This window comes from Chaetodon trifascialis, chromosome 12 (genome assembly GCF_039877785.1).
Source record: "Chaetodon trifascialis isolate fChaTrf1 chromosome 12, fChaTrf1.hap1, whole genome shotgun sequence".
Classification (NCBI taxonomy): Eukaryota; Metazoa; Chordata; class Actinopteri; order Chaetodontiformes; family Chaetodontidae; genus Chaetodon; species Chaetodon trifascialis.
In genome coordinates, this window is record NC_092067.1 from 23,583,853 (window position 1) to 23,728,031 (window position 144,179).

Below are 144,179 nucleotides of genomic sequence, written 5' to 3' on the forward strand. Positions count from 1 at the left end.
ACATATGAAACTTCATGTGTTTTAACAAGCAGACGTTCAGTTAACCTTCAACAGTGCTGTGAAGGTGTTTTTATCTATGCCACACAGGGTTACCTTTAGTGGGAACTTGGGCTGTTTCTCCACTGAATACAGAGTCTTAAACTTGGATTTCTACATTAATTTTTTTAAGGTTTAATGAATGAAACCTTTGAATCATTCATTTTAAGTTTTTGATTGAACTGTTTGGTCCTTTTAGGCCGGTAGAGGGCGAGAGATGTTGTTAACCTCTGTTAGCATTGTCAAGAATCCATTTGAAGTGTAAATACTTTATGAAAAAGAGGAAAAGCAGTTTATTTATTTGTCTGTGTGGGAGAAAAAGACTGTAAATGTGAAGATTTCTGAGCTGGAGGTTTGATTGTCTTGAAGCAGCGCTGTAGAGTCTTTCAGGTTCACACAGGATTCAGATCAGTTAGTAATAATAAATAATTAATTTTCCTCTTCATTGAACACAGATGTTTGGAGAACCAAAGCGGCCAGAACTGTCTGCACGTGTGGTTTCAAGAGAAACACATTATCCACACAATGACCACATAAGCAGCCAAAGTTAAAGTTAAATGACATTTTAACTGCGACGTCTCATTCGTTTAGAAAAATGCTGCAGAGCAGAAGCTGTGTCTGACGTCTGCGCTGCTTCAGTTGTGTTTTCTGTATTTTTTATTGCACGTTTCTGTGTTCGGTTGTATTTTCTGGGACCTTAAAGCATCCAGCCTTATCAGCACTGTGTGTCTGTGTCTGCACTGGCAGTAATTCCACTTGTCTGAACCCTCAATAATAAAGATGTAATGCTGAGTGAGATTAATTAATCAATTTGAGGGGTGGCAACCCGTCTCACCCCCCGCATGAGGCGGCAGCTCTTTCAGCAACAGATTGCTGAATCCAGTGTGTGAGAGGGAACGCGTCCTTCAGCCCAACAGCTGTCAGACTGTTTAACTCCAGCATCGTTTAACGGAGCACTGACGCTGTTTCACATCACAAACCTGCTGTCTGCACTACTGTTATTTATGTTTTAATATCTACTGCAATATTATATATTTTTCACTACACATTAGCTCAAAAAACACTGTATTTTATTATCCATATCTGACTCGTGCAATTCAAACATTTTTCCTTTGAGAAACTGATCCGTCCTTTATCAAGGCAACAATACTCTGATACTCATATATAACGTACATATATACAGTTGATTTTTTTCTGTATTCTCCTTTATTATCTTTTTCCATGTCTCTCTTTTATTCTTGCTCTCTGTAACAACTTAATTTGCGTGAAATCAATAAAGTTTGATCTCATCTTATCTTAATTTCTCTGTTCATGCACAATATTTTTTTTCTTGTTTTTCATGCAATGTAGGATTTTATATTTGCATCATGATTCAACCTGCTTTAAACACACACACGCACGCACGCACACACACACACACACACACACACACACACACACACACACACAGAGCATGCATATCTATGTGTACTTTTGCCATTGAATAGAGATGCATCCACCAGTAATCCTGTTTTGTTTATCCTGTTGCAAATACCACTTGTACTACTTCTTGCATTACTAGTGCCACTCGACTACTACCACTACTACTACTTATACTATTACTAATAATAATCCTCATGATGATGATGATGAAGGCTGGTGGCTTAATGCTGCACCCACCTTCCTCCCTGAGACAAAGCACCCCCTGTTTGGACAGCATGTTGTTGTTCATCCACCAGCGCCTTCAGAGAGGCAGGTTGTCCTCCACAGTCACGTGGTCATCGGAGCCGAGCATCCTTCGCAGATCCAGCAGGCTGCGCGGCGTGTCTTCACTACGTTACGGTATGGACCAGAATCGCTGCTGCCGCCGTGTATAGACAGCAGTATCCGTCGCTCCTCGTTTTTCCACCTGGACCGCTCTCTGAAATCGCAGGTAAGGCGACGATCGCGGTGGTTAGACGCGCAAGCGTTGACGCGTTGACTTTTGAGTGGGCAACTACGCACTGGCATCAAAAGGATGCTGAGTCGCTGTTTGGATACTTGCTGTGCAACAAAGAGCAGCATGTGCCTGAGCTGAGGGGTTGTAGCATTGAGGTTTATGCTCAAACTGAGACGTGCAGCCGTGTCAGGGGATGCTTTGGAGTGTGTCCCGGCAGGTACGGAGCTGTCTGTGGGTGCAGGGCTGCAGAGACGTCTTCATTGTGTGCAGGTGGAGCAGCACCGCTCCGGAGGCGGTGGCTCCTCGGTTGTAGTATATTAATAGTGCGCTGCGGTGTTTCTCCTCTACAACAGGACGAGCTTTGACTTCTTGCTCGGTGGAAAGATGAGATGCTCTGTAGGTCATCTGTGAGCATGTGAAAGAGTGTGAGATTCAAGTTCAAACAGGAGCTGGAGGTGGATAAGGTCACATAGTAATGACTCAGCAGCAATCGGCTGCTGGGGAGTAAAGTAACGGTGCTGCACGGGATTTCCACAAATTGAAGGCTTAAAGCAGCTGGTTGGCTGGCTGTGCACACCTGACACCTTTCAGCTGCACTGTTTTAGAAATAAGGCATTTCAGCATTGAGTGCAGGTATTGATTATTGTCCCACTTAATGTCTGAGCAGAGAGGCAGAGGGTGGGAGGCTGTGCAAACTGAGGTATGTCCTCCTTTCCAGAGATTTGATCCCATCTCTATTTTGCATTTTGCATACAATAATAACATTACTCATTTTACATAAGTCAAAATAAGTCACTTATCTTGAAGCTTAATGATTGAGTTAAAGGGTAAATTCACCCTAATATATTATAAACACATGTGTCTCATCAAGCAGATGTAGCAGCTTTTAATTGTTCAGGTCTTCAGTTTTATCTACAGTCATGCTAGCAGCTGTGCTTTGAGCTCAATGCTAATGTCAGCATGCTAACATAATGACAATGCTAACATGCTGCTACTTGATATAAATGCCTCAGTAGCAAACATAATTAGTTACATTGCTTGTTATTTTCTTTTGTTAACTTATATTACAAATATTTTATGTTTAATTAACACAGGTAGAGAAAGAAAAAGAGATTTGGGTTTTTGTAGCCTCCAGTTTCAGGTGCAGTTTTGTGTTAGCAGGACAAAGTTTGAAGTGTTGCTCTCTTTTTCCCGCCCCTGCTCCACTCTGATTGGACGGCTGGGTAAAATGACTGCAGTATTTTATGGAAAGTTGAACATTTTTCATCTCAACCTGAAGAAAATGTCCATGACTAGCTTACAAACTGAAGCCACCGCTACAAGCTAACATGTTCTGCACCAGATGCTCCGCTGAACACGCTGACCTGATATCAGCCATCCATCAAACTTCAGGAAGACAACGACTGAGCTGACCCTCGAATGTCAAAGTAACAGAGCATTTCTGGGATTGCTAACTGTGATGTCATGAATGAATGTTTAGCTTAGCATAGCCCTGATCAAACCAAACTCCATTCAGAAAACAGACATTTTAAAAGTTGTTTGCTTGTCATCTTGCCAGCAGACCTGACAAAGCGTGAATTCATACTTTTTATAAATCGGCATCGTGATGTAGTTATATTGGCATCCTTTTGATCTGTATTTTGCAAATGTATCACAGAAGAAAAGTTTATCTTGGGTTCAGATTGCTGTAGTTGCTGTTGCTCCTGAGTTGGCCAAGTCAACATCAGTGCTGTACACACATTCAGCACCGTCCATCCGTACTTCAGAGTAACTAGGACGTATTTTTTTGGAAAGACATTGCTTGTTGGATTTTTTAAAATGTTATTTTTTTAGTGCTGTTTTAGCGCCTTTAATGGAGATCCATTCACCTCGGTTGTGCTGGTGTGCAGGCAGATATCTAGAAACAGATAAATCAAAGCAAGGACAAACCTAATGCGTGGCTGAACAACAAGTATGATTCAATGTTGCGATAACGGTGAGATTACCCTTTAATGTTTATCTTGTATCTTCCATATTCTTGTGTATCTTCAGTGTTTGCTTTGAATAACATTGCACTGATTCCACTCCTTTGTTTACCTCTGTTGTCTTACAGTACTGAGTAGTGATGGTGAGACAAACATTTTTGCTTATTGCCTTCGTGCTTCAGCTGTGGCCTGCAACATCATGGCGTTGAAGTTCCTTGCCTTTGCAGAACTGTTGGTCACTCTCCCTCTGAGTTTGCTGCCCACTTGTCTTTAAATATAGATCTGTACATCAGGAAATAGCTCATGGCTGCGTCTGGAGTGGCTTGATCTGGGCTGGAGTGGGGGGAGTGGTTGTCACTGGGCAAAGATCGGTGAATGATGACTCTGCTGGTGGCCTCAGACTCTCAGGCCAACAGGAGACAGCAAACATGGCCTGCACAGATGACGTTTTGGCAGTGCTCCCCGTTGGTTGATTAAAGCCGTGCAGATATGCGAGGCTGCGTTTAGTGCTGAGTAACGTCGCTCTATGTGTGGTTTAGCAGGTTAGCTGTGGTTTGCAGTAGCTCGTGATCTTACACTCTCCCTCTGCACTGTATGCGAAGTGTCCCTGTTCTTCAGCATGTACTGTGAAACTCTGCAAGATGTCTCTGCACTGATGCCAAGGCTAATTCTTATTCAGTTTGTGATCAAAGTTAATCACTCCCTGGTTCCTTCACTGCCATATTAATTAAAATCTTGTAAGGATCAGGATGAAACATTGCATAATTGCAGACAGTTGAGAGGCGATGAGCTGCAGACTCATTAATTTGTACATTTAATGGTCATTTTGTACATAAAGATAATTGAAATATATGTTGAAATACTCTATATTTTTAATGCATCAGGTGCTAACATGTTCTGTTTATAGAAAATGTCCAGACCAGACCATTATGCACTAGGATCAACATTGAAAACATAGGTTTAAAGCAGGAATACCACTAAAGTCTGCTGAGCTGAAGATTAATGCTGCTACTCGCTGATGTCTGTCGTTCATTAATGCTTTCGACTCTTCCCCTCAGCTGATTGAATCCCTGCAGCCATCAGGAGACCGCAGGGCAGATCTGGGTTTGGCGTAGTCCAGTTTGTAAAGTGCTGCACCAAAGCGCGGTGCCAAAACAGGCTCAGCGATCGACTGTGGTTACCTTGATTGAATGATGTGCAACAAACAGGTTCAGAGCGCTCTCCCCGGCTCCTCTTTCCTCCGCCTCTCGCAGGAGTCTTTGCTCTCATTCCAAAGCGTCTGGCAAACGCGGCATCCATTTAATTCTTAAAACACATTTTGGCTTCTGATATGATACAGCAGAACTATGGCTGCAGTCATCTCTGTTCAGTTTGACTGAGTGAGTCAAGATGTTGATTTCTCTTAACAAACTTTGCAAACCTTGCTCTGAAGGTTTATTATGGAGTACTGCTGATGCAGTCATGTTAGTAGATTAAGAAACTATTGTTCAGTGTGAGATGTGAACATTTAAATCCAATTGAATGCAACTTTTTTAACCACTGAAGCGAACAAACCAAACAGATTTAAGTTGAAAAAGTTGATTTAGGTCGACTAATTGTCCATTTATTTAAAATATTTCTTGGTTCCTGCTTCTCATTTGTGAGGATTTGCTGATTTTCTTTCTCTTATTTGATAATAAATTACATTTCTTTAGGTTTTTGACTGACAAAACAAGACCTTGGGTGATATTACCCTGGACTTTGGGAAATCATCACATTTTATAGACCATTAATGAATGAATTGCATCAAAATAATCATTAATTGCAGCCCTAAAACTTCAGGTTGCGAGCAAAACTAAAACAATATTGTATTCATTTCTTGTGCTGTTAATGGAAACGGGCAGTAAAGTAGAAGCGTGTGAGTAAATGTACTTTCCATCCCGGTTAATAATCTCCCTCCATCATTCCTCTAACAGCTGCCTTTAAATTCAGCGTGCAGAAAAAACCCTTTGTGAGGGTTCTTGTAAAGTCAGCTGCTTCTCTCTCGTCCATGTGGTTGATTATTTGGAGGGGCGGTCTGTCCTCAGTCGTCCTCGCCGTCGCATCGCAGCGCCGTCATTCACCAGCTTTGCTTTCTTGTTTTCGTGGGTCCCAGCACTATCGATGTCTGTCACTTCTGTGCCGCGTGTCAGCGTTGGCTTCGCACATTCAAAGGCCGAGCCGTTCAGAGCTCTCTCGTTACACAGCTGGTATGAAGGGGGTGGGACATTTGATAGTGCTGCAGCGGCGAGTTCGGTGGCGGTGGGCCGGGGCGGGAGCAGGGTCAGCTTTGGCCAGAGCGAAAACACACGCCACCGGTGGCCAATCAGGATGACACACTGGCCCGTTAGACACAGCTGAAGGTAGGAAGGAACATGTGCAGGGGGTTTATTTCCCATAGCACAGATAATATGGATCTTTAGGCATGAGCTCCGTATGCATGCTGATTATTGATAATTGCATATTATCCATCAAGCTATTAAGATCATTCTGCACAGTTCAAAACTACAAATGCTCATTTGTTTGATGCATTAATGGACTGAATAATGAGAAAACACTCTTTCTTCACTGCTTTCTTATGCAACTTAATCAAGAATGCGACACAGAAGCACTGTTGTTGCATGTCCAGCTGTCCGCTGGCTACAGTCGTGTTTACGCACTTAACAGAAAAATCATGAAATTATGCACAACAGCTGGACTTTGAATCCCTGGATTTTAAAACCTGCTTTTCATAAACAGCCCTAAAAGATTTCAGGTGTTGATGACTGAAAAACACCCGTGCAGGTCGTTCTTGGAGGCGCAGCACAGCGTAATAAAAAAACTAAAAACTGCTCGAGAGATAACCCCAAACTGCTCTGTGTACTCACATCAACAGCGTACTTGTGTTTGTGCAGCGCCTCGTGCATAATGCGAGCCATGAGCCGGCTGTAAAAGTCTCAGAGGGAGCGAATGAGTCAGCTGAATAAAACTGTGACAGATGCAGAGCCTCTTATTGTGACGGAGGGGAAACAGCAGCTCCAAACAGGGTGGCTCACTGGGGAATCATCAGCAATGTTCCCTCAATTCCCATGACTTCCTTTTGTCCACAGCGTCCAATCGCACTGTTCTGACTCAACCATCGGCCTCGTAAAAGCCTCTCACACACACACACACACACACACACACACACACACACACACACACACACACACACACACACACACACTCATAATTCATGAAATAACACTGCTCTTCACTTCATACTGGTCGATTATCGCTTGACCACAAGTGATACAATTAACAAACAAGACAACAATATGAATAGTACAAAGACAGAGTAACGCCTGCACGCGGCTCTGAGGAGCAGGCATTGCTTGCATTAATCCCTGCAAACTGACTGAACTGCTGAGTGACCAGATCTTCACTGGAGGCTGTGAGAAATGTCATCATCATCGGGATAACTGAGCTGACCCATGGTGACTCCTCTTGTTTGTTTACGTGTGTTTGTGCTGCTGTGGTTTTCAAATCAGACTAAGTGAGTTAAGAGTTCAGTAACGCCTGCAGCAGGATGTGCTGCTGGACAGTAAAGGTTGAGGGAAATATTATGTGCTGTGTTTAAGGTCTGGTGAGGTTTAGGCACCAAAAACACTTGATTAAGGTTAGCAAAGGTTTTAGCTTGAAATACCTGATTTTGCCACGAACACGCCTCAAACAGTCGCCTACTGCTCACCTCCTCCTCCTCCTCCTGATGACAAACTCAGCTCAGATCAGAACTACGTCGCTTTGACACCTGTTGTAGAAACATGGGTATGATACATATGAAACCTGGTTTGCAGAAACGGATGATGCTAGCATTTTATTCCGGGTGTTAAACTGGGAAAGTTCACTCATTGATGAGTTTTGATGCTGATTCTGTTTGCTACAAACAAATAACTTTGTGATAAACAATTAGTTTTTATTAGTTTTTGCTTCATGTGTTTCATTTGAATCCAGCATCTTTCTTCTGATCCTGATGCTGCTTTTAGAGGAATATTTGGAAATTCAGGGAACTGCACTGATTCGCTGTCTGCTGAGCTCACGAGTCAGTTCCCGTCAGGATGTCAGGCCTCTCAAATAATACGCTTGAGAACGTAACGTGGCAGAATAAGAGTTATTCAGATGAGCGTTCAGCACGGATAAACAGAGCAGGGGTGACATGGGTGTAACCACAGCGGCCTCACTTTGAGACGGGGGCTCTGTCACCATGGCAGCCGATTAAAACACCACAGGGATCATAAGAAATTAATTTTTAAAAAACACAAATACCATCATTTGGGTGGGACGCAGCAATGAAATGCTGTGATTATGTCAGGTTAGATGCTTGATTGGTGATATAACCCGGGCAGATAACGGCGACACGACGCGCTGATTAACGCTTTTTATCGGTGAAACTTCACGCAGAGCTTCTTAATGGGAACACAATCGTTCACTGTGAATTTATTGGACGTGTCTCAGGCTGTGTGGCTGGGTGTGTGTTTCAGGTATGGCTGCTGTGTATTGACAGTCGTCCGCATGTTGCTGACATCAGACTTCCTCCTGTCCGCTTTCTTGCAGGTTATGCCACCCCAAAGGCTTCCTGGATCCCCAACCGTGAAAGAGAAAGGCTGATCCCCGTCCCCCCCCCAGGTTCCTGCTGCTCTGCACCTCATCTTTCCTCCTTCCCTCTCCTGCTTAGTCCCCTCTCCCAACTGCGCTAACCCCACCCGACTCCCCCCGCCTGACCCCGCCACCCCGTCAGCCTTTACCTCTAGGACTGTTCGTCCGGTCACATCTCCCCTCATAAATCCTTCCCCACAGCAGCGTCAGACCCTCTCTCTGCTTAGTTTTATTCCAGCCGCACTAGCCGTCTTCTCTGCAGGCCCTCGTCCTCGCCGTAGAGCTGCTCTTCACCCACTGGCTGCACGCCGGGCCCCATGGCTACAGGAGGTCATGCCCCAGAGATAGACGTGTTGATCAACCTACAACAGGTGAGGATTGCTTTAAAAAGTCTTGTGCAGCTCTAATATCCACATTTCTTGTGCTAAATTTCTTTCAGCGCTCAAAGCACAAACGTCTCTTTTGTTTAATCTGGAGCCTTTGAGCGGGGGGAAGTGGGGGAGATCCTGTTGCCTTTTAGCCGTGCAGCCCGGTGCTGTGAATGGCATAACCCTGTGAAAAAGCCAGCAAGCTTTCAGTTTGATTTGAATTGCTCTAATTAGACCCGAGAGCTCTTCCAAGCAGCTGAGTGATTAAGAACCGTCCCATGGCCGGAAAGGTAACGTGGACTCCTGCAGTTCGGCTCTCTGCGTGTGTGTGTGGTGATTTTCTGGAGAAAGTGCATTGAGGACTTCACAAAATAAGAATACAGCTGGTACAGTTGTGTGTTCATGTGTGCATATTCAAAAAAATAAATTGGCAGTTTGGGGAATGCGTCATCCTCTCGGGGTCTGTTTGTTGTTTTCCATCAGGAACGCCTTGATGGAGCACAAGGGTCCACTTAGACTCAAGGATGACATTATAAAATTTTGGTGGTTGAATGTCAAAGCATGAGGTGTCGGTCAGCTTTAGAGTTGCTGATAAGAATATTTCTGAACTTTGGAGAGAGCTAGGCTAGCTGTTGGCCCTGCTTCCATTCTTTATGCTAAGCTAAGCTAAGAGTGGAGAGTGGCGAAGGACGTTCAGTTTGGAAAGCGACCGCCGTCTCAATGAACAAATGGAAATGTTATGATCTTTATGAAATAATGGACTGCTGAGGAGTGGAAGAGGTTTGACTCTGCAGGATAAAAACTAGTTTATGCTAAATATGTGAAGAAAATCTGGACAGCGAGTGTGTAGGAGATGTTACTATGTCAGCTCGTGCAATGAAGTCATGCCCAGTGAGCCACTGAACGAGTCCTTTGTAGCTGCAGCAGCGACAGCGTGGCTGCAAGCTCGAGACTGAAAAGTGAGAAAAAAGGACTTCATAAGCACGTTTGTCAGAAAGCTATGAAAAATGCTTTGCGTCTGTGTTAACTCGTTCCTTAGCTGCAAAGTATCTTAACGCCCATTTCACATTTTCATACCATTCAGCTGTGAATGAGCGTGTTCATTACGGGCCAGTGAGCAGCACAGAGAATCAGGTAAAATGCATATGCTGAAGCAGAGATATGTTTCCCAAATTGTGCATCTTCTCAGCTGGATGTTCGACTTCAAACTGAAGCGTTCGGCTGTTTTCTCTCTCGCCCTCAGGCCAGTGCTGCCCTTTCAAACAGCTTTTGCATCATGAATGTCAAAAACAAAGAGCCTGCTTCACTTCTTTCAAACGGCACTTTTCATACTGTTGCAATTCTGCGAAACAGACAGCTTGAACTCAAAAGCTATGCTTAATTTGTGTGACCGATGACATTCATCGACGGCGAGGAATTCAGATGTCCCAGATGTTGCAAAACAGTTTAATAAAAGGGTGAAATATGGCCACGGTTTGGCCGAGCAGGCTGAGCGGATTGTGCAACGCTGCTAATAAACTTAGCTTAGTTTATTTGTTTTTTTGCACAAAACACAATAAACCCATAATGCATTAAATGAGCAAAAAGATCCTCACTGCTGCCAAGACTTTAAAGAACAGAGTTTCCTCATGCAATGTTATGAGTATGTGGAGTGAAAGGAGCACTGAAATGTCTTGGCTGAATTGTTCCCTCCAACGTCTCAACCCGGGGATGAGTCACACACGGCTCTGTGGAAAATACTCCCGTCCTTCATAGCACAATGTTTTCTAGCTGTTATTCAAGTGGAGCAGATTAGCCTGTGTTCTCAGGGAGAAACGGCTCTGCCAGCTAAGTAGGTGATGTGTTAATATGCGCAGTGGGGACCATGTCATCCGCAGTGCGCACACCATATTGTGACACTGATTTGAAGGAAATAATGGGCCGAGCGCTCGGCTACATATGTGGACCCTTCAATTCTCTACCCTCAATTACTTGTGCACTCTGTACTTAAAACACACACACACACACACACACACACACACACACACACACACACACACACACACACACACACACACACACACACAAACAGCATCCATAGAGACAGAGCTGCTTCTTTGCACCATTGCCTGCTTTAGTTGATTGATGGCGCTCTGAACTGTAACTGACTTACCGTTTTTTTTTAAGGTGGTTTGTTGTGAGGGTATGTGTGTGTGTGTGCGTGTGTGTAGGGAGGATGTGAATGCAGCCTCCTCTGGCCCAGCTGAGTCTTGGTTGCCACAGAAACGTCACCAGCTGCCGTCGACTTGCGTCAGCTGCAGTTTTTGAAGAGATCTGCTCATGGGCGTTGCTGGTTTTGATCGTCTGATTTGGACGGTTTTGACTTTAAATGATGGCGTTCAGTGGAGCTCAGTGCGCTGCAGAGACCTTTTTGACCACTAGTAGTGCTGTGGAGCGATATTTCTTTTTGCTTGATGGTGCACAGGGGCTACAGGTGGTTGTAATGCATCAAGAAACGCAGTGTTTGTGTGTTTGATGTGTGTTTTGTCTACTTGCATGTTGCACGTATTTACGGTGTGTGGCATCAGGATGCATGACCTCTCACTTCACACCTTCAAATAGAAAGCAGGTTAAGGGGCTCAAATGACATCAAAAAAGTCTGACAAATTTGTTTTATAATGTAATTATTACATTAAACGTTTAGCTTCAGGGCTCTGCTGAGTCTGACCTCTTTACTGCTGCTGCTGCTTGATAACGGCAGATTAGAAGAGGAGGCGAAAGAAAAAATTGTGTTAAATATTTTAGTGCATGTAAATGATTGGACCATATCTAAGGAAAAACTTGCTTATCTTTCATAAGAAAATCACTCTCGGTAATAAGGGAAGCGTTTTCGCTCCCTGACATCAGCTGCACAGCGAAAAGAAAAGCCAAACGCTGATGCTGATATTTATGTTAGTTGTGATTTGTTTGTCTGGGACGTGTGCCAGCTCCTTCAATCAAAGAGGCCGAGATGAAGCGATGAAGGGAGTGGGAAGCGGCTTCAGCGGTGCTAAAGAAAAAGAGCAGGAAGCAGCAGAAAGCAGGATGATCTGCAGAGGAAAAAACAAACTGATTGCATGTTTTTATCAGCGTGAATGTGAAAAAGTGAGGTGATCAGTGAAGAACGTGTTTCATGTTTTGAAGTGGTTTCCTGGTGCTGTTTGCCAACCTGAAGGTCCCATTTACCTGTCTGAAGAACAACAAACATACAGGGACGCTCGTAGCAGAGCTTTCCGTTCATTCACTCATTCATCACAGCAGCATGGTGTCCAGCTGTCCCAGCAAGACGCCTGGATTCAGCTGATGTCAGCAACTTTCTCACCTTTATTAAAGGATGTTGATCCACTTGTCATGGATGCACCAGCAGCTATCTTGTACATCATGTTACTTTGTATGTAAAAGCTTTTACCTCTGTGCATGAACTGCATGTTAAACCTGAAATGAATGATATTTCTGGCCTCTTGGTGTCAGTAGAAACCAGCTGTTTACTTAGCATTTGACATGTTAGCATCTTTTAAGTTGCTAATGTGTTAGCATGCAGTCACAGAGCAACATTAGCATTAATTTGGGGTGATGTCTCCGGTCACCTGATGAACGTAAGACAAATCTCCTTGTAGCTTCGGCTTTGGTCTAGTGTGGATTTTCTTTGGGTCATATTTAAGACTTTTACCTGGCGAATTAAAGAAATGAAGTAACATCGTGTATCTGATTGTTCCACTGTCGCGTGTAAGCTAGCTAAAGTGAGACCTGGACCTCGTACCTGTCGTCCTAACCCACCTCTGGCTCTTCACCTAATGTCTCGGACAGAAATAACCCGAGCGTGCCTTCACTCCAGAGGCTTTTCCTGATCACTAATGTGAGGGTATTTGATCCTGACAAACAAAGCGAACACATCACACACACACACACACACACACACACACACACACACACACACACACACACACACACACACACACACACACACAGCCTCCTGCATATTAGTCAGCAGCTGATGAATATTTCAATGCTCCTCTCTGGCTCAGCATTCCATTAAATCTGAAATATTGATGCTGCAGGAGAAGTTGGGCAGTTCATGAAAGAAGGTTAGCGTGTTTTTAAGTGAGCGGTGTCTTGGCTCACACGACCAGGCTGGTTTAATGGAAGCCCCCCCCCCATACTTCATGTATCAGATATCGTTGTGTTTGATTGTGGATGGTTACCCACAGTGTTAACACTCACAGAGATGAGAGCTCTTACCCAGAATTCATTATAACAATATTAATGTTTGGAGATTTCATCTCCTTGTTGGCAGCACAGCTGACTGAGAATGGATGATTTCAGTCCTCTGGGGTCCAGTGGGTTTACACATGTCACAGCATCCCCTCTGTTCATTTTCCCAATTATTTGATTGATCAGTAATGTCAGAAAACAGTGACTTTGCCATCAGAGTCCAAGGTGACATCCAGTGCCTTGTTTAATCCTACCAGTTGAAGAAAAACCTTAAAAAAACAGCTAATATTCATATTAGAGGAGCAGAAACGAGTGATTTTTGGCATTGGACAGATTCAGGTTACCTGACGCACACTCCTGCCAGCGGGTTTGTGCTGCTCTGCTGATGATGTCGTTAATGTGCCAAGCGATACGCTAATAAACAGGGAAAACATTGTCGCTTTCAGTTCGTTGGCTTTTCAATTGATTTTCCATAACTGTGTCGACAAAATGAAAATGCAGAGAGTGGCTTTAAAAACACGATTGTGTCGCTGTGTAACAATGAATGCAAAGACCCAAACACTGATCACAGGGTCTGATTTTAACGTGATTTCACTCCTGTGTGCTGTCTGTAATATCTCAGATTACCATTGGGGCCCACTCTCGATGAAATGTGCTGCATTTGAAATCACTGTACTCCATTGTCTGTCATCCAAATCCCATTCGCGTAGTGCCTCCACCACCTGGGCTGGGGTTGCCCTCCTCCTGTGTCCCTCCACCCCGACTGACTTCAAAGCTGACATGAAAGAGTTTTGAGTCATCGGCACCGATGGAGCTTGAGCAAAGCAAAATCAGGTTTAGAGAAAGTCTCTTTACTCTAATGTCTGCCACAGCGGAGAGTATTATTCCTCCTGCATTACAAAAGGGCCGTTAAATGATAAACAGTGCTTACCAGTGCAAGGTAAGGAGGGGTGGATGGTGGAGGAGAGGCTGAAATCAGACCAGACTGGTCCGTAGGAATATAGAGCACTTTAAGTAATGAATGAAATGAAGCTGGCCGTCCAGTGAAAACAAGGCTTTTACAGCTCACTCACTTTAAAATTCTCCTTTTATTCTCCGTCTGGCTTCGTCTGCCTCGGCCTTGTGTAGGCAGGTAGCTCGGATCATTAAACGTATCCTGTCCCTTCATCCCGCTGGTAATTAGGAAGTAATGGAGCCTTGGCCCGGAGAAATCTGAGACCACAGAACAGTAGCCAGAGCACTCACGGTGCCAGCACCAATCTGAGGCGGAGGAAGCGCCCTGTCCCGCCGATTTTGACCTATCAGAGGAACCGGCGGGCTCCGGCGGGACCCTCCCTCTGGCCTCCACTGTCTCCAGGGGCTGTCTCGTGCATTAGTTCTCTGCTGCTTAGCACTCTGTTGTATTGATTTGATGTCCTCTGTATGTGAAGAGGAGGATGTACAGACACTATGAGCCTGTTGTTCTGAAACAGAATTATTTGAGGTTTCTCGTATCATGAATACAAAGCAAAACACAGCTGCGGCGTGTTGGCTGCATTGTTTCATTTCTAATCCACAAACTGCAGCGTTAACTTCTTTGTGCAGCAGAGTGCATGCAACACAATGAGCTGAACTACTTGTGTTTGCTCCATCTTCATCCTGCATCAGGATTTTATGTTCATTTGCTTCCTGAGTGGCTGTTGTTCATGACGTCAGAGCTGAGTGCGTCATGCTAAAAGAATGCCTGATTGCATTGCCCTCTTGGATAGTACATATAATACAGTAATCAGAGCAGCACAATTCATGAAATCATCATGCAATCAGCAGTGGTGGCTGTTTTCTGCGTGCACAGATGGCCTTTTTCATCACAGCGAATGTGATTCATCCTGAGCTAACAATTGCAACAGGACTGCATGTGTGACGATATCAGCGTCTTTATCGTCCCTCCAAAGCCCTCTGCTTCACACTTTGTTCATGTTCAAGCTTTCAAGCGTAAGTCTCCTCTTTCTTTCAGGTGAAGGTGGACGAGGAAGATGAGGAAGGATCAGCGGAGGAACAGGAGGAGGAAGAGGAGCAGGAGAACTGGGAGAAAGCGCTGTCTGTGGAGCGCTTTGGGGACATCATCAGTGACTCCGCCTCCACCAGTGGAGACAGGATGGGCCGACATTACACCGAGAAAGACTTCGAATGTAAGCGAAGCCCCCGCGCGCAGTGTACACATCACACCTGCAGTTACACAATAACCAGACCAGTGGAGAGTGTTGATCCACACAAAAAGCAAGCGCTCAGGTCATGTTTCAATAATGTGATTATTCTATTAAATAGTCTTAACGTGTTCCTTATCTTAAAGCTTGTTCCGAGCTGAATTTTAGCCATAACACACATTATTTTCTAGTATTGTAATCCAGTTAAAAACATAAATGAGCTCATGCGTCTAAATACACATGTAGAAAATCTGATCCTGTGTATCATAGTTTGACTTTTGTTGTGTTGTGAGATCAGATTCAGAGCCGGCACCAGACGTGTATGTCAGTGTATCTGTGGATTAGTATTAGGGAGATTAGCAGATGCTCTGCTGGGAGATGATAGCGGCTGAGATTAGCCTGAGCTGCTTTCTTTGGATGTTTATTAAACAGTGCATATCTCCATTATTGCATTCATTAAAACCCAAAGCTTTTGTTTGTGTTGTGTCTTTCAAGTGTTTAATAGGGTATTACTGGGAAAGAGAGAGAGCGTCTCCTCTGAGAGCAGCGCCGTTTTTTCCCTTTGCATGTTTCAGTTAATGCAGTCAAAAGCCTGCAGCCAGGAAACAGTATTTGTTCCTGTGAGATAGTTTGTAGTTAAAACTCTGTTTATTCAGCTGTAGCTGTGCTTTCAAAGTCAGTGTTAGTGTTGGATTTAATGCATATGGTGACACCAATACTTCTGTGTTGCAGCTCAGATTGCACAGATTAATTGCACAGTTTGGGGAATTGTTGGTCATAGTTTGAGAAGCATTTCGAACAGGCCGAAATGTGTAAAATAGCTCAAAATGCTGAACACTGCCGATGATGCTGCTCTCGTCCTGAGGAGAGCTCCAGACTGATCATTGTCGATTTAGTTTCTTATCAAAATCACAGTAAAACAAAGGTGTCAGTTCACAGAAATGTCAGCGACAGACTTCCCTCATGCTTTGTGCTGCTTTACCTGAGATACACAGTGACAAAGAATGGCACCCTGTGTGACAGTCAGTAAAGTTCAGCGTCTGATACCATGATGCACTTTGATTTTATTCCTCATGTCTTTGCCACAGATCACAGACACACCTTTCACCATACGCACCACCCCTTATCCACCCACCTGCCCCTGCCCCAGCGTTTACGCAAGAGGGTGCACAGCACGGACAGACGGCGCAAAAAGAAGCGGAAGAAAAAAAAGACCTCCCTGCCGCCCTCTGACGTCACGCCCACCATCCACGAGGTAGACGAGGAAGAGGCGGAGTCTGAGACAGACGGACAGGGCGTGGCGGCCACACCCACAGACCCACCTGACATCCAACCACAGGTAAAATAAGATTGACCTCTGCAGCGTACAGATAGACGCATGCAGTGGACGCAGGCTCGTCCCTGCTTTTCAGTGCTGAGCCGTCTGAGGTTCCTCCCCTCTCACTGATCTTCCTCTTCCTCTCAGTTTAGTTTGGGGAGCCAAGAGGACTTGGAGGACCCTCTCCCGCTCACCACGTTCCACACGGAAAACGAAGAGCATCCGCCGTCGAGGAAAGCCGCGTCCACTCTGACAAAGGGGGAGACTCATAATGGGGGAGTTGCTGCTCTCGGACAGAACGAGGAGGTGGACGGAGAGGAAGCTGCTTGCAGCAGGTGGGCTACTACATGATGGGTTACGCGCAGGTACAGCAACACTGATTGCATTAAAAAAGATGTTTTTTTTAGCAGCTTTTTTATGTTAACGAATCAAACTCCTGTCAGCTGACTCTGCAGTTCCTCCCACCTCCGCTGAGCCGTCCTCGACGAAGCATCTTTCAGCTACTTCAGCTATTTCCGCAGCTAAAAGGAGGGCGAATACTGGACTCGGACGCCTGTCAGGTCGCTTGAAACATGACTCGAGATGAATGTTAACGTCACTGTGTGTCTGCTGGATGCATAAATAGACGACGATTTTCTCAGACATTTGCCAAAAAACTTTATAAGATGATTCGTAAGCGTGTTTACAGCTGCTGCCCTTGTGTGTCTAAAAAGGTTCATTTTATTATAAATGCCTGGGAAAAGGCTTCGTGCTGAAGTCTACACAGGACGCCGTGTTGTTTTATCCTCAAACACAGTTATTGCATCTTATCTTTTCGGCTGCAAACGTAATCATCGTGATGGCTACCATGTTAGCTCACAGTTGCTCCTCGCTCAGTGAACACGGAGCAACATCAGCGTTCATTTGCAGGCGTCTCTCCAAATTCATCTCCTTTTAGCTCCTTTTTAGCCTTTTTGGTTTCCACCTGCTCCGTCTGTCAGTCATCCGTCTCCTCAGCTGCTGAATGCTCCACTGCATTCACCAGCTGCTCGTCTGCCGCGTGATGAAGGCCGGCCGGCGTACGGCGGGCTCATCACAGCCGCCCATAAACGGGATTGATTGGAGGGATGAGATTTAAGTAAAGCTGTGGGTGATAAAACCAAACCAATCATCTTGAAGGGGAAGTGCAGAGCTGGTTCTCTGTGGGTTCATCACTGTGAGCTCATCACGCTGCCTTTTGATCCGCTGTGGCTGATGACATAAAAATATCGATTATGCAGCTTTTACGGTTGTTTGTAGTCACTTTACACGTCCACCTCACCAGGGAGGCTTTACTGGTGATGTAAAATGAAACGCACGCTGCTATGGTTACCTAAAGTTTAATACGCCTCGTGGGCTGGTTTACTGTAGACTGGTTTAACAGCGTTTGTGTTTCTCAGACTCAGCGGCCTCCTGCCAGCCGGCTGGAAACGAGCGTTTTGTTGGCCCCATTGTACAAGGAACACAAAGCTGGGATGAAGATGAACTGATTCGTGTTCAGAGCTTTATTTTGCATTCTAAATAAAGCATCAAATATATCTGTTGAACACTTTAAACAAAGCAGGCTCTCGTCTGAGCAGCGCTGATCAGAACAGAGCTGATATGAGCGCAGAGATGTTTCTGCTCTAATTGCACGCAGATGCTCGGGTGTATGCTGCTGACCATCATACACATCAAGACTAATAAACCAAATGTGCAGATCTCAAGGCTGTGATGGTTCACTAATGGCTCCAGCTGGATCCTAAATATCACCGGAGATGACCCATCTAGCTAGCAAACATGCAGAACAACAATATGGTTCATTATTAATGTTGATTTTTTCATTATTCTAAAAGGACGTGCAGAGTTTTCACGTCAGGGGCCCTCTGGTGACTCTGCTTTTCTGGGCTTTTGTGGCTGCGTTTGAGCGACTGCGGCCGAGGATGACTCAGAGGGTTGCTGAGGAGGTCCTGGTGTGCTGCTGTGTTGTGAAGCCCTCTGCTGGTCAGGGGACGGCAGTGCAGCCAAGAGGCACAACAGAGCATCTCAGTGTGAATCTTTTATCTGTGTTTTAACATCTGAGTTTCAGCACTTTGGCTGACTTCATTACCTGATGTCATACGATGTGGAGCTCATCATGCAAACATTTGAAAATCTCTGTTATCCTTCTTTTTTGTCAGCGTTCCTCCAGAATCAGATCCCTCGAGTTCGACCACGACCCGCGGCTGGTTCCGCAGGAAGCCCATCCACCATCGTCTGGCGGCCGCCCAGCGGAGCAACTACGACCTGCGGGAGCGCATCTGCATCGGCAGCATGACCGCCCTGGAGACAGCCGTCTACCAGCAGGTGCCCACCGACGAGGCGGAGGCCCAGATGCTGGCCAGCGCCGACCTGGACGACATGAAAAGTAAGCGAGATAGAACTCTGATTGTGTTGTACGGCAAAGACACCTAAAAAGTATTTAAACAATATTGTTAATTTCGTTTTTGACCTAATTATGACAGCTCAGTGATCATTATTCTTTGTGTTCATATGTTGTTTGGGAGATTTTGCCTTTACCAGCCAGTAGTGAGTGTTAGCGAGGAGCAGTGATCTTACAAACACATAGACAGTTAAGAAATGTTGTGTCTCTAAGTTGACGTGATGTCAACCTCAGCCACGCCACATTTTTCTCTCACTGGTTTGGACCGGACACAAAAACGTTCTCGATCCCACCTACAGAGCTCCGATTGGCTCGGCCATTTTTTCAACCAGGAAACAGCAGCCATTTTTTAAATGTTGAAAAAGAACCCCAGAAATGTGGGCAGTGGTCTGGAATCAGGTGGCCTCACGGTCTCATTGGTCACCTCAGGTTTGCACACGCACACACAAGCTAACACACAAACACAAGTGTTCTTCAAAAGCTACAATGTAACAAAACAGGAAGTAATTGCACCGTTACTGTAAATGAAAAAAGTCAAGCTGTACACTGTTCACATTTGTTGATACTGTGTCACACGAGCGCCCCTTTGACTCATTTTCAGGCTCTTTTAGGTTATTGTTGTATTTGAGCTGCCTTTTAATCATCTGAACACCTTTCAGTGGAGCGCAGGTGTGAAACTAATCGTTGAGTAATGGGCTCCTGTGTTAAACAAAGGTGTTATTTCCAGGCATGTACAGTAGTTTCTTCCTTCTGCAGGGCTGTAAATATGAACCAGCTGCTCTCTTGTGGTGTATTTGGTCCCACTGAGTGATTAATAGGCTGAAAAGATGGAAAACTGCCTTCATACTTTCTGTATCTGCTGAGAAGTGAAGTCCTCGCAGCAGGCGAATGGGAGATGACTTCCTCTGATGCTAAATGTGTCTTCTGAGATGACTCATATTTACTTTTCACCCACATCAGCATTGGGGGGGGATCTTTGTTGGCGTGGTTGTTATATATGAACCAGTGACGGTGATCTGCCAGATCTCCATCAGACCTCCGTGGCAGCACCTGATGTGTTTGCTCGGATGTTTCTGATATAACCAGCAGCTCTCTGCAGCAGCTCATGTTTTCAGCCTCTGTATGAAGGCTGGCGAGTATTCTCCCAGAAAGCCAAATATTAGTAAGGTTAAAGGATTTGGATAAAATTGGTAAATGCCTGTGAAGGAAGAGGGCGAGGACGATTTAAAAAAAGCATTTTTCAGTTGCATCAGCACTCTGATCTGAACACAAACAGACATGACTTCAGACTCTTGGCTCTGTGCATCTGGAGATACACCGTCAGCATCCGTTCCACCCGACGGAGACCTTTGTGCCGTCCTCTTGATCTTATCTGACTGTTGCATTGTGGACGACAGACTCAGCCTCTGCTTTGATTACAGTGTACGTGTTCAGTCAGAAGCCTGTTTTGCTCTCACAGCATGTGAGAATATCGATTTTCAGCAGGAAAATATATCCAGAAATAACTTGCTTTTGCCTGAATTTTGACTTCAAGGCTTCATAACTGCAGCACCCTCTAGTGGCAGTGAGGAGTACTGCTACACAGTCATCCAGTCAGCCCATAAAACACATCAGCAGTTCAAAGAGAGCATGGATGTTTGGACATTGTGACTTCTTCTTGGTCTTTCTGTCTGATCCTCAAACACCTCCTTCACACAAATGTTTCTAAGCACAGAAAGCATATTGTTGCTGTTTGCGCAGTATTTTACTAATTTTTATGTCTTAAAACTGCATGGGAACAATCATTTTTGATGTGCATGACTTAAAAATGTTATTGTTATTGTTCCCACTTCTTTGAAAATCTGGTCTCCCTGGAAAGTCTATTAAACAGTTATTGACTCCGTCACTGCGCTGGTGATGACCATTGACAGGTTTTCTTACTTCTGCCAATGACGTGGCTCCACTATGGGCGGCCCACATGCTTTCTGTCTGATGAAAACAACCCCCCCCCCACTCACGCACACAGTGTTGAAAGACTGTAATCTTCGAACAGAGGATGGAGGGCAGAGAGATTACAGCGTGTACTCAAATGCATCAAAACAATGACTTACCTCCCATTTCAGTCTGAAACCCGCTGAAGTTCAGAATGTTTATGAGGAAATTAGGAACAATTAGGGCAGAAAATAACATTTAGCTCATATCCTCATCTCCTCTTCACAGGAACAGATTCTTCACATAAACTCCCACCGCTGGCAGACTCTGTCTAACCAAATGGCCGCCTTAAGTATTATTACAGGGTAGAAACCGTAACCGTTGATCTGCCGGGGGAAACAAAAACAGATAAATGACCCCCCCACACCCCATCCCCACAGGCCAGAGTGAAACACAATGGAAATATTTGAACTTTTACAATAATTTTTAAAATAATTACCTCTCAGTTGCTTGTGGAAAATATGCTCAGTTTGAAGGATAAACACAGAGGATACAGAATCTGCTTTTCTACTTCAGCATCCTCACATGACTCAAAGTTTAGAGGAGCCGCTGGACGTACCTGGCCACAGCTAATTAATAGCGCAGAAAATAAGCTAAAATAGCATAGTTCACTTCACTTTAAATAGTCCAAAAGAACGAAAACATGTGCTTTGTGGGAAGAAGGGACACAGTGTCCAGACGTCAGAGTGAGGCTGCAGGTTTTCCGTGCGTCCATAGGCTCGTGTGTGCAGGGTTCATGCTGTTTTCAGTGTGTTCTTACAACCCTGATTCCCAACGAACACAAATAAAAACAGAATGCAGTCATCTGCAAACAAACTGTGTTTACCGACAGCAGTTTTACCAAGCGTCCCTGAATCAATGCAGTAACATCCTTTATCCAATCATGTGTTCACAAAGTGGTGAACGACTGAGCCTTTCCAGGACGCCCCTTTCATACCCAATCATGATCCTCTCACCTGCTACCAATGAGCCTGTTTACCTGTGGAACGTTCCAAACAGGTGTTTTTGGAGCGTTCCACATCTTTCCCAGTCTTTGAAACGTGTCGCTGCATCAGATTTAGAATTGGCAGATATTTACAAAAGTCAATGAAGCTGAAGAGCTCAAACATTAAATATGTTTCTTTATGTTTTACACAGCGTCCAAACTCTTTTGGAATCAGTGGAGTCTCTGCGTCCTCCAGAGCAGCAGCCGCTATCCTCCGTCGTTAGTTGCACTGAAAATACATTCCCAAGCACACAGTGGGAGATAAAAAGCGAAAAGAAGAACAGGAGGAGAGAGAAATGGGGAAGCAAAAGCTCGTCTGGCCAGAGAAAAACTCTGTCACAGCATCCAGGGACATTAATTAACAAAGGCTGCAGTCGATTCCCCGTTAGCAGCGACCCTGCCTCTGGCCTTTCCTGCTTTAACACAGTGGAGTGATCATTGACTGTTTAGGATGCATCTGGAAACAGAAAACAGGGCGGCTCATCGGATTTGTGGGGAGTGATGCTCGACATTGACAGGCCATGTATATCTCCCCCGTATGCCCCTCCGTTCTGCTCTGCTCGTCTGTCATCTGGGTGGTTTCATTGATTATTAATGTTGGCTGAAGAATTCATTCAAACAAGCCGACAGAAGAGTTTCAGCCTGCGACCGTCACCTTGTTTGTCACTTTGCAGGTGGTCATATTGGAGGGAGACCTTAATCAGTGTGGAGGGGTGGTCTGTGCTCAACTTTCAGACAGTTATATAGTCTGTTAAGCTTTTAAACATCATTATTTAAAGCTTAAAATCTGATTGAGAGCTGCGTTGAATGGCTGTAAAGCTAACTGTGAAACTGGACGGTGTGTTTGTGTGATGTAATGAGGTGTAATGCCGCAAACAGCACAATCAACCAACCTGTGGCAGCTGTCTTATACGAGTGGTTCAGCAGACCAGCTGGGAGAGCTGGTGGCAATCATCCAGGCCGACAGACAGCTGCATCATTTCATCAGGTTGTTTTCATGTACGAACAAGACACATTTGAGGTTATGATCGGTAGAAATCAGGGTATGATACGTCATACATAATTTGAAAAATCTCAAGAAAAATCTCAGATTTTCCGCAGATTGTTAAACCCAATAATGAGCTTTTTCAGCAGCCACAAGCTGTCTTGAGCAGGACAGGACATTTGTCTTTTCACCCATGAGTCGTGACACTTCCTGTCTGTGTAGAGAAAACATGGTCACACATTGCATTCAGTCACTTTTCTGCTGCTTCATAAACTGAAAAAAATACAGTAAAAATGGAAGTAGCACTTGATATCTGCAGTGTATGCATGCACAATGACGACATGTGGACACACATCCACACCAGTGAGGCACGCACAGTGTTCAAGCACGCCGAGCACGTTTTAGAGAAGGTCCTGCTTAGCTCACACCTGTTGTAGACGAGTCAGACCACGACACCTCAGGGGACGCATGGTTTCCATGGAGACCCGGGGACAGGAACGGCGCAGCTCGCTCTCATAATTAGCACCATGATATCTCACTGAGCAGAGTGCTGGAGCTGGTCCTTTCTAGGTGTTATTCTGTTTTTCTACTAGAACTGTTTGTCTTCTCTGCGTTGTGTGTTTTTTCACTTCGATGCAATTCGGGTGGAGACGTCAACCTTCCGAACTTGACCTTTACCCTCCTGCACGTCAAATGGTTGGACAGTGATGGCGGCACTGTGGAAAGGAAAGGCATCAACTTTTCAGCTCGGATCCACGTTGTGTTGGTTTTGCAACAGCCGTGAAGATCGATGGGCGTCATTAAAAAAGGGCGGCACTACCTTTCAGCTGACGGGCGGGTCTCACAAAGTAGACCGTCCCTTATCAATACTTCCTTTTGGAGTCGCAGCTGAAGCTGCTGCCATTTATGCATCTGTCTGATCGTGGATCCGGCAGGGGGGCTTCTGCATGAGGGTGTAGCTCCAACTTTGCATTTTGCTTGGATTTAAAGCAAAAGAAGGGTTGAAGATCTTGAGTCTATGCTTATGATTTGTCTTTTTGCACAGAGAGGTGATGACTTTTCTGACTTCTTAGAAGATTTTCCTTTTTTGTGTTTGCTTCATACATCTTCTTTTTCAGAAGTTTGACTCCCTGAACACAAGCTATTTTTTTTCTTGATTGCCTTCGGCGAAAGACTCTTAAAACACCTGATTTTTGAGCTGGTTACCAGAGTTTACACAGTGGTTCTGCCAGTGCAGTACAGCAGAGGTCGGCTAGCGGTCCCTGCAAAGACCCAGCCTCTTCAGAACTGTGACCCAGGGCGAGTAACGACGTTCAAGAGTTGGAAGCCCTGGATGAGCAGTGTGTCCAGTTGGAGAGAGGAGGATAGGAGGAGGTACCGACCGTGGAGATGACAGACATTGAGGAACAGGAGAACCAGGTGCAAGGGAGCTCTGAGAAGAAGCTTTGCGCTGACCACCACGGTCCTGACCGTCGGTCCAGTGTCCAACGAGGCTTTGGCACCCCAAATCAACACCTGCGTGAGCACCACAGCTCGTTGTCCAATGTGGAGGGCTTTGAGGACTTTGAAGAGTTTGTTTTGGATTTTGACGACTATGACTTGCTCGAGTCAATCCACACTCAGCTGGGGTCTCCACTCGAGCCCGTCCGTAAGTTGTGTTTCTCTGGAGATTCACCTGTGCTCCTGTTGAGCAGTGTTACACTTCTGTTCTGATGCAATCATAACACAATGGGAAGTTCACAGGGGACGAGCATTTTATTCTATTTTTACATGGATAATCAATGGGTGGGAGCTCACTTGTTTCCACTCCCGGTGTAGCTCGCTGCTTGCACAGTTAATGGCAATATGGAGCTCATTCATGGCCACACAGAGAGCAACGTTGTGCACGGTATTGAGCGAATTGACACAGTGCTCGACTGCTGCCGTTTCCTGCTTTCCTATTGATCCAGTGGCACTCATTTGGTTTTGGGGTCAGCCACAGTTGGAGCGGAAAGACATTTCATTGACCAGCAGTGTTTGGTTCTGCTATTTTTATCTGTGTTCAGACTTAGAAACATGGCAAATTAGTTCTGTGATGAAGACATGCGAAAGGTGATCCGCCTGAAATACAATTTTTACGTGCTAATTGATGGGTCCAGCTGTGGTTGACTACGGGCAGCACCAGCTGGGCTTAGGATTGGCCTGAAATTTGATTGGGGCATTACTGACTCCCAAACACTCCATCATAATGACTTTGATGATCTCTAACTTCTGCTTAATGCCATCATCAGGCAAACTTTTCTATCTGTTTCACCAAGGATGAACCAATGATGAAATACATATAAAATAGAAATGGACCTTACCGTCATACTCAGCTGTACTTTGTGTTCAGTGGCTATTAATAGATGTTAGCATCCTAACACACTAAACTAAGATGGTGACTGTGGTAAACATCGCTATGCTAACATTGTTATTTTGAACATGTTAGCATGCTAGCTTGACTGTGGACTCCTGCAGTGTGTCCACTCACTGTGATGTGAATTGAGTCAGTGAAAAGAAACTGGTTGTGGAGAAGTGAGCTCACCAGACCTCTGTGGCCCACTCCTCAACTCCAGGCTACATTAGCGGCTGCTAGCTTAACACATCCAAATCTGCAACCAGTCTCCACCTGCCAGTCCACCGTTTGTTTCTGATGACAATCGACTTCAGGAGCTGGAGAGACTTCTGATGAATTCATGTCTGCAGGGTTAGGGTCAGAGCAGCGGGGTTTAGTCTTTATATCCTGTTACCTGGTTAAAGAACACCTGCACATGAAGAACTAGCTGCTTTTTGTATTTACACTGTGTCTTGCTCACAGGCACAGGATCCACTTATTCTGGCACACTGTGATTATATTATTTATTGTTTATTTGCACCTGCATTTAATGATATTCTGAATGTGAAATCATCATTTAATCACCCAAAAAATGATAATAGTGTCTTTTGTACACTGGAAATCATTTAATAGGTTAAACGTTTCAGGGAAATTTAAATTATATGACCTATATCCCCGAAGCTCATCCGCCTCACATGTGACTGAATGGAAATTACTATGACTTTAATTGTATCCATGATAAAAGCTAACGGGCCAAATAAGAGATCACGAAAAGAAAAATCTTTCTCACAAATGACAAAAGCTGTGGTCCTTCAATTGTTCAGAACTACAATTAACACAGATTTGGAACTCGACGGTGAATCAGAAAACAAATAAAATCTAAAACACTGGGAGTTCAACCGTGGGATCAGTTTGATCCTCTGCAGCATCCAATCAATAATTATATTATTATTATAATCTCCCATGAAGGCTCCTCTTGTGAATCCTCACTCATGGCTCCTCAGAGCAGGAAGAAGAGCCTCGGGCCTGGCTGCAAGATGGCGGATCAGAACTACTTCCAGCGAGGGCTGAGGAGCAGCTGTCACCATCTAAGCCGAAAAATAATCTTAAAAAACAGTTTTCCTTAAAGCAGTCATTGGTTTCATGTGGGAAATTGCTCTTTAAGCGTTCATCTTTTTCTCTTTCCTCTCGTCATTATCGCCCCCTGCTGGTACTGCGCCTTCATACACGCGTGTGCTTTTAAGGCCTCAGAAAAGCAAAATGTGACATGATCTAATATCTAGATTTGACATTATTTTGTTATAAATATGTTGGGCTGCACGGTGGCGCAGCAGGTAGTGTGCACAGCAAGAAGGTTGCCGGTTCGATCCCCGGGTGGGGCCCTTCTGTGTGAAGTTTGCATGTTCTTCCCGTGCATGCGTGGGTTCTCTCCGGGTACTCCGGCTTCCTCCCACAGACCAAAAACATGCTCATTAGGTTAATTGATGACTCTAAATTGTCCGTAGGTGTGAGTGTGAGTGTGAATGTTTGTCCTTGAATGTGGCCCTGCAATCGGCTGGCGACCGGTTCTGGGTGTACCCCGCCTCTCGCCCATTGTAGCTGGGATAGGCTCCAGCCCCCCGCAACCCCGAAAGGGATAGGCGGTATAGATAATGGATGGATGGATGTTGCGCGTCACATTTGTCCATTTCACTCGTGCCCCAGAGCGCAAAGCAGCAGACGATCAGACACAGTACGAGGACAGCGTGGTGCCTGGTGAGCGGATCAATGGCCTAATGATTATTGATGCTGAAGGATTTCATTTCTAAAATGCAGTATTATCAGAATGAGATGGTTGGTTACACAGGCGTAGTTTAGCTGAGTTGTTTTGCTCAGAATAAACCTAATCTGGAACATGTGTGTCTTATCAGTGAACCGTGTGAACAATCAAGACCAGTCATGAAGCTGCTCATGTTGCCCACGTAAAGTCCCCACGCAGAGAAGAGCCAAAGGGTTTGACTTCCAGCTCAAAAGAAGCGATAATCAGAGGTCTATGAGTGTGCCACCTGGCTCCACGCTCAGAAACGTCTAATATTAAAGACAAATTGTGTGTGAACTGTGGGGAGACTTGACGTTGCCTTTTTAAGGCTGTATCTGCGATGCCTGTGATCGTTCATCCGGATCAGCTGGAGCAGTTCATACAAGGGCAGCCGTCAGAGCTTTTCCCCTCAGAGACTCTGCAGAGTGAAATACAGCCTAACTTCATTTTGATTTCCATTTCTGTCCGTTTCCCCGAGGAAGGCGTGACGCAGCAGAATGGAACACTTACTTTAGTCCATGCACGCGCACACACACACACACACACACACACACACACACACACACACACACACACGCTCTCCCGCTCACCTCCACTTTGGTTACCTCCGGCTGCTAACGCTAAAGATTAAAAAAGACTGTTTATGTAATGAGAAATGAGACTCAGCCATTGGCCAGCCTGACCGATCAGCAGCAGGTCCAGGCTGAATGCAAATGTCAGTTTCTGAAATGTACTCAAGATCTTTACCCTTTACGACCTAAAATCTTCCATGCATGCGCAAGTAAACTTTCAGACCTGGAAAGGGAAAATCCAACAGGTCCTGATGCCCAAACAGCTGCTCGATTGCCAATGACTCCCACAGCGACGAATGATTTTTGGAGAGTACCAGCGACAAGCGTACCGGTAACAAAAGCTAGTCATCAATGTACAAAACTACTTTAACTGTCTCAAATGTATTTCTCAAGTTATACCTGAATATCACCCGAGTACACACATTTCACCTTTTCTGCATAAACACACAAACTGGGCTCAGAGTAACACATAAGTTCAAATCCTAATCGTTACCTCAGATGATGTAAACATCCTTTAAACACATTTCCACACAGGTGGTTTGCCTTTTCCTTTTCATTTCCCAGTTCCTTCATCCACAATAAGTGACCTCCCGCTCTGGTAGGTGGAGGGTGATGGGTGGGTCCTCGCTGAAAAGAAAAGACCTCTCATTATGCTGAACTCAATAAAATATGATTTGTGGGTCAAGGAAATTGGAAATGAAATTACACTTGAACTCAAATGCACCTCCTCTGAAACAGTTTCCCATGGTGTACACTCACCGAAGGAAACTTCAGCGCTCATATAAGCTTGATTTCTCTTTTTCCAGCGTGGAGCACGTTCAGACAGGATGTTTTATTTGTTCAGTCCTTAAAAGAGCATTTCAGGCTGCCGCTTACAGAACGAATCTGAGGTCGCTGTCTGCGTTGACTGACGTGAAAACCTCGTGGCTGTTCAGGTCACAGATTCGAGGACAACCCCGGGGTGAGACGCCACCTGGTGAAGAAGTCGTCACGATGTCAGATGACCCGAGCGAGCAACAGCTCCACACCGCTGTGCAGCCTGAAGAAGAAGAAGAGGGCGGCAGATAAGAAGACTCATGAGGTGCGCAGCGCACTCTGATCTGAATGTAGAGCGCAGGGAGAAGACGTTAGCATGCAGGGAGTGTAAAAACACAGTGACCACCTGGCTTCAGAGAAACAAACCCACAAATACAACACTTAGATCTTATCATAAGTCATTATGGTCAACGTGATGTCATACAGATGTCTTTTTACACATTCAGCAACATTAGCATTTGTTCAGTAGTGTTTCTGTCCACCTACCATTAAAGTGAGAGGCAGAGTGCGCACATCCTCATCCAGAACCAACAACTGCACCTTCATAGATGCACATTTCCCCGTTTTTGCCACTGAATGTTAATCATACTCTTCATCATATTCCAGCACTGATAACCTGTGAAATGTTAAGCCTTGTATCCGTCTCTATTTCATCCGCAGCTGTTTGTGGAGCTCAACGAGCTGATCGTGGAGAAGGACCATGAAATGCGTTGGAAGGAGCGCGCTCGTTGGATCAAGTTTGAAGAGGATGTGGAGGAGGAGACCGACCGCTGGGGCAAACCTCACGTGGCCTCGCTGTCCTTCCGCAGCTTGCTGGAGCTTCGCCGCACCATCACACAAGGTGAGCAGCTCGGGCGTGCGTACAGCGAAGCAGACGCTCCCAGCAAAGGTTCAGATGCAAACCACGAGGATAAACACGACGCACAAAAAGACGCAGAGCTCATCTGCTCGTCCTTGTCTCCCTCCACCTCCCCTCACCAGGTGCCATCCTTCTGGACCTCGAGCAGAACTCTCTGCCCGGCATCGCCCATCTGGTGGTGGAGACGATGATCATCTCTGATCAGATCAGAGCAGAGGACAGACCCAGTGTTCTCCGGGCTCTGCTTCTCAAACACAGGTCAGTCACCAGCCTCCTTCAAACACAACATTTCACTTATCTAGTCTGGCATCCCAGGAGAGGCTTTAAGGGCCACATCTGTGTGTTATTTTACCAAATAATTGTTTGGAACAGGCGGAAAATGAGCATTTTGTGTAGCCAGAATTAAAACCACAGCCCTTCTTATTCCCGATTTCCAATATAAACCAAACCTTTCAGTCCGTGAAGCTGTCCGATCACCTCAGTCAGGCTCTCTTTGACTTAGCTTCACTGAAACTAGCATTAGCAAGTCTGATACCCAGCGTCATGAAGCCAGTCGGAGAGCAGCATAAGTGCATAAATACGAAGTCTCGGAGAAAATGAACGAAGTGACTGAAATTTTGCAGGAATCAATCAGATTCTTCAGGGATCCAAGAGGCGACTGAACCGTCACTGTTAGCAAAGAATGTCAGGACAGTTAATATATACCATTACATTTCACTCATTACTAACTTTCCACTACACTTTACTGTACATCCAGTACAATAAAGTAATGTGGAAAGTCTTTGTAAACTCATTACTCTGTGTTCTTAACTCATTGTAAACAAATCTCATCTCAAAAACAAAAAAAAACGGGCATTGTCTGTGTGTCCAAAGGCTGAAACATTACTACTCTGAGCACTCTGTTTCCCAAAAGCTATTAAAAATCCATCAATGAGCCACACTGCTGCTCTGGATGACGTGTCCCTTCGTTACCACCAACACACAAACACATCGTCATTTATTTCGAATCAGTCCCACAAACACTGCTGCTGGAAATGCTCCCTGCAGAACCAAATGTGGATTAATCCGCCGGTGGAAACAGTCCCCAGCTGTTGCCCTGTGTGCACCTGTTTGTGTTACATTCCCTAAAAACCTGCTGCTTGAGGACACCATCCGGACGTTTTAAATACTCAAATACAGTATTTCTGACATATGGCTGATCGATGAGGACTTTAAGCTTTTATATGAAAGCCTGAACAAGATCTCCTACTGGCATTTTTGGTGTGTGGTGTCAGTTACCATGGTAACAGATCTGGATTTAGTCTCAAACAGCCCCAATCCCATTTAATACCAAAGTTAGATGACTAACCCACCTGCTTGGTGAGGCAGCGTTATCTCAGACTTAGTGGCGAATTAGCAGCAGAGTGCGCTGCTGCGGACGCTGCTTTGTGCGCCGTCTCAGGGGTTATGCGTATGGCAGCATGAAGGATAAAATCCTAGCCCTCTTCCTCTTCTCATTAATCATCATCCTGCAGTGAAGGTTACAGAAAGGCAAACTCAGGGGAACTGAACAGGGAATTTCCAAATTGTGACATTTAACAGCACTTGGCTCATCGTCTGGTGGACTTCCCCGCGGTCGGCTCAGTTTCAGATGTCAGGACTGTGCTGGAGCTGCTCTGGGCCTGAAAGCCTCGACCAGCAGGTTGAAAGTTTGGTTCTTCTTGTGCGAGCCTTTCTTTGACATATTCTGTGTCAATTTCTTCTGTTTTTGTACACAAAAGAGTTTGTGTTTCAATCTGAGGTGAGAATGAAAAGGAAAGTGTTCGAGCCTTGTTAAAACATAAACCTCCTCGCTTGAAACCGGCCTTTCTAACTGTTTTACTTTTCATAACACCAGTTTCATTATGTTCCTAACATGTTTGCTCGGAGATGAGAGCGGGTTGAATCCCAGGATTTAACATGAAAGGAGTCTGACTAACCACAGAGCTATTCGGGTGTCTTCCCTCCAAAGGTTTGCTGTTTCTCACCAGTTATTTTAGCCTTCGAGTTTGTGGCGCTCTGTGGTTTCTGCATGAGCAGCTTCTTTCCAGGCGTTCCAGTCGATGGTGTTGGTGGAAATTATTGGGTATGATGCTGCTAAACCAGCGGAAGTGTATGTGAGTAGATTTGGAGAGGGGGCGGATATAATGGGACGCCGCAGCTCCCTTTCAGGGGTCAGCATCTCTGTTCAGGAGGCATTAGTGAGCGGGACTCGCCCGCTAGAAACCCTCAAAGACACAAAGTGTCTCAGCTGCCTGTTCACAAAATGCCGGAGGGGCCGGTTACATCAGATCCTGCACACTGCTAGCATGCGGACGCAACGCGTGTGACATGTCATCTCCCCTCTTCAGCTCTCAAATGGCCCCCCCTTATTGATCGGCACTTGCATTGACATGTCAGCCAAACTGACTTGACACATGTGGTCAATGGAATAGGGCGCCACACATACCGGATTATGGATTTTCACTGTTACATAATGAAAAAAAAACCAAGCTAAATGTCGGCTGTCACATTGAATTACCAGAAGGAAAGCAAGCCATGCCTGTCAAACTCAGATGCTGTCATCGAGCTCCAGTTTCTGTACTTTTCAGGCTTTACATCTGATGACCGACAGAAATTGGATCGTTGATCAGTGAATCGTTACATCGAGCCAGATCCATGGACTTTTACTGCCCTTAAATTTGGTTTGTGAACTTTAGGATGAATTGCAGCTTTGGATGATCCAGCTTTTCATCTCATGACATCATGAGGTTAAATTGTCCAGTGCGTTGAACCTTAAAAACATAATAATAATTGGCAAATAAACTAAGCTGATGAACATGTAAACATCAGTCTAACATTGTCATCGTAAGCGTGTTAGCATGCTGACTTTAGCTTTTAGCGCTCACAGAGTTGCTAGCAGGGCTGCAGACTTTTAATCTCTTTTCTTTGAGCCGACATGCACACGAGTCGGTGTCAGTGCCCGCTTGCGAACACACATTGCATATACGCTCTCTCACTGAGAACAGGCCCATTTATTAGCTGTTTTGATGCGTTTGATCGTGTCACACATGCTTTGTCAGGAGGTGGATTTTGGCCAGATGTCACAGAATTGTGATCCAAACTTGCAGAACAGCTTCAAAATGAACTGCTGTTGAAAGAATTTCACTCATACCAGTTTTAGTTCACTCATCCTCACGTCTGTGTCCAGCACTCTGTCTGGCTCCCCCTCTGTCGAGCCAGAATGGTACAGCCTGGGTTGGATCAGGTGTGGTTGCTCTGATCTGACCCTTGTAAAGTTTGGATTAGCCCAGTAGATTGATGAAGATGACCAGCTTCTCACAAAGCGACACAACAGATGAACACAAAGCCGGCCAGTGGACGTTCTTAGCAGCAGGCCATCGTACGTTCACTCCATCTTTCCACATAAATTCCCAGCATGTCACTGGCTGCTTCCACTGGGAAAAAACCCCTCATGTCATTAGAGTCATCATCAATCTGAGATATCAGATTTACGATGTGGAAAGAAACACACTGAGGTGCTGCTAAAATTTAGCTCATCGCTTACTCAGGCCACTTTAAAACTCCTCTGGAAACGTATCGAGCACAATTCACTCCGGTGTCACACCTCGTTCTTTTGTCTCACGGCGCTGTCGTGTCCAATTTGGGCGCCGTCTTATTGGACCTCATGGGCCTAATGACTACGGTGATGTCACCAGTGGACTGAGCAGTGATGTAATGAAGCAGTGTTAAAAACTTGGCTGGTGTGACACACTAAATAACTCTCTTTAAGAGGGGCAGAAACATGCTTGCTCTCACATGCACAAAGACGTCGCTAATAAGGCTGCACAGATTAGTCTCTGGCCCTTTTACTGATGTCCTAACGCAAATATCACACTCTGAAGACTTTCTCATAAGAGCTTTCTAATCGGCATGGATTGAACAAACGCTTTAGATTTGGAAGGACTTTGCTGGTGACTTTTCTAGATTTTCTAGACCTCAGCTGCCTGAGGTGGAGCTCTTCAGCATGTCGATGAACAGAAGGTAGACGAGGCGGAGGAGGATCACAGCTGGTCATTTCTGTAACCCAAATTATCCTGCAGCTCTCTTAATTAAAACACTTCAAAATGATGATTTTTGTGGAAGTGGAAACTGAACTCATCTCATCACAGTGATCGCTTAATTCACCCTCAGGCTGCAGAGGTAATAAGTAGATCCACATTCCTGGTGAGGTGTCTGATACTTGGGAGGAATATGTAGGACATAATAATCTTAAATACCTGCAATTGAAAGAGAGATTGAAACTGCCAGCAGAGCGGCTTCATGGATGATGTTCAAAATCAAATATCTAATCAATAGATTGTCGTGTGGATCATTAGTGATCCACCGCGGATATATCCTGAGGCCTCTTCATCTAGCGTTTCTGTTTCAGACTTAATTGTTGAGATATTTCTGCTTTCCGCAGGATTAATTATGTAATTTCATCCGCTGCCGTCATCACTTTAACATCTTAATTTGTACTTATCCTTCGTGAGCTGCAAAGCTAATGACAGCAGACTCAGCTGTACTGTGTGCTAATTAGCAAATGTTAGCATGCTAACAGCCTCTCGCCCGTTGACAGCTGGGATAGGCTCCAGCACCCCCCGCAACCCCAAAAGGGATACACGGTATAGAAAATGGATGGATGGATAGCATGCTAACATGCTAAGATGTGGCCCTGGAAAACAGTTCTTGCTATTAGCATTGTCCCTGTGAGCATATTAGCACCCTGATGTTAGCATTTAGCTGCGTCTACAGACCAGCATGCCTGCAGACTGACTCTTTCTTTCTTTCTTTCTTTCTTTCTTTCTTTCTTTCTTTCTTTCTTTCTTTCTTTCTTTCTTTCTTTCTTTCTTTCTTTCTGTCGCTCTTTTCTCCACAGCCATCCGAGTGATCTGAAACATCGTTTTCACCGCCACCAGTCATCCAGCAGTCTTCACGGCCCCTTCAATCACAACCACGTCCCGGACACCAATCTGCCACTGGTGGCCGAAGAGCACGACGAGCACCAGGACAACAAAGGGCCGGTGTACGACCCGAAACAAGACGTGTTCGTCAGCCTGTTTGTCAGTTCCCTTTGGCTTTTTTGTTTGTTCTTAACTCCTGATTCTTCACACTTCCTTTACTCTTTGTATCAACATGAGAAGGTGACAGAGATCTTTGACATGTGAGATCTTAGTGATGACAGACTGTTACGTAGTTGAAACAGTGCAGGCAGACAGCACAGTAAATACAATTTACCAAAGCCAAAGTAAGTGATTAACTAGTTTTGACAAGAATCCACGAGGATAATTGAACTCAGCTATCTAAATGGACGGAGATAAAAGCGACGTTGAGCTGTCTAGTTCTAGTTTATGGTTTGCATTAAGTTCTGAGAATCAGCAGTAAGCATAGATTTAAGCATGATTACGCTAAATTCCTGATGTGAGGCCTGTGGCTCTCGCATTGTTCTTTGAAACGCCCCTCTATGAGGTCAGAAGTCGTGTAGGTAGTTCTTGAAGTCGGAGAAAGCAAGCCTCCCTGTGCCACATGTGTTGAATTATGCTCTTAGTCAGCTTACAGGTGCTTCTAGTTAAAGCTTCTTGATGCATTAACTGTGAAAACTTAATGTTCCCCATGGCTTAAAATGTTGGCAAATTTCAAACAGTCTATTAAAGAGATTGCGCTCAAACATAAAGAACCAGTCATGCAGTTTAAAATGAACTGCACCGGGATGTTAGATTATTGTTCCTATGCATCGCTATCCCCACAATATATTCACATTATTGCTCCCATGCTGCGTTATAGTGTCACATCACGTTGGTTGGAACAACAATGATGATATTTCTTGTTCTGTTGCTCGTCCAAGAAATCTCTCCACCCTCTGCCTCCTGAGAGCCATCCAGCTGCAGCCAGATCGATGAAACTCCTCGCCAAGATTCCCAAAGATGCTGAAGCTGTCATTGTTTTAGTTGGTAAGCTCTGGGAGTTTTGACAAAGTAGATTAGTTGGAGGAATTATGTCTTTTCTCCTGTTTTTATAGACTGCTGGGAGAGGAATCTGCTTGTTGTATATTCTCCATCAGGCCTTAAATACAAAATAAAAGAAATAACCTGCATCTTGCAGTGCTTACCGCTAATGGTACCTGAGTGTAGTCTTTGTTATAGTTTGTAGTGTTAATGTAAAATCACCCCCCGTAGCTGCTTTGCTGTGACCCCTGAGGAGCTGGAAAGTTTTCACAGTAAAGCTGCAGGATGTCTTGATTTAGCAGCAAACAGCAAATTAACACCACAACTACTGCAGATGAGAGTGAGGAGGAGATTCACTTTACGGTTTGATTTCTGTGGAGTCATGTGAGAGTAAACAGATGATGAGGGTGCTAATAGCCGAGGCGCAGTGAAGGGTTGTGTGTCCGACAGCGTGGCCTCTCGTGCGGAGATGTGAAAAAAGTCTAAACCTGCTGTGGTTCGCTGCTTCCCGTCAGGCTGCGTGGAGTTCCTGGAGCAGCCTGCCATGGCCTTCGTCAGGCTGAGCGAGGCGGCCCTTCTGGAGTCGGTGCTGGAGGTCCCCGTCCCCGTTCGCTTCATTTTTGTCCTGCTCGGTCCCAGTCAGTCCAACGTGGACTATCACGAGATCGGACGCTCCTTCTCCACTCTCATGTCTGACAAGGTAGATGTAAACCGTAGAAGACGTAAAACCGCATTTCAGTCAGACAATTAAAGAACTGAGTCACAAAAAGCAAAGAAAACACATGAATAATGTTTTAAGAATTTGATGCAGAATTGATAGAACTATAACATTTTGTACACAAACATCAAAAAGTGAGTTTGTTTGCTGCTGCTAATTTTCCCCTGAAACAGCCCTTTTGGATGTCTTTGTGGTGCAGAAAACTTCATGGTATTCGGCTGTTTATGGCCATCAAAGACACCGGAGAAGATGACTAATTGATTGATTGTAATTTTCTAATCACTAATAAGATGCAACTCCCAGTGAAGCACCTCTAACGACTAACAGACACTCTGATACATGCGCTCTTATTGCAGTCGTAAATTGTAGACGACATCCTTTCAGCTTGAGCGGCCTCTCTTCAGCTTTCGGTGATGACATTCAATTGTATTTCGTTGTAGAGTTTCCACGAGGTGGCCTACTTTGCTGACGACAGACAGGACCTCCTGAATGGTATCAATGAATTTTTGGACTGCAGCATCGTCATTCCCCCCTCAGATGTGGAGGGCAAAGACCTCCTGAAGACGGTGGCGGACTTCCAGAAGCAGATGCTGCGCAAGAGGAAGGAGAGGGAACTCAAGCGCCACCACTCCTCATCTGGAATGGAGCAGAACAACAAAGGTACTCTGTCAAATCCCTAACACGCTTCTCTTCCAAGACAAGTCTCCAAATGCCAGGTTTGAAGCCTCCGACTCTCCAAAACACAGATCCCAAACGTCTGACTCTGACCGTGCAGAACATTCCCTCCTTTTGCATCGTTAAAAACATGCACGTGAAAAGTTTTTACAAATTAGAAGAAAAAACAGCAAAATGTACCTTTTTATTTTAGATTATACTATAAAGCTTACTAAAAACTCATTGCCAAAACATAACATCTTGTTTGATACTACAGTCACAGATCCTACAGATAGTGAGGATGAGGATGAGGACGGCATCACTGCTTTCTAATTATATGCATATTGTTTGCAGTAGTTTCCTAAAACAGCTGGGCGCTGTAGTTTTTAGCAAATGTGACTCAAACAGGAGTAAATCGTGCATTTGTTGGGGACTATTTAACCATGTCAGCTGAGGATTGATACACATTTGTTGCTCTTGGGAGTATTTAAGGTGGCAGGACACTGAATGTGGGATCAACCCCACTAAACTGCATGTGTTCATGGCGATGAAGGAACATGTGACCCAGTATGGTTCAGGTTCTAGTTGGTTTTGCTCACAACACTTCCTGTTTCCTGTTTCCAGAATTTGCTTACAGAATATGTCTTTCGTGTCACGAGTTGTTCCTTTATGTAATGGCACTTGTAACAAACCCCCCAGAGGTGAGTCCGGAGGAGGAGGAGGAGGGAGACCAGGAGGTGGACCCTCTGAAGCGCTCAGGGATCCCTTTCGGAGGCCTGATCCACGACATCCGCCGCCGCTACCCGCACTACGTCAGCGACTTGAAGGACGCCCTGGACATGCAGTGCATCGCCGCCGTCATCTTCATCTATTTTGCTGCGCTGTCGCCCACCATCACCTTCGGAGGCCTGCTGGGTAAACTGAAACTACCAGAAACAAGAACTGTGGAGTCCATGCTGTTTTGCTTGCGCTCTGAAGGTGATGCTGTTCGTTTTCACCCACAGGAGAAAAAACAGAGGGCATGATGGGAGTGACTGAGCTTATCGTGTCAACTGCAACTCTCGGAGTTATATTCTCGCTGCTCGCTGGGCAGCCGCTCCTCATCATAGGCTTCTCCGGACCTTTGCTGGTGTTTGAAGAAGCCTATTACAAGGTGCAAGAGTTTAACTGTCACCGCCACATAGTTCCCTTTCTGTTTCCCCTGAATGTGTAACCTCATGTCTGTGTCTTCCCTCGCAGTTCTGTCAGGCCCACAACTACGAGTACCTGACTGGTCGAGTGTGGATCGGTTTCTGGCTCATCTTCATCGTCCTGGTGATTGTGGCAGCGGAGGGCAGCTTCCTCGTTCGCTACATCTCACCTTTTACGCAGGAGATTTTTGCTTTCCTCATCTCGCTCATCTTCATCTACGAGACTTTTTCTAAGCTCATCAAGGTAACCCCTGCGACGCCTCGTGACATCGAGCCTTGACAGCCGATCAGCAGGGGATAAATTGAGGCTCTCCTCTTGTTTCCAGGTGTTTCAGGAACATCCACTGATGGCAATGTACCCCGGTGACTCCACCCCAGCGACAGGGCTCCAAGATGTTGTAGACCCCATCTTCAACCAGCCCAACACTGCTCTTCTGTCTCTGGTCCTCATGATGGGCACTTTCTTTGTGGCTTTCTTCCTCAGGAAATTCAGAAACAGTCGGTTTTTAGGTGGCAAGGTACCCCGCTTTAGGACTTTTCTTTCAGCTGTGTAGCATTTAGCTTCGAGCGCTCTGTCCGTCCGTCCGTCCGCTCTGGACACATTTTGCACCATTAGCCGTAAAATAACCCAGCAATGTGCACCTTAGAAGCAGAGGCATCATTTCTTCTGCCAGCAGCATGTGCTGATGAGCTCAGCCACACAAACATATTGCAGTGAATGCTGTATTTTACAAAGCATCTCTGTTTATGCTGCGAGCCTCAAGGCTGATGATGACAATCGAGGAGCTCTGAATGGCAGTTTGAGGCAAAGTGGCCAATAATGTAATTCACACTTTTTCACAGCAGGACTGAAAGCCTGTGTTTAGCACTGTTTAAATCAATACTGATGCGTCTAACAGTGGACGTTAAGCCTTCAAACTGAATGTGAAGACTTGCTTTGACGTGTTTCTGATGAATCTCCAGCTTGGATTAAAGTCAGGAAGCTGAACGTTGACTCGATCTATGTTTGGTTTCTCAATGTCCCCAGGCCAGAAGAATCATTGGTGACTTTGGCATCCCCATCTCAATTTTAGTGTCAGTACTGGTGGATTACCATATTACTGACACTTACACACAGGTAAGTCTGACGTCACAGCAGCTGAAGCTTTTATTACAGGCTCTTTGCTCAGAACTTGATTATTTTTATTTACTTTCAGAAACTGGACGTGCCGTCGGGCTTCTCGGTCACCTCCCCTGACAAGAGAGGGTGGTTCATCAGTCCCTTTGGTGACAAGCAGCCCTTCCCCACCTGGATGATGGGAGCGTCTATTGTGCCTGCCCTTCTTGTCTTCATCCTCATTTTCATGGAAACTCAGATCACGTCGTACGTACAGTGTGATTGTGTGCAGTGGTAATGCTCTGGGCGTAGAGTCTTTGAACTTTAAAGAATTCACAGTTTTTCCTCCAATCCATCAGATTGATAGTGAGTAAGAAGGAGCGGCGCCTGGTTAAAGGCTCGGGCTTCCACCTGGACCTCCTGCTCATCGTCGTCCTGGGCGCCATCTGCCCTCTCTTCGGCCTGCCATGGCTCACCGCGGCCACCGTGCGCTCCGTCACTCATGTCAACGCCCTCACCGTCATGAGCAAAGCGACGGCGCCTGGCGAAAAGCCCATGATCCAGGAGGTGAAAGAGCAGAGGCTGACTGGGCTGCTGGTGGCTGTTCTTGTTGGTAAGAGGAAAGGGAAGGGTGGGAGTGTGGGATGCCAGCTGATCGTTTGTTAAGCCCCACCCACAAACAGTGACTATCCAATCGTAACTTGACAGGTAAAGCAAGTGAGGATGGAGCTTAGTATCATATGAAATCTGAATCATAAACTTAAAGGAACTTCAAAATAAAGAATCACATCAACGACAACAGTGCATCTGACTGAGCGAGAGGAAAGAAGAATCTGAACTAATTCCAGACTAATTATTCTTTTATTATCTGGCTGTGGGGGTTATGTTTTCACAGCATTGTTACTGAGCTGGAAAACACGAGCTCAAAGGTACACAGTGGCAGAGTCCAGACATTCGTGAGGAATGAATCAGCCAATGCAACATCTTAAAATAATTTCATATTGTGTACAAATTGTCTTCAAACTGAACCGAAAGAGTCGTATTTCCCGATGAAAAGCGTTCAGCTCAACATGCGACGTGTGACATTGTCTTCGCCCGCTGACTTGCGCTGCTCTGCCAGCACAATCTCTTGTTTCAGTTAAAGCAGGGATCCCGAAGTGGTCTTAAGTGCGGTTTGATCCAGTTCGGGTACACAACCATGATGACTCATTGTGATCGTTGAGCTTTTGTTTGATTGAAAGGCTGTTTGGATCAGGAATAAGACTTTTTGGATTAGTCCAGAGAGCGTTTCAACTGAGGCAGCCGAACAGTGAATGTGTTTCAAATAAATGGCATCGACGGGGTGTTTAGCAGGAGGGTTGTTCCCCTGTTGGCTGAATGATTCTCTCGTTCACCTTTGACCCCTCTCTACCCATCAGGTATGTCCATCGTGATGACAGACGTGCTCCGCCTCATCCCTCTCGCTGTGCTCTTTGGCATCTTCCTCTACATGGGGGTCACCTCCCTGACGGGCATCCAGCTGTACGAACGCATCACGCTAATGGTCACCCCTGCCAAGCACCACCCTGACCACATCTACGTCACCAAGGTAACACACGCAATAACAATCCTGACGTGCCCTCGTCTCTTTTATTAGCGGTGAGACGGAGAAGCCAAACCCAGCAGAGCGGCGGCTGCAGCACAGTCCAGGCTGCAGTGTTGCTTTTCATCTCGGTTCGATAGGGTAGCCATCGTATTCAGCACCATCCAGGTTTTTACAGCTATGTACGTCTTGGACTGCTCCACATCCAGAAAGCTGTCATTTCTTTACCAACAGAGAGTTACAAGCAGAGGAGGGATTTCTGGCGCCTTCCAAGATGCTTGGAGAAAGGAAAACATTGCTGGAGTTTTGACCCCAAACAGAGAGTTACCTCAACTGTTGAGGATAAACACAGTTTGGTTTCTGGCTGCACAGTCGCTGCTGGGCTTAGCTTCTCCAGCTGATCATCAGTAATGGAAGAATATGCTTAATGTATTCTCTGATGTCAGACTTTCATTTCGATGTGTAGATCGTGTTGTTTATCGGCGTGTTTTTCGTTTCACTGACTAACTGCTAAGCAACACCAGCTCAGGATGTGCCTGCACACGTAACAGAGAATGATCCGGATAAGGTCTGCACGTACTGCAGTATTCACATTTCTATTGGAGTACTTCAGCAAGTACATTTGTGATGACGTACTGTCCTTCCTTTCTGTCATGCAAACAGTGCTACCCATTCAGGGCGGCTAAGGCTAACATAACACATTAAAATCTAGTAATTTTCATTTAATATTAGACAAAACCAATCTTTAACGCATTGAATTGGAAAAAGAAACACTGCAGCACTAATCTAACTTTAAAACACAGGAGACAAATGAGAAGAAAGACATAAAATGGCAGCTGATGTAGCCACAGGGAGGCTAGCACAGCCAACATGTTGGCATATGTCAGGTCAGCAATCCTGCTAACGTGAGAGAGGCCAATGATGTGCGATGAAGAACAAAAGAGAGGCCTGGCCTTATGGAGTGGATCCACACCTAATGCATCACTTCTCGAAGGATCTGGCGCGGTTGTGTTCATGCACGCAGCCATCGTTCCTCATTAAAAGCAGATTGCATTGCGTTTGGTGAAGCAGAGAATATTCAAAAGAACACCTCTCATGATGAAATGCGTTCAGAAGCAGCCTGTTAGTGATGCTTTCGTGACACTTGGCCCCTCCACAGGGTTGTTCACAGTATCTGTATCAGAGTGGGTCATTTGGTGCTGATAATACTTGTACTGAAAACACATTTTGTGGCACATGAGAAACAGGAACGCTTTGCAGAAAGTTGCATATTTTACACAAATCATCAGATGCAGGATCTTCCACTAGATGGAGCCAAAAGATGTGGGATTTTCTTGCTGCCGAGGAACAGTTTGGGACTCAGTGTTTTAATGTGTCTGCACTGTGGTCTCTGCTCTGTTGGCGTTCATCCCATTAACCACACATGTGCTGCTCCAGGTGAAGACATGGCGTATGAACATGTTCACGCTGACGCAGCTGCTGTGCATCGTGGCTCTGTGGGTCGTCAAGTCCACCGTGGCCTCCCTGGCGTTCCCCTTCGTCCTCATCATGACGGTGCCGCTGCGCCGCCTCGTCCTCTCCAGGATTTTCGAGGAACGCGAGCTCCAGGCGGTACGTTGGGTAGCGGAGATATCCCAGGAATGCTTGAACTTTTGCCACAATTATTTTATCCCGCATGGCCTCGGGATACTTACGTTACAGCAAATTTAACATTAAATGGATGTTGGCATGTTTTTATATCTGTCTAACATGTAAAATACAAATGATTTCCTCTTCTGTGATCATGAACAGCTTTCTCATCCAAATATTTTCAACGATATGCAAATATTTCTTTTTGCTCCAGTTAAAGATTCAGGGTCCATCCTGAAGCGGGCCTTCGTGTTTTCTTGGTCAGATCTCCCAAACCCATACATGTCATCACTGTCAGATTAAAACCTCCCATTTCCAAAATGTCAACCTTTTCAGGAGCTAGAATAAACAGCTTTGTTCGTAACTTGACCACCACTGGAGTCATGTTCATCCAAAGGCCTCATGAACCCGAGGTCCTGGAGAAATGCCTCCAATCAGAGTTAAATCTGACCTGAAGTGGAACTCCATCATGTCAGATCCTTCAGCCCTCACACTGAAATGAGCCAGATTCTGCTCTTTATATGCATTTTTTCCACATTTTCATTCCTTGCCTTGTTAGCTCAAAGACTGGATATCGTCACGTAACCTCTGGTACAATGGGATGTTGTTGATGTTACACTTTGGTGTTTGTATAGATTAAACAAATACATGTTAATTCATGACCGTAAGCTAATTTTGGTGGTCAGGCTGCACCAGCTGTTTTCCCTTGTTTTCAGTCTTCATGCAAAGGAGGCCATGCTGGAAGAAGTTTCTGTGCTAGCTTCATACTTGGTGTGCAAACATGCATCAATCTTTTCATCTAACTAGTAATATAATAAGCATATTTCCCCCAAATGCCATTTCTTTTCATATTCATCAGATTTAACTGTCGTTTATCTGCTGAATTCATCTTAAAATCAAACATCTGGTACCATAAAATCCACCTGGAGGCAGACTGTGACCTTTCACTTGGTCTCATTCAAACAGCACCAACCAAACCTTTGATGAAAATGATCATTTGTCTTTTCACAGCTCGATTGCGACGAGGATTCTCCCAACTTCGACGAAGATGGGCGAGACGAGTATAACGAGATCCACATGCTTGTGTAAATTTAAACGGGACCCAGCCGATGTGACTTCCTCCGTCCTCCAGCTCTGACCAATCAGAGCGAGCCTCTATGGAAACCCCAGTGTCTGTGGGTAGCGGTGACAAAGCGAGAGGAGCTACTGTAACGGTGTTTGTAAAATGTTCAGCGCTGTAGCTGGATAATCACTTCTTACCTTTGTTTATTCCAGTTTTTTAAAAGAGCACACCTAATCTTAGATCTCTGTGGTGGTGGCGGTGTTGTGTTAAACTCCCTGAAGATGTCATTGTGTCAGACGAAAATAACTGAGCACCCCTCCTGAAGTGGACAATGCAAATCTAGCAAAAGACTTTTTGTCCTATCTATCCCTTTAATTACTCTGCAGGTTCTGGGCATACGTGCAATGATGATGGCGACCTTAGGACAACAGTGGGCTGGGTGATTTCCATTTATTTGGGTCCTGAAAGTGGGAAATAGGGTCAATTTGCCTTCATCTCACTTCATTCAGGAAGTGGATTTTCATCAGAATGCATAACAGTCCAGGCGAGTTGACCCTAAATCTCAAAGCCCTGAATTCCACTGCCGACGTAGTTTAGCTGCCGTTTTCCTTTATACCACTGCCATCGCCTATAGGTTGCAATGATGTGCAAACAAGGAGTTAAGTAGTCCTTTTCCTTTCTCCACAGACTTTTAGTAATGAGCACTTTGACTGGGCAAAAGTTCACTTTTGTCGCTGCCAACCAAGCTCCCTGGCACGAAGCCCCCTCTCTAAATGTAGTCTCCCCTTGAAGCCAAAATCTCTGCAGAGACTGAGCAAGCCTCTTCGAGGGGTGTTACTGTACTTCGTTAGGTGTTTAATGCCCAACATACCAGTCCGCTGACCCCGTTATTGTGATGGATGTATAAGTAAATAGCTTACATGGTCTCAACCTTATTTTTCTACTTTGTTGTAACTATTTATTTTGTGAACTTTGGACTTAACGCCACGCCGGATTCCCAGCGACGTTTAGCCTCCAGCTAGCTTAAACTGCTATGAGAGTTAGTGTAAAATAAAAAGAACATTGTGCAAATCAACACACTCAAAACAGAAAATAAGCCATTATTTGTCCGCTCTTTCATCTTCTCTGCAATATTTCCATCGCGTGGTGCATTTTTCACTCATGTCGTGAATAATATAATAACGCACTTGACTGGAAAAGCATAGAAACTAAGCAAACACACAAGTGCAGAAAACGCTGGGGAACAGTTGAGTGTTGGCAGAATGTATGAATGATGCATTGTACAGTAAGACTGTGAGCTCGGAATTATAATGCACCATCTGTCTTCAGAGCAGCTTTGAAATACTCAGAGATTTATTTTTCACCTCCTATATTTTGAGCCCGCTATAGAATTTTAATTACCGTCGAGCCGCGACACTTTTCAGAAACCTGTTGACACAAAAGTTCATACGAGACTTAATTATTCAGTAACAGGTTTGAATGGCGCTCTTATTTAAGAGGAAATCGATGGGATTTATCTAACAGGCCAGTGTGTTACTGACAAATAATCCACCCATAATGCTTCATTTGGGGGCGTTTTATGAACGTTATGTGGACATCAGACTGAAGCCTGGTGGTTCGGAGGTGTTCTGTGTCAGCTTTCTCAAACATGATGGTTTTGTATGATAGAGTTTTGTAAAAAAAGAAAAAAAAAAGAAAAATCAGATATGAGCAGATGCGCTGTGACTTAATTGAAATATTCGGCATCTCTGATGTGCAAAAAGCTCAACTGAACTCGTCCCTGATCGCATTCAAGGGCGACAGATACGTAAAGGATTCACCGTTTCCTGCACTCTGACAGTTTCAGAGTAAATAGTATGCAGAATCCCTCCACCCTCTATCCCTCCACCTTTCATTGCTTCTGTGTGTTTACCTCTACTGTGTATCTGCTGCAATGGATAAAGATGGGGGATCGGTAAAGAGTATAGTCTGTATAGTTTGTTATGGCTGTCTTAATTTTTTGGAGCCAGAAGTGACCACGTTTGGACGAGAGGGTGGAGCTGGGGAGGACACGCATTGCTACGCCTGACTAGTCATGATAGTGACCTGTCAATCACAGGTAGCCTAAAGCATACCCTTCTTTATGGCTTATTTTGCAGTAAATGGCAGCATAAGTTACGCAATGAGCATCATGCTGTGTTGAGGAAGACTTGAAACCAGCGATTGAGACCATAAACTCATTAGGAGACTGTTTACTGTCACTTTACAAGTGACAAGAAGGGTCATCCTCTCATAAGCTGTCACACAATCCGACTTGCAACCAGTGCAGTCGCCCCCTCCTGGCCATCAGAGAGAATGCAGGCTTAGACACAGAAGTGCCGTCCACCTGCTACACCATCCGTGATAAAGAGACACTGTGTGGCTGCTGAGGAGGTTTATGTAAATAGCTGTAAATAGCTTGTATTCACTGGATAATAAAGATTGCTGCTGCAGGCATATAATCAACTAAAAAACTCCAAATCCTAAGAAGTGAAGCACAGATCATGACAGTCTAAAAGTACACAAATCTTTACTTTTTATGGTCAGCGGTATAGTTTTTGTATGCTAACCACTAGAATCAGTGTATGTCGTTTCACATAGCCGTGCCCCACATTACGAGCCATGCAAGAATTCTGTCTCAGGGGAAACTGACCTTCGATCTGTAAATATTGCTTCCCAGCCTTTTAGTTTGTCGTCTCGTTTGTGTACATAAAGCGGTCAAGGCAATCCAACACTTGCAATGTAAAAACATATGGCTTACAGTCCAGGCTTTTGTGTTGTACAAAGGAGAGAAGGAGGTCAAGAGAGGAGAGGAATGCGTTTCGCACAGTGAAGTGACATGAAATTACAACTGTAAATGAATCCTCCCCGTCCTCCGCTGTTCTCTTTGCTCTTGAAGCTGCAGTTTGTTGTGAGACACACACCTGCTGTAATCTGCGTTTGACTCTGCAGCTCAAGTTGATGGCTTCGCTTTACACGAGCACTCAAAGCAGGCTGTGCTGTTAATGGACCTTTTCAGCCACATGTTTATGTTTCGGGGACTGGAAAACTGAGAGCAAACACACTGATAAGTTCCTCCATTAAACTTGGCCCGACTGTGTTCATGACATTATTGAATGTAAATGTTTGGCTGGCTGTGTTTTCAGACACATTATTTTGTCTGTCAGCTGATTCCAGTTTAAGGAGGTTCATTAACACCAAAGCTACGGTAGTGATAGATAGTATAGCTTTAGCCGGCCCCCACAAGTGATGTTAAAGCAATAGGAAAAATCTTGTAAAATGTATTAGCATGGATATTTTCCCATGTTTGATTCAACAGCAGCTTTAATTTACTTTACTTAATTTTGTTTCTATACATTTAAAACAAATATATGTTGCAAAGTATCCCTTCATGAATGTCCGAAAGCTGTTTTTCTATGAGCTTTTTCCTCCTGCCAGCAATTAAATTCTAGTATTTTTCCATTTACATTTTTTTTTTTAAATCATTTTTCTTGGCCTAAAATTTGTCAAATTGAAAAGAACCAAGTCTAAAACAAGTATTGTTATCATCCTTTAAAATGTCCACAAAGTCCTGGAGCGAGAATAAAGAGGACATGACCTCTTTGAAGCGAGCAGTCAGACTTCCTCTGCTCTCTGTCTTCAAAGTCCCACGCTCTGTGTTTTGGCAGTTTATTTTCCGTTCATGTAAACTCCAGCTGAAAGCAGAACAGTCTGTTGAATTGACCAGGAGCATCATCTGATTACAAGATTTTAATTGCGACTGTCTTGTTGAAGCCCGTCAGCCAAAAATTGCTGGCGAGCTGTTTGATGCTGTCAAGACCTCAGACTTCTCGACTGTCGGCTTCAATAAAGCTTGAGTTTGTTTTTTTACGCTTGATGAATAGTTTTGTCGCTCGTTAGCTTCCATACATAACCAGCACAGGCTAATATGCAGTTAATTATGAGCAGGACACTTAGTGCAATGCTATGAGAGCAAAGATTAGCTGGACTCAAGATGAGGATGAAGCTGGAAACAAAACATCTTCTTAAATAAGTATTAGAATAATTGTGTCTGCTCAACACGTCCACGTGCTCCCGTTATGACAAGAACCGGTGTGTCTGAGTGTGCGTGAAGGCCGTGGCCAAGTGGGCCGGCGAGCCAATGCTTAGCAAAACATCCTTTCGGTGTTTACACAGGAGAAAAAGTGGAATCGAGGGTATTATTTAAGATAATAAAAGGTGTGGTGCTGCCACTCGGTCCTGTCGGGGCGCTAAAAGTTGAAACACGCACGATGAAAAGAAAAATAATTTTTTTGACCTTCAGAAAGTTCTGCCACGTCAGTGTTCTGAGTCCACCACGGTTTGTCGCCTTATACCGCCGTGGTAGCAGGGCGGACCACCCACCCAAATCTGAGACTTGGCTCTGTTATTTTTGACCCTCTTTTAATTCAACATCACTGCTTCGAGTAGAGACGTCTGGGGTTCTAGCATATGGAATAGTGTATTAGCTTTGACCATCATGGAACTATAAATCAGACGTGTGTGAAACTAGATCAACTGTAATACGGAAGGTTGTTCGCGCTGATGTTCCCTCGAGAGCAGCAGAGTTATAGTGGATAATACCTTTTGGATACTACTGTTTTTGCATACCAAAGGGTTAGCAGGATTAGCTTCCTGATTTTGTTGTTGTTAATGAAATTATTTAAAATTGAATTAATTGTTGAGAGTCTTTTTCTTTTAATTCAGCGAGGTGCTCTCTTTCACATAAATGAACCTCTGATCCTACAGCCATACCACCACCGGAGCGCTCATTTAAAGCCATGGTTTCCAGAAAACTTCAGTATTTATCTCAAAGCGCTGCTGAAGCTGCATTAAGCAGCGACTTCAGAAGAGCTCACAGTAACGAGCCAAATCAGTGTGTAAGGGTTAGTGTGTTGTAATGTTAGAGCTGGGACAGAGCGACATGGGTGACCGCTGCAGTATTGTACAGTTTCTCTGTGGTGTGCAGAAACACCGTGCACTGCTGTGTGTTTGCTCGACTCTCTTCAATGCCCTCTTGTTTACTTCTTCTCTCTGCCATGCCGGGCAGGTGGAGAGCTCTCAGCACAGCACAGAGCTGCAGGTTTGGGTGTCGTAGCATCATTAGATCTGAAGTTGAAATCGAAAACATTGTTTTACATCAGTCTCAATGACACACAGCCGGTCTACACAACAATCGTTCGATGTAATAACCTGATGGCTAATGATTAAATGCAGTGTGTTTGCATTGGTAACAGGCTGACACTTAGGTCAGGAGTGGATACTTGAACAGAAGGTCCATTGCTATTGCTGTAAAGAAGTTTTCAAACAACTGTAAAACATTATTTTTTTGTCTGAAATAAATATTTATTATGTGTTTCAAATACAAACAGAATCGTTCTTTTTGTCATCTTAACTAATTACAATACGGATTATTCAAGTATCACACAGACCTGTGGAATGAAGTTTGAGAAACAGTGCAGTAAATCATTGTTAAGGTTTTTGGTTTTTTTCTGCTCACTATAGGTGCCAGATGGGTGGGGCTCACCATATATGACAAAATAATGAGTTCCAGAAAGCTGAGACATTCGCAGCGAAGAATTCAGACAGTCGAGTATAAATTTCTGTCTAGAGGATGTATGATATGCTTGATGCACGCTGATTTACAGAACCTGATGACACACCCAGCCATCGAGAGGTAGTATAGAACATTTAAGGGGAAAAATGACGATAAATGGCTTTATAGTTGTCTTGGAAGAAATATCAGTTTCACCTTTGATATCATGCAATGTAATGTGTTTGTATGAAAATTAAAAAATTTGGACATATTGAATATTACAAAAAAATATTGCCTATAATTATAAGTAATTATATCTGTGAATGCATGTGTCCAATTTTCTACATATTATAGGAAATTTGCTCCGCACATCAGAGCCCCAAAGTGCTGGGCATCTCTATGTTGTAGGTGGTGAGTTGAGCACACAGAAGCGGCAGGAGAAGTGTCGCTATGATAACAGGCGCTATTAACATGATGAGAGTGGTGAGCGGGGGGTCGTGGACCCGTCCACAGACTGAAAAGTGCATGTCGTGGACCTTCATGAAGACCTCGTCCACCAGAGATCCGTGACCCCGGCACCAACATGCATTCGCCCAGTCGTCCACACAGTGCTTCAGGTTGTTGTAGATGCTGCAGAAGAAGAGAGCAAAGCCACAAAGTTGATTTAAATGATTCCAGAAGACCTGTGAAGTGTTGAGGTTTGACATTGATCTGTGGGCTGAGGGTCAGATAAGGCTAATTCACTTGATAATTCATCCCTCAACAAAGGAGGGGGTCTACAACACCACTGATCCATCACCGGTGCTGATGACCCTGATGACAAGTTTCTACAGCCGAGGCCAGCTGAGATTCAGTCCTCCTTGGATAACATTGAACAGGTTGTTGAGGTTTTATCTTTCTTGTGCAGGCAAAGTGAGGCTGCTGGTTGCACAGTGCAAACGTTTGATTAGGGAAGAGACGCCGCCTGTAGCAACTTGTTGTCGCAGTGGAAAGGCGATGTGGAATGGGACGCGTTGATTCTTTCATCTTTGGTGACATCATGGCCACGTCCCAGGAAGTCCCATGAGTCCATGGGTCACATCCAATGGGAAACCAGGATTCAAATTGAATCTTTTGCTTAGATTAAATTCACAAGACCTGATCTTGGCCCTACTTCATCGTTCATGCTTTCATTTTTACGTGTCGGCCTCTCTTGGAACATGAAACATCAAAGCGAAAGCAGTAAGTAACAAACATCAATATCACCATGTTAAAAAGCTGAGACGGGTCACATGACAGGTCGAGGTTAATAGATGTCACAGAAAAAAAGCACAACACGTGTTTCTGCCCGAGTTTTCCAGTCGCCCAGCACTCTCAAATAGCATCTGTCAAAGCAAAAATGATGGAATTAATAAAAAGTCTTTGGGAACCACAGAGTTAAATAAAGCACGGTTTGGAAAGTGGTGACTAATGTACTAATATGATTTAAAGTTAACTGGCTAAAAAAAAAAGAGGCTGGCATGGTCCTTTAAAGCTGCAATTTTAATATCTAAACTCAGCAGTTTTAGATGATGCAAAGTGAGCCAAAAACATCGAGCCCAAGCTTCTTATAAATGGAGAAATCACCCACTGATGTTTAGGAGGCAGCTTACATTTCACTGTTAAGTTTGATATGACACGTCCTCTGGGTGGAGAAGCGACCAAAGCCTCACGAAACCGGCGTAAATCATGCCAACAGTTGTCACTACAAGATTTTAGTGTGGAAAACATCCACTGAGATTGAATCGAGAGTGACGGCTGGAGGCTTGATCTCCAAGCTGGGCTCCTTGCGATGATGGACGCTCCACCCTAACACCATGTGAAGACGATGGAACCTCAGCTCCAAACCATGTTAACTGTAAAATATGGATTATTACAGTCATAATTAAAGTCTACTGCAGTAGCACGGCAAGAGTGAAAGTCTCCACAAACAACTGCTGTCTGGAAATATGAGCCCAGGAGCAAAAGTCTCGCACTTTTTCATCAACAGTTGAATAATTATCTGAAACTTTGACCGGCACCAAACGTAGCCAGGAAACAGGAAAGTATCTGACTTTCCCATGACTAAAGGTCATATATCTTTACTCAAAAGACCATAAAAAAGTACGTAATGTGCCACTTTATACAGCCGTCCTCTGTTTTCACTCTCTGGACTCTTCGATGTTGAGCTCAGGCACGCCAAAGCTCGACCAGCAGCGCCCTGAACACCGACTCAAGGCCGGCATGTGCATTTGTAATAACATGTATTTGCTATCCAACACGAGTTATCATGTAAGTTTTTTGGCCCTGATGTTGAGACGAGCCCTTTCATATTTAATATCTCCCACTCTGAGTCTGCTCTACCTAAATGTTGGTTGAATATGTATCAGACTCTTCATCACTGCTTCATCACAACACACTGAAGGGTGAGAATTTCATCAGCTTTAAGCATTGTGGATCAATACAATTGATTTGTATCAATCAAACTAATTCATCCGTTGGGTTTCCATCCACTCCTTTGTCAATTTGTGCATTTTCGCTCGGCCGAGGTGGAAAAGTTGGTGTATTGATAAAAGCAAAGTGCAATGAAAACGGACTCGTACGTCATAAATAATGACGTGTATGAAGCATGTGACTTAAACATGCACTGAAGCGTGTGGACAGTCAAATTAGTACACTTAACAAACAGAGATGCCATGTTTCCATCTTGTTTTCATATTACAACTAACACTGCATTTCCTAAATGATGACAAAAGGAAACATAAAATTCACCCTTTCACAGCCGGCCATGGACACCCGTCCTGATAGCCACTTGTCTCCAAGCTCTTGTTGAAGTCCGACAGGCAGTTGTCAACACTGCTTTCAAACATGTGCCGGTCACATGGTGGAACGACAAACGTTGCAGCCTTTTCTGGAGAAAGCAGATGCTTAAAATAAGTGCGAGTAACAGGCCAAATCCTCCTCGAGCCAGCCAGCTAACATCACTGACGCAGACATCGCTGTCTGAGGTCTGTTAGATATATTGACAATAAACAAATGAATCCTCAAAAAAGCTCACTGAACATGTCTTAGTGGAGATCTTTTACACACTGTAACACCTGGAAAATGACTTCTTCTCTTTAAGAAGAAAAGAAAAACATCAGTTTGAAGGGAAGCTGACGGGTCCAACTTAATCCCACACCAGCATTACCAGCCTCTGGATGGAGCATCACATCTGTACATCTGTCATTTTAACCTCCCAATCATTATGCTGATGACTCTTGACTCTCATTTCGATCATTTCAACTTCAAACCCACTTGATGAGCTGGTGTGTTAGTGCCTGTCTATATTTACATACTGGCTTACCTGTCCAGACGAAGGTAAGCACCAGCAAGTATGTCGTCAACACCATCTATTCAAAAAAGAAAAGAAAGTGGTTTAAATGAATTAATTACTTATTATAATTCTGTTATGAAGCGACTATAAGCACAACACAAAGCAAAACTTAATTTTCAAAATGTTTGTGTCTCAATTTGTTGTATCTGTCATGTCCAGGCGCACAGGGACACTTTGTCCAGCTGGAAAAAAATCAATTTTCTGCGCTCCCTCCCCCACAGATAACACGCAAGACAGCGCTTTGATTAAAAGCTTTCTTTCTACAGAGGTGATACAAAATCTGATAAAAATTTAGTTTAAGAGAAGAAGAACAGGCTCGCTCTGCGGTTCCTCTTAAATTTACCATCTACCCTTATATTTGCAAAGCTCTGTTAGCTTCCAGGCAGGATTTCAAACATGTCCAGCTTCACATTTTGAAAAGGAAAAACTAAGATCTGTAGGGAGCAGACATGACGGCCATCTGCTTCCTGGACATTCCCACAAATTAATGAATTTATCTCGTGGGAGGCAGACACTGAAAACAGATGTTATCAGGGAATGCAGCGAGAGGAAGGTTTTGTTTTCCTCATTATTATTCTTTTTTAATATGCACACGTGTAATGTCTCTTGCATGAAACAAATATACTGAAAATGCTTTGAATTCTCAAAGTGGCCAGTCACTGCAGTAACAGGTCCCTATGGAAAATTAAAGACTGATAAAATTGCTGAACATAAATGGATTTTAATCTCTTTAATAAACTTAAAGAAACAAAAGAATTCTCATTAACTGATAAATAAAATGCATGTCAACCTAACAAAGCTTTAAAATCTTAAAATCCCAAGCTGATAAGCAAAGAGAAAACACTGTGAGCACATACCCCAGCCTTTCCTGTTTTTTGTTTTTTTTTTCTTCCTTGTGGATCCCTGGGAAAAGCCTTGAGTAGAACCTGTGCTGAAGATGCTTCAAATCGTTTACCAGCCAACTAACAGATGCACAACTGGTCACAAAAAGCCTCTGTGTGATCTGGTCCAGTTTCTTATCGGTGCAACTCAGAGCTAATTGGATTGTGCAACAGCAATGGACAGCCTGCTTCCTTTCCCAGACTGGTCCCGGCTGTTCCCATGCTACCCAAAGACATTTTCCACACACAGCCCCCCAGAGACACTTGAACTGAGAGGCCTCAATGTCAGCCAGCCTGCATGGTTGTATGTCACAGATATATTTGATGTCAGTGTTCATGTCTTGTGGTAATTCTTATTCCCATTCAAGGTCAGAGGGGCAGGGGTTGGCGATAAGGGGGTGGTGTATTTTCTGCTAACCCACCGAGCTAAAGGTGGAGATACGCCTCGAACAGACCGTTTGTGGAGCTGGCAGACACAAACAGAAAGTCAAACATTCACAAGCAGAAGCAGTTTCCAGTTCACCTGAGCCTCGTGTCTGTGAGAGGCAGCCAGAACTCCGGGAGGTAACACAAACCTCAGCGTTCCCATCCACGCTCACCACTGCTGGCGAGAGATGCACACATTCAGATAAGATCATATACACATGCGCACAGACTTAGTTTTAATGCGTTTTGGGGAACTAAATTTCATTACATTAGCTCCTGGAGGCTTGTCTTAACATTGGCTGATACTAATCCTGAACCCCAATTAAATTAGAAACCGCTGAACCATGCTGAATGCAGCTGGAGTGAGATCAAACTGGGAGTGTATGTCCCCAAACGTGGCAGAATGTGGACCCCTGGAGTGCAGAAACTCTCCCACACGGAAACCCAAACACTCCGATTGCATGACTTTTGTCAGTCATAACACTAAAGCACATTTTCCTGTAACAGATGTTGCTGGAACTATAGACTGCCAGCGAGAATATGGACCCTCATTTAGGACATTTACATATTATCACCTTATAATGTTATTAGAGTGAATATGCTAAAGGCTGCATATTAACACATCAAGGAGAAACATTAGCATTCAGCTGAAGTCGTGCTTCTGTCTGCAGTCCAATGCTCACGCTGCTCTTTGCTCTGTTTCGGTCTCCTCCTGGGGGAAACATCTGGCCCTTCATCTGCCGAATGCTCCAGTGTTGGTGGCAGTTTTCCCATTGGATCCACTGTTAGGTAAAAATATTGATCTGGATCAACACATCTGATTTTTGCTGTGCAATTCTGCTCTAAGAAGTCGAATAGCTGGAGCACCACATGACTGGAGCCGGGTACTCACAGACATGACTGTGGTGTGAAACCTCTTATCACACACTGACCACTGGTCAGTCCCTGCTCTGCGTGTGCAGCCGCTGTGTGATAAAACAGGCTGGACACTGCTCTCGCTGCAAGGCCGTTCAGTCCTCTGGAGTAATTACACCATAATCTGCTTCCACAGATCTGCTGCTGAGCCTGCTCCCCCGAGCGCAGACGAGTATTTCTGTGATCAAATCTATTAGAAAGGACAAATGTTCCCTCCTGTGGAAACTATTAATAAATACTGCTTTTGTTGTGTTTCAAGAGTTCGTTGGAAGAATTTTCTCTCATGAAAAACATGGTTTAGCAGTCAGACCTTCACTTGGAAAAACATTTTATTTAATTGTGTGGTCTAAAAGCAGGTGATTCAACATAACTTCCATTTCCTCAACACTCACCCTCTCTCACTCATTGCATTCTTTCTTTGACACACACACACACACTGAAAACTATTTGCCCTTAAGTCAATTTGTACTTTTTTTTGCCAAAAAAAGGCAAGCAAGAAGAACCCTTTCTTGTACTAATCCTGCTGCTTTATTAAAACTCATTCAGAGACCTGTTATTCATAATCCCACGACTTCATCAGTCTCTTGTTTAGCGCTGGATATCAGAATCCTCCCAAATATAGGCCTCCCTTTCACTCCTCTCCTTTGAATTATACTCACGACTGAGGAAAATGACTGACTGCGGAAAATGTGACCACCTTTCTGTGGTATTCCATTTGTCTCGACTAAATGACTCTTTGAAAGATGGATCTTTCAGGAGCCCCGTTAAAATATCTCTCAGCGCTGCACTATCAGGTTGTTCTGCGTAATTGTAAAATTAAACGTTCCAACATTATTGCCCATTCATTTGGAGTTGCTAAGCGACGGGTACACATAATACAACCCTAATGCATCTGCGAGTGGAGAAATACTGAGGAGTGGTCATAAGAAAACATTTCCACTTCCCTAAATTGAAGGCATAACAGTGTAAGTGACAGAGCAAACAGAGTACACAGCAGATAGACGCACGTGCTGTTTGGACAGTGCCTCTCATTTAAAGTAATGGAAAATGTTTTTTCAGGTACAAACAAAGAGGCCATGCAGTGTGAACCTGATATTTGCCTTACAGAGGAGGGGTGAAACTTAAATCCTTCTTTTGGTCTCTTTTTCCGCACAAACCCACCAGCATTGTGCTGCATGAAGTTGCGTAATTAACAGCTTGCCTGGTTCTACGTCTGGATGATGCACTACAGCTATAAATAAAGCAGAGGAGGACGTCTGCCATCAGAGATTAGGGTGGATCGGAAATGAATAGCACTCAAAGGGATCAATAAGTCATTTTTAAACATATTCAACAAGTCTGTGGTGTGTTGATTGAGCAGTCCATTCAAGAGCAAAGCAGAGCAAGGAGCTTAAGATGCTCAGCGGAGTCTATGCTGTCAGCAAACCAGGAGGATGTGCAACGAGACCGACTGCCTGTGGTCGCCCTCTCACAGCCATCTCACCCATCTTACAGTAAAGTAACAATGGCTAATGTAGGGACTGCAGAGTGAAATGTGTTGTGATGTGCCAGTTGTTCAGTGGAGCAACATGCAGCTGCTCACAGCACGTGGGTGGGAAGGAAAGTGGACTTTAAAGTGTCAGTTTTTCTCCAAAGAGGAAAGGTCCACAATGCAAAGTGATGCGTAAGTGTCTGCCGCTAATTTGTTGCACTACCTCTGGGAGGCGCCAAAGAGAGAAATTTTCATATTCCACATTTTGTTGTTTTAACCAAAACGATTTTATAACCAAAGATCTTAAGTTTCCTCCTAATAATTTACTGGCATAAACGTGTTCAACTTATTCAGGCAAGGCATTCATAGACGCTTAATTTTTCAGGAACATTAGAATTTAGTCTCGCTTGAAGGTTATTCACTACGAAAAAATTAAATTAACATTCAGAGCCGCTTTGATCCTCGAGCAAACCTCTCTTTTTTTCCAGTCCAGAAATGTTATGCAAGTGGCAGAAGCAGGCAGAGTGAGGATAGATGAACCTGACAGACGTTACTTCATACCCAGACCAGCTCAGTCGAAGTGTGTTATGCAGCGAGCTGCGCTGACATCACGCTGAAGCCGCGCTGCGAGGCTGGAAAGCCTAGCGTGCATCCCGGGGTCAGTCAAAGACGAGGAAATATCTTCCTCGTGTAATGGGCGAGAAGCTTCCTGTTAGCGCACGGTCTCCAAGAGGTGCAACACACGCTACATCATATGACTGTGTGTTGGTCCATCATTACATCATACGTCACTACGTAATCACCATTCATGCCCTTATACGCCTCATTAGAACTGACATTCAAATCCTATAATCCCAACTTTTCTGTTTCAATTAATAGAGCAAAGTTACACATGAAATATTTAAAACACTTATTATTCTGTGTTTCCTTGCAGATTCATTGAGACTTTCATTGTGAACACAGAAAAAGAAAGTGTCGTGTGTGAGAGGTGTGTGTTTTGTTTAAGCCCTCAGTGGTGAGTTCTGTTCCTGTCCTACCAGCACCATTTTCAGCACAGCACAGGAGCTGTGTTAGCGCTTACTGGGAACTGTTAATGTTAGATGGATGGGAGCAATGGTACCAGTTGTGATCAGAGAAAAACGCTAACAACCAACAACAGGGACAACTGGCACTACAGTCTGCTGCAAGACAAAGACAAGCTGGTAAACAGGTAGTGGATTACTGGGGCTATAAATACTAGGAACTGATTGGATGATTGAGAACAGGTGGTGCTTAAACCTGGCGGGAAACAGAACAAAGGCAGGAAGTAAAAATACAGAAATGCATAAGGAGGCTCCTACAAAATAAGACAGGAAATGGAGATAACAAGAGTCCATGCATGCATTTCTTCATTGATTATCTTTATTCTCCTTTATTTCCCATCACTTCATGACTTAATAGGACATCAGTTCATTTCTACACCAACTGAAAATGATTGTTGTCAAATGTTAACAGACCTGAATTCATCCATCACATGAAATGAAATGATGTAAATCTACGTTCATGTAGGTTGAAAATGTTTCGACTGGAGCTTATCCCAGATGTTAAATGTGCAGTGATCATTGTTAAGGATGAGTAAAAACCATGGGGCGGGATGGTGTGAACATTTTTCAGCTTCTGAAGGGGGGCATGCCAGAAAAGTTTGAGAAGCACTGTGCATTAAAATTCATGTTTTGAGACACATATCAATCTACAGAAGACGACCAAGCGTGTCGCAAATCGAAAGTTAATATGAATTAAAGGTGATTTATGATCATAGAGTTCTGTGTGCGTGTGCATCTGCCAACAAAAGCCACCAACATTTCCCTGCATCTGCATTTGTGATAAGAGATGGTCTGAGCAGGTTTTAACACAAATGCAGTTTTGTGCCAAATGAGCTCCAGAATTGCACTGTGCTGCTTAATCAGCATAAACGCAGCCTCAGCTCTTCCTCTCCTCCCACGTCAGTGCAGGAGTCAGGATATTTCGGGACCTCTTCCTCAGAGACTTCAGCCTCTGGCAGGATTTCGAGGGCCCGTACGACAGCGAGGGAGTTCTTCCTCTCCCTTCAGCTCCTCTTCAAGCTGTGCAGTGTCTGTCTGGAAGGCCTCACTTGTGGCTTTCTCAGCTTTGAGCAAGCTCAAGGTTTGTTGAGGTCTGTGAATCTTATTTTAAGGTCCTCCAACTGCTACTCCATCGTTTGATAGAGCAGCTCATGTGAAGTCCTCAACTTGCTTATGAGCTCCTGCTCCTCAAACCCTTGAATGTAACCAGGCCGAGTCACGCCTGTGATGAACCATCTTCAGAGCTGGTCCAAAGTTCGCCCAACCTGCCTCCGAGCAGGCTGTGGTGACATCTCGCCAACCACAGCCATCCCATGATGAGCCCCCGTCTGCACCTCAACCAAGCGTGTTTCGAGACTTGACTCATGTCTGTGCAAGAGACCTGAGGGAAATATGTCTTTGAGTCTTTGTGTGTTCAGCTGTCAGCACTTTTGTAGCTTCTAACTGAATCTCTGTGGTTTGGAGTTTAGTTTCTCTCCTGTGTCCCTGTTTGCACTTCCATCTGCTTTATTTTATTGTTTCATGCTCGCTTTCAGCCATGTCAGAGTCAAGTTACCGCTGATGAAAACCAAAACATCTCCTGATTTTGCTGCTTCATAACAAAAGCTTTGGAATAACAAAATGAAGGGGGACTTTTATTGTGAAGAATGTGTGCAAATTGAAATGTGCAAACAGCCATAGTGAGAAGTTACATGAAGCAAACATCTCACCTGCAGCAGGTAACAACTTCTTTTACCTGCCGTGCTGTCACAACTGTCACAGTATAAAAGATCAGCTTCTGTTTCCAAACAAACTGTGCACACAGATGAAGTCAGGTCTGACGCAGACAGCGAGGGAACAATGGTTTCTGGTCTGAAAAGAGATGCTGGTGAGGCTATTTCAAGTCAAGTGAAGTCAGTTTTTATTTATATAGCCCAGTATCACAAATGACAATTTGCCTCAAAGGGCTTTACAGTCAATAACAGCATATGACACCCATGATCCTTAGACCCTCAGCTTGGATGAGGAAAACCCCCCAAAAATCCCATTTAATGGGGAAAAAATGGAAAAATCTCTCTCCCAGGACTGATAGACACGCAACAGATGTCGTGTGTATAGAAGAGTCCAGCAATGAAATCACAGTATATATAAATTATGATGACAAAAATACATATTTATGTAGGTCGTAAAACATAAGTGGAGAGTAAGGATCCAGGAGGACTTTGAGAAACTTCAGAAAGGTAGATCCACACGAGCTCCTCTCCACCACGGAGACCTGGAAAGAGGACAAGCCATGCAAACTCGGCAGAGTGGGGGTGGGGGTGGGGGGGACGATGATCCAGCTCCAAACGTCTGGATGAGTCACTGACAGCTGGGACAGAGAGCGAGAGATCCCAGGACGGATAATGGTCCAGCACAGAGAGGCCTGAGTGCAAAGAATATAGCACCGTCTTCCACCTCCATAAAACAGTCCGAATGCGCTTCGTTCATCAAATCAAAGGCTTAAATCCCCGTACATGCCTTCATAACATCCACAATACACTGCTGTAATGCACTTTTCTCTGGCCTAATTAAGACGGCAACAAAGCGTCTCCAACTGGACCAGAACACCGCTCCCAGAGTCCTCACAAGATCTACGAAGCTGGACAACATAAAACTGCATAAACTGCATAAAAGGCTTTAACCCTCATATATCTCCAGCCTTATTTTCCCGTCAAATCCTTGAACTGTTCCTCTATTGAATCAGGTCAAGCCTTTGTCCACTGAGCTTCACCTCTCTGGAATAATCCATCACTGCAGGTTGGAAATATGTGTTTTAGCTGTGATTTAAAGGCTTCAGCAGCGATTGTCTGATGTCAACAGGGAGGTTATTCAAGAGAAAAGGACATGCTGGATGGGATATAAGGCAGAATGACGTCAGACCAATGCAAAGTCCCTGCAGACCATCTCTTATTTCTTCTGTCAGATGCACAGCAGAACAGTATGCTCTTTCTATGTTTAATAAATTGATCTGCTTTACATCTTTCATGGTTTCATTATGAGTTAAAGACCAAGTAAGTTGAGCAACACCCCTCTCCATATGTAGTCCACCAGCAAACAGCTTTCACTTTGCCATGCAGTTTGCTTATGCAGTATAGATTGTAATGTCCGTCAAAATGCTGCATTTAATGTGGTTAAGGCAGTGTGTGATTAATGGGTGGTGAATGATTGATGCACTTCATCTGCGGTCTCCAACCGAGCGGTGCGGTGCACGTTTACGCACGGACCACACAGCACCAGTAATTATGATCTAATGGTCATTCACCTTTGGTGCTTTCTTACCAGTCAGACTGTATATTATATTGTATTACATACACGTTTATAGCTGCACTTAAATCAGCTCCTATAGAGTGCCCTCAGAAATCCTGTGATCCATTAGAGCTGCCGTGACATTTTTAATTCAAGAAAAAATGCCCAACAGCTTCCTCTGGTCATATCAAAAGGATTATTCATGAGAGCTTTCAGTTCTGCAGCTGAAGTGCAGTCATGATCGCAGTACAGTGGCGTTACTGTGCACATGCAAATATGACAACATGCTAAATAACAGATGTAAGTGACTGTAATAACACTTTTAATTGTGCTACAAACTGTCGCCTGGGTACACAGGTATGTGTCTTTATACATGAACAGAAGTGTTAAAGTATTTTCCATAAGGCTAAAAGGACAATCTTGCACCACTAGCTATATATGAACGCATTTTTGATCCTGTTGTGTAATGAATGAGAAAGTCAAACAACGCCAAGGTGAACTGAAAAAATAAAGCAGAGGAAAGAAACACCACAGCGGGGTCAGTCCAAAGGCTACCAGTCAACAGAGGCTTGATGCTGAGGGGCAGCCGCTTCGGTTTTCCAGGTGCATTTGGTGACACGTTGTATTGACTACCACCACGAGGCAAAATAATTGGGGTACATTGAAATGCAGAGTAATTTTGGCCCCCTGGCCTCACCTTTAACTGAGTGCCAGCTGACATGGAACAAATGAAGGGGCCACATCACAGACACTCAGCTTTAATATCCCCAGGAAAGCTCTGGTTTTCTATGGCTTGCTTTGAGTTCGCTTGGTGCTGACTCAGTCGTATTTGTGTTTGTCATTTGAGCTCGCAGGGAACAAAACTCTCCTCTTGCTCTATTAATTTTATATTGAGTTAGAATATAGGAATTGGAAGCATACATATGTGGGTGTAATAAACCCCTTTTGGGGTTTTTGGGGATTCCACTGCACATCTTCCAATGTACTTTTCAAACATGCCTGCCTGCATTTGCGTCTGCACAAATGAAACAAACCAAAATCAATCATGTGCTCTTTGATGGTGAGAGTCATTGGCTCTCTTGTTTCTGGCATACACTCAGGCGGTAATATGAGAGCAGATAGGACCCTGTCAGTGGCATCACGATGTTTACCCACACACAGCTGACTTTCAGGATCATGAGGTTCATACTGTTATCGTCCAAGGGTCGTTTTAACTTTCAGTAGTCACTAATAAACCTGGAGAGCCTAAGAATGGTCATATATTTTACTTATGGGCTGCTGTTTGCATACTTCGCTTTGCCTGGAATCTTACTTGGGGATTTGGCCTTCCGATGCCCAAGCTGTACCGCGGAGCGTCTCGCTGCGTGCCCCAAAGTCACGCCGTTATGTCCAGAAATAGTGAGGGAGCTGGGCTGCGGCTGCTGTCCGGTGTGCGCCAGGCAGGAAGGGGAGCTTTGCGGGGTCTACACGCCGAGGTGCTCCAGCGGCCTGAGGTGCTACCCGAGCATGGAGGCTGACCTACCTTTGCAACAGCTCATCCAGGGATTAGGACGATGTGGACAGAAAGTAGACCTGGATGTCACTACAAGTCTGGACCACCAGGCTACAAATGGTAAGTTAAAACTGCATAACGTAGTGACGTTTTATCCTCTTTCAGCTTGTTTTGGTTTTGTTGAACTTTGCTGGTTAACATTGTCCTATTTAGCAGCTTAAGAGACAAATATTTTCCAAGCATACATACATCATACAGAATCTTGTATCATCACGGCTCCAGGGAGGAGTGTGTGCATGTAACTCAGACAGACAGGAGCCGCCACACATAAAACATGGCAAGTGCGAAGGCATGAGGCCCCTCAGGTCAACTACATGTCAATGCATAAATTCAGACATTCTTATAAGACACCAATCCAAACATTCTTTTATAATAAAATCATAAATTAGATCTAGGCTGAAAACATGGCCTCAAATGAATGGATGTAATGCACATTAAAAGCTGGGTGTTGGAAAACTAAGGGTCACTCTCAATCACACACGCAGCGATGCGATGCAGCACTTTAACCACTGCTTTCACTCTTTCTGACTAACAGTAATGATTGTACATGGTTAGAGTGCCACATTTTAAAACCCTGGAAGTGGGAACTTTCTCTTCGGTGTGGTAGCTAACTGTTAGCATACTGTTAGCATACTGTCAGTTAGCACTGCAAGCGTCACAGCCTGTGACTCACTGACAGCCCTGACAACAACACACTGACTGATTTACTGACCCACACAGACAAATCAGATGAAAGTGTTGAATGGAGCACAACATGATAAACACCGATAGCACTGAAAACCAGTATGATATTATAATTATCACTTAAATTGATGTGAAAATTGGGGCATTTTAGTGTCTTCCAGCTATCTGTCAGGACTTGGGACACCCAACTTGAAAGCAGGACAATCCTGGACAAAGTGGACCATCTGGTCACTGAATGTCGGGGTCATAATGCGAAACCATCACTGTGTTTTTTAAAGGATCTTTTGTCTTAATGGGTAATTACTTACAGACATTTCAGATGCAGCACAGAGATGAAAATCACAGAGAAGAAGTAGATAATGACTGTCAGGTTCAGTGAGACCGAAAACAACTTTGTGACTGTATGAGAGACATTGTTACTGCTTTTCGATCAATGTTCTTGCTCTAAAAACTAACTCTGAAACATCCTGTAACTTTAGGAGTGGAAGCAATGAATACGTTCTCAGGAATTTAGCCCTTGTTTCTGGTAAATGTTACTTCATCAAGGGCGTAAATTTACCAAGATACAGTGTTAGTCTATAACAGTGCAGCCACAGCTTAAAGTGACAGAGGATTACTGCACATGTGGGGTCTGTATAGTCTTTTTTTGCTGATGATATCAGTCCTGTGCCAACGACATGCCTGCTGTAATTAAATACAAACCCTTCCAGTCTTCATCAGGACGATGTTCATTAATATTCTTCAAGTGTGCCAGCATCACCCAGCGAGCTAGTCTTGACCCGTCACCGTACCTGGAGGTGATATAAAGAACAGGCTTGAAGGAATTTCACGGAGAATCTGAGTCAAAGCATTATTTTCACTGCGGGACATTTAAATGTCAGAAAAACCACATCGACATCAAACGAATTTGATCACAACAAGCGCCCAAAATACACAACCCCGAAATCTTGCGGGGACAGAGAAATGTCAGGCTTTTTCTTCCCATGTTACAGTTATTTGGGACAAAGGGTCACTGTTGATTCCTGAAAATGAAGTTTGACATACGCAGTGTGTTTGGCAGGCAGTGGCAGGCCAACATCTGTGAGCGAAAACCAGCAGTATCCCTCCATTGAACCCGTAGCATGTCTGTAACCCACATATCCTCAAAGCTCTCCCATCGAGGCCGCCTTAGTTTGACGCAGGCTGCTGTTTATGGTACGTGACAGCGATTTAATACACGTTTAGAAATTAAAAACTTACAAGCGGATTGAATTCGGGACCTTTAACGTGCTGTAAATATGGAAGAAGCCGCAACGACGTGCTTCAGAGTGCTGCTGGGAAAGGTGTAAGCCAGTTTCTCAACCAGGCTCTTTTTGTATGTTATTATGTATCTCAGGTGAAGTCTGAGGAGTTTGTTTAAGCTCTTTGTGTGGATATATTTAGACATTAAAAGAGTCAACAGAGGTGATTTTTTTTTTTTTGGTTTGGTTGGGAGCCGGTAGTAAAAACCAAACCAGTTCCAGACCCTGTAACTTTAGCCAAACGTGATGGACTTGTCTGCGCTCTCTGCTGTGATTTACCGTCTTTGGTGTTGAAACCAGTTCGAACACATGAAGGAGAAGCTCAAAATGAGCATCAGATCAGAGTGCGGTTTGCCCTCAGTTCACTGTGTTATGCTTGGCTTTTCAAGCATGAGCATTGGCGGCTATCAGATGTCAGCATCTGTTTCCTTTGTACACATTAAAACGCACATTTTGGGTTTGTTTCCTGTGGTTGGTTGACATGACGTTCTCACCCCTCGATAACCGCACAGCAGGACATTTTGTTACGGTTGTTTCATGTGATCCTGAGTTCAAATGCTGTTATTCCCACTTGAGCTCACCTAAATTAACTTGAAATAAACAACACGACGGCCTGACTTATAGCCCAGAGTCCAAAGCACTCCAGCTTTATCTGATGTGGGTACGCTTCAGGTCGCCTTATGATTTTGACATATTTTTGCTCTTCTAACAGCTGATGTCATGATTGTGGCATGTCTCCGCTCCTCCTACTCTTCCACAGCAACAGCACTTCTGCAAATTTCCACATTGCAAAGGTGACAGAAAACAGCAACACTGATGTTTTAAATCCATGCTTTGAATCCTTCCAATCCGAAAAGGTTGTAATATTAGAAGTGGCACATCATCTTCACTGTTTCCACTTCAACTATTTTTGCAGTGGGTGTCGACTTGGAAATGTTCTCTCAGTCTGCTGATGAGTGTGTGCTCGAGCTTCAGTCTCCAAATGAATCAAAACTTTTCTCTTCATGCGAGTCCTGGACAAAGAAACTTAATTTACTGTCCCTGGCAGGGGGGGAGCGTTCTGTCAGTGACATGGATGCATCATTATACATCAATATTTGCGTTAGCCATCAACATTTCAACATGAGCTGTATGTGTGCAGGGACGGTCCGTTGAGCAATGCATACTCTTTGTTCAGCGCAGCTTCATTTCACATACCTGGAAAGCTGAAATCCAATACTTCTGCTGCACTGCATTCCAGCAGTTTGGACATTTTATCCCAGCGTTTGTGAGGGCGAGACTCGCTCTGGATGACTGTAGTGATTGGGTTAAACTTAACTGGGCAGAATCAATTCTAGCTGCCGCTTGAAAGAAGCAAACAATCAATCACGAAATCCTAAAAGCATTTTAAATTTACAAACAAATTAAGAATTCCCATTTATATAAACATAGCAGTCTGAGTGATGGACTCTGTCTGCTGTCTGTCCAAGAGGTCGCTTCTTCAGATCACTGACAGAACTTCCTCAAAATGGAAACACAGATTTCCTGTTTACTTCCTGTTTGTTCTCTATATGATAGCACAGTCTACACCAGCCAGGGTGCATGACGTTAAACAGGGAACTGTGACGAAACATAACGGAAAAGTACAATGATAACATTCATTGTGGTGTCCCAGTGAGTCCCGACAGCGTGACAGCGAGCAGGTGTGGCCTGAAAGTAAAGCAGATATTCGTCATTCATTCTATCATTTTCCTGTGATTTTCCTATTGTGACACGTCAAAATGCCTTCAGAGAAAAAGGCCTGCTGCTGCTGTGAAAGCATGGAGGCAGCTGGGTTATTATGTTGATCATGTGTGTTACCATGGAATCACAGTGTGATCACATGGGAGGGCACATAAATACATTTCACATGTCAGTTTAACCCATCAGTCCGTCCCGGCCTCCTCCGTGTGCAGGTGGTCTCGCTCTTCTTCACCAGCCATTGTTTCCCTTATGACATGCTCACCTAAATGACAGGCGCAAAGCAAAAAACGCTTTGTGATAACATGCACAAAACGACTTAAACGTAAGACCTTGGTGTGTTATTTGTAGGCCATTTGGTCAGACCGGGCTGGTAATCGAGGAATGGGAGCTGTTTTCAGCAGCTTTGACCAGTTCAAAAGTGCAAAGTACACAGTCCAAAGCCTTTCTTTGCTTTCTATCTTATCTACAACTCCGCCCATATACGTAGGATTTACAAACCTATTGGACTAATCTGAACTTCAAGATTTATAACCATGCCTTTATTCAGTGTGACAGTTTAACCAATCGTCTACTGACAAACCCACTTCTCCAGCCAATAGGAAACTCCCGCCCTGTGTAATCCTTGAGCATCTCTGTCTCTTCCTCTCTCCTTTCTTTCTTGTGCTGTCGGTGGTCCAAGACTGCCCTTGTTGCCCTGCAGGTGATCCCCTGCTGAGGCATGTTCCCTCCTCTTCGCTCGCTCTCTCAGGTCTAGATGTGTGTGCGCACTGTGTGTGTGTATGCAGCACACATCCACAGGAAAAGGTGAAGATATGAGAGATCACTTTGGGTGAGAGCTGCATGTTGACGCCTGCAATTCTGAGAAAACTCAGCCTGAGGTGTAAATGGGAAGCCTGACCTCCTTTGCGCTAATCTTAAAAAAGCTGAAGTTGCATAATATGAAAGAATTTACTATCACAGCCGGTGAAGTACGTTTACAGGCACCAGCACTTTAATAAGTAGTTAAAAATGTTGTTTTATACTTTGTAATTAACTTCATTTCAGAAGGAAATCTTTTACTTTCAACTCCAAAAAACATGATGTACATTAAGTAGATTAAAATTCTGCATCCATGTTGATGCATCATTATTAATGGTAACAAAATAATTCTCTTAAACAGATTATTGATTGAATTTAATATCTCTGCTTTAAATTTGATAAAAAAGTCTCCAGCTGCAGCCTAGTAAAGTGTGTCACACTGTAGTTTTGTGGCCATTTGTGTCCAATACTTCTTCTTTAGCTCTGTCTTAGTCTTGGTCTCCACCTACACCCACAAAATATATCTGTCTCTTCATCTGCTTAATAATATTAGAGCAGTTTAAAGTGAAAGATCTAAATGCTTTTTGCGTCTCTGACAACAGGTGGCAAAAGACAAAAGCAATAATGTATGTGGGATGTTTTTGAAGAGAAGAAACGGCTGTGGGAGAGGAAAAAAACAAAGTATAAAGACTAAAATATGGATATTTGTTCTCTGCACTGCAGCACTGCAGAAGCATGAAGTGCTGTTTTGGTAAAAAGCATATGTTTAAGACAAAATCACCTTGACCTCAGAGTGCACTCACTGTCTTTTAAGTCTGGAGGAGCAGCAATTGGCCACAGTTTTCCCTTTAAACTACAAAGGCACCATCCTCTGGTTAGGATGACACATATGGCCACATGGAAGCGCAGCAGCATCAAGAGTTGAAAGAACGAGCTAACCGTAAAAGGTTCGAAGGGACCTCTGGCTCGGCAAAGCCCTCTTCATTATTCAGTTTCTTTTTGTCTGTTTTCCAGCTGTAAAGTGTTTGAAGTGGCCGAGCCTTGAGAGGAACCATTTACGCTGACAATGGTTTGAAGTAGTGTAAGGCCACTTTCTTGGCAGTGGAAGCACAGCGAAGCTTTTGAGACACGGCCTCACTGTGTGTACGATAACAGGGCAAATACATGAATGCTAAGCAACTCTGGAAAGACATTACTCATTCTGCGCTGTGAGAGAATTGTGAAAGCATTGCTCAAAGGCAATACCTAAAGCCAACACTCGGAACAGCTTGAGACAGGTAGTTTCTATGGCGCTGAGTACAGAATCAACAACACAGTATTGAAATGACAGCTGTTGGCTAAAGACATGCTGTTTTCTTTTTCTCCCTGGAACATGCTGTCATGAATTCCTATACAGTAAGTGTCTATACATTAAGAGTCTCTAGAAAACACGACTAGAGGAATAAACTGGGATTTTTACACCTTGACCTGCTTGTAGTTGAGTGTCACCTTTTGAAGCCCATGTGCAGTGAAGTGTCAGAGCAGTTTTCTTTTAGAGCAACATGAATCCAAATGTCTCTTTTAAGCATGTGTTCTGCAGAAGAAGTGAGACAGTCTTCCACTGTTGGTGAATAGAATTTAACTTCTTAAAAGAGCCTTTTTTCTCTGGCTGGATTATCAGATTGGAGAGATTTCCTCGTGTGGTTAGTCAGAGAAAAATATACAAAGGAACAAGGGCATCATATAATCTACAGTCAACTTGAGCTGCAGAGGATGAACCCTGCTGACTTTGCAGATTCCCTAACTTTTCCTCCAGCGCTGCCATGAAGTTGACGTTTTCAGCTTTTAGTGGAAAGTCCTGACAACTGTTGGATGGATGCCCATGACCTCGGCACAGATATTGAAGTGTCCCAGAGGATGAACAACTTTGGAGATCCCCTGACTATGCATACGGTGCCAACAGCAGGTCAAAGTTTCTATTTATCTGGTGAAATCACTAATCTTGATAACTCTGGTGATTCCCTGACTTTCGATCTCATGCAACCAGCAGGTTGAAGTCTTTGATTCAGAATGAAACTGGTCATTATCATGAAACTTGCTTCAAATGTTTCCCTCTGGAGGACTCCCTGACCTTTTATCCGGCGGCATCATCAGGTCAATGGAGCAATGCACGAAAGCAAAGGCATTCCCGTCAGCACCAGCTGCATTTCCTGTTTAGTGCTAATTAGCAATGCTAGCATGCTAAACGATGATGATCATCATGCAGTTCATGCCCCGGTGACTTTGAGATTTCACAGTACATAACTGTGTGATTTCTTCAAGATGAAACATGCATTATTCGTTTTAAATCTGTGGTGCTGGAGTTCAGAGGTTTTTTTTTTTTCAGCTTGAGGTGGCCTTTGGCGAAAACCAGTTCAAAATAATTAAGAGGCTGGCAACTCTAAACAACTGAGTCACTCACTGGATTCTCATTACACCAAGTCACTCATGGGGATCTCTGGCTCTTCTTCACGCCGCCTAAAAGCACCTAGCTTCAAGCTACCTCTGCTGCTTGAACTGAATCGACGTGGAGCAAGTGAAAGGATGAGCGAATCAGATTTGACAAAAGTGAATAGAAAATAAACGTTTCAGGCTGAATGTGACTTGTAAGACAAGTGTCTGTGGTGAGGCAGATTTTACACTTGGCACATTGTTCATGAGCGCAGACACACGTGAACACGCACAGAAACATTTCAGACGGTTTCATAGCATGTGTTCGCAGCTCGAGAGGATTCACTGGGAGGGCCTTCCCTTCTCAGGAGTGATTTACAACCTGCTCCTGTTTTTACAGTGCTAATTACAGACACACACACGCACACACACGCACACACATACACACACAGCCCCTGGCAGGTAGGTTAGGTACCCGAAAAAAGTCCTTAGTCAACACGAAAAGCCTTCATCTGAGGTGCTTTCTCGCGAGTCTGGACTCACCACCGGTGACTAGCAGTGGAGCTCAGCTCTTTAATTCAGTCACCTCCTCCTGTTGAAATGTGTCAGACGATCTCGGATCATTATGTCTGCGATGACTGTTGATTAACGACTGCACAGCGTTAACCCCTCCGACCATTCGTGTTTGACGCTCGTTAGCGGGTCTCATGTTTAGGACTGACGTTCTGCATTAATTTGCCATCATACTTTGCCTGCCTGCTCTGAATTAACTTGTTAGCTTGTTGTTTGTGTTTTGTCTCTCCTGCCTCCAACAAATGCTGAACATACTTTGGCATAACAAGCAGCAGGAAACACACTCGGAGTGACCCCACCGCTCAGAGGAGACCTGTGCAAACTGCGTCATGAGCCCAGAATTATAAACCTCAGCGGCCTGAATGGAGCACTTTGCTAGTCTGCAGAAGAGATCTTCACGGGTCTGTTCACAGTGTCACCATAGCAATTACATTAATTGCAACGCATCAGTAACATGAGGTATGAGGGACACAGGATGCCTGGAGGACACAGAATGACTTTGTCTTCTAATTCCAGGATTACAGTGACTTGTAAAAGGAAAAATGTTGGCTTTTAATAGCAGTTTGTGATTAAAGAATAGGTAAATGCAGAGAGATGTGTGTTTTAGTAAGCAGCAGAGATGGTGTGGTCACGTATTACTCATGTTGTGGGGACATGAATGTGTTTACATGGTCACGCTGTGGGGACTCGCCTGCCTTATGGGGACAAAACACAAGTCCCCGAAATGTAAGTCATTAAATTTCAGGGTGAACGCTTCGGTTAAGATTAGGGTAAGGTAAGGTTTGTGTGTGTGTGTGTTTGTGTGTGTGTGTGTGTGTGTGTGTGTGTTTGCGTACTTGTATTTGCTACATAGTATTACAAGTTTTTAACCAACAGAGTGAGGACATTTTTGGGAAAATGAACATGTTTTGACTGGTCCTCATAAGTGTAAAGGGCTTAGGATAGACTTTGGTTTAGGTTAGCAGTTGTAGTTGTGATGTTAAGGTCCTCACAGAGATAGAAGTACCAGTGTGTGTGTGCCCATGTATTACTCACATTGTGGGGACATAAAATCTTGCCTTATTTGCGGGAACAAAACGCAGGTCCCCATAATGTAAATCCTTAATTTTTTGGGTGAAGACTTGGGTTAAGATTAGGGTTCGGTTAGGTTTAGGTGAACGTGTTCAGGAAATATAAGTCCTTAAAGGTGTGTGTGTAACATCTGTCCATTAACTGCAGAACATACCTATGGGACAGGACACAGATCAGTAGATGCCGTTCAGAGATCCTCCAAAGTATTTAAAGTTGTTCTGGGATTAAAACCAGAAAGGGTAGAAAAGGGGTGAATTAGCTTTGAGACATGAAATCTGTCTTCAAGAAGGCCGAGACAGATTTTCTGTACAGATGCTGCAGATTAAGTGTATTTCTAAGAAGGTTTGTGTGTTTGTTTGTTTGCAGAGGTTCATGGGACGGAGAATCCCCTCACCAAAAGACCTGCCATCGACACTTGGTACTGGCAGGAGTCCGCCTTGAAGCAACACCTGAATGAACGCAGAGCCAAGATGAAGACGAATCAACTAGAGGACTCTCGAACCCAAAAAGTGCCTCAGGTCAGAGCTGAACCTTCAACAGACTAAAAACCCCTCTCATTTCATTAAAGGCCCTTTTCACCATAATCTGGTGAAGCATTTCAAGGGCAAAAGCAGGTGGAAGCCAGTGAATTTACATGAAAAGACTGATAGACTGGATCGAAAAATAAATATATTTGCAACACAAGGATTTGCTTGTATGTAGGTATGACGCCCATTCATGAGCTGAAAGTTGTAAATAGTTGACAATGTTACTTATTATGAATCTTACAAGCAGAGCTGCATTAACATTATGTTGTAAAATCTCCCTTATTTGCTTGTTATGCAGGCAGAGTTGAAGAAAACTACTAAATTCAAACAATAGAAAACATTACTGCAGTATAATTCTGCATGAACGAAGGACCTCATTTGCTCCCTAAAAATGGCTATTTTTCCTCAGTGCAGTATCCCGGCTTATATTCTGTGCGGGGTCTTCCAGTTGTTGTGTATGGCGGTGAAATGTCTGCCTATCAAAAGCGAGCAGTGACAAAAGGTCAACAAGCTGCTGCGTGCTGTGGTACAGTAGTGCCCTCCTCTGGGCGCTCATTCATTCATGCAAACGCACGCGCATAGACACACATCCACTCACACAGATGCACTTTGTATCACTGATATCTCATGGATTTACGTTCACTCCCTGGGGATTAAATCATAACTACCACATGCCTAATCCCAGCTCTTAGCCTCACTAAACCCTCATTTCAACCTAAAAGTTTCAACTCTAAACTTTGAGGGCTTTCCCGGTGCAGGCCAGCTTTGTGTGTCCACATACTGAAGGAGATGAGTCCTTATAATGTGAGCTTTTTGTCCCCTCAGTAGAACTGTTATGTGACAATAAAGTTGGTGATACCTTCAACTGTTGTCCAAGAATGTGATATTTCCAACAAAATGCAACAAGATGGCAATAAGGACGTCATATTCTGAAAGGCGGTTTTAGGGAATTCCTAAACAAATGCAGAACTTGTGTTTGAAACTCTTGATCTTAAGCTGACTTTGGACTAAGTCTTTCCAGTTTTAGAATATTTTGTGCACTACCTCTGTGTATTTATTGATACATTTCCAATTATGCGTGACTGAAGCAACATGGGCTTCATTAAGACAGCTGCCTTAGCTTCAGTAATTGCTCATAATGAGCATCTTCATGATGAAAAGTGATGGGATGCATGTTGGCACTTTAATGCAGTCTATAGATTACAACCCCCACCCCATTCTTTAACACCCAGAGTCTCATATGGAGTGGCAATTCAATAAAAACAGTTCCTGGAAAATCCTTAATGGGGTGGCGTACAAACAGATATATTGTTTCTGCTTCATGCAAATGAGCTTGCCCTGGGGGCTCAGCATGTAGAGGCCTGTATATGTCTCAACATGGCAAACAATTATGCACATTTGCTCATTTTCTCCCTCACTTAACTCACTCGCTTGCAGCAAAACAAAACAAAATACAACAAAAAAATCATAAGCGGGTGGTACAAAACAATTGTCAGATCATTAGACGGAACAAAAGAGAGAATGCAGTAAAACGAGTGGTGCAGCTGGGCAGGGGGAGGAACTTCAGACAGCTGGTGTCAAGCATGGATGCACCGCGTTGTGGGTGGTCATATGAGGTCAAGTACTGTACACAAAACGCATGCTTCGCTGTCAGCGCTGCGGCCGTGTCAGATTTGTTTCCTTTTCGCTTTGAATATATAGACTTTTGTTTTAGATAATTGTAAGTCATTTTGCATCATATTCATATTATTGATCTCACAGAGAGTAACTCCACTCCATGGATAAATTTAAAGATCTATGTATGCATGGTAATCACGCTGAAGCAAGACCTTTTATTTTCGAATTTGTCCACTGAATGCAGATTATGGACACAAAATATATTTTCAAACTATTTTCATGGTAAAAAAAAAAGAAAATAAATTAACATTTTAATGTCACTGAAACAGAAAACCTTAAGAAGAACTGGTTTTACACACCAAAGTCTGTTTCTAGGTCTTGGGTAGAGGCCTACAACTGCAAAGAGGTTGTATGAAGCCTTTCGTGGCTGCAGAGGGAGCTGCACGAAATGTGATGCATTGCCTCAAGTGATGTCACATGAGTCAACATCACCTGAGGTATAAAGAAACGAGTTTATCAGACATCTGCAGGCTGCTCCCCATCTCTGCTTGAGGCTAGCGGTACTAATGACACATCCTTGTCTATGCATGGCAGAATAACGCAATATACATGCAAGCAGCAGAGAATAATGAGGGTGTAGTGCAACCCTAACCCTAACCCTAACCCCCTACTGCAGTGAGAGCAGGTCAATTGATAACAATCCTGTAAAGTGTTGGAGAGGTGAAACGGTGTTGTTAGCCTTCTGGCTGTACTAGCTCCTGCAGTTTATGCTCACAACTCAATGCATGCTATTTCTTGTCCCACCTGTGTTTTGCCACACCATGTGACATGACACGCTGACAAAAAGCACGGCTACACTCTGAAGGTGCAGTCAGACCGGATTTCACCAGACAAAATGTACTCATGGTGCAGCAAACGCAGCGTTTTAATGTAAACTGTGGGAGCTGTCAGGGTTAGTGGGCCAAAAGCTGTCTGTTCATCTCTGCCACTGTCACTGTCCCTGCACTCGCTACAGCCAAGCAGCATCTGCTGCTTGCATTATTTCACCATAAACTTATGAAATAAGAAAACAAATAAACAGTATTCCCTGACTGAGGGTTCAATCTCAAACGGTCTGTTAGCTGGGGAGGCTTGCGAGTTTGTGTGTCAAAGTTCAATCAGATTGAACAAAGAGAGGCGTCGTCAATTTGCGACCAGAAACACGTCTTACCCAGTTTGTCATGGCAATAAATGACCGCAACTTAAGAAACTTTGAAAAAATCCACAGTCACTGTGTGCAAAAATGTATTTTAAAGTTGAAATGAAATGAGGCTTCAGCAAATCTTTGCATGCGGCTTCCACTCTGACAGGAAGCGCTGTGTCTGGATACGCAGATCTAAAAGGATTGCAGCCTCAAAAGATTCCCACTTGATTTGACTAATTCAGACTGCTGACACCTCATATGAGCACGAACCTCTTTGTTTGGAATGAGGAACGCAGATTTTGTTCCCTGTGTGTCACAGTGCAGGCGCATAATGAAGGCCAGTATGGCAAGAAGAAATAATTACAGCAACCAACTCCTTAAATGCACAAATGGCATGCGAGTATTGGATGACATAAAATGGCCCAAACATATGTCTGTCCTTTAATGCATGCGAGCAGTGAAAGTGGAGGGTGCGTGCGCTGCGCTGAGGTGTGGGTTTGTGTGCGTCTCCGTTATGAGTGAGAGAGAGAGAGGAGTCAAAGACTATAAGAGCAAATGTGAAAGAGAGAGCCAGAGAGAGAGAGGAGTACTTTTCATCCATATGTTCAGATGTCTGATAAGGTTTGTGGCAGACTGTGCCTCCTCCTGCCCCTCTCTCTCATCCTCAGCCAACTAATCATAAGACTGGACCCCTTTGATCCCACTGGCAGCCTGATGCACTCACTGCGTGTGTGTGTGTGTGTGTGTGTGTGTGTGTGTGTGTGTGTGTGTGTGTGTGTGTGTGTGTGTGTGTGTGTGTGTGTTGCAATAAAGTGTGTGTGTCTGCATGCGTAGGTGGATATATGGTAAGCGTGTGTCTGCACATCCCTCCATAGTGTGTGCAGTCTTTATGGAGGTGTATGAACATGCGTCTGCACAGGTTGCATGTGTGTGTGTGTGTGTGTGTGTGTGTGTGTGTGTGTGTGTGTGTGTGTGTGTGTGTGGCCGTGGCCACCTGCTGAGTTAAGCAGTCTAGCCACTCGTGTTCCACTCCACCAGACGCACATCAATAATATTGGCTGAACTTTCTGCTTGCCTAACTGCACCCCATTAAATTGTTAGCTATAAATGTGTGTATTTGTGACATTTTTACAAGACACGCAGAAGTATTTTATTTCTCCACTCTTTTTGTTGGACAGAGCTCGTTTCTTGGCCACAAACTTAAGTCAAACTTATCCTTTTTTTTATCTAATTGACTTGAAATATTTTTTTCTTTGAACATACATCTGCTCTGATAAGTGCTGAATAGTCATCGTCATTTTCAGCATTGGTGTTAATAATGTTCTCCCTCCTCGTCCTTTCAGAGCGCCTGTCAGCAGGAGCTGGACAAGGTCTTGGAGGAGATCTCCAAAATGACCTCTGAGGATAATAGAGGCCCGCTGGAAAACCTGTACGGGCTCAAATTTCCAAACTGTGACAGACATGGACTGTACAACCTCAAACAGGTGAGCCATGGACGGAGCTCGCGTCGCACCCTTTCACCTGAACACACGCTCCGTTTGTTGAGTAAGAGCGCTGCGGCTGCTTGGATTTATAGTGAGCACATCCATGACACACCTACACATTAATCTCCACTTTTAAAAAAATTTAATTAGGCTGAAAATGACAAGTTCTTCATTGAAAAAGAAGGCAAACATGTGAAAGAACGAGGTGTATATACACAGAGCTAATGACTTCCTGCCACGAGCAAATCAAGCTACACGCTTAAATCAGCCACTGAAGATTCATAGATGTCATGATTAAAACACTATATTTAAATATGTTTTAAGTACGGGGGGCTATACAAGAATCAAGAGACCACACTGACTCGAGGGTGATCATAAAAGGAGGAAATGTAACCAGTGCAGCCAGACAAGACTGGAAAATATCCCAACAAATAAAAACATCCAAAATACAGTAAATAGCAAAACAATTTATGCCTCGTAGGAAAATGAGTTACAAGAGGAGAAGTTTACGAGAATGGCTTCATGTCAAAGCCCATACTGAGAATATCAGCGGGCCGCTGCGGTCTGAGGAAATAAATCCAGAAAGTTTGGAGAAGCCAGTTCACACAGTCCTCACATCATTTCACTCCTCTACCTTCTCAGTACCAGTGTGTCCGAGCGCTCTCACTTTCTGCCAAGAGTTCTTACACTGAGCAGCTGCAGGACTGGCACGCTCCACGTATGTCATCAATTTTGTGCTCACACTGTATATATCCATACATGCCAGGCCTTCAGCCATTTTTCTGATGAAAACCTGCGTGCAAAGTAGGCAATTTGCCCGAGGACCCAGAACTCCAGGAGTCCCAAAAGCTCCGAGCTGAGAAAGGTCTGATGATCAACGACATCTTAAAGCCCTTATCTTGAAGAGGGTCCCTGGTTTTAAGGCAGGAACAGGGGCTAATAGGGGCCCAGCGGCTCACTTTTGCCCCAGGGGCCGTCTACTCGGTTTATCGGCCATGCCCATTTGGGTCAAAATGTTGCCTGTTCATTTATCTAATACGTCTTAAGAGTCTGTGGATCCTCTCTGTCTTTTTGCTTTACTCAAGCTGCCCTCCAAGCTGGCCCACATTTGGAGCTTTCTGTAACCAACTAAAATAGATTACACATCAAACATGCCTTTTTTCTCATGGCTCATGTTTTGGAGAATATATCAGGGTATATATGTGACCTTAGAAATAAAAAAAAAAAAGTTAATTCAATGTCTGCTTATCAGCTTCTCCCAGTGCATTTAACCACATCTCACAGTCTTCATCAGCAGGTGGGATCAATCTTCATCAGTGGTGGAGTTAATAAGAAGAAGAATTGGGTTTGAAAAAAGTAACTGACTTCATCTCTGACTGAAAAGTCATCTATAAGACTAATATGTCTAAAAATCTGGATGATTTTTGGTGATAGAAACCAAAATGATTTCCTCAGCCATGACCTCAAATGCATGCTGTTGATAGAAGCATCAGTCAAACCGACAGATATTTATTTTAAATGCTTGTCAGGGAGACACCAGGTACACTATGTCAGGCAGAGATTTGGGAAAGTGTCTCTAAAATTACAACAATCTAAACATCTGTAAACAAAGTCTCAGTGATGGGTGAGAGGGAGTTGATATTGGCTCTTTCATATCAACCCTTCTGTGAACCAATTCGTCTGATTTTAAACGTTAAATTAACACTCAAATGCACGACAGGAAACAGCTGACAAACTGTCAGACTGTGGCAAAGCTGACACAGCCCCGCCCCTGATGATCAGTGACGAGCGCAGCAGGTGTTTTCTATCTGCTCAGGGGTAAAATACCTGCCGTGACGTCGCTCACTGGGGTTTTTGTCCAGCATTGAGACATGAGACTGAGCCCATAGAGAGCAGAGCAGCAGCAGTGTGGTGACTTACTGCTTCATGGTGAACTCTTGGAAAACTCACTGCAGGATGAAGACGCTCAGAGACTCTTTGCGGTGCTGACAGACAGACGAGGAAAATGCCAACAGAATCTGCACAGTTATGTGTTGATTGCAGGCAAATAACCGACGTGGAGCTGGCACTGAAAGGGTTTTACATGTTTATTCTCAGATGTACAGTTAGACTTCAAAGGTTGCTGCTACATAATCCAGCACTCCTACACAGACACCACTGCCAGGCTGGTTTCGGTCAAGACCCGGTCGGACCGTAGCCTGCTAGCTAACAGCTTTTTACAGGCTCCTGATTGGCCCACATAGCTTTAGGGTTAGGGTTATAGCTCCTCCTGTTGGCTTGGCGTTTCAACTGTGTTTTTCTGTTTTCACAAGGACGGAGATTTTTTTTTCCAAACTGTGCTTTTTGAGAGCGCAGGAGGAAAAACCCTGTTTTTAAAAAGTACCCCTCTGCGTGCCGACGCGGAATTTGTTTGGTCCAACTTTTCCATCCGTCTTTCTTCCACGGTTTTCCCCCCTTTAACTTTTTTAAATCTGCATCTCTAACACACAGTCCTGCACGCTGTATCATTTGGTTTAGTTCTCTCTTGGATTTCCTGTCTCTTCTCCAAACTCACACACTCACACTCAAACTCCCCCTCGCTCCCACCTGCTACCACTCTCCACACAACTACCCCCTCACCCTTTTTTTTATAAACTCACACACACCCTCCTCTTCCTTAGCACTCTGCTCTACACACACACACGCACACACACAAATGCGCGTGGAGATGTTGTCATCATGAATGAGGCAACAGCTTCTGAGCTCAAGGTTACAAGGCAATAAAACTGTTTGGCGTACTTCATGGGAAGACTTTTGTTAAGCCGAGGAACGAACTGTGCTTCCGACTGGGGGCTTGAATTTGAATTCTGCTCATCCATAGAAATCAGACAGAGGAGGACAAACAAGGTCACATATCCAGTGTTTTCTTACGAGGATAGTAGAGCAGAAAAGAAGATTTGAATAGGCGCCACAGTTTCCTAAAGCAGGGCTCTCAACCACTCAGCCAATTTTCATCACTGGTCACAAACAACAGCATTGTTTCGGACTGGAGTCCTTGGTTCCCAGGGAGGAACACTGTACCTCCTCAACACTCAGCTCCCTTTTGGAGTTGTCCCTCCTTGTCGCGGGGTAATTACTGTAACTGTCACTTTTTTTGTTCTTTCTCATCGAAGGAAGAAAATGGAAAGTCTTTTCTTTCCCTCCAGCTCTTCATTCTTTTCGCCGTCCCCTCCACTGCCGCCCCGCGTGCGCGGCGTAAACTGTGTCCACTTCAATTACGACCTCATTTCTGAGTAGAGGGGGGCTCCGCGGGGGGGCTGGTCTACTGGCATGCCTCTATGTGTGTGTGTGTGTGTTTGTTATGGCATGTGTGGCTGTGGATGGGTTGTGGGTAGGGGGCATGACCTGAGGATGGCTTGTTATTGGGTGAATGTTGTCCCACCCGAACCATGGCCCTCGCTCTCATCCAATGGCCCCACGCCACCAGAAGATCCACCAGTACACATACACACACATGCACACACACACACATCTCAAGCCACCGTACGTCATGCTTCATTAACGCACCCCCTACTTCCCACTGTGCATCTTTACCCCTCCCTCTTTTTTCTAGTGTTTTCCAACTTGTCTAGTTTGTGTTTTTTCTTCCCTCTTCGCAGTGCAACATGTCCACCCACGGCCAGCGGGGCGAGTGCTGGTGTGTTAACCCCTTAACTGGGGTTCAGATTCCAGCGACACCTAAAGTCAGAGGGGATCCCAACTGTAACCAGTTCCAGGAGGAGCTCAGAGCGATGCCCACTGCAGCAGCGTCTCACTAGTTTTTCTCCAAATGCAAAACATGGGAGGATTTTTCCCTTTATAGTTCTCATTAGATTAGACGTCTGTATATTTGAAGGCTTTGTATCTTTTTTAATTTACAATTCAATATATATATATATATATATACTGTTGGCAGCCTTATGTTTTCGAGCTGCATTCATTGATTTGTTTTGGCCATTTGGGGGCAGCAGAACAAACTGTAAACACAACAAAAATCTGACATGTTATTTTCTTGTGGCGAACGTGTCGGCGAACTGTCCATTCCAGCGGACACGGAGCAACATTAGCATTCATTTGTTTTTTGATGACCTGTCAACAATGAGTCAAATATTCACTTTCCAACAGCTCCTGAGAAAAATATCTGGGTCTTCAGCTGCTAAACGTTCATCAGTAAGTCACAAACTTTGTCTCTCTGCTGTGTGGTACTCTGCAGCAAGCGTACAGTTGGTTTATCAGAGCTGAAAACTGATGCCTGCTGCAGCTGGAGGAAAGGTTAATGGTGGTGAGGCTGCATCAAAACAGCTCAATTACACACTGCCACTGTTAGGTAAACCATTAGACACAGATAGATGGGTAACACTTAATGTACTCTGTAATATTACAATCACATGTGACATCAATTTCACACATAATTTTATGTATTTTAATGATGAACTGCAGCTATGTGTCTAAGGCTTTGAACATTTGAATGCTAAGATTGCACACAGTGTTAGGCCCACTGGATCCCGATCAGCCTCGGTCACCACATTTGATGCTACGCTAACGACGCCACTAAACTTCAGGCGCACGAGCCTCAAGTTTCCATCAGCTGAGATGAAAGACTCACAGATACCTCTGGAAATTCTCCTATTGTACATATCGAAGACATGTACGCTCAATCCAAAAGTCATTTTAGTGCCAGCACATTGTATAGCCTTGCTTTCACGAGTGAATACTTGAAAGTACATAATTAAAAGCTTCATCACTGTCATACTGTTCACTGATTATGTCTTGTAAAAATTTCCTAACTTTCCTTCCTACATTCTTAGCTGTAAATTAATTAAACTCTATTTTGCTCTGACACTGACTGAAGAAGAGTCTGAAGCTGTTTATTGTCTTTCACTGCCATATTTATGACACTTCACAGTCGGTAAGTGTCATGTCAATTTAAGTCTAAAAGTAAAATCTGACACCATCCAAGTGTTTCTATGAATCCATGCCCGTCGGTTCGGCGGGCTGCAGAGAGCTGCTGTTGCTTGTCAGCAGTTTTTCTATTAACACTTGTCAACTCCAAATAAGTGTCACTAAAGAAGAATTGCACTTGCGGTAATAATGCTGGAAACTGCTGTGTGGCATCACCGTTCCTATCTCTGCTGCGTCTGCAGGCATGCATGTGTGTGTTAGCATGTGTGTGTGTATTACTCATGTTATGGGGACTTAGATGTGTGTGCACAGTCACATTATGGGGACCGGTCTTTCTTATGGGGGACAGATGCAGCGTAATCAGAAAGTTTTGTCCCCTATAAGGAAGACTGGTCCCCAGACTGATTGAAGACTTGGGTTAAGGTAAAGTTAAGTTAAGGTTAAGGGTTAGGCAAGTGGTGGTTATGGTTATAGTTAGGGTCTCCAGAAAATAAAGGCAAGTCTGTATAAGGTCCCCAAAAGTGATGGAAACACGACTCTGTCTGTGAGAGTGTGTGTGTGTGTGTGAGAAAGAAAATGGGTTTGTGTGAACCCCATAGTGTAAATCATTACATTTTAGGGTTAAGCTTAGGTTTGCAGTGGATATGGTTATGGTTCAGGTAAGTCTCCACGAAATTCCATCTATGTAATGTCCCCAAAAGTGGTGGAAACACAACTCTGTGTGTGTGTGTGTGTGTGTGTGTGTGTGTGTGTGTGTGTGTGTGCGAGTGTGTGTTGCTGGGGTTACTAATGAAGTGTTGACATGAGGAGGGATTAGGATGGGGGACTGACACTGACAAATGCGATACTAAGTGGGTAAAGGTGTCTATGAATAAACCAACCCAAATGCACGCAGAGGCACACACACTCACGCACACACATACTTGAGCTGCAGATCATGGTCTAAAGAGAGGTGACCAACGTGAAGTCTCAACAGAGGGGTGCTATTCATGCTAATGAATGCCCCTGACAAAACTGGATATCGGGACAGTCATGGAAATGTGTCTTTGTGCAGTATCGTCTCACTTTTCGAGGCCATGCTGGAACAATTCTGCCATCTGTGGGCTGTAAGTAATCCACTGTTGTTGTCCCTCAGACAGCCAAGCCCATCATCATGAGTGATGGATGACATGGAATGTTTTTATCATACTTCAGAAATGTATCTGTAATCCATTGCAGTCTATGTAAAAGCACACGGTAAGTTGATTATTCAGCAGATGCAGCATAATCAGAAAGTTGTGTTAGATTTTTTTTTTTTTCCTGCTACAATTATGGAAGTATTTGGGATGGCTTGCATGTGACTGAGAACACTATTGCGTAACCTTCTGGCAGGTCAACATGTCCTTTTTGAGTTAAAGTGATGGTGGCATTCTGCAAAATCCCCTTGATTGAAGACGATTCTTCAGATTTTTAGAGTTGTGCATTGTGATGATTCTCTGAAGGGATTTTTGAAACTGAGTCATTTCAAAACTGAAGTTGCGACACAAGCTACAGAAATGAGCTCGTAGGAGACATAAATGTGCAGGTCAATGCATCTTTCAGGTCAAAGTGGCCGATTTAAAAGACAGTTTGGGATTTTCTGAGGTCAAGCTTAATGCCGTACTCACGTGCCATGTAAAAGAGTTACTGCTCCCTTGAGTCACTGGTCCGATCCAAAACTGTTAAGTTCCCCAGATCATGTGGATATGCTCCAAATGTAACGGCTTCTTGGTACCAAATGCCCTCTGTGTTTCCATGGACTGTGTTTGCTTTGCTTCCTGAGCTGTGACACGCAGCTAAGTCACATGTAGGTTTGTTGCGAGGAAACAATGCCAACAATAAACCTGGCAGACGCACCGGCAGATCAAAGATACCTACTCCATTTAGCCACCAAAACGTAGCCTTAAAGTAGCTGCAGCATTTTGCAAAAGTCCCCAAACAAAAGTCACCATTGATTTGCAATCAAAAAATGATTCAAAACTGGGGTGTAAAGTAAGACTTCTTTGAAGTTCTTGCCAAAAGTGTATCATATGAGACCACTCCTGACTGGCTTTGGCCTTGTAACCTTATACATGTGCCAGTGTGCCAGTTAGCTGAGCACTGGTCCCAGAACCGCTCTTTCAACTGCAGCTTTACAGCTTTGTTCAGTTTTTGTGACATGCTGTTTTTTTTTTTTTCCTAATTTTCTTTTTATTTTGTCTTATTAATGCTGGGCTTTTGGCAGGGAGCTTGCTTTAAAAATTTGACAGCTTGGCTTGGTGTCTCACATGGATCTCGGGCGTCCTCGGATTGTTCAGCACATTTAATGGTAGTTTGAAGCTGGCCTTTTCTCAAAACAAATCAAAACAAGTGTCTTTTGTTTTGGGTTTGATAGATCAGGCACAATGGGCTGAGGAGGGTAGTTTAGCAGTGGGAATAAGAGTGGGGGTGAGTATGTGTGTGCTTGCGTGATTGTCTGTGTGTGTGCGTGTGCGTGTGTGTGCATGTGCAAAAGCACATGTGCGTGTATTGGCCTAGGGAGCCGAAGATCTGCCCTACTTTCAGCTATTTCTTTTGTTAGCATTCAACAACTTCCCTTGATATGTTGATGGTGGGTCTGTGTCTAAGACTCACGGAAGCTGTACTTGTTGAATGTTAACAAAATAATTGTTGTTTTATCTTCGTTAAAATGACAAGGTGCTCCGATGTTCGCAGGAAGCACATTTATCTTTGAATACGGACAAAGCAGCCAAGTATTATGCTCAGGTTCATAAAAAGGCTGATTAAGACAAACCTATTCAAGAATATATTGCGTAGCGGAGGCTTGTGGAGAAACCCAGAGGACGGGGAAGACTTCAGCTCTCTATAATCAAACAGTAACAGAGCTGCGAATCTGCACAGATGTGGTCATGCACTTGCATATTTGCACTGTGCAAAAAGGCATGAATAGACGATGATACCGAATAAGCTAATATCTTCAAGCCATTTGTGTTTATCTAGCCTGCATCCATGGCATGCTAGAAACTGACTTGAAGCTAAAAACATCAAGCTGAAAGGCAAACTTCAGCTTTATTATTCGCTCTGGCCATCGGTTCTCTCAGGTTACACAGCGTCATCTTTGAGCATAGCCGAATGGCTAAAAAATAAATGAAATGGGGCAAGAACCATCACAGCTACAGCAAGAACGGTGGCTCAACACTGAACCAGGAGGCCGGTCTGTGTCTGTGATGGATGCCGCTTGCCTTGGTTTTCTCTTCCAAATTATTGCTCTAACCTGAGGGATTGTTTGCAACCTGTCTGACCTGTTGTGTTTTTAGCCCAGTCAGACTTATTTCAGTTATTTTTCTGTTGGACCATTGGTGGAATACAGGACTACACAGAGCGCCTTTGCCTGAGAGACCGCAATGTATCGCAGCCAGAACGGGAGCATTATAACTAGGCCTTAAAATGCTCCTTTTATGGTTTGTAGGATGTCAAATCTTAATCTCAAAGTTGGTTTACTTAACATGCAGTTGTGGTTCTCACAGTCACATCCGATCCACGCTGAAGAACCCTCCATTTGGGATTCCGGGTCTAAGTCCGCCTTTGATGAAAGGGCTTGGATGAAAACTAGCAGACACTTGTCTGCCGTTGTCTACCACCAGCATTGGAGGATTCTGCCACTAAGTCATGTGATTTACTCCCAACCGCTGTACATTCTTTCAAATCTCCTTTCATCTCCATCCCGGTGATGAAAAGAACCACCATTACCTCTTTAAGAGATAGCATTATACAAGAGCACAAGCAGTGATTTGCAAAGATCCCAATTATGCAGTGTAAACATCTGCATGCCATTTGTACACTTATGTCTTTAAATGCCCCATCATCGTTTCTAAAAGTCACATTTAATGATATGAGCCACAGGCAAATCGATGCACAAGCAAGTGAAAGCATCTCCAAAGCTTTTGCATGTGATTTTACAGCAATCATCATTTGTTTACTGACATTACTGCACACACAGACGACAAAGAGTGTGCAACCTTTGTGCAAAACTCTGGGGTTTGAGTGGCACAGAAGTGCTCGGCACAGCAGTTTGACTGGGTTTGGGATGCAGTGAGGTGCGTGAGCTGATGTTAGGTGTAGCCATCCAATGTTGTTGGCCTAATCATGTAATAAAAGGGGCATAAATGCTTTGAAGTCCTAAATGCAGTTGTCAGTTTCTTTGAAGGCAAATAGTAATTGTCATGTTCACTGCCTCACAAATCAAATCTTCTACACATGTTTCCTCCTCCCTGAAGTCAAAGTCTGTGCCCTCCCTGTTACATGCACGCACGCACTCACACATGCACGCACAACCACACACACACACATACACACACACACACACACACACACACACACACACACACACACACACACACACACACACACACACACACACACACACACACACACCACAACAACCTTTACGGCTGCCTTGATCTGCTCGCTATACAGGAACTGCTGGGCCCTCCACCCTTTCATGCACTGCTTCAGTCACCCACATCTGGAGTTGGTCAAAGTCGTGAGGTCCCCAGGGAAAGATTTTGGTGGCCCCCCAAAAGAAAAGTCCAATTCTGTCACTTCCTGGAGTCCATGAGGGAGTAAAAATGACCAGACACCTCTCTGCAGAGATGCACAGATCCTTTGAACCCTCCCATACTGCGTCCTTATGAGTGTCCATGCGTGCTGCACAAATGGAAACAGCTCATCAAGAGCTAATATCATTGCCCTTGATTTGCGTATAAAATCTTTAATCTTTGAGAGGGGATCCCAGTGTGCTTCATTATGTATTTCAGAAGAGCATTGTGACAAACATGAGGCCGTGAATATCAAAACTGCTTCACATTAGAGTTGCTGTAGTATCATCAGTCAGTTCTTGTTATGTTTATCAGACCCTCTGAAGTTTTTTCTGCCTCTTATGTCCTGTCCACACCTCGTGTCTGTGTATGCGCTTACACTTAGCTGCATGTGTGTCCTTTGGAATGGGCGTGTCTCAGGGGAGTCCATTCGGGCTCCAAGTGGTAATAAAGGTAGGTTTTCCATAACATGATGAAGCCTCCTCCAGGCTACAAATCCCTTCTTCCCAGTCATTTGAATAGTGAGCCGGTCCCACTAGATGTTATCCCCCCCTTGAAGTTCAAACTCATGTTAAATGACTTCCTTGTTCCTGTGCAATCTTTTTGACTATGGTGTTGAAAACCAGGTGACTTGCCCTCGGGCGAGGCTTTATAAAGTCACATCCTGCATGCTGCATGAGATCCTTGTGGGCTAGCCTTGTCTCAGACTTATGTCTAAGAGGTTTATCAGCTCGTGCCTCGAAGATTAGTCAGTGCTTACTATCAGGATGATTGCACTTCAAACTGTACTTTTCGAGCCAATTTAGTGGCTACTTACGCCTCTTAAAAATGCAAGACTAGAAATGAAAACCTCACCAGAATGCTTAAATGAATACATAACTTTATTTAAATAAATGCTTTGTCATAACAAAAAAAGACAAAGGTTAAAAGAGTACATAAATTACAAGTTGAATAAATATTACACAGTGATATTCACTTTAATAATTTGAGATTTTTTGTCTTTTTTTCTTATTTGCCTTATGTAGTTCCAAATACTGACCATTTTATTTCCCACTGTCCTCCTGCCACCGATGGGTCTATTTCACAAGCCAGTGAACACCAAATTATGAAAACCAATTGTGTTGCCTCATTACATCCAGAAAGTGTTATGTACTCAGAAAAAAAGATGTACTGTAGTTACTGTACTACTGAAGTATGACATGTGAATATGAGTTTAAACCAAGTAGGAGGTGTGAAACCTGAGGAAGCAAACAGGTGAGGGGAACAGGAAGCCACTGATGCTTGTCGAGGCTTTTTTAAGCCTGAACCTCAACCTGCAATCCAACCCGAACGTTGAAGTGTTCACACACCTGATTGATCCAGACGCGGAACGGTCCCACATATCAGATATTTCATTGTTTTTTTACTCAAAAGTATAAAAGCAAAGTGAAACCTGATATGTTTGGTCGCAGTCTTGCATCCCCCAGATTTCCATGACTCCTGGTAACTGTCTTGCTAACTGTATCTAATGTCATGCAATTGGTGACCCCATATCGGGGAAGTGGCTAGGCCCTGATTATGACCACTGCCCATGGCGCTCGCTCTTCCTCCTTCCTTTCTCCGCCGTCTCTTTTTCCCCTCTCTATCTCTGTGCAATTGGCCATGAGAACATCTCTAGCTGTGTGTTACTTTCAATCTATTTTTCCCTAAAAGATGTTGCTGTATTGGAGGTCCCGGGCATGGGCTGCACAGCCCCTGTCAACATATATTACCTCAAAGCACCACCTTTAAAAGGTAAGCACAAGATAACACAACATTTAGCTTTTGTGGCAGTTTTTTTTTCTCGTTTTTTGATTTTTTGTTCCACTAACTTCATGATACCACATCTTAGGACGTCGTTGTGTGTCAATATCAATAGTGAGTAACTGAAATAAGTGCAAGCTGCTTTTTTTTCGAAAGTGGTAGTGAGGGATTTGGTGTTGGAAGTGGGACAAGGAGCCTTGATAATATATTCACAACTGGAAGCCATTCAGGATGCACATATTATTTCTCTTTTGTTGCAGTGAAGGAAATGGTATATTTACCTCCAAACATCCTTTGGCTTCCCCTCTCTGGCAATCATATACATTGGCATTCACATGAAAAAGCAAGAATCTTAGCTTATTGGTTGTCAAAGAAAGAGAAGAGGGAGGCGTAACTGACTGCAGTTACACAGCAGTTCCTCGCACATCGCTCTTGTCCAGAATTGCCCCGAGGTACAGGTGGAGATCTCAAATGGATTCCTGACACCATTTACAGGACCTACCATTCATTGTTCTTCTCTTAATAGGAACTCAACCTAGACCTCTTGATTGTTGTATCAAGTATCAGCCCCAGCTGGGGGGGTGTCTGAAAAAGGAAACTGCCCCCCTGTGATATCCATGTCACTTTCACGTCACTATTTAAATGTATTTGCATGTAGGAAGGCACTGTGACTTGCACACCGAGAGAGAACTAAATGACCCTGTTATAGTCTGCAACCGCTTTGCTTCGATCATGCTCCCCTCAGATGGAGGCGTGTAACCTTTGTATGGAGGCATGTACGCTGAAGGGTTCCAGAGGGTTAGCTTCTTTGACTGCCCTGTCGTCAATGACTCCTGGCAGGCTACAAGGACCTATTCAAATTCTTTACAGGCTAAAATCTTTTTTTTTTTTTTTTCCCAAGCACAATTACAATGTTGTCATACTATGTTTCTACAGGAAGAACAACATTCAGTAACTATATTTAAAAGTAATGTAATACACCATGGTTACACTGTAGTAGCAGTACTGAGGGGAAACCACTTGCTAAAGGAACATGGCTCAAAAGTGGGCGGTCTTTACTTCACTGAAGGCAAAGAAAACAGCACAAACAAAACCATACAAAACTACACTTCACACAACTGAATCAGAGAAGCAACTGGCCTGACTGGCAAGTTTGATTATGCACTCAACTCCAAAGATCGAAGTCAAACTTGAGTCCCATCATTTAAGCTGAAAACACTTATCTTTATTTCACCGGTAGAGTCAGTGCTCTCTAAGCTCTGTGTCGCCCTGCATGGCAGTGTCTGTTTAAATAGGCACAGTTGGCATATCAGGCTAGCTTCATTGTCGAAGAGCCACTTACATAGGTTCATCTGTGACGATCTGCTTGCTCTTTTGTTTCCAAACGCTATAGCGTGTCCCGAGACATACATCGGTTATAGAGAAGGCCAGCCCCAAGACCACTTCAAGCGCTAGCAATACTTGTTGTGACAAAATCAAACAAAAGAGACAGAAAAAAAGGACATTCTTTTTTTGTAATAGGCTCACTCCATCATACACCAACACAGGCTGATACATACCACACACTCGCACTGTACACATACACACATTCATACACGCGTCATTTTGTGAAGTTACACATATCAAAGCAGGTTCCCCTATTCATAAGTGCTCTGACAGAACCACATACCCAGATAGAGTCAACTGTTACAGCATATCCCTATCTATTGTTTCTTTTTTTTCTTTTGGAAAACAGACAAAAAAAACCAAATTACTCTGCCAATCATCAGTTCCACAGCGGCATCATGTTCCACAGCCTAAAACTGATCTGTTTTCAATCAATGTGCCTGATACTTTTTGCTTCTTCACAATGATTTTGTGTTAATTTTACATCATACAAAGCGTTGTATTGAAACCCCAAGCTTCTATAAAAATATATCCATTGAGTGCATATATTTTCATGGATCTGCAGCCAGCGGACCTGCCTCATGCGAGGGGTCTCATGAGCGACAGTCAAGGGATCTAGTGAATCTTCTGGGACTTTTCCCCTCATTCGGAGATGAGTGCTTGGTCAACAACAGAAAAGAAAAGAAAAAAAAAATACAGGTGTCTTTTTTTCAGCCTGTTCTTTCGTTTGGATTTTTTTCTTCCATTTTTTTTGAAAAAACAAAACTCTTGAAGTGAACGGAGGGCGGAGCATACAGGTGTGATTCAGAGAGGAGGCGTGGGCCCTGGGTCACGTGGTGGTTAGGGGTGGGGGGGTGGGGGTCGAGGATGGTCCGCCCCTTTTCACTCGTTGTTGTTGCTGCTTTCCAGGTCTTTACATTGAATGTCCCCTCCGCTGTAGTCCGTGCCAGGGAGCTGAGCGCCATACTTGTCCACACACCAGCAGATGCCTCGTTTGCGTCCGCGAGATGGCTTGCACTGCGGGCCAGAAGACCAGGTTTTAGTTTTGATGAAAACAGGTAGAAAAGGTGATGAAGGTAAAGGTCTGGTCACACCAGAAAGTGCCAACGTTTATTCCCACGCCTTTGCGAATAGGCTATTAGTTTGTTGATACAGTGACTACTCAAAGGTGGTCAACTGTTGCAGCTGCTAGTGCTAGTACACAAAGGCTTTTCAAACCACTTTACTTGCCAACTGTCAGTTAACAGTTATCTTTCGTGGAGTTGTTTATTCTGCAGCAAAAGAAGTTTAAACAAAAGTGAGCTTGAAATTGAACTCAACACGAAAGACACTTGCAGATAGCTGGTGTAACCAAACCTTGCATGGTGGGGTGTGCAAAGTGTTTTCTGAAACTAACTGACCTGCTTGCGCTTGAAGAATCCTTTTCTGTCGCAGTTGGGAAGGTACAAAGACAGAGCCATTACACGAGAAGTGTCCTTCATTCCTTGAATGATTCCGTCCAGCCTCCTCCTGCATGGACCCTTTGGGTAATAACAGCACAGGGTTGGGATCAAGCAGCACAGTCACTGGAGGTCATACTGTGTTTGAGGCTGTTCAAAGACCATTCAAATGAACTGAATACAGCCAGTTTGCATTGCTGTCTTTTAGATACAATCACTTGGAGTCACCAGTCAGAAATACAAATGACGGCTTGAAGGATGTCACAGGATCAAAGTGGCATTCAATACTTACAAACTCCGGCTCATGCTTGTCGATGGGCAGAGGGGAGTAGTCTGTGGAGGAGCCCATGGAGCGCAGCTTGCCGAGCTTCCTATTTTTCTCCTTGCGTAGTGCGTGGACCTTTTTACTGTTCACGATGTCTTTGGGAAGCAGTGGCACTTTAGCTGGCTGCAGCTCCTCTGTAATCTCTGTGGTTATGGTGTCCTCATGAGACTCACGATCTGCACCGGAGAAAAGAAAATATGGTTGATCAGTGTCACATTTTAAAACCAAGCCGCAGCCTCACATTAATGCACTGACGTCCTAATATGTGTTTGATATATTTCTTAGTTGCAGATGTATGGCAGGCTATTATTATAGAAGGAAACATGATGTGAGAAAACATTTAAAAGATGTTAACATTTTGTTTGTTTCTACTCCTTCCAGCCAATGTGAAAATACTCAGAAATACTTTGTTTAAGCTCTGTTTTGGTCTCCACCAACTGTGGAGGGAAATATCTGTATCTTTAGTTACTAAAAACTTTAGGTTAGGTTTGCTGTTTGGTGCTGGAGGCGAGACTGATGAGAACCATGTGCCTGAAACAAAACAGTTGGCACAAACCAAAACAGTGAGCTGAAAGGTGGCCATTAAACTGAGGGGAAGTGCAGGGTCGGGTGAGAGATCGACCCTTTTCATTCATACTCATAGTTATTTCATCAGTTGTTAAAATCAAACTTGGCTAATACAGTGTATTGGGTCATAAATGGCGATCAGAATGGCGTTGATGCATAGTTTATTGTAGTTAACAGCAAAATTGAGTCCTGGAAAGGCGATTTGAAGACAGTTTAATGTTTAAGTCAGATATCTGGTTATATTTTTGGTAAAATGGTAATCTGTATTTCAAAGTCTCAAAACTCCAGCGTCATTTCATGATGACATATTTGGGAACTAGAATGCACAATTCAGGGCTGTGTCATAGACCCAGAATCAAGTATTAATGATGAACCAGTAAAATGTAGAGACGTGGCAAGGCAACAGGCAGCAATTTAGTATTCAGTATCTTTATTATAATGCTGATTATTATATGTCCATTTGCTATCTGCACAAATCCTAAATGTTCTGCAGCTCGTTGCTCTTTCCCACGTAAGTACAATACCAGGTGCTTTTCCCGGGGTTTGTGCCACCAACTGTTGCTTCCCATTTGTTTATAGAGGAGGGGAGACTAGGGCTCTGATCAACAGCTGATGAACTCCTACAGCTAACTCAGGGGCTTAAACTCAACTTTCTCACCCAACCCCACATTCCAGAAAAGTAAAATGTCCATCATGAAGGATGTTCGAGCTGATCTACCTCCATGAAAACAAGAGACAACCATCTATGAACGACAGCTCCTCATTGTCTTCTAGTGTTAGCTGAAGTCAGACAGCACATATTTGTGAGCATACAGACGTCTACAAGTTGGGAAAACCTCATCACTCGTTGCATGGCTGCCTACACTGTGCCTGGAAAATTTGCTAACACGTTATCTGGACTGCTAAACTTTAACAGGGACTTAGGCCCCTGGGTGTCGTAACTTTACTGCGACGTGTCCCACATTAAAACTGATTCAAATGTCAAGCTAAGGAAAATCCAGTTGCTCTGTGGACTCGTATAAATGCTTGTACATTTCTGTCACATTTTATGCACTTCTTCGACGTAGTTCATCTCCCCAAGGGGGCACTGCAGTCTCAGAGATCAGAAAGTCCTTCTTGAGAGGGATGTTCACAGGTTGAGGTCCCTTATCCTTAACCTAGCCCCCCACCCCCACATCCTCCTATCTTTGGGGCTCAGCCTCTTAAGCCTGGACCCCCAGCCAGAGGTTCTTTGAGGCCACAGAAAGAAGCCCTCAGCTCCCCCCCTTGGCTTAGCTGTACCATAAGTACAGAGTTATTGTGGGGACTTCGCCAGGCCCCAACCGGCCAAAGCGATGGTGCCAGTGGATGACCCTGGTTATATTTATCTGACAAGGAAACCCGCCGTGGTGCACAGGGCCAGACGCACTGAACCAGGGAGGAATGTTGGCTGCAGACTGTAGGCCAACTGCTGCTGAAAGACAAATCAACTTCCATACTTGTGTTGGGCATGAGAGAATAAGTTGGAAAATATGATTTAACAAGTTGCCATAACTTGGCTGACTGGCCTGTTAGTACACAGCCACCGTAGCGAAAGGCACTGAGATGCAACAAGGACACGAGCTCTGAGAAACTGATGTTCAAAGAGCCTGACACAGCATGAGCGTCTGGAGTCTCTGGGAGGGGAGAGGGGGGCAGGGTGATTACCAGAATTGGGTCTTTGGCTTCTGCGCTGCACTGCCGTCTCTTTGAAATTAATCTCACAACTCATGACTTGGCAGGCCTTGGTTTGTGTTTAGATATGTCCTTGTGTCTCCCAGCTCAGACTACGAGGCTATTACTTGCTATAAATAAATACATCAAACAAGCATTCCTATGTACACCATGCATGTGACCACGGTGGAAAAACTCTTTATTTCTGTTGTACAGTCCAATAATTTCTCAGGGCGCTTGATTAAAATGCCACATATTTGGCAATGAAATATGCTGTCGAAAATAAGGACTGTTTTCTTTTAACGTGCATTCTTGTTTCGTGTGTAATCTCATTTGAGCATATAAATGGCCAGACTAAGAAAGGTCTGAGCCATGGCACATCAATTATATTCACCTTACAAGTCAGTCACTTTGAGAAAATGTCTCTTTAGAGTGTGATGTTGGAAACACGGGACAGGAAAAGTTTTTCATGCACCTTCTAAAAAATGATGTAGCTTTTGTAAAGACAATGGTGTCTGGCTTATTTTCTCCTACACTCACAAAATCACCAAATTCATCTTTTCTGAAGTGGGCTCTTCAGCGCAGCCACAAAAACTCAGTTTTTCCATGCTCAGGGTACCCAGCTTGTAAAGGAGGCTTAGAGGGTCTGTGTTTAACTCCTGAAACGCAGCCAAGACGCTGGACCGGATCCAAGTGAGCCAAGTCATGTGCAGCTCTTCCATTCAGCAGAGCCCAAAGCTGTGCTGCTATCTCTCTCTCTCGGCTCGAGCTAAAGATTTCATTAGGACGAGAGGAGCGGAGTAGCCAAAGGAGGTGCACCTGATACTTCTCTGTTTAAAAATTAACATCTGCGCACAATTATGCTTCATGAATATCCCAAGTTTCTTACGGGCAACAGTCCAAGCATGAAAGATAAGCCACCTCTTCTTTGGAGTTTTCTCTCCACTGGATCTTTAAGACTATAATAATACCATTTAGATAGCAAAAAAGCCAGGACAATAGATTATCTCATCTTTCATTGGATTTCCCAGCATTACACCACTTCTGTTATGTCCTGCCTTTGATTAAGCCAGTCTCTGCGCTGCATCTGAAATTACATCTTTACAAGATGTAAGAGAGGAGTGAATAAAGGTGCTGTTTAATCTCAACAGGGGGTAGGACAAGATAATGTAGGGATAAATGAGCCTGAGGGCCTGCGTCATATAAAACACCAGGTTAGTAAACCATCCTTCAGCCTCAGACTGCCTCCGCTACTTAATATTTGAAAGCGAGGCCATGGCCTGATAACCCTGCAGTTTCTAGAGCAGAAAGGGAGGTGTGAACAAACCGGCGGAGTCGTGCAGCAGCACAAAAGTTAGGTCCTGATGACCAAATGTGTGCTGGTCTCAGAGGTTTTCCAACCTTGCAGCAAATTGCTTTTATGTAGCAAAACAATTAGCAGATAAAATGAAAAGGTTAGTAAAACATTATGGCATGGATGGCCGGTTACATTTTCACGAAGTGGAGGTTTTGATCCATCAAATCCAATAAAATACACCCTCTGCACATGACTTGACAGCAGTGCAAAACGCCCAGTTACATGTGAAGACTGAGAGATTGATGACTGAAAAAGGCTCCATTCCAAACCAGTCGGTCAGGAAGAAAATATGCACTTCTGCCCATGATTTTGTTTGACCACCCCAAGGGTAAAGGAATTATGTTTGGACCCTTATGTCCTGTTGTTTCGATGGATTTTCTGTTGTTCGCCCTTGTTCATGGTCTCAGTCAGCTTCTGAAAATGCAGGAAATAACTCTTCCCATGGTATTGTGCACACAGAAAATGTTCATTGCAATCAAAAAGTTTCCTGCTTTTCTGAATGCATGGTATAAATAGCAACAAGAACAATTCAAGGATTATAAATCACAAAACAGGACTTATGAGAGGATGCAAAATCTTTCCAAGGGGGAAATGCTGCTGTAGGTAAGCAAACCGCCTGGCCTGTTTACAGCTTCCGCAGAGCAAAGAAATGCTCAATCCATGCTGCAAGCAGGCCTGTGAAAAGTGAATTATCAGAGCAAGGCAGCCGGCTCCTCTACTGTACATTCCTAATTTTGGTCTGAGGTCTCATCCTACATCTGGGTTTGGGTTTTCAACAAGCCACACGGACGGACGCAACCTCTTTTTGGGTCACCATCACCACAACACAATTGCTGGGTGTGACGATGTTCAAACTCCCCAGCGGCAGAAGCAGCTATTTTGGCAAGAGTCGAGCGCTCCTGGACGGACAGAGCTGGTCGCCGAGTGGCATGAAAAGAAACTTCACAGCGGGCGAAGAAGCAACTTCAACATTAATTTGCGATCAACACTCTTCTTTGTGGGGTTTGCAGCGTGATGACGTGAATCATAGCACACCCAAGAATGAGCAAACTGCCTGTTTATGTAACGTGATACTGTTTGCACGGAGCACCAATTGAACTAAAATATTTTTGATATCAAATGTTTTTTCTAAAGTGTTTTGGAGTAAGCACGACTCAATGCCAAAGATGAGCTTACCTACCATGACAGGTAACAGTAGAAGGTTCAATTGTCTCACATTCTTAGAAACACAAACATTTCAGAGAAGTCACTGGAGCCTCATTGTTTTCCAAGAAAGGCTGAGAGGCCCATTTTTCACTCTGCTCACGACTGGAAATTAAAAAAAAAAAAACTCCTCTGTAGACACAATGAGGCGGTTCTGGCCCTTTCTTGCGCCACGCCAGCGTGTAACCAGGTATTGGAGGTGAGATTACAGTACACAGGTCAGGTGTGCTAATCTAAACATACATGACATCATTTTAAAGCCCAGCATGTGGTCATCCCTGCCTTTATTGAATCACATGCTGCTGGTATAGAAAGACTATAGTGAGTGCTGATTTGTTTCACAGCTGTTGCCACCAGCAGGCTAGGTGTCAGTGACCAATAAGCTGTACAAATACCACTGTAAAGTTTTACAGGGCGAAATCAGGCAAGTGTGCCAAAGCGGTTATGAGTTTGCCAGCGACAGCTCCACTGTTGTAGACTGTGATCACGCGGTGCCTCAAAAAAGCTATGGCAAAACCAGTTCTACATCAACGGTATCACTGTCATATCCAAGAAACCGGGTTCTCCATATTTTCTTGGCGTCATTTTCTATGAATTGCGTGCTTTGCTTCAAGTCCTCGTGCGATGTCTTGACAAAATGACCTTTCGAATAATTCTCCCCAGCACCTGCAACAGATCAGTTGCAGCATGCTAAGCTTTCACTGCACTGTCTCAGATGTTCAAGGTGAGACGGATGGGGAGCCAAATGCTGTCTTTCCTTTCGCATGAGTCCATCATGAAGCTGCCGGGCAGCTGGGACCACACGTGACCAGAGCTATATCTAACGTGGCATGTCTGTATGAGCACTCAACGTCCACAGCAGACAGAATATGGTGGCTGGTTGTCATTAGTCTAAGTGAACGGTCAGAGGGAATCAGACTTTTACCACTCGCTTGAGTTTCCCCACTACGAACCAACAACCAGCTGTGTCAGTGAAGTTGCGGACATGGAAAAAGCAGATGGCGATTCTCAAAGTTGCGTAGCTTTTAAAAAGTATGTGATGACAAGCGATTCGGTACGGCGCTTAGAAATGAGAAGGCAACACTGTGACCATACATAAGTGAAGTTCTCTGGCAAACATTCAGCATCAGAAGTCTGCAGTCGCTTGACTCGAGATTGTAAATATCAATGACAAAGACATGTGACATGAGAAAAACCACTAACTATTCAAAGTGTCGCTGTGGCTGAAATAACTGTACATCTGCACACATGCAAGGAGCCAAGACAAATGTTAAGTATTAAAGTTGTCAGTAAAGGCACCAGGTTTCCTGTTGCTATGCTAATAAGGGGGGGTATGGTATTTCTGTCCTGTGTGTGTGTGTGTGTGTGTGCGTGGGTGTGTGTGTTTGTGTATGTGTGTGTGTGTGTGTGTGTGTGTGTGGAGTATTCTGGATTTGGAACCACTCCCTAATCATCTTTTGTTTCTTGGCAAAGGGCAATCTGTTAAAACATAAGGCCCTTTCAGAAGCTTGAAGGACGAGGGGCCTGCTGCTATGAAGTCATATCTGTTGGCAAGCTTTCCAGGGTCTGATTCACTCGTAGGGGGGCTGACAAAGTCTGAGTGCCCCCAAAGCACATACCACCTCCTGCGCCTTACAATCCAAACAACTCCTGGGATCACTGTGCAGGAGCAAAATGTGAATTAATGCACCGCTGGGACGTGAACCCAGACACAGAGTGATGGCCAGGACATGAGCAGTATAGAAAGGGGGGCGGGGGTCTGAAGGATAGCAAAGATTCCTCTCTCCCATTGTTTGGCTGCCCCAGTCAATATTTAGTAGGCTGCAGCTCTCATGGCCTGCCGAGTGTCGCGGACACTTGAGCTCCTCCTCCCTGTGTTTGCCTTGCTCAGCTGGTGCAGCACGCAGACAGCTGCAACCCCACACCACAGGAAACCAGAAGCTCACCTCACCATCGCCCGTCCGAGGAGCTGTTTGACAGAAGGCCCTTCAGAGCAAAGAGAGAGCCAGAGGCATTCTGCTGAATCACTGCGTTGTGACTGAGCGCTCATGCAATGAATGCACCGCCAGAGGCAGGAAAAGATGCTCTGATTACCTCTGTGGGCCAACAAAGAAGTCAGGTTCTGTGCATGTGTGTGCGCGCGTGCGTGCGTGTGTATGCGCGCGCGCGCGTTCAAAGACAAAACTGCCCGAGGTGCCATCACTCACAACAATCACACACAATACACACCCAGACACCCACACAGCCCCGCCCAAGTATACATGTGAGCAAACACCCTCTCTCTCTCTCTCTCTCTCTCTCTCTCTCTCTCTCTCTCTCTCTCTCTCCCTCTCTCTCTCTCTCTCTCTCTCTCTCTCTCCTCTCTCTCTCTCTGTCTCTCTCTCTCACACACACACACTGAACACACACGCAACCGTTCGCCTACCTCTGCTTCGTTTCAGTTCGCGATCAACGCTTTGCAGAAAAGAAGGTCTGCTGGGTATTTTTGGAACAATGGCAGTCATGGACAAACCGCGTTGTGTCATTAAGAGGAGAGGTGAGGGCTGCTCGCTGGGTGCAAACAGCCTAATGACTCTGCCAACAGCCAAAATGAGCCCAGTGGTAGCCCATTTTATAGAATGAGGCGTGTAGCCAAAACCTTTGTGGTTTCCACAGTCTACTTATCTAGTTGATGACAAGCTGCTAAAACTCTGAGTGACAGTGAACCTCTCACCAAGAAATGTCTTAAATCATTCACGGCTAATTGGCTCAACTCTGTCTGTCTCCCTATGTCTGTCTCTCTTTTCTCCGTCTCTCTCTCTCACGCATGCAGGTTTAGTGGTAATCCGACTCTGAACGCCACACTAGGGGTAGCCAGGAGACCCAAATCTATGTGAAATACCGCTCCACCAGGACCCGAAGTTTGTGGAGAGGCACCTCTCGCCTTCTCATGTAATCTCTGAAGTGCTTTTCCCTCCTTTCCGCACAGATTTCATGTCTCAGGCAGTCTGCTGCGAATGATATTGGAAAGGCGCAAAACAGAGAAAATGGCACGAACGCGTAATGCGCGCTGGTGTGGGGATGGAAAATAGTGTGGTCTGACAGACACTTGTTACAGCAGGATATTAAAAGCAGCAATTTTCAGAATAAGCTCCACTTTATGGCGTCCAACAGTTTCCCTCTTAATATCCCTAACATAAATAAACGGTCATGTGGTGCGCAGACCGCTTTTCATAAAGTTTGTCAGAGACGGTGTTAGACGGTGAAACCACCGAAGAGAAACGCGCTCAACAAGCCGCGCTGCTTTGAAATTTAAATACTCAAGAAAGGGGACTGCCTGGATCCCTGTCAGCCTCTCCTGGCTTTTGCCGCGCCGCACTGTGACAGCCACCGTCCCGCACTTACATGATCAAGCCGGGACACGGCATGTGCGCGTGCACCTCAGGAGCGCCGAGCCGCCCGCAGCAGATGAACCGGCACCGAGGACAGAGTTGCTTCGCCCCGTGTTATGAATATGATGATTCATAATGAGCCGCCTAACAGAGCAGTGTCATCCCAGCTGGATGAGGAGACATTCCGAGGCGCATTTCTGTCCCTACAAAGACCCGAGGGCAGAGGAGGAATAAGCTCCTGCAGCCAGTTTAATCAAGGCAGTGGATAAAAGTTAATCAGATGGCACCTCAAACCATCTGTCAAACAAACGGTCCGTCAGAGAGCACTGGTGCCGGCTACTCAGCCTCTACAGTGGCTCCTTAGGTGAGGAGAGGGAACCACCTGGGGTCCCAGGACGAGGAGGCAACAGGAGGAATGTGATCAATAATCAGATTATTTTATCATCTATCATTAAAGAGACTCAGCTGGGCTTTTATCTGCCCCCGCTATTCACTATCACAACAACACACAGTGGATCCCCACATGGGACAAGATCTCAAACCCTGATCCTCAGAGGAGAGGGGAGACCCTGCCGTCCTGGATGCATTTAGACCCGCAGACACATTTTCAACTCATCGTTTGGTCCCAAGCATGCATTCAGTCAGCCAGCCGGTGCGCGTCTTACCTATGGGCGGGTGAGCAGGTTTGTATCCTTTCTCGTTGGTGCACACTCCCCTGCCGTGGAGAAGGGCGTGCAGGGGTTTCTCCTCCCCGCTCCTCGGCAGGCAGCGGAGGCCCTGGGTGCAAGTCCCGGTGTAAACGCCGCACGCCTGTCCCTCCGACAGGGCGCACGTTAGGCAGCAGCCGCAGCCCGGCTCCTTGACCAGCTGGCAGCCGACCGGGACCGGAGGGCACATGGACAGCGCCTTCTGGTCACAAGGCTCGCACGGCACGTATGAGCTCAAGCACCCCGACAGCCCCAAGATAAATGTCACCAAGAGGCAAAAACTCAGAAACATTGTTGGTGTTCTCTTCAGTTATAGCATAAACCTCAAATGCGAAGAGGAGGGGAAAAAGTAGACTGGTCTAATGAGCACAATGCCTCAGTCAGATAATCCGATTTTTAAAGCTAAAGCCAAGAGTCTTTATCCAAGAGTGTTGCTATCTATTTTAAAAAAAAAAAACATTCATTACAGGCTTTGCGCCGTGCACCGCGCAAAAAGCGTTCAAATGAACTATTTCAAATATATGTGCTATTTCTCCCGAGATATTGTCCTCTGCAGCAGCAAGGCAGTCCCTTGCACAAAATCTCAATTTCTCTCCCCTTCAGTTTGGACTCCGGTACTTTCTCCACCACAAGTTTTCTGAGCAGACTGATCAACTTGAGGGCTGCCTTGCCTTTTTAAAAACAGCCGAGCCCAAACCCCTGACTATGAATACGCTAAACAGCAGGGAAGGGAGGCGCACTTGTTCCACGGCTTGGCAGGCGGCCAAACATTTTTTTTTTTCAGCAGCAGGAGGATCGCTCTTTCACCCTGAAGGCTGAACTGATGCCGAGGTGCAAGAGGCAGCGGCAGACAGCAACGCACCCCTCATCAGAACAGTCCAGCAGAGCGCTCCTCAAAAGCTGCAGGCTTTCACTGCGCAAAGATCCGCAGCTTCAAACTCCCCAAAACATCTTTGAACTGCTGCGCAGAACATTTAGCAACGCCACCAGCATGTCAGACAGGCTCTCTTTATGGATAAGATACATCTCCAGGAGATTCACAGAAGCAAATTGTCCAAGATTAGAAAGCCTCTTCACAAATGGCGCTCGATCCGAGAAAAGTCTTGAAATCGTGCGCATTGTCTCGCGCTCCGACAGCTCACTGGCTCCCGGAGCGAACTTAGTTCCTGAACACAAACTAATGTGCGAATTTCAGATTAATGGATTTGAAAACATCTGAAGCTTTGATTCGAGTCTCAAGGAAAAATCATTTTTCTTACATCATGATTCTTCCGCGGCCATAAAAAAATAAATCATCGGTACCCCCCCCCTTCCCCCCCGCTTGAGTCATAAGTGCCTCATTGTCACGGGTTCAATGGAATATCCTTAGTAAGAAGAGGCAGGACGGAGAAAAGCTGCGCTGCATTCATGAGTGAGACAGAAAAAAAAGTTTAAACGCACCGGAACCACCACGTGTGATCATTACTGAATCACTCACAGGAAATGTAATTATGTTTCTAATTTGCAGCATTTCCACGTTTTTTTTGTTTTTTTTTTTCTAGCATTGCTAAGACAGAGATACCTGCTGCAGTCTGTAAGACACCTTTACAACCTGCACCTGTTGCTTCCATTGGACACCATTTGTGTTACAAATGGAGCCTGAAGCAAAATCCAGCAACATGCCCCCTTTCTGTCACACACACACACACACACACACACACACACACACACACACACACACACACACACACACACACACACACACACATAAAGAGAGAGACAGTCATGTGCAGAGAAGAGAAAGACAAACAGAGAAAAGGGGGAAGGATGTCACGAACTCTGAGATTCGAGGCAGCAGCCTGACAACTTAAGTGCAACTGGGCTCTATTATTTTATAGCCTGTATGCAGAATAACGCCTGATTGCTTCAACGTGTGCTCTGCTTGCACCACATATGCACTCTAAATCAGCCCAGCCGGGGCTGTTATTTCCATCCCTGCAGCTTTCAGGGGCAGATTTTTCTTCTTTCAGTAATAGCGCAGTGTCAGGAAGCTATATCGGTTGTCTTTCCCATATCCACTCACAGCTTGATAAACAGTCACTGTCATTCCCTAAATGTGGCTCTTTCACCTAACCCTGCATTTGCAGGCTGAGGATCCATAGAGGAGTGATTTACTCACGTTAGTTTAGCAGTTGGCCACTAGAAGGCACTGTTAACAATGATAAGCTCTGTAGAGGAGCTCACTCGCATGTCCTCTGCATGTATTAAAGTCATCAGAGAAATGACCACACTAACTGATAGATTCATGCCATCGTAGCCATAATGGCATAATGTAGGACTAGAGTGTACGTTGCCATTGTAAGGAACACACAAATCCAGATGCAGAGCTACTGAAGTATTTATTTTCTACCAAAAAATGTTCTCCATGGAATTAGTGAGTGGATAATTGCATAATCTCACTTATATGAAATTGGATTCACATGGGCATTTCTAATTTCTTTGGAATATCTCTCATAAATGGGGTTTGTTTTCACCACAACATTAGTGTGGCACATGTTTAGTGTTTCCTTTACTTCAATTCAGCCATGATTCTATAAAACTTGGTTTACAGAGGATGTCGAAGGGTTCCATAACCGCTGTTTACATATCTGGACTGTTTTTTTTCCATGGCTTTCCCTCTGGTTTCCCTGACATGCCTCCATCCATGCTATCACTTCCCATCTCTCGCATTCAAGGGTAAACATCTGGAGCGGACGGAGATTTTTTTTCAGAGTTTGACACAAAGGGACAGGTTCTGAAAAAAAAAAAAAAAAAAAAGGTTGTCACAAATTAATCCAGTAGCCGCAGAAACTGCACAGGGTGAGCTGTGATGGTTAAACTTCTCACCAGCCAGCTCCACAGCGAAGGACTGTGGTGAGTCTAGTGTTCCCTCCAAAACCAACAGGAGCGGCAAAACCCAGCAAGAGCAAACTAAGACATAAATCTGAGCTCCTTTGGCCAAACCCGAGCGGCGATAATGAACAAGGATTAAGACAGTAAAGCAGTGTGGATTAATGCTGCATCAACCAAATGTCAGCTGGGCATGAGACGACGGTGCGGAGAGAGGATGACAAATTATGAGGAAAGTATGTTCCCGACATGAGTTCCAGTTAAGGATGTAAAATATTATACATGCTATCATCGCAGAGGGGACACAGTGTTCCTGTTCTGTTCTCGTTTTTTGCTCAATGCAAATCTCAATTCCCCAAAGATCAGTTCATGCATCAATCCACCCGCTCCTCCCTCCGTCCCACCCTCCTTCTAGCTGTGCACTTAAAGGAACAATAACTAAGTTTGCAGCATCAAAGGGCAAAATCCTGGTGACTAAATGGTGTTTTTGGGTGGTGGCGAAACCACAGAAAACTGCTTGTAAAAGCCCAAACACTCGCCACCTGGCGCTGCAATTTCCCAGCCTCCTCCTCCTCCTCGAATACTGCCGTGTTCAGCAGTGCAACTGAAGTCCAAGTCGTGTCATGAGTCAAGCTCTACCACTGCTGGTTCAATTTCAAGTAGAGATCAGCAAAGGTCAAAGATTAATTTGAATGGTGAAAGACAAGCCTGCATTTGCTGCCATCTAGCGTGGTGTCTGACCTCTTCACACCACAAATGTTGCTTCACTGATGGCCGTGGTTTTAGGAACAGATGCATCAATCCACTTTTCGTCAGTTCCGATACTTGAATTTGGATTCCTGCCGACGCAGAGCACCGATCCGTTGGGAAGCTGAATGCTTCACTGTGTGGAAAAGCCTGAGATCATTCTTCCATGTGTAAGGCAACATAAGGCTGGACTTCCTAAAGGTGACAAATAAACACGTAGATATAAATTTGCTCAACTGTTATTGATCATTAAAAGAATAAACAATGGTGCACCAGCAAACCTCCCACATGCAGCAACAAACTGATGAAAAACTGCTTCAAATGAGGACAAAATGTGAACATTAAACTGCAATGAAGTCACAAACACAAGCAGTACAAACAAGTAACAAACAATTCAATGCATAAGCATCGAAGGATAGAAGTGAATTTAATAGATCAGCCCTGTTGTCAAGATACCTGATCTAGTTATTCAAGTCAGTGCTGATATATATCTGATATGAGCGTCGGATGGGTTTTAAGAGCGTCAAAGTTGAGCTTACCTCAGGAAGCAGGTGTTTTCACTGCTCTCCACAGTCGACTGAGGACAACTTCAGCAGCAGAGAGTGATGCCAGACTTCTAACAATAACAAATTGATTCGCTGCGCTTATAAACATGATCGTCCTGCAGTCACCTCCCCAAAATCAACACTGACCCCGCTATGATCCAAAATTACAATGGCAGCTGAGGGGAAAAGTGACAAGCGTGTTGGATCATTAGCCCCAGTTAAAAAATACCCCAAAATAAAAAGAATGTGATATCTCAGTGTAGAGTTTCGGTCAACTTGCAGAGCAACTAGCCACAACTGGATTAATCTGAATCCCTGCACGGTGCATATCTTGTCATTTTATTCTTGCAATTCGGAAACTTGTGGGCACTTGTTTCCTACTGCTCGTCCAGCTCGAACACACGCTACACGGAACGCTATCCAAAGCCTCACACATGCAAACAAACGATATGCAAGATGCCCCAGAAGTAGCGGCTTCTTTCTGTGTTTACTTTCAGTCAGACTTGGAGACAAGAGTTTGGAACATTTCATGTAAGAGACAGTGATTTGGAAAGCTGCAGGAGGATCATGCATCTGCCTCGATATGCATTGTTTTGTGAGTCTTTGAGTCTCAGAATCTCAACAGTGGAGCCACAATAGCCACATTTGTGGGAAATACGCCATGAATTGACATAAACAGGAACTATCCTTTAAGGTACATAAAGCATACATGGAGAGCTGTTGGAGCTCTGCTTGTGTTTAACTGAATACCAGCAGTCATGGTTTGTGCATTGCTTACTGAACACATAAACCACTGATTTTATTTTGGCAGAATCAGCAATGTCAGCCAAACATGCTAAACTGCCATGTGTGCCATGAGAAGAAACTTGTGCACATGTGATGCATAGGGCCGCAGTTGTTGTGTGAGTGTGTTTAAATGCACATCGAAGAGACGACACTTTAGTGTTTAACTCTTGAAATTCATTGTAAATTGTGTGTGCATGTGTGTATTTGTGCTTTATGTGCTAGCTCTCCCCATAGATGGAAAATAACGGACACCAGAGAATGCAGCTTGTAATTTTTCTTGTTCCACTTTGTCAAGTCATCACTCCACATATACACAAGAGGAGTGCGTGATACACAAACACTCTCGGGCACACAAACAGTCCCATTTCCAAGGGCGTACAGAAAGGTGTTGTGTATATCTGTTGAGACGAGACAGCGCGGCTCCAGGGACGAACCGGTTAGCTGTCTGCGTTCTGTCATTTAAACTGTGGAATAAAACTGTCCTCTGCCCAATCGATGATGTGCATGAAAGTGCACGAAAGGTGAGGATGTGCAAATGTGAGTGTGCAGGAGAGGAAGTGAGAAAGAGAGGAAGGAAGGAAGAGTTTTGATCAATACTCTGGGTTCACGAAATGCAGAATAATACAGAAATAATGGACAAGGCTGGTTTTAGTCTTTGTGAAAGCAGCGGATGTCTCTGCTGCAAGAAGACACTGAACCTGAAATGACTTCATTTGTCTGGGCTTCACTGGAGCGCTTTAGAGTCTTACTATGCAAAAATGCTGTCAAGAATAAAAATATTGACTTTCTGGGGGCCTGACTATGGTCAAATCTGAATGAACTGTATTGAATATCAGTGCAAAATATGAGCTATTGACAGCTCCAATAGGAAAACATCGATATCAGTATCAGCCTTGAAACACAAAAACTCGTTTTGTAAATGACGAGGAAGAAAGGTCAGCGGTTTAGCTGCGTATGTGCGTTGGCTCAATGAAAGCATCTGAAAGGGGAAAAAATAAATCTCACAAATGCGGTTTACTTTTCTAAAACAGCACATCGCTCCTGCTCATTTGGAAGCGTGCACAAAGCTTTTAATTCACTGAATAGTGAGAGGTGTTCAGCTTGCTCCCGCTTGGATTGCATCTCGCTGCAGTTGACAGTGTTGCTATAGAGGCATTGTCAACAGCATGGTGAACTTTGCGGCGATGAGCGGCCTGCGGGTTTCCATTAACGTCGAGTCGCCGCGATGTGACCATGAGAAGACCTGCATGATCTCGTAACGTGAGACGGTGCGAAGGCTTATCTGAGCGCTGTGATGGAAACTCTGCAGATCGAGATAAGCTGGCTGTTAAGTGTAAAACCTTACACAAGTGGTAGTCTTTTTATAGTCTATTAACGTATGGTTGGCCTAAAGCATTTCCAAAACAAAGCCCATTCTAACATGAGCGCGGAGCCAAAGAGAGACGGCGATGTGGAGTGTGTGAGCAGCATGGGATGGTTTTGCTTTGTGGCCTGGTCCCGGGCCAAACCTTTAGGTTGAAATGGCTAACACTGGGTTTTGTTAAAAGGTGATGTATTTGTGGTTTCTCCTCCCTGCTGCTTCGCTCCTTCAACCTCAAGGATGATTTACTTAACGCCACATTTCTCTCTTCCTCCAGCATATTCCCCTATCTTATTCCTCATGCTTGTAATTGACAGGCCACCTTACGCAATCAGCCCGACAAAAGACATTTCTTTTTGTTAATGTGTGGATATGTGTGTGCCTGGAGGCGGCAGACCGGGTCAAAAGTGACTAATCATACTTACAAATATTTGAATTTTTACATCAAGTACTCCTCGAGTATTCTTTAAACACTTCCAAACAATGTCTTCAATTTGTCAGTTTAGGTATTTAGCTAATGCTCTTATCCATAATGTCTTACACTAAGATCAACACAAGAATTCCTCGGCTATAAATTAAACTAAATTCCTCCGCTGGCAACATTTCAAGAAAGCATGGAGTGCAAAACAGCTACGTCGACAGCAAAGCAAAAAATGCTCATTTATCATCAGTATTTGAGAAGTGCTGAGCTGAACTTGTATCAAAACTGTGCGAGCACGACTTTTAGTTCATTCTACTCTGTAACAGAGTGGTTTTATTAGAATAGCTAGCAGCAAATGTCAGGGTGGACATTGAGAACAAGCAGTCAATTGCATTTATGCATTTATATAAAAATGTCAGACTAATGAATGTCATAAAATGAAAGGTCTTGGGAAAAAGAAAACATTCCCAAGCAAACTGGGTTCCTGTCATTCCTTTTTGGGGCTAGAGCTAGGCCTGCTGCTCCCATGCCAGCATGCCTGCTCAGTGCCAGCTACTGCATGGTACAGTAACAGCTCCAGGCAAAAGACTGATAGCGGGCAGCCCAGGTATGTGCCAACCTCTGGGTATTAATGGCATTTTGGACGGCAGGAGACAAGCTGGCTGAACCTCAGTACCAGGAGTCTACTGGAGAGCAGATCAAACACATTAACATACTAGCATGATATGCCAGGCTGTGTGTGTGTGTGTGCGCTTGTGTGTGTGTTGTGAGTTTAAGCCGGCCACAGGGAGACATTATGACAGATGAACATTGAATGGAAATATCATTAAGGAACAACTATTTAGACAAAACATGATTGAGAGTCTACAGCCATGCTGGCAGCTCTGTGAGGTCTTACTGCGCCACAGTGCTGTGCTGTGAGCTAAATGCTAACGCTAACGCTAGCATGGCAGCAGCTCACAATGCTGTGATGTTTACTACATTCGCCATGTTCCATTAACACGCGAGCATGCTAACATTTGCTGCACAGACAGGCTGATATTGCCGTCTGCAGAGCTGTGCTGCCAGCAAAACTGCTTATTTCATGCCGCATCGTGTGTCCTCTGCAACAGCTGTCCAAACGACCACAAGATGTCTTAAACACGCAATTATGCACAAATGAAAACATGGACTAAACTGCAGCCTTGCTCTGCTGTAAACATTTCTTCAGATTAGAAACATATTTGACGAACTTTCCCATTAAAGTTGTCATTGCATATTTCTTATTTGAAGGACTGGGCGTCATGTTTGCAGCCTCTAACAACATTCACATCCATTATTAAGCAATGAATGCAGAGATTCAATTGCATCGCTTGAGAGTCACTGGAGCAATCACATGGCCAGTCACACAGGTCTTCACCCCTTCACATCTATTTTCCCCTTTTTGTCTTCTGCAGTGCCCTTGTCCCAAGCTTTAGCCGAGCTGCCATGGCACATCTTCAGCCTGCAGACTGCAGCAGCGAGGCTCTTAACTCGGCCTGGCTGTAGCTCTCACATCACTCCGTTTTCCATTCATTCATGTTCATTCGTTATAGCTTTGCCGCACCGCCTGCCAGTTCAGGATTGATTTTAAGATTCTTTTAATCACTCGGAAGGCACTACATGGCTTAGCTCCTGCCTACATTTCCGAGCTACTAAATGCACCGCTGAGCAGCCTCTTAGGTCGGCCAACCAAAACCTGTTGGCTGCACCACATAAAACCAAGCTCCTCTGCTGTCCAAGCACCCACACTTTGGCACCATCTCCCCTCTCCCATTAGATCAGCTGAGTCTGTTTGCCTCTCTGAAACACATCTAAAAGCCCATTTCTTTAAGTCAGCTTTTCTACCATTTTTGTGGTTTTGTGGGTGCTGACTGGTCGCTGTGTGTTTTCTGTGTTCACGTGTGCGGCGTGTTTGTATGGAGGTTCTCTCTTGTACGTGCTTTGTGGTTGGTATTTGTGTTTTTTTCCTCTTTCCTTCTGCTGTCTTGATGTTGATGTAGCGTTTTTTAACCTGGGTGCTATATAAACTTTTATTTACTTACTCACACTGTCTGACAGTGACATATATATTATGCATCAGCTCATAATTTTAGCTATCTACATTGTACATTATATATTTCACATTGTGCATCAAATGGAAAGATTCTAGATGTGTTCTGCATCGATGTATTCGTACTACATAATTTGGGATCTCCACTAGATCTGTGTGAACAAAGTTTGGCTGCACAGCATAATCCTGCAATGATTGACCCACCAGCAGGTCATTGGGTTTAAAATGATACAACTGCCTGGTTTTATCTAAACCACCTACTGTATCCGCAGCAGAAAATTGAGGTAAATGTATAACTGTAATGTCCTTTATCCCTTGTAACTCTGTGTGCTCACAACCATGGCAAGTGTTACACAGTCGGTCAAAGTAGAGTCAGTAAATAGCTGTGTAAAATTCAACCGTTTGGTTAATACTTTTACTTGTAGCACGCACTGTCCTTAGCTCGCAGGAGGAGGGTTAGACCTGGGAGCTGCAGGCTGGGTGCAACTCCGGCGAAGCAGCACAGACAGTACAGTGGCTCAGTGCTTTGCTCAGGAGGGAAGGGGGACGGGGTCAGTAGGTTAATTACTGCTGAATGGTAACTGTCTTGTCTGTCTGACCTCTAGGAAACAGTACAGAGGGCCTGTTTTATCCATATCCGGCTGCAAAAGCTTAGTTTTCTTCCATATACATTCCTTATAGCTATTTCCCACATTGTTGTATTTTCTTACCTTTTAACAGCTTCTCTGTGATGATTACCAGTTGCTATATGTCATGTGGGATGCTCAGTAAAATACACAGTTTGCAGAGAAATAAAAATACGTGCCAGAGACAAAGCACACACCAAGTGTCCTCCAGGGGTGGCTAAGAAGACAACGTCTGGCTCTCATCTGATATCACGTTATAGCAGGCCCAGAGTCACAGATATTAGATTGATGCACTATGAGTTTAATACATCACCAAAAGGCTTCTGAATACATATTCAGTAGCACTGCACAAGCACTGTATTTTATAATGGGTAACTTGACCAGTTCACACAGGTTTACACAGTTTCCTGGCAAAACACTGACCCAAATTTCAAAAGGCAAGTGATTTAAAGAGTGAAACTCTCTCATCTACCAGCACGTTATATTAAAAAAAAAAAAGAACAGCAACACCAGCCCACATGTGCTAATCAACAGCAGTAACTGCGATGTTTGTGATTTATAAAATACATGTGCATCAGTGATGGTGTGATTCAAACAAGCTGTGTTTTAATGAAGTATTACAGACCTCTCATTTTGGCGAGCGCTCACCACATTCTTGACCCTCGACAGCCATGTCAGTCTCTGAAAGATCTCTGCCCTCTCCCGAACAATAATCATTATTTTTGAAAGTCCTCGGTCTCAACAGTCGTGTATAAACATGTGTGACAATGACCGTATTGTTGGGAGCAGTTTCCCCCCGTTCTAAATTAGCGGGTGCTTCCCATCAGCCACAGTGATAACTTTGCTGCAGCATTTGTCATTTTTCTCAGCGAGCCTCTGCCAACTGTAATGACGGGACATGTTTTGCAAAAGCGCTGCACAGACTGCAGCGTCTCAGCCAAGTGCTGTTTTGCAGTGGCTCAAATGAAAAAAAAAAAAAAAAAAAAAAAGTTGGCTAAGCTGCAAATCAGAAATTACACCCCAATTGTTGGTGTAAGGGTATTTAGCAAACTGCAGACATGAAACTTTGCCTCTGGATGTGAGCTTTCCAGTTTTTTGATTACAGAGTGGGTTTGAGTTTTGATTTGGTCAAGGCTCTGGTTGTGACTGCAATGCAACAGAGAATCCCAAATGGGCCCGAGTGGACACAGAGGCTTTTGCAGAGTATGTAATTACATAGTAAATTATTCAGTGGGTCCAAACCAAAACATAAAGGCATTCATTTTCAAAACCAGCTTACAAGGAAGCCTCTGGCAGCGCAGAGCCTCACTGTTCAAAAAAAAAAGAAAAGAGACTTTCGACGTATGCTGGAACCACATACCTGGAAGTGGTTTCATGTTTTTGTAAAGACGGATGAAGTTTTGCGTTTCTTTTCTCTTTTTCGCCGTGGCCTCGGTGAAATATTGTCAATGAATATGAAGTAAACACATCATATCTGCAGGAGGGAACAGTGAGTTTTCTCTTGGCTTTGAGAGTCAAAATGAGGGTGTAAAATAGCGAGATGCACGCCATAAAAGTGACGGCAGAGAGTCAGTGATGACAGAAAGCCAGAGAGAGGAAGAGGGAGATATATTATGTGAGTGTGATGGGATTGGCCACGACTTTGATTCTGTGTAAGCAAATCCAACCACTGTGTTTGTACAGGCAGAACACGTCCATTGGATCCTGTGTCTTAAGGATTTAGTCTGAAGCACAATTGACTTCTGCAATGAGTTCAGCATTCCTCATCATGTGGAACATCCTCTTCCTCACGCAATTATTGGGGCATGATGAAGATTCTGGGTTTCAACACACACTGCAGCAATATGATGTTTTAGGATTTTATTCAGAGCCAGCAAAGTAAACTTCACTCATATCACATTAGAGACTTCGGGGTATGTGGTCTGACTTCTAATTACTGACCTCTGAGATGCCCTCTGCCGCTCCACTCAATTATTCCTCTTGTCCAGCATCGGTTTTCTTTCATTAATTAAACATACATCATCCGTTCCTTCCATTATCCAGCAGCTCAGCACGACTCTCAAACTAATGAATTTAACTTGGAAGTCCCTTTCGTGCCTGCACCGCGTCCACCGCTGCTCTCGTTCCACGGCCAAGTCGGCTAGAAAAGATAGGGAACATCTGGTTGGACTTTCAAAATAAAGCTTGCTGAGAAATATTTCAGGTGATGGTTAAAAAAAAAAGATTATGGTTTGGGTTAAATAACTACTTCCTTAAAACAATAAGAGTTGAGTTTGGTTTCAGACGGGACTCAGGCCCCAGTCTGCTGTGTGAAAGTCCTGGGTTTGATCCCCCCCTGACCATCCACCCTTTGTGGACTGTGCTGCTCTTTGTGCTACATTTGTGCTTATTAGTTTGAAAGTCATGCAGTATCGTGACAAAATAGAGCATTTGTGTCCATGTATGTGAATCTATAGATGAAATTTTGTGACGATTGCTGACTGCTGTTTGCAGAAGCTCCACTCAGAATTGTTTTAACATGTGGAAGAAAGCCTGCTGGTTTTGACTGATAACACATGGATTTCTTTCCTAACTAAATCGAATTAGTGTATTTTTCTTTGACTGATGGGCTTTTCTTTTGTGGATCAGCGAGCCACGCTGTCACACCCGGTGATGGTGAGTCAGAGCAGATTTTGGGTTGGGTTTATGTGCCTCGCTCAGAGGTGGAGGTTTGAGAGTAGTGCCAGTGGGCTGGTACTGCTCCACCTCCAGTCACACACCTGCACTCTTTAATGTCCACAGTAGGGAAGTAAACGAGCGCCCCCTCCCCAAAAAAGCATTGCCCCACCTTGACCTGCAGTGTGGACCGTCGGTGTCCTGCTCAAGTTCAGCAGTCTTTCTCACACCAGTGATGTTTCTTAATGTTCTGAACTGCTTTTCTCAATTATGTTGACAAATGTACAAAGTGATGGACTTTGACACCAGAGACGAGGACTGGAAGCCAGAGTCCTGTCTGCGCTTCGATTTATGCGACAAAAGCACTTTGGTTAAGCTTCAGGACAGATTGTGGTTCGAGTTAAATGTTAACCAACACGTTGCATCTTAGGTCACTGTGGACTTTCTCTATCAGACCTTTCAGATCTTTCCCTGACCTTGACTCTTGCCAAAATGCTAACCTAACTGTCAAGATTGTGCCAGATTTCAAATACGAGCTTTTTCATTTTTCATTTTATTACAATCGTCCAAAGTAAAGGGGAGCGCTGAACAAGGTTGCGGAGACCATGTGATCATGATTACTGCAGTAACTCATGGTTTACATAGCAGAGTTTCTGTTTGACAGGATTGTCTTGAGGCTGCAGACTGTGTGACTTCAGAGTCCCACTGAAAATTGAAGTATTTTTTTCAAGACCTGTTTTTTCGCTTTGGTTTATTTTCAATTGTCAGTCGGATATGTTTGTTGGTTTGGAGCGGTGTCAAATAAAAGGCTCTGCTGTTTAGTTGTTTGTGGTTCCATCGTAACTGCCCACTTTTTTTTTTTTGATCCAAGTTTCCACAAAAAACTGATATAAAACATACAGTATTTAAATAATAATAGAAAATAAATCAAATCTTTGTCCACAGAGGCCCCTCTAGCTGTTTGTGCTGATGCAACAGGTTGGTCGTGCCAATAGTAACCAAAGTCCTCCTCCTGACCACCTCACATCGACGGGCCGCGCTCCATTTCCTTCATGAGTCCCACTCTTCCTGTAGCCACGCATGGTATCACACACTCACTCTCCTTATGGCTGACCTGAGTCTGTCTGTGGTCTGTATCTGGATCGGCTTGGATTGATCTTTAGTTTGACAGAAAACTGACAATAAAATCTCTCAGATCTGTCAAATGTGTGGCCTGCACACCTGCCTGCACACGTGGCACAACGTAAAAATACTCCATCACAAGTAAAAGTACGGAAGCAAAATGTAATTAAAGTTTCAAAATATTTTTTTTATCCCTTTTTATGTCTATTTGTTCTTTTTCTATGTCTTGTCATTGTTGTTATTATTGCTGTCTGTAACATCTTAATGTCCACATGGGATCAGTAAAGTTATATCTTATCTTATCTTATCTTATCTTAAAGTAAAAGTACTTGGCCCCTGTGACTCGTAAATGCTGTATATTGGATTTTTAGATTGTTGACATTTATGCATCAATGCATAAGCAGCTGTTAACTCGTGAAGCTGGTCCAGGTGGAGCTAGTTGTAGCTACTTAATATGCAGTTAGCTAGTTCAGTCCAGTGGTTCTCAACTTAGGGGTCGGCCCTTCGAAAAGGGTTCACCAGATAAATCTGAGGGGTCGTGAGATGATTGATGGGAAGGAGGAAATGGAAAATGTCTCTTTGGTTTAACTGCTAAGACATCTGTAACGTGGCATGGGGCTGAAAATAGACACTGCTTTTCTTTTTAAAGAGGTTTTGTGTTGTATTTTCAAAGCCTGCATGATTTTAATGCTTTATCTTTATTTGAAAAGTAACTATTACATACAGCTGTCACATAAACGTCGAGGAGTAAAGTATAAAGTAGCATAAAGTGGAAATAGTCCAAAACAAAAATACAAGTACCTCAATTTTTTTTCTTCAGTACAGAATTTGACTAAATGTATTCAGTTACTTTCCACCACTTGTTTTGAGAAAAAGGGTGAAATTTAAGATGTAAAAATAAAAAAGAAGAAGAAATACAGTGTATAATGTGCATTCTTGGTGAAACATGTCAGCCCCTCCGTGATACTTCTTTAAGTCCTTCGTTCACGTGTTTCCACTCAGAGAAACAAAGAGAAAGAGAGAAGTGGCCTCATATGTTGAAATTTATGCAGTGTTCTCTGATGTTGTTATCATGCATTTATGTGCTTTGTTACACAGAACCAGGGTTGCCACGGGTTTAAAAAGCACTTCATAAATTACAACATTGACTGAACCAGACATCTCTCCCTTCTTGCTCTCTCCGCCATGTGAGCGGCTGGAGATAAACTTGAGTAGGTGCAATCAGTCCAACAAATAAAGTGGCTCCATCTGGTTTTGTGAGGGCTCTGGTGTTGACATTATTAAGTCAGAAAAGCCTCCAGTGTGGTGGGGCTATTTTGGACTCTCCACAGTGCATCTGCTCTTCTTTAGCTTTAAACCAACGCAATAGATTTGTCACAAGACACAAAACATTTATCATATGTCATCTTGGAGTCCCCAAATTGTGGTGAATATCATTCCACCTTAATGAAGGCACATGAGAAGGGAGGTTTTGTACTCTCAACCAAACAACCATAGGAATTGGGATTGGCCAAAACTCAAATAATGAGTAATTCATAATTCAAACATTACAGCAATTTTAATACAGAGGAAGCCAAATAGATGTCCTGAAAGAAAAGTTATTGGGTATGGTCAGAAACCAGACCAGGTCCTGTATGAAATTATGCACAAATCCATGTTTCTTTGTTTGCAAAACAGTGGTTGCAGAGCTAACTTGCTCCTTGTATTCGTTGGTTGTCAAATTACAGCAATGAAATGAAATATGGATTGGTGCTTGGAGCTGGTAAAGTATTTATCCTCCATCATTAAAAGTAAAACTAAAGCATGCCTATTCCCGTTGTAAGGCAAACTCAAGGCAAGAAGTCCCTGCTCAGGACTGGTCTCCTTACAATCCTCATTCCAGGTCGGGCCCCGAGCTTGCATGATTGGGTCCCCTAATTACCCAGAAGCCTCAGGGGGTTGTTAACCCAGCAGAGACTCAGTCGCCACACGTCATGGCTGGGGTTGGGGTTGTGTGGAGGCGGCTGGGGTCAGAGGGTCTTTGTCAACATGTGGGCCTGCTTTCAGCATGTGACTGCTGACCCATGCATTGTATCACATTGCACTCATTTAAAAGGTCAAGACTTGTGGAAGCTGGTGCCTTTTGCCTAACCCGACCCACGACCTGGTGCGGACACTTGCTTCGTTTTAATCCCCAACAATAGCTCCCATTCAGCGCGGGGCAACCTGTAGAACATCTGTTTCTGTGGTGTGGAGGAGCACATGCATCAGCAGTGAGGAAAGGAGTCCAATGTATGTGCTGCTTTATCAGAAACATTTACCTTCTGCTTAGAGGGGTGATACAGAATAAGAGCAGAGGATTTTATTGTTTTCCCATAAAGTGTCTTATATCTGCTCGAGCTTTTACCTGTTGAATACAGAAATCTGAGTGAATTTCCATGTTACCAGCTTATCAGTTTCCTTAAACTATTGATATTTTTTGTACTTTTACATCTTCTTTCAACTCAGCAGTAAATGGTTTAATCTAAACTCAGTACACTACAATGTACACTACAATATTGAATCAGTTTTTCCCTTTTCATAGAGAATATCAATTAATATTGTGCTTTAAATGCCAGTCCAGTACAAAATGAGCCTAAAACGCCAATCCGAGGCATACCCTACATAAATTGTGAGCAGTCTTGAACCATTTGGAGTACATGCATGGTCGCTTTTCAAAGAACACTCTGAACTTTATTCCCAGCAGTCAGAATCACTATAAGTGCTACTGGCATTGAGTAACAGAAGTTTGAACATACTGAAGTAGAAGGTTTTTATTTCTGCCTGAATATTTCTTTGCAAATAGATTCTTGCCGATGACCATATCTGGCACTTATTCACTGGAAAACACAATGGGACCACAGCATGAAGCCCTACCCGAGTCCAAGTTCAATAAAAACTGATAACAATACCACATAAAATGAATATTTGTCGTCATGTTTTTTATCTTAGATCTTGGCGTTCTCCAAAAACAGGCAATTTATATTTATCTACATGAATATTTATCTTTATATTAATGGAAACTAAATTTTTGGCCATCTATATTTATATTTAAGGTATGCATATGTTTTGGCTGTATATTTTTGGATTGAGGTCATTTACTCTAATTATGACTTCAAACTGTGTATAATATCCCTATTTGCTCTAAAATCCTTGACTTAAGGTGAGTTGTAAATAATCCCCTGAAGTGGCTCATTGGCTATTTCAAGCGTCAGTCATCTTTAAAATCAGTTGTGATTGGTGATTTTCAAACAGAAGGAGGCGGTTCTTCTGTTCAAATCACACTGTCATTGGCTTCTCTGGTCACCAGGCTACACATGCCAATTCGTGATTGGTCAAGCAAGGTGTCATTTGAGGCCTCAGACTCCATTTTCCCGGAAGTTGCAACTGGGAAAACACAGCAAACAAGTGGAAGACGAGCACATGACCGGTTTATTTAAAAGGGAAAAACGTCTTTCTGTGGATTATTCTCATGTTTTGGACTGAATATTCTGACTGCAGTGGATCCTCTGGGCCTTTGTGGATGTTTCCAGACCATTTTTGTCAGACTGTTATTGATCTGTGGATCACTGAGAGACATAACCGGTGAGTTGCCTCAATTTAAAAAGCAATTGTTTGTCAGCTGTTGGCATTTATTGTGCCTCCTGTTGTGATTGTATCTTGAAAAGGTTTGCAGTAATTATTTCAGGAGAATCTTATCTTCATAAAGGTGTAAAATATGAGAATGAACGCGAACGCAGGGTTTTTGTCAGGAGACAGGAAGAACAATAAGCAACAGTAAATTGTCCAACAGTCCTCTGTCGGGCTGTCTGAACGCTAAGAGCTCAAGGAGGACAAGGCAAGCCCCGTTTATAAAGGCCATTATATATTCACTTTACATAAAGATTATGAAGATGAACAGTGAACACAGATCTAGTAAATCCTGATACATCATGTGCCTATTCAAATACACACAGTTCTACTCGTTTATCACATGCTCCCCTCCACTGGTTTAAATACTTACTGAAGCACCAAATGTGTGTTAATCCACAATTGAAAATAGTCCCCAACAAATGCAGCATTTAATCCTGAGTATGGATTGATGCATTGTTGGTTTTGGTCTTTTCATGTGTTGCATTGACAGTACCAAACATATAGAATAATGCCAGCTTTATCCTTTTATAGTACTTGTAACCCTCTATGTCCCCCCTGGCAAGCACGCACAAACAATCTGTAAGAGGCCCTTTGAAAATACACTTAACATCAACAGTGTCCAGAAACAGCAGAATGCCACCATGCCTCACCCCAAGCAGGGAAAACTAAATCAAATCTCGTAAACACGTCATTGTCAGCGTGTTCAGCTGATTTCATTATGGCAGCACATGAATGTTTTTCTTCTAAGGACATACATACTTGTCTCATTATGAGAAGAAACATTTGTCTTTATAATGAGATAAGTCGGTATGTAATAATGACGAGACAAATATGTCTTGTGATAATGAGAGAAAGATTTTGTTGTGACATGAAAATGAAAAACTGAAAGCTTTCTTTCTCCCAGTGGCAGCAACACCCTGCTAAATTTTCTTTAAAAGTTCATTTTAAAATCTTGTGTAGCACCATGAGGGCCGGATTACCAATCAAGCAATCAGGCAACAGCTCACGAGCCCCAGAAGTTAATGCCCAAAGGTGTTCCACAGCTAACCCTTTGCTAAGGAGTCAATCCGGCCTCATGCATCAAGCTTTTATGGTTTACCTGTTGACTGGCAGGTTTTTGAAGAATGAAAGGAAAAGATTGTATTTTTAGGGAAGCAAAGGCAAGTGATTAACTAAAAGAAATTTGGTTCAACAATATATAACAGATGACTCTGGCGGGGAAACATACTGCCATGCTAACAAAGATAATGGTGAATAAATTAGACAGAAAACCAAAAACTCCAGCGTCACACAAGGCGGTGCAAGTTGAGAGGGACCCTCCAGGCGACTAGGCCGGGCAGCTGGAGACAGGGGCCAGGAGCCTTCAGCTCCTTGACGGCCTCCAGCTCCAACCAACCAGGAACCTGCAACACTGAAGGACATGTAGCATAACACACACGTAGCATAACAAGCCCTGGGGTCCACAATGTAATGTCCATGTCCTGCATCATGTGGGATCCACGTGGGCTCTTTATTGGCGTCTTTGATAACTGGACAGTTGAATTTGTCGTGATTTGAACGTGACTGGGGAGCATTTGAATGTGAATTACTTCTGTATTACTTCTTGACATTGTGCAGCATGCAGAAGCAAGCGAAACAGAAATGAGCAGAGGTTTGTGAGTTTGATGAGCAGAGTCAAAGGTCAGCGAGTGGGGTGGGTAGAGATCTGCATATTCATAGATCCACATATGCTAAATGAAGGCAAAGGTGTTGCAAATTTGATGAACAGAGATGTGTTTTTAGGGTTTAAATCAATGCATGTAGAGAAGATTTAACTATTTTATTTTCAATTGAGTTTGATTTTGGACTACATTTAGTTTTTTTCTAGAAATCTGCATTCACGTCCCATTAAACAGCAGCCTGCTTTAAAGGATGTGACATACAAATGTGTACCTTCAGATGAATGAAGGATTGTGGGATAACACAGTGTGTCTGAACTTAAAGGTTCCCTGTGGAGTTTTTGACCTCCATTATTTCTATGGAGTTGTTTTTCTATGAGTTTGTTAATCCCGTGCACGTGCACAACGACATGCATGCCTCTGCACGGATGACGAGACACCCGTTCCTGCCAATGGCTTCACACTATTCCACTGATCAACAGGTGACGGTAACATGCCAAGATATGCAGCCATGTGCCAGCAGAGATTAGGCTAACAAGCAATCATGGATTTAAAATACTTAAAAAATTGGCTTTGCAAATGTTTTATGAGGAACAAAAAGCATTTGTCACGTTTTTTAGACCTCAAGGATACGCATAATGAGTTTTGGTGAGTAACACTGAATGCAAAATTAGCTTTTGTTCATTTAAAAGAAAACTCCACAGGGCACCTTTAATTAGAGGATTTACAAGTGTGTCATCCTGAGCCAAGAACAAGTCAGCATCTGACGGTGCGTTCAGGAGGTCCTCGTCAACCAATGAAGCGTCGTTCCAGCTTACTGGGAGTGTGCTCAAAACAGCTGGTAAAAGTGTTAAATACCAGTAGTAACTGAAGACAACTTGTGCGACAGTAGAGTTTGACAGACAACTGTCAATGCTTCAGCTTAATGTGTTTAACAGCATATCCAGGCTGCTGTTGCAGGTTTGTCTCACATTATTTATCTCTTGCAGTGGCATTTTAATTGGTCCGGTTAATGTGATGTATTTACCAGTGACCGATGACCACCTAGACGCAAACGCCTGCTAAACGTTGTCATGTGATGTTTTCTTAACTTTATGAGTCGGCGAGGACTGCCGGAACGCACCATTAAACCACCGTTTTGGGAAATGGAGGGCCGGAAGATATACAGCAGCTATGTCCTGCGAAGTCAAAGATGCTGCATTTTTCTGCCAGCATGGTCGAGAAAAGTGAGGGTTTCTTTTTCTTTGCTCCACTTTTATCCCTCATCCAACCAACATGCTGTATTTAACATACGAGGACCAGCTGCTGGAGACCCAAAGGATAAACTGCTGTAAGAAACACCCATCACAGCAAAATGTTAACTCAAAACATTATTAGTTATGGAATTTATGTCATCTGGGAAAAAAAATAAAATTTTATATATATATATATATATGACCTTTATTTACAAGCTTAAAACTTTTACAACAAATAGCAGCATGAAATGCATAACAGGACAACAACATCAAATTACAATAACAAGTACAACAAAAATGCATTGCATGGTTGAAGCAGCTACAGCTGGTGGTGACCACTTCCATTAATCTTTATTATTAAAATCAGTTAAGGGTCCAGAATTTGAGTTTGGTCTGATAGAAGCCACTAAAATAAAAACTTCTGGCTTACTGTAAGTGAGTGGGAAATTTGCCTGAGATGATCTTCTCAGTTAAGATGTTCTGGTGATGTGAGGGGTGACCATCCCACCATGCTGTATAAGGTGCAGTGAAGGATCCTGAAGCTAGAATTAGTGACATACCTGAGGGCTGAGTCATACAGGGGGTCAAATGTGGACAAGGGTGGATGGTGAGGCAAACCTATAAAGAGCAACACCACAATCAACCAATCAATTGAGTCAGAAAGAGGCCAGCGATGTAAATATACATATTTCTGACTGAACATCATCTTATCTTTTAAAAAGCACTCATTAAGACAGGAACAGAAAACGATGATATCAAGTCATAAGGAACAAATTGGTCAACAAAGGCATGAAAAACTGGAATGATGAAGAGAATAAAGTCCTGAAGGTGATCAAATGAAGCTTTACCATGTTTTTAAACATGGAACAGATGTTTCTACGTGCTATGCTTAAGCAGACACAGAGCTCGAGTCTACAAATCTTAAGTGTCATCGTATTTTACTGGATCCTGACGTATAATTACCCCCCACATAACACCAAACCGGGCTCAGTTTACTGCATTAAGACTGAACAGACACATATAGAAACTTTGTCCATTCACATTTTCTTGTGCATGCTTAGAAAAAAACACACTTGCTGTCATCCTGTATACATAACTCACACATGCGAACACACGTTCAGGCTAAAATTAATTACACATTTATCATAATTAACACGTAAGGGTTGGTTTCATGGTATTTTAGGCTTCGCGTTGACCTGCTGAACCTGTTTAAACTTTCCTCGTTCATCGCGAACATGCTGTTGCAGATGCATGTTTTTACCCAGCAGCAGCAGCAGCAGCAGTAGTACTTGCAGACTCTGTGCCATGCAGATCCGGTTACACATGTGAGCCACTATCTGCTCCTCTCGTGACAGGCCCACAGCACCTCAGGCGCTGCGATGTTGGCAAGCCACAACAAGATGTGATGAGCCACTCTAACAAAAAGTGCTGACACGCTGACTTCTCTCTGCCTTTGTCAGTCAGGATGAAATGGCCTTTTTCTACAGAGTTACTTTGTTGTGTTTTTAGTAATCCTCAAATAGTCATATTTTAGCGGGCGCTGGATTTCTTTTGAGAGGATTCCTTCTTTATAAAATGGTCCAGTAATGGTTGTGGAGTTGGCCGCTTCACGCAAAGGGCATGAAAAATAGGAATATATGTATTCCTCCTCAGCAGTTATAATAGAAATAACAAGAAACCTTCAACCAGTTTTACTTTCCCTTTCCACGCATTCAGGACCATGGCAAATCAAGCCACATGGAGCCTAATCAAATGTCACAAATGATTTTAAGCATGGAGTTTCCTGTCAAACTTCATAAACATCCCATAGTTGCGTGTTTCCATCAGTTTCATTAGGTCTTTTTCAGCAGTCCAGAAAACAGCAATGTGGCACGAACATATAAAACAAGTCAAACCAATGATAAATCAAAGGTTTAAGTTCAGTTTATTTCATTGACAGCTTCTCTTAGACAATATGTTCTCCACAGGAAGCGAATATGTACAAATGACAATGAAGGGAAACAGTTAAAATTTGTGGATTTCCGTACAGTGTGTGTGTGTCTGTGTGAGAGACTGTGCATTTGTAATGTGTGCTTTTCTTTGCGTGTGAGAAAGCCAGCATGAGGTAATATCAGCTTTGCATGCTTGCTAAGTATAAGCATATCCCACTGTCTTTGCTATGGGCGTCTGTATGGTAAGATGTTCCATGTGTCGGAGTTTCATAGAGGATTTCATCGAGTGTAATGATGCACAGGTACTCTGAGGTAATGACACAGTGATGCTAATCTGATTAGCCATAATGATAGCACCAAGAGGGGAGACATATCGCGATGACGTGCTAATGATACTTGCAGAGATTGCCTCATGAATAATCTGACTGGTTTTCCCTCAGGCTGGGATCGAGTTTTGATCAACAATAATTCTAAAATGCGCACAGAGGGAGGGGTGTGTAGTTTATTTCTCCTTCCCTTTCCACAGTAACCAAAACCTTCATGGCTCTCTGGACCCAGTCCACATTCTTACTGGGTCGTTTTTGGATGATGTGATGCATGCAGTAAAAGTTTTACAAGGCTGATCCAAATTCTCCTGATTTAATTTGTTAAAAAAGAATCGAGATGTAATGGCTTGCTGAGCATGCACGATGCTTTCCAACAACATCCTGCTTTATTCGCACTGATACAACTATATGCATTCACACCTGGGAGTTGCACGGTAAAACTGCAGTGTGCAAACACTTAACACTGAGCAGTTGCAATGCCGCATCTGGAGGTTAAATCCTTTTAACAAACCTCACCAGAGGTTATTAAATGGAGGAGTGTGTTATCCATTACTTAACTGCTATTATTCTTATGTGGTCCTCTCCTTTTTTTCCCACTATTGTTCTCTCATTTCTCCCCATCTGGCTGGTGCCACCATTGACTGTCGGTGTACCTAATATTATGTGAAACGTGTTCATCTGCTTAACAGCATCCATGTCAGAGCAGGTTAAAGCACAAACTGCGGTTCTTCATCTCATGGAAAGGCATACGGTGATATTTCTGATGAGTTTTCTTAAGGTCACCATCAAGACGGAGCCTGAAACCTGTATGAACCGAGGGTCAGTGGGGTCACGCTAGCTAGCAGGTAGCAGGACTTGGCAGCTAAAGCTCCACTCTAAGCTAACTTTTTTGTTCTTTGTTCAGCAATGGGACAGATACTGAGGGCGCAGGACAAATGAAAATAAATAACCACGAGCAGTCACTCCTTGAATCGCATTTTGTATGACTTAACATGCCCTTTCCTCTCATTTCTAGTAAAATGTACAGAACAGGCTAAAACACGCTCTGGATACAATCTTTTCTCCATGTTGTTAGGATAGACTGATAAAGCCACGACGATAAGCCAACACATCGCTGAAAACATTGGCCCTTTCTGCCTCTGCGCTAAGGGGAAGCACAGAAAGGAATGGGATGGTTGACGGCAGTGAAGTTGATAGTGGAGGTGGGGGGGCGTAGGGGCCAGTGTGAAAGGGAACGGCTGGGGATGGATGGTAATCTCAATCTGATAATGCTCATGTACCATTTCACCATGAAAAGTTAAAACATGATGCCACAGACCCCACTCCCTCTTTCCATATGGGTTTCATTGCTCTCCCTCACACTGCACGCTTCACCGAGAAGCACATGAACATACCCAGAAAAGGAAATCACGTCTGTGTGCACATTTGTTGGCTGAATAAGACAAGTACTGCAGGTTTGGGGGAAAATGCTTTGCTAATAACAGAACTATCAGTTAAATACCATACGCTGGCACATTTTCTGTCTGTTGTTCCCTTCAGCAGGTCAGACATTCCAGGATTCGGTTTCTGCGTCTGAGAGCCGATGTGTCTGTGCAGAGCAGTCCTTCATTGTGTGGAGCTAAATGTCACAATGATGCCACAAAAGGAGAGAACATGATACACATTGTATTCAGATAGGGGGAACACAAGCATCCAGAATATAAGACAAAGGTTTTCTTTTTTCTCTCGGTTTTGTTTTTAATATAATGACTGTCAGACACCTTGACAGATTCATGGACTCAAAATCATTACTAAAACTTATTACCAAAAGGTATGGATAATCCAAGTAGATAAGGAAATGATGAGCGTAGATGTATTTAACTTAGACTGTGTTGAATATCTTTGCTCCTGTGCTCCATCAGATCAGCCATGCATTAATACTGAAACAATGAATTGTCATTATTTCAATCAAACAAAGCAATCGTCAAGAAAACGGGTTTCTACAGCAATCATTTTCACAATTAGGTTGGAAAACATGGAAAATGGAGTACACACAACCAATGGGAGTCCAAATTACACAATAACAGAATTGTGATCCTTCACTGGTTTCCCATTCAAACACTTTGCTGGTTTTTGTGAATGGGAAACCACTGATCCTTCACTGGCTTCCCATTGCTTGATGAAGCAAAGCCAGAAGCACTGCAGCAGAGTTCCCTTTTGGCACCCAAGTATACAACTTTACTTTAATTACTCGTGATGACATACGTCACTGTTTGAGAGTACCAGCGACAGGTGTACTGCACCTTCGTCGCCACATGGTCAGCGTTGTGAAGTGGTTGCAGTTTGCTTAAAACATTAAAACTACTTAGTTCGGTTGAGGAAAAGATAATGGTTTGTTTTTTAAAGTATGTTACTGTCACCTACATGACATAACAGTACATTATGTAAGCTAAAATCAGTCTGCGTTGACCTCTGGTTTCACACAGGGTATGATCAGTGGTCTCCTGAGCCTCATTAGCTGGAAAACACAATGGGACCACAGCACGAAGCCACACTGTAGACCAAGGCCAATCGCTAACCATAGAAAATTAATATTTTACGTATCTTTTTCTAACAGTATGTCCATTTCAGACTGTACGTAGTGTCCCCATTCGCACTGAATTCATTCATTTGGCATTAAATGCCAAACTGAAGCAGCATATCCTCATTTTTGGAGTATCCTTGGCAATATGAGGCGTCAGTAAATGGTTGTCGGTGTTGATTGAACCTGATTTTGTGACTGTATCTTGAATAGGTTTGCATCAGTCAAATCCCAAATATGTAGGTTTCTTTTACCTTTGCCAACATACTGTTCAGGGACTCATTGTGCTGTGACAAACCACAGACCACACACGAGTGTGCGGCCCATGAGAGATGCATCATGGGCCGTGGCCTTGCTGTCCCACTGACCTGAAATGATAACACTGGCGCTATTCTTGATGTATGTTTTTGTCAGCAAATCCCACAGAAATCCATGTTTAGACAACTAAAAACTAAATTCATCTTAATTATGCAACACGAGCACGACAGCAGGACATCATGTGGAGGAATAAACCGCAAAGCACATGTTCATAGAAACAAGGAACGATGTCACCCAGCGCAGCCTGGAGCTCATTGCTGCGTCTTTAATGAAAACAGGATTAGATCGATGTAATAGTTTAGTTTAACACGTTTGTTTAAACACTGTAAGTGTAACAAACCTGCTGCTATCTGTTTGGCTTTTGTTTTGAAAAGACAGTAGTTCTGCAAAGTGAAAGGTTCTGGAGAGAGTTTTCAAAGCGTTGTGCTCACATCGGCTTTTGGAAAAGGGTTAGAGAGTTAGTTAACAAGGCAGGCGTGAATGATGAAACTGTAGCATCTAAGTGACAGCTGAATGGTTTCTAAATCAAATAAAGTTGAAAACTCAGAGGATGGTTACAATTTCTGGGCTGTGGGTCAATGCAGAGAAAACAGTGCCGTCAACTCATTCTGCTGCGATCTAAGGGCTCACTTTACAGCAACAGCTCTCCTAATGGCCCTTTTGTTTATGTCTCTAACACTTTTGTTTCCTACTGACGGAAGCAGGATTCTCTTGGTTCAGGGAGAAGTTACACCTCAATGAGGTTAGAAGCCCGATACTCCCTGTGGGTACGATGACGAGCGCAGACGCTGCATAGGAGATGAGGAAGGGGGAACTAACACGAAAACATCACGATAGAGTGAAAAACAAAAAAGATGTCGGCAGTCAGGAATGGATATTTGGACAACGCGGAGACAAAGCAGCGTGGTGATAAGGCCCCGTCTTTGCCAAACAGATGACAACACTGACACCCATGAACCACTGTTAGTCATCAGAGCTCGTAATGGAAACACTGAGTGGAAATATGTACTACAACATTCTCTGAAGAATACTCACCAACCAGAGCTGAGGAGAAAAAGCAGTGTTTTTCTTCATCACGGCAAATGAAGCTGGCTGCCTCTCGGTATTGTTTTAGGAGAGCGTGCATCTGCATCCTGTCGAAGCGAGCCGAGAAACCTTGTTGTCTCGCCTGGACGTCAAGTTGGGCATTCTCCCATCTCCTTCCTTGAGGGGAAACTGCCTTAAAGAAATGCAGCCAAGTACCATCATTTCCTTTTGGGATTTATAAATTAAATGTGTTTTAGTTCATCCTGCAGCAATCACACACACAAAAACAACTATTAGACAAATAGATCTTGGCAATGAAGAAAAGAAGAGCCGTCAAAGCATGTCATTTTAGTCATTACTTTTCGAATACTGGCAGGCGCTTGAAATAGTTTCTGCGTAGGTCTGCGTTTGAACTCAGGCAGAGCAGGCTGCGCCCAAGCATAAATATGAAAATTGTGAGTGGACTGGATGAGAATCACAGTGTGTCCGCTTGAATCAATACTTTAGAAATGTATAAGCATGGGAGCTACACATAAAAAAGGCTTCCTACATTATGCTTATTGAGATTCCAGGCCACAACATGGGCCACAAGTGCCAACATTTCTGCTACAGTCTCCTTCTGTGGCCTCGCTCCAGCTCTCTTTGATCACGCTTCTGGATATTCTCTGCAGCAAGCTTTGGTTCACAGGCCTATTTTGTAGACATTTGGGTTTACCACTATTCCGTTCAGTCCGAAGGGGAGCTTCTGTGCACTTATCTATAATGGTATCAGTGTATTCTTGGTAAGATGGAACTTAAGTTGAGCCAAACATGTGAGACACAGATGCATATTTTACATGACTGTTGTCTTATTTGGATGACTTTATATGTCGTCTGCATGCTAATAAGTTTATCTATGATCAACTGTGTTGCACTCAGCCCCAAGTACAGTAAAATGTCGTAACTGTCATAATCACCGTAAATCTTTCCGATCCTGTAAAATTCGCCTATCGCGCCTATCCGAGGCATGTCCAAAATTAATAGACAGCTGTTTTTAAACCATCTGGAGTGCATGCATGTTTTGGTCTCTTTTGGTTTTGGTCTTTTTATCCCCAGCAGTCAGAATCCCTGCGTAAAAAGAGAATAAGGCACTTACTTTATCACACACTCATGTTGGTTCTTGTAGGTGGTGACATGACATCCTAATTGGTCAAGTGAGGTGTCAGTCAAAAGGTCAGAGTGTGGTGGCCATCTTGAGACCAACATACCACCTATGTGAACCTGCTGACTGGATTTATAATGGAGACAAGATGGAAGATGAGCTCCTTTTCCAACCTAACCAGACAGTTGTTTTTTTTGTTTTTTTTTTTTAAATTATTGGGTTACAATACAAGAGACTTCACCGGTGAGTTGTTTGTTGTTGGTGTTAATTGTACCTGTGGTTGTGATTGTGTTTTGAAATGGTTTGCATCAACTGATTCACAAGAATCTCAGCTTTCCAATGATGTATGGCATGAGCACAAGCTTAACATAGATGGACGGGCAGACCATTTAAGACTTCTGCTTCCCATGTTAGAACAGGACAGAAAAATATAAATCCATTTTTAAAACAGAGTCAGTATTCTCCAAAACTCTCTACTCTACAGTATTCTCTGTTTTTAGCTGGCTTGTTGGTATCTATGGCATTAGAACAGTATATGTGAGGCTGTTGCTCATTGATGTGTTTGGACAGTGATGACGCTCTATGGTATCACAGACTTTGATACACAGACAAGACTTCTTGGTTTGATTTGTTATTAGCTTCTGTGCAGTCTGCAATGGTGTCAGTGTATTTTTGGTAAGATGCAACTTCATCTGAGCCAGAACATGTGAAACACATATGGACACTTGAAATGACTGCAGTATTCGTTTGGATAATTTATCTGCAGGCTGCGTGCTAGTACATCTATGTGTGACCGACTCATTTCTTCATTTCAGAGTGGACTACATATACATGCTGCAAGTCCTTGAAAAGAAGCCAAAAAGGCATGGCCATGTGTCATTAGAATAACAAGCAGCAAATAAGATTTAGTGCTGACATCTTTAAGTGTGAATTGGTCTTGGCATCTGTTGGATAGAAGCTGGCCTGGCTTGCTGTGTGCACGACGACGCACTGTGCATACCAGACTGAAAGCAAATCAAGTGATGGAGCAAAGATAAACAGGTGGAGACAAGATTCCCATTATCAAGCAGTGACGAGGGTTCGGGTGTGCGTTGGAAGGGTGGCATTGTGATGAGCACAAATGGTAATGCAGACCTAATCTGAAGCGTCAGCTTTTGTTAAGAAATGAACTGCCAAGGCCTGAATTCCTCGTACCCAAACAACGCCTCGAAGAACAAGAAAAAGCCACAGTGATTCATAGGTTTACAGTTCTGGGGATGTGACTCAAAAAGGGCTATTGTTTGACATTTATGCCCACCACAATGTGGCAACGGAGCCTGACAAAGCACCTGGCAAACGCCATGACTACAGTTCGGTCATTAAGGCAACGTCAGAGCGTCGCTTTTCTTTATACACCACAATACAAAAGACAAATGAGCACAATGTGCCTTGGTTGTAAAAAGTAGCTGATAATTTGTAAATGTTTTAAAAAAGTGAGGGTACCAGGCCGAGTTAGCTGACGAGCCCACACACAGACGTCCAAAATGCCCGTTCGATCGAACAATGCCTGCCTGTTTTTGTGTTAGATTGATGGTGTGGCAATGTGGAACCAGCCTGCAAGAATTAACAAGCTCTCATCGAGGGAGGAGTTGGAGGGACAAAGCTCAGGGACCGCAGGGGAGCAACAAAGTCAAATATTCTGCATGTCATCAACCACTGTTAACCGGGGACCAAGACTCACTGGACTCTTAAGGATTTTCCCCCATTAGACTTCAGTGAAACATTGATGTGTTGTTACACTTAAAGTCTGAATTGCTGTGTGGTGAGAGCATGGCTATGTAGGCCTTCTGATCCACCCTTCTGTGTTAATATAAAGCTTCCCACTCATTTGGAATAAGACTTAGACACACATGGGAAACTTTTGAACATTGCCAGCTCAAGAAAAGCAGGAAAAGTTCCTTGAATTCCTCTGATGAAGCATTCCTGTCTGGCACAAACCAACCAGGAAACAGTCACTGCCACCACTGGTTTATAATCGGCACCAACAGAAGCTGAACCGGGGTCAAATATTCCGCTTTATTCAACAAACCTTCATTAAATGAGTGGTGACAGATTTCCACGCAAATGTCGATAATGTTCAAAATGTGACTTTCTTAGCCGCAATGTTTGTCTTTGAAAGAGACAATTCATTTTAATCTCTGGACTTGCTGGTTTGTTTTCATTTTTCCCCCAGATGTTCATGTAACACAGTGCTGTCATAACAAAAAATACAGATGTGGTTCAGTTTATTGTGTTTTTTTGCTTTTTTCTGAGAACGAAGAACCCAAACGAAATTTCCCAGACCGCTCATAAAGTGTAATCTGCATAGCATCAATCTCCACTGTGATTTTTCCCATTTTTTTGCGTATGTGTCAACCTGTCAACTTCAGAGTCCAAGACACTTCCTTCCATAGGTGTCACAAGATTGATTGCTGGTTTTTGTGTGTTGAGTCACTTGACAAAACATCAATGAGGGAGAGGACACGCTCGTAAAACTTTTACTGGAAACAGACTGTAGCATGAGGCATTTTTGTCCATTTGTGCTGTTTGCTCCCATCCATCATCAGATCCTTCAGAAAGGCCTGTTGAATGTGACAGAACACGAAGAAGCAATTGACAGATTATTGGCAGCGGATAACAACAAATGATTTTTGGGGTGTAAAAGCTTTGTCCCAACTAGATGAGAGAGTAAATCAGAGTAAATGAGACAGTTTATCTTTTCGGATCTCTCTAAAACCAATGAAAGATTCCTCCTCATACGAACCGCTGCAGAAGTTTACCACCCTATCTGTGTTCCTGCACAAGTTCGGTGCAGCGGCGTCTTAGCGGTGTCATGAGTATGCCTCTGTGACCAGCTGCAAAGCAGATTAATTACGAGGAGATGTTTGTTAGGAGTCACAGTACAAATTTAAACTCCTAAAACTAAATTCCATCCATCTTGTTAAGTGCAGCAGGAGGACTGGGCTCCAAAGATACAAATAGAACCAATTATATAATCTGTTCTTCAGGCCAAGCGTTTGACATTTTTCAGCCCACAGTTTGAGGTCCTTAATGATCCAAATTACTTTATGCATCTATTTGTATTTATTCTAATTGCTATGTTACAGTGTTATCTGAAAGTCAAAGTTGCACAAGTAAGAACTGGTATTCTTCCTCTAGCTATTGAGGTTGGCAAGAGCGAAATAGCATGTGTGAGTGGTGCGATTTGGCAGAGCGGGAAGTGAATCCCATTTTGTGTTTTGTCTTGTACAAACTATGATAACTTAAGCATGGCTGCATTAACTCGCGAGGCTCCCTGGGGCAATAATGAGCTGCTGGGTCCCTACATTAAACTGAGATGATTTGCTGTGTGATAATTTGATTGAACGCAAATGAATTTGTGAATATGCGCCATGTGAACGCGGGATAAGCTGAAATAATGAAGATCTTAAAACTAAATTTTGGCACAAGGTCACAAGATAATGTAATAAAGCAGCCACCTGAAGCCCATTATCATATGAGTTAATTGTGCTTTAATAGTCCATATTCCCAAAGACGTTACTATTGATCCAATTACAACAAAGACACTGAAACTGAAGCTCTCTGTGACCCTGGAGGTCTGGGCCTGTGGGGCAGGCGCCTGCTGTGCCTGTTCATTTAGCCTTTGACATAAAAACATCAATTTTCATACAAACCCCAGAAACGTTGTGGTGTGCAGAAACTGTAATGGTTGTAGAAGAAGATTTACCACTCTTGGATTTATAAGTAGTCAGAACAAAATCAGCCGTCCAGCATCTCTAAAGCTCAACAAAGTGGACTTTGGACACAGCCATGCTAGCTTTTCCCCTGTTTGTGCTAAACTAAGCTAACTAGCTGCTAGCAGTAGATTCACAGGCCTGAGAGTGATATTGATCTGTTCATCTAAGTGTTTTAAGAGGAGATAATATTGATTGTACTTTGTCTCTAAAGGGTTGCAGTTATATTGTTTACCAGTAAGCAGAAAATCTCTTTCATGTTCCGGGAATTTTATTTAGACTTGAAAATATTTTTCATGTTAATTTCTGGTCTTGTAAGCCTATGTGGGCTGGGCATAGTTATATGCATGACACAATAATCAATCAAACCTCATCAAGACCTTCATCATCCTATTATGTGTAACCTTTTCATGGTACAGTTAGTCAATGCAGCACTGGTCTTCAGGCGTGTCTGCACTTTATGCAGAAGGATGCAGATGATCATTCATCAAAAGCTGCAAAACTGTGGTTTTAAAGAAACAATCAATGCATGCTCTCCTCTCCTCTTGTGCAACCAGTGTGATTTTGCTGCCTTTGTGTGTCAAAACTCTGCACACATCTATTTATTATTCTTACTGTGATTTTAAAGAGAGCACCTGGTGTATGTATTAAAACCCAGATTTGACTTTCTCATATTGTTCACATTAGGGAGGTAGTGTGTGCGCGCCAAGTCACTTTTAAATGGATGCTGTTTTTATGATGTTATGTCTTTGGCAAAATCAGCAGCAATTACTTATCTGGACGAGTCACATTTTAACAGGCTTTTCAGCCCTCCCTTCGCTGCCTTGTAAACCACATCCTATCCTTTTCCCAATATCAGGAGGTTTTGGTTGGATTAATAAATTACTTCCGTTAGCTTGTTTATATAATGATGTCAGTGTCATTAACGGCGCTGATTGTTGGAGGTTTGAGAAAGTAGAGATCACACAAGCTTTTATTTAGACCTCCAACACAGCGTATTATATAATGATTACTTAACAACATATACTTTTTGTTGGTCTGTTAATGAGCCATGAGCTCACACTGAGGAATTGCAGCTCTCTCTTTAAATGTGTCATCAGATTTTTCGCAATGAGGCTGTTAAGAAAAATATTGATATAATAATGAACAGCCATGTAAAGAAAGTGGAAGAAAAGCAGTAAAGATCTACAGCTGCACCGACAGGTTGCACTATATTAGCATACCCTACAACATGAATCATGCATCTAATCAAACAGCCAGACTGACTTGCCGTTTTGTTTCACTTGGCTCGTTCAGTCAGACATCACGTTCAGGTCAGCTGATGCCTGCTTAGTTTCCCAGTTGTCAAGCCTCGGCTGCGTTTGCTAGCTAATGAGCACAACACCCATGGTATCCACCCATCGATGGTAGTTATCTTGTTATGTAGGAAGATAACACCCCCACTGTTAATCCTGTCTAGTCTGATTGAAGCTCTGATTGGTCCACAGTATCTCCAATGAGGGAAACGGCTCACAACAAATCACTGAAGGATCTGCAACGGCGCATCATCGGGGTAACCGTGTTCAGATGCTTGACACCTACAGGTACAGGTGAGAAATCCCTCAGCTGTAGAAACAGTTCCATTTTGTTATCTCACCTGTGCGGGTTTTGGTTTATTGACAATGACTGAAAGTGATGGAAACTTTATCAAAATTCCTGTTTTCATTCTAAATTTCCATGTTCGAGAGTCGAAACAAGATCTCTGCGGTCGCTTGGTTTAATATTTAGAGTGTTGTTTTTAAAGCCTGATTTGCGATTTGACGGTCAAGGTTTCTTTGGCCGAACGTGCAGAGAGAAAGGTATTTGCTTTTGAAATCAGAAATTTGCCAAGAACACAGCGCACCTTCTCTATGATCCTCTTGTGAGCTCTTAGCTGCATTGTATACACATCATTACTTGACATGTCGTGAAATATTGCTAGATCGCTCAAATATTTTCCAAGAAGGAGCTCAATGCTATGCTTGAGAAGAACCTGTTACTTCCACCTCTGCTCCGCTTGGTTTCCAGGAACGTCGTATTTACAGCATTATAGATTTGGGTGTGGTTATGAGTCCCATTTGGAGCAGGCCGCAATGAAAATGGGCCTTGGAATTCACATACATGCATTCCCACGTGGACTTTTTATCGAGTATGTCAGAAGGTTGTTGGAAGATTACACGGGGGAGTCAGGGTCATGAAATTTTAGTGCAAACACATGAGGACAGGACTTTTGCACTCACTTATGCACTCATCAGAGACACAAAATACTTTATTGCCAGGCTGGTGTTACACAAGCAGACAATTAATTCCCTGTCCGGTTTGTTGAAGTTCCTGGAGTTTCTGAATGTGTGTGATATTTATTGAGCTGACCTCCAGATATGAATGCGGTTCGTAAGACAAAAACAAAAGGCCCTTGAACAGTTGAAGTCAACCAGTTCATGTTGTCGGGGTCAGTTTATATGCATGCTCCACTTGAAAAATGACCAGGCAAACCTCAACAATAATCCAAAGTGGTCAAATCAAGTTAAAAAAAGCAAACATCATCATTCACGTCTTTTGAGTGCTCAGTTAAGCACACAATGCAGAGGGTTGCTTGGGTTTTGCTCTGACCCCTTAGTGGCTGTAGTTATCCCAGAATCAGACGCTGCGTGTGGACAGACAGACGTAGATTATTCCAAGAAATTGTTAGTTGGACATTCAGATTGGTTTGAAAAAAACAAACATACATATTGTGTTACGTGCAGCGGTAAGAAATTGGGTAACAACAGATTGTTGATTCATCAGTCAAGTCAATTGGTCTGCAAGTCCATGGTAGCTGAGGGGATTTCTTCCGGTGTTACGGAGTTGGGGATAATGGCTGAATCCATGCTTGTTTGTGATTGATGTCGATCAGGAGCATAGCTGTCGGTCATGTAGTGGATCATGAACTCATTTGGAATATTGGTGCCTAAACCCTGATGGTGTTTACATTCTGCAAATGTAGTGTGGCAAAGTAGGCAGACCGCAGCTTTAGACACATGGACATCACATGGACTTCCTGATAACATGTTTTTTTAAAGCTGCACTAATCAATATTAGAACAGCAGTAAATCAAATGACTCAACGTTTTATATTCTTGTAGTAAAGAAACCATTGAATCGCGATTGAAGCTGCAGTTCCCCTCAGCTCTTTGGAGTGTTTTAACAACTCTCAGCTCACTGTTTGAGTTTCATGGCCTCTAACTTACTTTGGTTCAGCCTCACCGCTCTTATCAACCCTGCATCCGGCAGCTGAAGAAAGCTCTGATAAACCCACTGTACACCACCACGGATGCAAAATTGTTACAGAGTCCAGCCTCATTCCTGTGAACCGGTTCACTATCTGAGCAGCACCAAATGGCAGACAGACACAGTTAGCAATTAGCTGTTGAACATAGTGGAGTATTTAGCAGCAACAGAGCTAGATATGGGCTTGGTGGAGACCAAAAAAGAGCTAAAACTTCAAATAAAGGCTAATGTATCTTTGTGTCTGCTGGATGTGTAAATAAGCAACTGTTTGCTAACATTTTAGCCTTAACGACTTTTCAATGATATGTCCATGTTGTGTTTACAACTTGTTCCGCTGCCCCCAAGTGAGCAAAACAAATGTACAATAAGTGCTGCTTTCATCCGATTGTAAATTATGCGTTTAAGCATGTATCGTGGCATTGCAACATGCACATCATTGGCCATTATTAACCCAAACACATAGATTTTTTTTTTAATTATGTTGTGGCTTGGTAGGTAGCAGCTATAGACACATGAACTTCCTGCCAATTTTAACCACAGGCTGGAAATGGTAAAAGCCAGAATGAAATTATGGTGTCCTTGAAGTCCATAATATTTCTGAAATCCTGGCCACAGCCTAAGAATCGCTCTGTTAAAAGAACCAGATCTGTTTACAATGTTTTTTACCCACCCGTCCAAAAGCGGGCCCGATTCCTGCTGCAAAAACACTGTTGACTGCAGTCAACAGTAAACAGCTCAGGACGTGGTTTGAATAATGGAAAGAGTGAAGAGAAACATGTAGGGTAAATGAAAATGAGCTGCTGATTACGAGCCAGAGTCGGTCACAGTATTCAAAAATAAAGAATAAATGATTAAACTATACACGGTTTGTATTGGAAATGCTGTTTCAACATTGTATTTGGTATTGTAAATGATTTTTTTAGTAATTCACACCACATGCTTTTTGTGTTATATCTTTTCAAGGCCGTCGTATCGCACAGGGCTGCCGGGCAGTTACCTTGTCCCTGATGTGGAGCCTTGATTTACAATACAGTTCTGTGCTCAAAAGGGCTTGAGTCATCATTGTAGAAATGATATCTCTCGCTCACACTATAATCACCCCAAAGAACCCTTTTTTCTCCACATAGCTTCAAGATGTCTAGATAAAATCCTCCACCAGAGATCTGAAGAACATGGCCCACTTGCTTCAAACAGCCATGAAATTGTAGCAGAGCCAGATAAGACCTGATTAGACTTGTCAGGTTTGCTGCTTATGAGCACGTTCAGCAGCACCACCTGCATCTTCTAACTCTCAAACTGTCCAAGCACTCATCCCCCTCCCTGGGAAAAGCTGAATGTGCACTTTCTCTCCTCGCATCTGTGACCTCTTGTGCCTCGGTGAATGATGTCTGCTCGCTCTATCTCCATCTCGAACAGACACGAACGTGCGCGCACATGCAGACACACACTTCCTCCTGCGTTCGCTTTCCCCGTCCCGTCGCGCACACACAGGCGTAGCTGCACATGCACGCCCCTCTCCTCCACCTCAAATCTCGGCCCCTTCCCCCGCTCTACCACTCTGCGGTTTCAACTTGAACCTGTTACATATGAGTCTCGAGGGCTGCGTTCCAGCTCAAGAGCCATTTTCCAAATCCAGCCTGGAAGACAAGTCGTCCTGTTCCTGCCTGGAATTAAACATGACGATCATTTGTTAATGAAGTTAGATTTGGAAGCGGAGTTCATCATCTGCCATGTGTTAGGCTTCAATTTTGAATTTATGTGAGTTCTTATGTGTTTGGTCAGGCACAGCATACATGCAATTACAATTCCAGAATTCCCCTCCCTTGTTTGGAAGAGGTTCATAGCCGCAATGTGTTTTCCACAACATAGATTAATCCAGAATTGACCAAATATAAATCCTTAAATATACTGGAGCATATCAAATAAATGGTTATAAATAGCACCCGTATGCAAACAAATGCAGATGTTTTAGCCACAAGTATTGAGCTTTGACTTGGCTCCTTTGAGTTTTGCACTATTGCACTTCTCGGAACGCAAGCGCCGCTTTAATTAGATCCAACATTAAACCTTCATTTCCTAAAGCGGCGTTTGGATTTTGATAGCAAATTGATTTTTGATTAATGCTGCTTTGTATCCTCATTTTTTTGACATGTGCAGAATTCATTAATAATTACAACCGCTGCTAGAACTTCTGTATTCATTGGGATCTGCATAATGCTGCATCTAATTATTAGGTTTTGGGCATCGAGCTGATTTTTAATCAACTCTGTCAGAAAATCAAAACCAAAAAATAACAAATAAGCACAGAAATATAATCAAAATATTCTATGAAATTGGCTCGTGGCTGCTGTTCATGAGCCAAATGTCAAGTCTTGGATGTTGAAGGAACCACAACGCCGGCAGAGCAGCTCCGGAGCAGCCTGCAGCAGGCTTCAGCCTGATCACGCAGCACAGTGGTGGTAACAGGGCGAGTAGGCCGGCCAAACAAAGCGACCTGCAAACAAAAGGAGATGCAAACCTGAAGACACGATAGTAGCTCTCAGGCTTCAGCTGCACTTTGAAATTCTGTCCGTCAGACTTACATCCTGAACAGGTGACCAAACAAAACACCACCTCCTGTTGCAGCTCCCACAGGTCACTTCCATCATGCGCCATTTGCAGTCATTCTGGGTAACATAATGACACAATCATTTTCACAGGCATTTTATCACCCTTTTTGGTATATTAAGCCCTAAAAATGTCTTGGACTCTGCGTCCTGGTGTTTTTCTGCACACTGTCTGAGCACACAGCTGCAGACTGGGTGTAGGATTAGCTATACTAGCAGCTATTTTCAGTTTATTATCCGGGCTGCACGTTCTCGTTCACGACTGAATAGGTCGACTGCCAGTGACGCCCAAACCGACATGACTGCTGGAGAGTACCAGCGACAGGCAGGCCTTCGTCCTATTGGACCTTTGTTGTCAGTTTCACATGGGACATGAACAGTTTCCTGGGGGAAAGCTCTGTGTCCATCCACCCCACCTCCTTCATATGTCAACTTTCTTGTTCTTTATACTACGTCATCTGACTTCCTGCTTTGCTCCCAGTACAGCTAGAGGTCGCTGCATAACACCAAGTGTAAATATGGGTCGTAATCACTGTGAAAGAATATTTCTGTCACTTTTTATGTTATTTTCCAAGACACTCAACTCACATATCTAAGTATATGTAAATGCAGCTCTTTGCGGGTGCACGTTTTCACCCTCAGCTAAATGAGATTTTATGGTGCATTACTGACAATCTTAGTAATGAGTCCAATTATTACGATTTTCTGGTGCTACTGCTACTGTTTCCTGTGGTGTGTAATGCCCACAAAACACAAAAGGATTTGATTAGAAACAGTGGAACATAATGAGAGACCTCACTGACGTGTTTCTGCTCACCAGGATAACGCAATTATTTCAAGAAAAGGCTTGAAATTCCTTCATTCAGGAAATAATCAGCCATCTAATAGAGTTTTCAGGCCGCTGGGGAGAGTCGTTTAAGGAGGGTGTGTTTTTAAGATGCAGTTTAACGTGTCAAAAAGCAGCATTAAGGATTAGTTCACATTTCTGGGGTCACTATGGAAAACCTACCCCCGGCTCAGAGGCAGCACAAAGTGCTGATGAAACTCTGCAGTGATGTCATCTACCCATAGCTCAAACTCTTGACTCCGTACCATCTGCAGGTTGAAAGTTCATTTCACAAGGGAGCGTTATCTCATTAGCTACTTCGTGCAACACTAACACTGAAACACACAAAGCTTTGCACAACTGGATTTCACTAACGGCTTAAAACTAATCCTGCAATTGCAGATAGCCTGATTTTTCTCTTCCTCTGATAATATCCACGAGCTCCCTGAAGTGAGAAACCAGTGGATCAGTGGATCTCGTTGGCTGTTAAGTGGCCAACAATACAATGATGTATTTGTCCGGGACGGCTCACAGGTGTGAACGTAAAGTAGGACACTGAATGATATGGAACGAGGTCCACGGTGCTCGTACAGGCCACAAAAACGAACACCGTACCTGTTATATTTTAACTCTTTGTGAAAGCAGTGGCTCTCCAAACAAAGCTAAGTGCTTGTTTAATTCAGGTTTTTGTACCAGCCGTCTTTAAGCTGTCAACATTGAGCATCATCTCAAAAGTCCTTGAATGAAACGCTAATGTTAGAACTAATCCTCTGGAAAACGAGTAATCCGGGTAAATATCCAAATTGTCACTACTGTGAATCATGATTCATTATGATTCATTAGGAAAACATCAGGAAACATCTTTAGTTTCAGACGAAAAGCCCTTTGGGGTAAATAAATTAATATGCTTTTACAACCTGCTGGCCAGTCCGCCTCTGCTGTGGGCCCAAAGGAAAATTTGAGAGGTGGCATTCTCTGTTCCAGACTGATATTGTTTGTGGACTGCATGTATCCTGCCAGAGCTCCCCCTTGTCCAAGGGCAGCACAATGCTACATAGCAGGGCAAAGCCCCAGAAAATGATGTCATCCCCTAAGAACCTAATCCATGACCAGGATGTTAAAGGATCTTCCCCTCCTCCTTCCTTTGCAATAGAATAAAACGAACAAGGCCCATCACCGAAACCAACTTGAAGAAAAAGAGAGATTAAGATTTTCTTCCGAACAGGATGAACTGAAATGAACTGCTTTAAGAATCCCTGACTCAAACAAGGGTCCTTCCAAGGACAAGGAAGGACTGCATTCCACGCATACGAAAAGAGCCATACCGCTGAGCCGCCTCACTCGAAGTTTGCTCAAACAATACGAGGTTATAGCTCGCAAAACATTCCCTTCATCTTCACTGCCATGAGAAATAGTTGAAGCAATATTTCATGTGCTGATATGGTGGCAAGAAGTCAAATAACACACGTGTTGTGGATGAAGACGTGAGATCGCAGTGTAAACTATGCATAACCGTATGCATCTGACACAAGAGGCTGTTTTTTATGGATGAACGGGATTAAAACGTCACTGCTTTTACATTTCAAGTGAGATTTAGAGCTTGTTTTAACCTGATAGATGGATTTATTCCGTGTGCACACTGTGGCGTGGCTCTACAGATGGCAATATTGTTTGATCGGTCGTTTGACCGCTTTTGTGCAGAAGGAAATTTCTCAACAGTTGTTGGATGGATTGCAAGAAAAGTTTGTACATACAGAGACATGTATGGGGTATAGCTCAAGTGAAACTTGGATTTCTGGGCTCTGTTCCAGAAAGAAGAAAACCTCTTTCAAAATCCCACTGACATTTGTAACTGCGCCAGCGACTGAAAGTCCAGCCTTGGAACAAAGCCTTTCTCAACAGTATGTCACACGTCTGCCGTCATATGTCTGATACTGGTCATTGATCTTTTTATCTAGAACCATCGTCACGTCAAAACTTGGACTTTTTTCTAACCAAATATCTGCAAAATTAATCATTTCTCCAACAGCCTCAGCTGTACTTTGTAAACGAACATGGTGGTCCCTGAATGCATCACACAAGTATCATGTCAGTGTGTCATGGCGACCGTCAACAAAACAGAAGTTGGTGTGGAGCGATTTCCAAGAGAAGTGGACAAATGATTATTATTATTATTATTATATTATTTCTGCTGAAGTAAAAGTCAAGCCAGTGTGGTTTAGAAAAAGGAGGCTGTTAATAATACTGCTACAGTCGTCTGCATGCAAGCTCGACATGCTAGATTTCCATTCACCCCCAACGTCCATAATTTCCGGCTTGTTTTGAAAAGGACACACTATTTCCTACATTGTATTGATCGCTGGATGTAAATGGTGAGGTGCAGAGTCGTGTAGTGTGGATCTTATTCCTCCCTTCATGCTTGAGTATCATACTTTAAACCCCTGAAGCTGGCACATTTACCTCACAAGTGATTGGTGCATATTATTGTTTAGAGTATCAGTAAAGTGGTTACCTGAGACATCATAACCATCACAACATGAAAAGCTCTGTCGTCTTTGCTGCAGTATGAAAGCAACAGCACATGGACAGTTACATATTTCATCTTTAATCATTAAATCATCTAAGACGCTATCCAGTTTTTGACCCCGACCTGTGCAGGAACACAATCCGGTAGCTCGCCTCTGTCCTCACAGCGCACTTGACACATGTTAATGTTAATTTCAGACGCTTTGTATGCAGAGATGGGGTATTGTCCAGCAGTTTCCTGGCTGGGAGCGATAGGGCTAAGAATGCAGGAAGGTGAAACTAAGATAACAAAGCTATTAGGGATGATTAATGTGCGATGTGAGCGTGAGGAGTCTGAGGAGGAAACCCACATGCAAGAGCTCGACACAGCGAGAAGACGCTTCGTAAGTCTGCGTCTCATTTATGACTCTGTTGCTGGGCTGGAAGCTCTTTCATTATAATTACTTGGTAAATCTGGCGTATGCTTGTATGAAAACAGGAGCATCATCCCTGCGAGGTATTATTTTCAGCATGACATATTCCAAAACTTTTTTATTAGATGGCTTGGTGCACTGAAACCTACTTATAGAACATATGACATCTACTTATAGGACATGTTTACCCGCTTTCTTTTTTGGGGAGTACTTCCAGCGCGTGTCTGTGTTTGAGGCTTCAGTGTCTCAATCTGTTTGTGTGTGTGTGCGCGCACGTGTGTGTTTGTGCATGTAGAGAGCGAGAAGGTACGTAAATTAGAGATTATGCACGAGTTTTGTGGGGTTGTGGGGTTAACCTCTGATTAATTGCACAGCTCCAGTCGGTTGCGGTGAGGGCACGCTACTGTAATTTTGCAGCTGCTTGATTTCAGCATATGACACATGCAGTCCAATTGGCCTTCCGACCGCATACCAAAGCACTTAAAATAGTGTTCGTTTCTCAGGGCTCTTTGCTGTCAACAAAACAATATGGTGAGTTATTAATAATGTGTTTTCCTCTCAATTGGTCGCCTGTACTAACAATAGAAAAGGGCTCTCTGCTCTGGAGGTTGTTCGTGTTTTGCTTTTTGCTCTCCTGTTGTGTCGTTTCAAATTGTTTTTCCCTGCTGCGTGTTAAGACTTGCTCTTAATCTTATCATTTTTAAGAGAGTGTGTGTGTGCGTTTGAGAGTCGAGGAGTGAGTGGAGAGGATTATTTTCTAATGGCACGGCAAAGTATTGATGGCTCAGTAAATAAAAGGCCTTAATCCTGAGTCAACACGAGGTCTTGTGGATTTACCCCCATTAATTTCTCTTATTTTCACTCTGTCAGTATTTCAGTAGAATCACCAAAACACTGTGCCTCTCCTCCGACATCAAAGCTGCATTCGAGGCATCTCCCCTCATGGAATCAATCTTGTACCCAAGGATTTATTTTGTCACCAAGATTGAAGCCATAAACACATAAAAACACACAAAGACCACTTGAGTTGCTCCTTCGTGGCGGCATCTGCATAACTTTGCCCCAAGTCAGACTCGTTTGCCCTCATACGAGATGTTTTTAATCACCTACAGATTCAACGAAGTTGGAGCTTGCGCGGGTACATAAAGCACAACAGATGGGGTTGTCTGGTTGACGTAGTTTGATAGTAGACAGATATAGAGGAGTGTCGCAAGCCTGACTGACTAAAGTGAATTTGTTGCCTAATGACCATGGCGCCCTGACAGTAGCGCTGCGGTAAAAACGTCAACTTACACATCACATCGTAAATCAAAATCAGTTTTACTCCAACATTCTTCTTTAAGAGCCACATAACGTCCGTTCAACCGGAGGGAGCTGAGAGAGTCTTGTATTGCAATCTGAAAAATGGAAACTTTAGGAAAACGTTGTAAAATGTGAAACGAAGCAGTCTCGTAATCCCGAACTTTAAGCAGAGCAGGATGTCATGAAGACAGCTTTGTGCGTTCCGTTCAAGGTGACCAAAGAAGAGGGTTAAGGGATAAAACCTCCAGAAGGTTTTGATACTGTGCTCCTGGACTTCCTCACACCGGGTTCGACTTAAGAGATAATTAAAAGTGAACAGGTGGGCAGAGAGCCACTGCAGGCACAGAGACAGGCTGTCAGGAGGCCGGTGACGGGCCAGGGATCCCGAACCGCCACACGGAAACAGCTCCATGACGTGGCGAGGCCCCTCCGTGCTGAGAGGTGCACAGTAATGGAAACGTCCGGCCAGCCTCTCCTTCCTCACTCGACCTCTACACCTATTTCTCTCCCACGTAGAGATTCGCACAGATGTCGACGCATGTCCACACCTGAGTTAAATCGCACATCTTCCATCATGAGTGACTTGCAGGTGAGCTTGGATGCTGAGGGAGGATCGAGTTTTGAAAAATTAGAAAAGCACAAAGCAGAAAAATGGTCCTCAGAAGGCAAAACTGAAGCATAGGATTCATTTCAATTCAACCTTTATTTTAAGCAAATTTAGGTAGCCAAAGAATGAATGAATGAATGAATGAATGAATGAATGAATGAATGAATGAATGAATGAATGAATGTGAAGCTTGATCTCGTGCGGCTTTGATTGCGTCTCATTTGTAAGTTGCGTTGGACAAAGTGTCAGATGTAAAAAAGGTGCATGCTGGGTCTTGCAGTGCGTTTTGAAAAGCATGTTTCTCCAGAAATCCTTCATTGTTAGGAAACTGGAACAGGCTCCAGTTCAGTTCTTGATACTTAACCCTGCTTAATGTGGATTGTGTCTTGGGTAGACCTGAAGGCTTTCTTAACACACTTTGCATCTGCATTTAATCTAGATGTCGAAGTTAATTTGCTGGAGATGTGCACAGGGATGGAAACTTCAGGTCTGCCTCTTCTTCTCATTCCTCACTTTATCTCTCCACCGGCCTCTCTGCTTCATGAAGACTCAGAGTCTGAGACAAGTCTCGATGTTCGCCGACACGTCCACACCTGGATTAAATCACAGGACCTCCCTCATGTGGCTGTATTTTCCTTGAATCTTGCAGTCTGGTTTCAGAGAAAGGTGTCAAGAAATTTTACATACACGTCGAACTCAATTTTCTAAGTACAGATAGTGAGTGCTAAGTGCAAACAGTTGGGTAAAACGTGGCTCTGCTGGGAGCTCAGAGAAGATTTATCAAGTGACATCACTCTTATGATGTCACTTGGTCAGGGAAGCAAAATCTGGACTATGGGAAAATGTTGGATCCCATCTTTTTATGCTCTGAGGATTAAATTTAGGGATATCGTGGCCTCTGCTGAACTGATTTTTAATATTTTCTTGCAATCATTTCTTTTACAAGAAGTCCCATGGCAAATTATTCTTTAGATAAAACCAATGAATTCAGAAAAATGTGTGTAGGATGGATGAAAAGCCTGGCTTTACCAAGCGTTGTTATTTGAGATCATTTGCTATCAATCAGCCAAGGGTGAATATTAAATCTATTTTTACATCATACATTATGTAAGTGTGGAGGGAACGAGCTCAGTTCTGAGAATCTACATTTCATTTTATTCTCCTGTTGCGACACTTAAACATCCCACAGCGTTTGGAGGTCACAGGTGAGGGAATTGATTTCACGGTATCTCATGTGACGATAACAACCATTCAGAGATTAGCGCATCTGAAAAGGGGGCCGTGCCACGACTTGTCTTCAGTGAGACATCGTGGATCTGTTTTACAAATTCATCAAGGAGGACGAGGGAAGGGACAGGGCTCCTTTTCGCACCAGCCCCCTCTCCTCTTACTCCCATTTTGGTATTCTCCTGTGGAGATTCTCGCCACCCGGAGCAGGGAACAGTAAATGAGGTTCCCCCTGACATTTCCAAAGCGTCGGGGTGTGCCGAATGGTAGTGGCATGCGAAGTGAGTCTAAAGCAGTGGCTGAACTTTTGAACCTGTCACCTCGTCTTTCTTCCTTGCAACTGCATGTGGACTCTGCCTGTCTTTGTGTTACAAGCTGAAGATGGAATCAGTGAGGTTGGACTTTGTGTGAACTTTTCTCATTAACCTAAATCCCCCCTTAATGCGCACACACGTGCACACGCATACATGCTAGTGCCTCCTTTATCCAACACATGGCATGCAACTAATTCCAGATGGAACGTGTTCTATAGTTTTAATAAGCACTTCATGCTGTGGAATTAATTCACCTGCTTGAATTAATGTATTCCTTTGCATTAATCAGTTAGGAAGGGGCCGCGGTGTTACCTCGTGGCTGGCAGCTGAGTTTTACCTCACAGATGTCTTCAAAGATGTCTTTTCACAAGTATCCCTGGTCTCCTTGACAAAGGGATATATGCATTAGATGCAACTTTTCATGTTGTTTGAGCACAATGCTTACTCTTGATTTTGGGTTGAGACACGCAAATATGCTTTAAATCTGACTTTGTTCTAAGAGCCGTATAAGTTATACCGTAACTCAAACCTGTGGTTGCAGGCGATGCCCAAACATCAGACATTAGTGGTCTCTCAGCCTGGTGACAGCGTGGTCCTCTCACACAGAAACAACTGTAAGACTAAGAGCATTTTATCATTTCATCATACACCCAAAAGCGCTCCTTAATGCAAAACCAGAAGAGCTGTTGGCGTGCGCACTGAGCTGACAATGTTTCTGAGTTATTGGCCCTCATGGAGCACTGTCTGTTCTTTGTATATATCAACAGATTTGAAAGGTTGCAATTACAGGATAATGGCGCTTTGAAATTTTCCCCAGGTTTTCTGGAGTCAGCAGACCGTTTTCACAGCAGGCATTTTGACTTGTCACAGAAGGAAAAGTGCAGGTGTTGCTAATAACGTTAGCGATGATTCCAGTCTGTTCGCGTGTCCCAGTCAGCCATGACAGCGAGCCAGCATGCACAATACCAAGTCCCTGAAAGTGAAGCCGCTAAATGCAATTCAGCCATTATCAATTTTATTACTTAGAACTGTGCTTTACCTGCTCTGACATGTCATAACGTCTTCTAGGACAAAAGCCTCTGGCTTTCAAAACGCCGTCACCAGGTGACCTGACTGAGACTCATGAAGCAGGAAGGATTTTTCCTGCAGAGGAAAAATGTTCCTGCTGCTTTCTTCTTGTTTTACCTTTGTGATAAAACCATGGAAATACGTACACACTGTATGAACAAGCTAGAGTATAGTGACAATAACACAGTTAGATAATTCTCATAGAGGCAGTGAACTAAAGCTAACTAGCATTAGCCACCATACTGGTCATACTTGACCATACAGCTGCAGCGTATTATTGCAATGATTTTGGCTTTGAGGGAGAGACTGATTCCTCTTCTAGTCACATGTCTCTCAACATGTATAAATGCCAATGTTCAGAAGAAACAAAAAGTAATTATGCTCAGATAAATCACAGGCACATAGACATGAGGAACGTGTACATCATGTTGACATATGCAAATAATATATGCAATTCAATGAGTACTTTGTCTGTGTGGGCCAGAAAAAAAAAGAAATGGGGTATGGAGCATTGAGGAGGGCTAAACAGAGGGAAGATATGGGATCGGGGGTTGTGGAACAGTTAAACTGCTGGTCTTGGGTTTCAAATCTTGCCTGAACACCTGGGTCTGCATATTGCTTGGTGGAAGCAGCTGGGGAAAGTTTTGGCCTGG

General features: G+C 43.7%; 4 protein-coding genes across 5 annotated transcripts; 2 read left to right on the forward strand and 2 right to left on the reverse strand.

The window, feature by feature from the left end:
* Positions 1–1,781: 1,781 nt before the first annotated feature.
* Positions 1,782–45,023, forward strand: slc4a3 (solute carrier family 4 member 3). Of its 2 annotated transcripts, XM_070975241.1 has the most exons (23): positions 1,782–1,948; positions 8,509–8,921; positions 15,142–15,316; positions 16,420–16,670; positions 16,797–16,984; positions 18,827–19,053; positions 28,668–28,813; positions 29,209–29,389; positions 29,530–29,665; positions 34,326–34,509; positions 35,292–35,397; positions 35,907–36,091; positions 36,550–36,769; positions 37,463–37,678; positions 37,768–37,916; positions 38,003–38,197; positions 38,280–38,471; positions 38,981–39,070; positions 39,150–39,316; positions 39,409–39,662; positions 40,468–40,637; positions 42,069–42,242; positions 43,272–45,023. In XM_070975241.1, exons 2-23 carry the CDS (start codon positions 8,868–8,870, stop codon positions 43,347–43,349), a joined length of 3,738 nt encoding a protein of 1,245 aa, XP_070831342.1. In that variant the 5' UTR covers positions 1,782–1,948; positions 8,509–8,867; the 3' UTR covers positions 43,350–45,023. The 2 variants fall into 2 exon arrangements, with proteins under 2 accessions (XP_070831342.1, XP_070831343.1); XM_070975242.1 differs by lacking the exons at positions 1,782–1,948; positions 8,509–8,921; positions 15,142–15,316; ... (1 more) ...; positions 16,797–16,984; positions 18,827–19,053 and adding an exon at positions 24,306–24,657.
* A 3,667-nt stretch (positions 45,024–48,690) lies between these two features.
* Positions 48,691–53,353, reverse strand: LOC139339851 (receptor activity-modifying protein 1). The gene is made up of 4 exons (XM_070975243.1): positions 53,126–53,353; positions 52,239–52,284; positions 51,665–51,803; positions 48,691–49,525 (listed from the first exon to the last, which is right to left on the reverse strand). Exons 2-4 carry the CDS (start codon positions 52,282–52,284, stop codon positions 49,267–49,269), a joined length of 444 nt encoding a protein of 147 aa, XP_070831344.1. The 5' UTR covers positions 53,126–53,353; the 3' UTR covers positions 48,691–49,266.
* An 8,208-nt stretch (positions 53,354–61,561) lies between these two features.
* Positions 61,562–79,007, forward strand: igfbp2b (insulin-like growth factor binding protein 2b). The gene is made up of 4 exons (XM_070976014.1): positions 61,562–61,922; positions 70,766–70,917; positions 75,070–75,210; positions 78,849–79,007. The coding sequence occupies exons 1-4, from the start codon at positions 61,562–61,564 to the stop codon at positions 79,005–79,007; spliced, it is 813 nt and encodes a 270-aa protein (XP_070832115.1).
* Positions 79,008–86,567: 7,560 nt separating this feature from the next.
* igfbp5b (insulin-like growth factor binding protein 5b) lies at positions 86,568–99,722 on the reverse strand. The gene is made up of 4 exons (XM_070976037.1): positions 98,513–99,722; positions 89,625–89,833; positions 89,294–89,413; positions 86,568–88,910 (listed from the first exon to the last, which is right to left on the reverse strand). The coding sequence occupies exons 1-4, from the start codon at positions 98,844–98,846 to the stop codon at positions 88,776–88,778; spliced, it is 798 nt and encodes a 265-aa protein (XP_070832138.1). The 5' UTR covers positions 98,847–99,722; the 3' UTR covers positions 86,568–88,775.
* Positions 99,723–144,179: the final 44,457 nt, after the last annotated feature.

Bases quoted from the DNA above. Each gene is read 5' to 3' on its own strand.
- slc4a3 (XM_070975241.1), top strand. From the start codon at position 8,868: ATGGCTACAGGAGGTCATGCCCCAGAGATAGACGTGTTGATCAACCTA. The intron at 36,770-37,462 runs GTACTCTGTCAA...CAAACCCCCCAG, and splicing joins AATGGAGCAGAACAACAAAG to AGGTGAGTCCGGAGGAGGAG. The intron at 39,663-40,467 runs GTAAGAGGAAAG...TCTACCCATCAG, and splicing joins GCTGGTGGCTGTTCTTGTTG to GTATGTCCATCGTGATGACA.
- igfbp2b (XM_070976014.1), top strand. From the start codon at position 61,562: ATGGTCATATATTTTACTTATGGGCTGCTGTTTGCATACTTCGCTTTG. The intron at 61,923-70,765 runs GTAAGTTAAAAC...GTTTGTTTGCAG, and splicing joins GGACCACCAGGCTACAAATG to AGGTTCATGGGACGGAGAAT. The intron at 70,918-75,069 runs GTCAGAGCTGAA...TCGTCCTTTCAG, and splicing joins GAACCCAAAAAGTGCCTCAG to AGCGCCTGTCAGCAGGAGCT.
- LOC139339851 (XM_070975243.1), bottom strand. From the start codon at position 52,284: ATGGTGTTGACGACATACTTGCTGGTGCTTACCTTCGTCTGGACAG. The intron at 51,804-52,238 runs GTAAGCCAGTAT...TGCTTTCTCCAG, and splicing joins GCTTACCTTCGTCTGGACAG to AAAAGGCTGCAACGTTTGTC. The intron at 49,526-51,664 runs GTGAATTTTATG...CTTCTTCTGCAG, and splicing joins CCATGGCCGGCTGTGAAAGG to CATCTACAACAACCTGAAGC.
- igfbp5b (XM_070976037.1), bottom strand. From the start codon at position 98,846: ATGTTTCTGAGTTTTTGCCTCTTGGTGACATTTATCTTGGGGCTGTCG. The intron at 89,834-98,512 runs GTAAGACGCGCA...TCTCCGGTGCAG, and splicing joins ACCTGCTCACCCGCCCATAG to ATCGTGAGTCTCATGAGGAC. The intron at 89,414-89,624 runs GTAAGTATTGAA...TATTACCCAAAG, and splicing joins ACAAGCATGAGCCGGAGTTT to GGTCCATGCAGGAGGAGGCT.